We start from the raw sequence: 144,179 nt of genomic DNA on the forward strand, positions 1-144,179 counted from the left end.
GTGCTGTATGGTGAATGAATTCCAGGAAGAGAGAAAGATTACAGAGAGTTTTGAAAACAGACACCATTTGCAGTCCAGCATTTCTCATTCTAGAAGGGAGAACACCAGAAAACCCAAAACACCTTACTTTACAGCTGCAGCAAAGAGGATGAAAACTGTGAAAACAGTGAGCTAGTTCTTTGACAAAAATGTGTAAACATACTTAAAGAATAGTGCTCAGGCTGCAGTCCCTATTCCCTTAGTGCTTCTTAAAGGCCAACAAGTTCTCGGTGTAAAAAGTGCAGTTTATGAAGCTCATACAACTACATTTGCAGAAGAACTGAATCCCATTCAGTTCTCCAGTTTGGGATTCATCTGACCTATGTCCAAGTGAGTTGCCTGGGCTTCCTGTATAGTGAGTAGTGTGTAATAAGTATTTCAGGAGCACAAATAATTTTGTCCTAAAAGAGACTTGTACAATAGGTCAGCTAAACCACAGCCAGAAAGGAATAAACCATCTTAATCCTTTCTAGTGGCTACAAAGGAACTGTATAATCAGGAAGTCTGTTTCTCAGTAGGAGTGTGAAACCCAAACCAACACCGAGGTCCAGATAAATATGGGAGATCATTTGTGTGTCGTAAGCAGACAGTGGTATCTACCCAGATGAGTCACGCAACATGATATGAAAATATTTAAGTAGTATTTACATCTAGCTTAAATAACGTTCTTCTCCTATTTTTGTAAGAACATCTCTTTCTTTACTCTTTGCCCACAGAATTGAGAATAAAGAAGTGGCAATTGATCAGGCTTTGCTTGATCTGGAAGAAGTGAAAAAAAAGAACAAAGAATATCATGAAAGAGTAAGTGACCATGCATCGTTCTCTCAACACATTTTGTATGTGGTATTTTAACTCAGAGAATCAAATTTATTCTTTTAATCCTATTTACAATAACTAGTCATTGCAGTGAATTTCTTACAGTCAATGAAACTAGAGTTAGTGAGTCACTTTATGTGCTAAAGTGTTATCTGAATTAAATGTGACATAAAGAAAAAATGTCTTAAATATAACCATGCAAAAAGGAGCTGTGGGAGTAGAACATTGCAGAATAGGACATACCAGTAGATAAAGTGAGTTCAGTGAAGGTGTTTTCCAATGCATGTGAGATCCTCAGGCACTGCCTAAGTCGTTAATAGTACTCTGGAGCAAACATAGGACAGCAAGCCCCTTTCTGTAGGTAACTTTACTGAAGTACACTCTAATGTGCCTTTTTAAAACAATCCTGCCAATGTTCCTTGAGGAAGTCAAGAATACACTTTTAACCCAGAGAAGGATAAACTGTATTAACTTCGTTTTTGTCAGTAGCGTGAGCAGATCTAACCATGTATTGAGATTTGCTGACCTTTGATTCACTTCTGAGGTAATGCAATCGCACAGGTTTCTATGAGAGTTTAGTTATTCTTGCAAACTTAGTTACAATGAAAATTGAACAAAGAAGAAAGAACATCACACAATTGTCTAGGTGCAGTTTTTAGCACTGCTTGATAAAGAGTTGCTTTCTGTGGATTAAGATTTGTGATGAGTCATTTTTAGAACAAGGTCGTGTGACTACAGATCACACCTGAATGACACTTTACAGAACTGTGTATAAAGAATCTTAATATGGCATCTGACGACTGAGAACAGTGAACTTTGAAAGTTGGTATATATGTATAGTTACCTAATGAAATCAATTCAAATTGCTCAAAAATCCTTAAACTGGATCATGTGACTAAACAATGTTACAGCCTGTGCTTCCTATAGCAGTGAAACATGGAAACAATGTCTCTCTGTCTGTCCCAGGACCAATATTTGCTCGGCTTTTGTAGTATCCATCTGTTTAACTTTCCTTGGTGTTCCTTTCAGGCTTGAAGCCTGGATTGTGCTTCATAAGTAGCCTTAACTTTCAGTGGAAGTGGTATTTGGCTCTTCTCTCTGAAGACATTTGAAGTCTCTTATGGCTGTTCCCCTAATTTGCTACTAGTTCATGGTCTCTCAAGGACTCCTTCATATTTCAGACTGTGCAAGGTACTTCAGGGCATACTTGAAGTGATGTTTGTTTAATTTACCCATGTTTTGACAGTTCTTTGAGCTCCATTCTTTGGTTCCTGCTTAATGCTTCTGAGTGGTTTAGAATTAATCCTTCTAGAAGTGAGGAATGTTTGAGACTCTACTGCATGGTTGCTGTTATAGTTTGGCTGGCATGGTTATTTGCTCCTTTATGGTATCCTTCAGGAGCAAACATTACACGATCAGTAATTTCAAATAATTTGAGTGTCACTTGAGAGTGTCTTGGCAAGCGGATATAATCACAGCTGTGGAATCTGTAGCTATAACTAATTCTAGCTTTGACAAGACTGTGGTTACATGCGAGTGACCTGATTATCTGACATTTCTATGTGAAGGTGGTAAATTGTTATAAAAAATGTTGAAGTGAATAACTCCTACAAATATATTTTGCTGTTAAATCAACCCACAAGGAGTTTGCTTTCCAGCAGAATATTCGTGTGCTGCACCAAGTAGAATATGGCAATCATTTCCCTCTATTTTCCTCTTAATGGTCTTGAAGTTACTGAGAAACTTCTGAGACTTTCAAACTTTCTCTTCCACTCCATCTTTTTTGAATATGAAGAACAGGTGTTTAGCTGAGCGTTTTCAGTGCATCCTGGCACTAGGTCATATTTTACTTTTCTTCATTACTTAAGTTTCTAACTTTGAAAACTAATTCGAAAATGTTTTAATGCATGCCTTCTATTGTTCTTTCATAGAATGACCTTCTAAAGGAAAAACGGCAGGCACAGATCAGGCATATACTAAGACACCTAGAAGAAGAAGAGAAAAAAAGAGAGGAAAAGGAGGTTGTAACTAGGGATGATGTGGAAGAGTCACTGAAAGCAACATGGCAGTATGTTAGGGATGAAGAACAACTTCTGAAAGGCATGTTGTGAGTTGTGGAAATGTGGATTGCAGGTTTCACAGTTAGGATTGAGTACTTTTTTTTTTTTCTTTTTTTTTCTATTTGAAATAGACATTCAACTTCCTTGTTGCATAAAAACCATAAAGCTTTTCCTCCCCAAAGTTAAGCTCTCTAAACATGGTATGAGATGATGAAGGGCTTGTAAGTAAATCTGTCAATTAAGTTGAGTTAAAATTCGAAATGAGTGGGTCTTTTATAGAAACAGACCCCACATATTAGACTCTGTTTTCTTCCTTCTATGTATAATACTGTGCAAGTACGGAGGCTTCATATTTTCCATTAAGCTGAAACTCATCGAAGGTCTATGCACTGGCTCCACTGGAAGATTAAAAAAAAAAAAAAAATCAATGTCAACAAAAATGAGCGGTTTTGATCGTTGAAATTTCTGGCTGCCATCCCTGTCATTGTCAGCGGGAGTGACATCACATGTGTCTTTTCACGTGTGTCCCACATTTCAGTGGGAACTGTTGTCTCTCCTTGGCAGAATAAGATCAAACAGTTTTCAGCAATGATCATGGCCCTTGACACTGTGTAAGGTCATCATGTTGTAATGGATTGTAGTGTAGAAGGAATGCCTTCCTCCAACCTTGGTGAAAGTGCCTTTATTAAATAATTTGATGAAGTCACAAGAATTATGAACTATCAGTTCAAGAAACTGGTAATCAACTTGTCTTCTGGCATTCTTACTTTAACAGATCTGCAGTACCAGATTGAAGAAACCAACCAAAGAACTTCAGAAAAGCAAATCGAGAGGGATTATTGGTTGGAGTACATAAATGTAGGAAGTAAAATAGAGGCCAAGGAGATTTTGAATCTGGAAAAAGATATTGAGAAAGTCAAAGATGACCTTCGCAGGAATACAGGTCAGTTTACAATTAGTATAATGCAAGCTCTTCCTGTATTACTTCTGGGAATTAATTAAATTATAAATTTAGTTTGGTGTGAGGTTATAGTAATTTATATGAACTTTTCTAAGACAGTGCCCCTAAACTTGACTGCATAATCCTATAAAATGGAAGAGCTCTCTCTCTGTCTCCATGAAAGTCTCTTTATTAAAGAATTTTATGAAGTTTCAGAAATTATGAACACTTAAAGAAAATGAAAAACTTGTCTTCTGATGATTTTCTTATAGAATATAGGCAACCCATATTTTTAAAATGTTACTGTGAAGGACGGCGGTTTTCTAAAAATAAGTCTACATGTATTTAGGTCGCCTACACACAGGTCTCCCTTAGCAGTCATACTTTTGTTGCTTCTCATCATGCTACAAGCACTTCACATGTTGAAAACTCCTCTGACAGGGAAGCAGAACGAGCTCATTCTTGGAACTGTCTTTCGAACTGATCACACTGGTTTAAGTGCAGAACTAGAGGGAGCTGTTTAGCCAGAGGTCTGAACTTTGCCTCCTAGTTGCAAAGTCTCATGGATGGGGCCCTGCAAAATGGCTAGTACAGACATACACAAATACAGAGAAGTGTTTCAATACTGACACAATAGCAGAATTAGTTTGAGAGCTTATGTATTCTGGTGCTGAGTGCTTTACAAAGATTTCTTTACTACTGCATTATTTTAAAACCATTTCAATATTTTGCTGTTACATAACCCATGCTTCTAACGGGAGAAACATGTCCTGATTTTCTCCCTTTATGTCCCTCTCAGTATGCATGACCGCAGTGAGGCAGCTGGTAGTAACAGGCAGTGACACCGCTCTAAGGGTCTCTGTATATTCTGTGCCAACCATTACCAGGCATCAACTCCTGTGGATCAGAGCCAGCTAGCTATCTTGTCTCTTGAAATATATTTTATCACGATTAAGATCTGCACTGTGTTTTCTATATCTCCAGGTATCTTGTCAGATAACCATCTCTGTATTCAGGAGAGGCTGATATTTTTCATCATGCGTTTCCCGCGTTCTTAGTCAATTTAAAACTTCGCTATACAGCTGCTGAAATAAGAAATGAAAAACAGAATGGGCTTTTATATAGAATGCCAGCATGAGCCACTAGGAACATTCAGTCTAACCTCCTGCATGTCACAGGCTACAGAGCCAAAAAAACGTGTGGTCAAACGGAAGTGTTTATAGAAAGGTACATATAGCAGTTGCCTAATTGACATACTGCAAAATGATGCTGCCAATACTGGATGTTAGCACACTATTTTACTCAACTTCCTAAAATTGAACTTATAAAGTGACTGGGGAATACAGTCTTCTAGCCTACAAAAAACCAACCAACCAACCAACCAACCAAATCTAACAAGCTTCCAGAGTAATGCAACAGCAAATTGGGCTTGTTCACTCCTCAAATGTTTAACAGGCTTATGGAGTAAGCACAGGCGAAGGGGTTTCTGTCTCTGTAGGTACCACTGAGGGGCTTGATGCTGGCACAGCTCATGTGGTCTGGAGATAACATTTTAAACAAGATTGTTGGAGGGAAGAGGAAGCAAAAGAGCCATACAGTTATGTGAGGTGTGGGGAAAACAGTGTTGCAGTGAGAGAGTTAGGGAAAATAGCCTGTTTAGACACAGTATGTCTGAACGGTTTCTCCTTTTCTTCATTCTCCCAGTACAACTCAGGTTGTTTAGCTAGCCGAAAGAATGAAAATATGAATTAATTCTAGTATGTAAGTACTTCCATTTAATTCTGCCAAGTCTAGATGGTGGATTGATTAAGGCAGGCTGGCTTCCACCCTGTTAAATTAATAGCTAATGCACAACGAATACACCTTTCATATTTGACTGCCTTGGATGCCACAGTGGGTCCATGACCAGATACTCATTTACAGCCAGATCAGCAACAGGCTGCCTGCAACACAAGTGCAGAGGAGGCTGAGTTTGAAGCCTCTGGAACAAGTACAAAGTGCCTTCCTTCAAAGAAAATTACTACAATCTCATTCATTCCTTCAAAAGGAGAAAATTCCAAGCAGCAGTGGGGTATTTAGAATAGCACAGAAACAACAGAAGGGAAGGATGAAATAAATAGCAAGTGACTAGAATTTGAAGCCAAACAAGTTCAGTTTGAGGTAAGACTTTCTAAACAATGACCACAAGAAACAATGAAAGCAAATCATTGAGGCAATTGCCACATTCTCTGTTTTGTGCTTTTGTCAAATTAGAACCCCCCTGGAAGGCTTAGATCAGTTAGAAAATTTATTAGGCTCTGTATAATAATTGTCTGAAAAAAATGCCATGTGCATAACATGTTCTAATATGCTTCTATACCTAAAAACCGAGTTTTCTAAGCAGATCTCTCACACAACTCCAGGAGTTCTGCTATTGATAGTGACAGAATTTAGTGTTAAGATACCAATATTTTAGCAGCGAATTGCTCAGCTCACTGCTCAGTTAGCAGTTAATTGCTCAGGTGTTGTTCCCAATAGAAATGTGTAAGTCACTTCAGATTTCTAGTTTTGTAGCTGACACCACTGTTCTTTGGGATCAGAAGGACAATTTCTATGGAGAAGGATGTTTAAATCCTTTTCTGCGGAGCATCTATGCATGTGATGCTGGCTGCTAGGTTCCAGTTTAGGAACAACATGCGAATTATCTATTTGTTGTCGGGAGAAACTGGTGTCAATGATTTCTGATTTTCTTTTTTTTGTTTTTGTTTTGAAGAATATTATAGCAATACTTTGCAAGCTGTGGAAGAAGAACATGTTAGACTAATTGAGGAGCACATGAAGTTGAGCAAGGAACGGACTCCTGAGGTATTCCTCTGCCTTTTATACAAGCACTAACTGCAGCATGGTTAGGATTCATGTACTCTGTGTTAATAATTATTTCAACCTGAAGAAAGACTTGGAACTTTTCTAATAAATTGAGAGCAATGGGTTTTGTTTGTTTGTTTTTAATCAGAGTAACAGTTAGTAGATGGGGGGCATTTTACAAACAGGCGATGGGGAAGTGGGGCACCGTGCACTGATATGACTTGTTCAAGAATGTCACTTTTGCTGTGACCTTGATTTTGACATTTGCATAGATTTCAAAAACCAAGAACACACTAAGACTGGCTGCATGGAAATATACATCAACTTGAAAAAAAAATGTTGTTTTGTACTTGTAAAGTAAAATGTTTTAAAAATGCCAAAATAGTGCAGTCTACAGTAAAAATTAGGCTTATTGATACACAGATTTTTTTGTAATCTCTTCCAGCTCTGATTTGCAAACATGATTTACAACGTATTTATAGGACGGGTACTTACTCTCACAAAACATCAAGCATACTTCAGTGCAAACCACTGGTTGGGCCCATTAGGTATCTAAATTCCCTGACTTCAGTGCTGGAATTTTCAGTTACGTGAGAATATAATCCAAATTGACTGCTTTTATTGTGATTTATAGGGCCATCTTCCCTCCTAGTTGTTCCTTTCCGCTTACTGATATCAATAATTAAATTGTAGCCTTGGCTTGTTAGCATAGACCTCTACATGTTTAAGTCATTTGTCATAGATCAGTACCGCCTCATTTGTGATTTTGCTTGATTTTTTTAATAGCTAAAGGTTTGATTTCCTGAAAACCAGGGGATTTGAGCAGTAGTGGGAACACAGCAGAACTCGTTCGGCAAAAAGAAAATGTTTTATTCTAATATGGGAAATTATAAAATATTGGTAAATTGCTTGACATATAAACTGCACTAGTCTGGATGATGGAGAAGAAACAGCTGGTCTTGTGGACTAAATCCCCTCATAATCCCTCAGGGGATGCTACAGTCTGTTGTGTGGATGTTTCTTAATTATTTCCTGCTAAACAGCAGACGGCTCTTTTTAATAGTGTGCAGCGCTGTCAAAGTCCTGCTTTCAGATGAGATGATCTTAAATTGTGTTTTCTCAGAATGCTGTGAGATACTTAGACAGAAACACCTGCAAAGAAGTTCAAGAGAATGAATGGCTGAAAGAAGAGGTAAGAGGATCAATTTTGTACAGTTTATCATGGCAGTTCTGGTTTGAAATACAACGGTCTGCAGTCACAACTGTTGCCAGTGATGGGACTTTCATAGGAAAAGGAGAGTGACTGTTCTGTAATTAATCTGTAATCTGAGTAGCAAACAGTGTACGTGGTGAATAAAGGTAAAAGGTGAACATCTGCTTTCACAAATGAAGGACCTATTTTCCTGCCCAAGCAGTTATGTGAAGGACTACAACATTCCATACAATTAAGTATTTATATCTGCGGAGATTGGGATACTAAATAGTGTAAAGGCTCAGCCATGTAAGTATCTGAGGAGTGTAGTTTCAAATTGCATTAGATTTCTAGTGCTGCTGTATTGAAAGAAAATGGATATGGGTATTGGAAACACTGTTGGAGAAGGGACTTGAGACAGCTTTAAATGGGAGATAATAAAGAAACCCTGGAGATTATTTTGCTGAAGAGAGGAAAATAAAAATCTCCTGTAGTTGTAATCGATTACTTGATAGCTTTTATACTGTTCTGTAATGGCAATTTAGAGCTATATATTAGAGATTTGTAACTTTCCTTCCATGAGCCAAATTTAGGAAACTTATTTTTCCATGGTGAAAGTTTGATTGTGGTTGTTCCAATCAATACAAGTTCTTTGTCGGGATTGAATCTGGGCAAGACATAGGAGGGAGGAAATTCTCTTCCACACCTTTACAACCTCACAGCTTAGAACTGCGCAAAACTTTTTGGGAAATTAATAAATGAACTTATTATTTTTCAGTGCCACATCAACAAACCTGGCAGAGGTTTCTCCATTTTATTTACTAGTTTAAGACACTTGCCAGTATGGAGGGATATGGCTTTTCTTCTTCCCCTTAATGAGCTCTGAGCTCACCTAACTTTCCAGGGAGAGTGTCCAAACTACAGCTTCTGAGGCAATGAGATAGGGGTCAACAGGAGGGAATTAACATTTTAATCTGTATAAACAAACAGGAGCTTGAATCTATACATCCCGTCACCGAAGGAGTATGAATTCCCTTCCCTTCTCCCCATCTCATGGAACACTTAAGGAATTTTACACACATTAGGCAGTGTCAACAGGGGAGATTCTCTTTGGAGTATGCTTTGTCCTGGCAGGCCCTCTCCTGAGAGTTGAAGGATGTGGGTTTCTTTTTTCTCAACTAGAAGTTTCTTATGTTATGAATTAGTGCTTTAAATTGTTGTGGAAAACAAACCCATTATCACTAACTTCTCCGGTCTTCTGAATTCACCCATTTATTTTCCCTGCTTTTCTTACTCAGATGAAATATTTTCTCTCAGGCTAATGTTTATATGCAGCTGACAGACTCTTCCAGTATTTTCTTTTGGGAAGATAAACTAAAAATTTCAGTTTTGTCCTGATTTAAAATTTATCATTTTTTTCAGTTTGGCTGCTGACTTGAAAAATGACTGACTGAACCAGCCCTAAACTAGTTACCTCCAAATTTGAACACGTTTGGAGATTCCAGTCACATTTTTCCATGGTTACTCTGTCACACCAAGATGGTTCAAAGCTGTATCACCTCATCGCACCAAGCCACATCCTGTTACTGGTTCATGTCCTGACATTTTTGCCTTTTTTAATCCCTTGAAGAAGTGGGAATTCATTTTTAACTGCAAATTTGGATGATTATAGCTGGGTTTGGGGAGAACAGATGCATTCAGATCCCTGGGTACTGTTTATAAACGTGTATATGGCTAAGATTTCTGGGCAGGTATCTGTCCCCTTGTACATTCCCCTTCCCAGTGAAGGAGTGAGAACTTGCTTGTACTTCAGGAAAAGTGAGAGGGATTGTGGGAACTGAATAACTGGGTTCCTTTGGTTAATATAACTCCATGGCAATATGGGGCAATCACTGGTAGAACCTGGAGTTTAGCTAACGTGGTGGCTAACTTGGGCTGAAAGCTTCACTAACTCTAGATAGGAAGGTTTTGTGTATAGGCAGGAATTAGAAAAACAACACTTGCTGAGCAAGAGCCTGAATTTAACTCTACAAAGAAGATTTTCCTCTCTCTCAAAGCTCAGATGTGAAAGCAAAAAAGGAAAATCCAGCACTTCTTTCTCCTAGAACTGTTTGGCTACGTGAGAAGGTTCTGCTGCTATCAGGGTTGCATAGTCCAAATGTCTGGCTGTGATTGACAGAGGTGTGCGGGTAAAGGCTTCTAAAAAGGTGTGAAAAAACCAAAGCTTTCCAAAATGGGCATAGTCTTTCTGAGAGTTTTTTTTTTTTTTAAAAAAAAGGTTAAGATTTACCAAAAGGAAGTAAGTGATCTGAAAGCCTCTATTCAGCTCCTGGAAGAAGAAAATATTGGTTTGGTGACAAAACTGATTGATGCCAGACTTCAGAATCTGATAGTACCCAGGTAAAATGATGTCTTTACATACTCAGAAGTCATTTAATTTTTTTCAAAAAGATAATGCCGTTTCCTGCTTCTAGAGCTATTTTGGCTCTCCCACAACAGAGCCAAGGTAGTTTCCTAGCGGAGGGGAGACAGGATTTGACTACGTTTGGGACTTGTATCTCTGAAGAATGACAGTGACATTGTAAGCTCCTAAATACCAAAATTCAGGAAAGAAACTGAGTTCTTTACTAATCCGCTAAAACCCAGCAACACTCGCTTTCTTTTAGTGAGGATACCACTGGGGCTTGGAAATAGTTTCTTTCTGTTGTAATTGCTTCAGACCCAGCTTCTCAGACCAAGTGCTGAGTAATAGATTTTTTCCTTAACTGTTGGCAAAATGTTTAACGATGTGAAGATTAATAGGCAAAATATGTGGGTTTTGCAATCTCAAGTGAAAGAGATGACCTGGTACTCAGTAAGGAAGAGGCCTTGGGATAGGTCTGTCTGTAGACGTGTCTGTAGTATTAGTTTCTTTTGTACTGAAATTATTTAACTTGTTCCCTAGAGAAAGATTATTTTAGCTGCAAAATGTCGACACTAACGGTATCAAAAGCATAATGTAACAATGGGAATGATCCATCTTCATTTTCCAGTCCCAGCTCAGTGATTTAGCCATATTGCATAAGAAACATTCCAAGTCTTAAGAAGTGGCCATTTTTTCTCTCCTCTCCAAACTTTGGACTGCTTTTGAGTGAGAGCTGCCAGCTGTGGTTGAATCTTGACAGACCAGAGACTGTAATATTTGTTTTCTTTTAGTCTCATGGACATAGCTGAACTTAGGCACTAAGAATAAAAAAAGAAGCGTATTAGCCTCTAAGCTACCTGGCTGCCTCCATTGCATTTTTAAAACATTGCGCTATTCAGCATTTGTGGTTAAGCAGAAAACAGCTTTCAGAAAGGGTGCCTTCTGTCACCACCCCAAAAGGTTGCACAGGGCAATTTAGAGAGAAAATTCAGACCTCTAATATGACTTTCACTTTTTTTTTTTTTTAATTTCATAGGCATTTGTTTCTTATCCAGGCAGCTGGCTTGCAAGATGAATTTCCTAAGGACGAAATGAAGGAAATAGAGTATAGAGGATATGCAGGTAATGCACATGCTGGCAGCTTATAAGAACTGATAAGTCACTGAACATTATTTAAATATGTTTTATTTCTTAAGTTTTTATCAAACTCCCTGTTTTACATGGTGAACACTTAATTTCCCACTTAATTGCAGCCACCACAGCAATGACAGACTCTAGTTTGCATTAAGAAGACAAAGACACAATCTCCCTCTAACACAGTTTTAAAATTGAAATTGGTGTTTAGATTGTTGAATGTAATTCCTCACCTAGAGCTAGCCTGGACTGTGGTTAATAGGATCAGCTGTATTTTATGAAGATATGATTCATATCTTAATCAGTTCTTTACTGATCCATCTCATCATAACTTCATTATATCTTGTCCCTGAGAGGACACTCTTGAACTCTACACTGGCTTGCACTTGAAGTCTACATGCACCTTACAGTCCTTCAGCTCACAGAGATACACCAGAGTTAAATTAGAAATAAATCTCTAGCAACAGCAGATGAAGCTGCACGGAGTTCAGCCTGAACTGAAAATCTTGGTGAGCAGTGCTGAAGTTTGGGCTGAACCTCCATCTCTTCTGGTAGGTGTACCCAGGAAAAGGATATATGTTAGGCAAGAAGGACAGTATGAGTGGGCTTCTCCACTCAGGGTGGTTTCTGTGGATTCCCGTAGTATCACATGTTTTATTTACTCACTTTGAGTAGAAGAAAGAGAGGGGAAAAAAGGACAAAATTAAATCAGAGAGGTAAGTTCCAAAAATTGAAGCCGTACAATTATGAATAAGCGAACAAGTCTGTTGAAGCTCTGACCAGTCCCAGCCCTAGGTGGGCCTTTCTGGAACCATCAGGCACCAGCAAACATGCTAACAAAGACTTCTGAATTACTTATGTGTTTACTTGGAAAGGTTCAGCTCTGTTACCTTCGCTAGACCTTTACAATAGTTACTGGGAGGAGTAGGTTTTGTTCCAGTATAGCTGAGGTCAAGTCACTGTCCCAGGCAAACACATAACTTGGCAGCCCATGTTCGGAATTGTCTGTCATCCTGAGAATTAGGCAACGGCAAATGTGAGCTCTTCAGGCGAGTTATAAGTGGATTAGCCGTGTTTCAGGAACTTGTATATGAGAGAGAGATACATACATGGATATAGAAAAGGGGTTTTATTTGGTTTTGCTGTTTTCTCTATTTTTAAAAAACGATTCATGGCTCTATAGGATTTAAGTGGAATTAAGAAAAACAATTTTTTCCCCCTGCCCCATCCCACAGACTCATTACCTCTAGCTCCCAATCAATTTTGGTCCCTGATCTTGATCAGAAATTGTGAACAGAAATAAACAGAAAAGAACAGTGAGCAAAATCAACATTTGGCTTGGCTTGCCAATTAAAAATCTTAGCAAGCTGTTCATTACATCACACTGGCCAAGCCACATTAAAGATTGAAGGCAATGCTCATACTGAATGCTAATTCTGATCTTCATAAAGCTTAACGATGACACACACACCACTGTTCATCTCTTTAAAAAGCAGAAGCAGATGGAGACGAAAGCCTCAGAAGCACCACAGTCCCCTCTCAGAAAAATAAGACCTTTGCAAAGATTCAGTTTGAAATGGAGAAGGAGAAGCCTGAAGACAGTGACGAGGAGCTGCAGAAGACTTCCACTCCAACTTCTGATAGCTTGTTGTCTGAAGATGAAAAAGATTCCCAGGTATGAGTTAAAGTAATCAGGTCTCACTGACACAAACATATTCAGCATGGAGCATGAGCTACCGCCAGGAGCGTTCTATTCCCACTGGTGTTAGGGCAGAAAACACTCCAGCGTCTTTTACCTGTTGTACAATTCAGGTGTTTAATCACAGACCTCTGGTGCTGTGTGGGATGGTGGGGACACTCACTGTCCTCGCAGGTTCTGTGTCATACAGCCCAGCCTCACGTGGATGTTCTGGATGTCTTGGGACATTTCAGATAACACCAGACACACTGTTCTGGCAATTGGATGGTGTCTGAGGAATCAGCATATGTGAGTGTCAAATTGCCCCTAGAATGAATTCCGAATGTCACCAAGTGATATTGCACAGATTCTTGTTTGCTTGGCTGCTGGTCCTTTAGAACTTAGGTTGCATAATAGCATTAAAGGATCAAGGCATCATTTTATCCTTCAATGGAAAGCCAGGATAAAGGTTTTCCTGCGTGCAAAATATAGGGGTCGAGAAAATAAAAAGGTGCAAGTTATGTATAAACAGGTAGAGTTTGTGTGGTTCTTGAAAGAGGCAGTGGCACCTTCTTCAAGAGATCCTCAGTCCTAGGTTGCAAAATGATGTTTCCTGGGTGCTTTTGATACTACGCTCTTGACTTACAAAAACTTGAATACATTTCTAAATAAACTAATTACTCTCAGAAAATATATTACTCTACATCATTGAATTCTACTGCAAATTAAAGATTATATAGATGTCATGCAGACTGCAGGGCTTGCTGTGTAAAGATATTTCTCTGTAATGTTTCCTTACTCTTGAATATCCTGTTCAAGCTTAAGCAATAGTGAGTTAAAAAAAAAAAAACAACAACCAAACAAAACACAACAAAAAAACCCAACAACTCTTTTTCTAGAAATTTGACATTAGTTTAATTAACACCCCACAACTTGTGTTCAGAGAAATCATCCTGTTGCCTTGATCAAAGACTTAACTTAAGGAGTGGCTCTGTCCTGAAGAGTCATTACAGAGAAAAACTGAACATTTAACAAAAAAAAAATAATCCAGGTGTTTGTTTCCTTGCAGTTGTTGCCTTGGGAGAGGAGTATCAGCTTCATTTCTTTCTTTCTGGACAGGCTGGAGAGTTGGGCAGAGAAAAATTTAATGAAATATAACAAGGGAAAATGTAGAGTCTTACATCTGGGCAGGAACAACCCCAGGTTCCAGTATAGGTTGGGGAATGACCTATTGGAGAGCAGTGTAGGGGAAAGGGACCTGGGGGTCCTGGTGGACAGCAGGATGACCATGAGCCAGCACTGTGCCCTTGTGGCCAGGAAGGCCAATGGCATCCTGGGGTGTATTAGAAGGGGGGTGGTCAGTAGGTCAAGAGAGGTTCTCCTTCCCCTCTACTCTGCCCTGGTGAGACCTCATCTGGAATATTGTGTCCAGTTCTGGGCCCCTCAGTTCCAGAAGGACAGGGAACTGCTGGAGAGAGTCCAGCGCAGGGCCACAAAGATGCTGAAGGGAGTGGAGCATCTCCCGTGTGAGGAAAGGCTGAGGGAGCTGGGGCTCTTTAGCTTGGAGAAGAGGAGACTGAGGGGTGACCCCATTAATGTTTATAAATATACAAAAGGTGAGTGTCACGAGGATGGAGCCAGGCTCTTCTCGGTGACAACCAACAGTAAGACAAGGGATAATAGGTTCAAGCTGGAACACAAGAGGTTCCACCTAAATTTGAGAAGAAACTTCTTCTCAGTGAGGGTGACAGAACACTGGAACAGGCTGCCCAGGGAGGTTGTGGAGTCTCCTTCTCTGCAGACATTCCAACCCACCTGGACACGTTCCTGTGTAACCTCATCTGGGTGTTCCTGCTCTGGCAGGGGGATTGGACTGGATGATCTTTTGAGGTCACTTCCAATCCCTGACATTCTGTGACTCTGTGATTCCTGCTTTTAGCACTGCAGAGCCCACCCCAGCTGGGGCTACAGGTGCTGCTGACAATCTTGTGCTTCCTAACGACAAAGGTATAATTGCAAACAGTAGAATTGCATTGGCAGCTATTATGGAAGCATTTATTAAACAGAGGTGATTGCACAGCCTGCTCTATATGGTTCCTTCTTCCCTCTCCTGGCCCTGTGGTTCTGCTCCTGCCCTGAGGGAACCCTTAGAGCACATCAACCTCTTCTGTAGCTGGTTCACTCACTAACCTAGCAGAAAAACTTGCCTTATTTTCTCCACCTGAACTAGCTTTCTGTTGGGTTACTGAGGGTGGTAAAACACTGGCCCAGGTTGGCCAGAGAGGTGGTGGATGCCCCATCCCTGGAGACATCCCAGGCCAGGCTGGACGGGGCTCTGAGCAACCTGAGCTGGGTGAAGATGTCCCTGCTCATGGCAGGGGTGGCACCGTATGGGCTTTGAAGGTCCTTTCCAACCCAAGCTGTTCTATGACTCTATGATTCCAACCAAATTGACTCAGAGGTTTGGAGAAGACCAGAGCCAGCAGAGATGTGGTGGAAGCACAAGGCTGGACTTGGATGTCTCCCTTGGCAGGAGTGAGCTGTTGGATTACTTTAATTCTTCTCTCTTTTTTTTTTTTTTTTTTTTTTTTTAAAGAATGGCTGGTTTTCAATGTAATCACAGAAGAATCATCTCCTTTCTTTTTAAGGAATACTTAGAACTGGGTCCTCTGGAGACAAACCTCCTGTGTGTGGTTGGAAAGGCCATGCCTATTCATGAACAACCAGAAGAAATGCCAAGCGAGAGCCACACAGAAGACGGCATTACTGGTAAATCAGACAGGCACATCACAGCTTGGATGATCAGGGCCTTATCAGAAGAAAAGGTTGGTTAAAAACAAGCTGTGCTGTTAAAGTAGAAATGTAACATTCTCGGTTCATTAAATATTTGCTCTCTTCTTCAAGGAGTGTGTGGTGCTGGGCTTTGTGGAAACTGGTTTTGAGTGCCCAGAATCATGATTTACACACATAGGTTTAATGAGAGGTATGTGTGCAGGTGGCGAATGGAAAGGCTGCTTTCCTTACCACTGGGAGAACTCTTGGGCACTTTTTGGGCTTCTCAATCCACATAACTGTACATATGGATCCAAGTTAATATTTAGTTTTCATGGTCCCCACTTGCAGTGTGTCCAATGCAGAATTCCCTTTTGATCATACACCGAGTGGGTAAACGTAGGCTGCCATAAAATGTAGACCTGTTACAAAATACTTAATACTCTGCTGAAGCAGAATCTAATTTATCCAAGCATAATTCAACTATTGCTAGAAATTGAGTGTTTGAATGCATTTTATTTGTCTCCGTAAAATCCCTACTTAGAAATATTGAAATAACCAAAGATCAACTGGGAAAAACAAAACAAAGCCCAAAACAAACAACACAGAAACAAACACAATCAGAGGATAAAAATTGTTAAAGTCTAATTTTTTTTTTTTCAGAATTGCCCAAATATATTGCGTAACCCTGTGTCTTTGATTTGTGGCTAGTCTCTGTGAACATATATCTTAGTCCATTGATTCAGTGGAGTTTTTTCCCACTCTCATTGCACATCCTGGACACCTTACCAGGACTAAACAATGCAGTTACTTCCCACAGGCACAACTGGGCTACTGACCTGTGCATTTCCTATTTAGAAACTTGTAAAAGCACTGAATAATCTGATTTAAACCCTTGACAGGTTGATCGGCTGTTTGGAATAAAGCTTTTTAAAACACTTAAACATTATAAACAACCTGTATCTCTACGGTGTCTCATCTTGTACTTGAGTGTGAACACTTTCCATTTTTCAAGCGAGCTCAGGTATTCCTGCCCAGCAGGTGTCTCCTGGAGTTGCAGAGGAGTTGAGCTGCTCTTGGGGCTCCGCTGATTGCAGCTCCCCAGAAACCAGGCTCACAGCACACACGGAAAGGCAGGAGCCTTAATCTCAGCCTGAATCTCACTTGCGTTCCCATGTAGTGAAGAGTTAAATGAGTTTGGACGTGTCCCTGCTGTCACCCAACCGAGCTACCGCAAAGACTGAGGTGAGTCCTAGTGCTGCAGTGTCGAGAGAACGGAGATCTGTACTTGCCAGGTGATGTTTCCAGCACAAGAGCATCCTCCCCCCGGCTACACTGGCTTTGAGCGAAGTGCAAGCCCCATGAAATCGCTTGCTTGAAAGAGAGATTAGTTCTGCTCAGCGATTAGTTTAGTCCTTTAGTCACAGAATTAAAATAAGGCTTATGCCGAACAGCTTTTCAGTTAAAGAAAGGCCTCTCCTGCTTCCCACCGCTCCCCAAAGTGCATTTACATCTCCCAGCGATGTGAACACAGGGCCAATCTCTGGGCTTCTCTGCCCGTGTCGTAACACACACCACCACGTGTGAGACATACTGCAGGACAACATCGACTTGTGCCTTGGAAAAAACAAACTTTGCCTCTTGAAGTCGTCGTTTAGTGTTTCACCATAAATGCCCGTGTGGGTGAGAGGGAGTTAAAAAGAAATCTGAAACATGCTAATTCGGGTACAAGCCACCGGCAGCCTGCGCAAGCCAGAAACAACAGCCTGCAGAAAACATAGTGAAGTGTCTCAAATCCCCTTGATTTCTATAGGATTAGTATTAAGGCCAGTGTGAGGCTCTTATACAAAGAAAGCCAGGTCTTCAGCAAATGAGGCATCTGGATTTGATCATTTTGTTACTGGCAAAATCTCTCAGAAATGAGCAATATGTTGTAAAGAAGAGGGCTGATCGGTCCACTTTCTGGCAGCACGGTCGATGCTTCAAATTCCTACTTGAACAATGGGAGTCAGGGTTCGCCACTCCAGTTAGGACAAAACTTACAGGAGTCACCCTTAAATTCCCAGCACGATGAAATACCTTTTCTTCACCATGTTTCTGTTGCACAAGATGGCTCTAGAATCACAGAATCTTTTTTGGTTGGAAGACACCCTCAAGTTCAGAGAGTCCAACCATAACCTGGCACTAAACCATGTCCCTAAGAACCTCTACACATCTTTTAAACCCCTCCAGGGATGGTGACTCCACCACTGCCCTGGGCAGCCTGTTCCAGTGCCTGACAACCCTTTCTGGGAAGAAATTTTTCCTAATATCCAATCTAAACCTCCCCTGGCGCAACTTGAGGCCATTTCCTCTTGTCCTATCACTTGTTACTTGGGAGAAGAGACCAACCCCCTCCATGCTCCAACCTCCTTTCAGGCAGTTGCAGACAGCGATCAGGTCTCCCCTCAGCTCCTTTTCTCCAGGCTGAACCCCCCAGGTCCCTCAGCTGCTCCCATCACACTTGTGCTCCAGCCCCTCAGCAGCTCCGTTCCCTTCTCTGAACTCTCTCCAGGACACCAGTTGGGCTACAAGACGCAGAAAAGCGTCCATGTGTCCCCACAACTATAATCCAAGCAAAGCCTCAGTTGAACTGGAGTTATGTATTTAACTGGCACACAACTCTAACCAGATTCGACAGGGAAAAAAACCCTCCCAACTGTTCCCTGGGAATTCAAAGTTAAATATGAGCATCACTCAAGTTGCAAGTAAGCCTCTGGTAATAAAAAGCCATGTTAACAGAACCAAAGTCCACGTGCTGGAAGATCAATCCATCAAATGCCTCAAAAGCACAAGGGAGCGGGGTGGGGTGCGCTGCTGGCCTCCATCCACCCCAGCGCTGAACGGAGCTGCTTCCCTCAGCACTCTGCCGTTGAACCCTCGCCCAGCGATCTCCCTGCAGAGCCAGGCAACCGGGTTGTACCGCTCTCCAGTCTGGCTGTGCAAGGCTGATCTCTCCCTGGCCAGAGCTGTGGGGAACGTAGGTTACTTAACTTTTGCTCTGGTTTTTTAGAGGTTTGCAGCCTCCGCTGCAGCGAGGTTATATAATCGTTCCACAGGTTCAGACCTGCGTGTTTTGGGAAATGAGGGTAGGAGACTCGTTCTGCAGCATTTGTTCTTGCTTGGCTGCCTTCTGAGTGAGCAGTTACTAAACGCTCTGCTTCTGTGGGCTAAAAGGAGTTTGCCAGAATAAGGGCAAGACAGAAGCTAATGGACTGAAAAGTTACACTAAAGTGACGAGCAAGGAACAGAGACTGACGGTACTAGCATCTTAAGCCACTGATGTTTTGCAGCTGGATGTTCTTCTGAAAAAGCCCTTCCCTTGGATTTTGAGTCCGCTGTAAAAGCAAGGATGTTTCTTTGTAATACTACACTTCAGAACTGATGTTCTGCAGGCTGCCACAAGCACTATGTTGTTTTAGGACATGACGTGGTAAGGAGGTGCCAACAACTGTTCCCGTATGTGGCTCATTGAACATCTCCACCGAGCCATGGAAAACTGAGATTTGACATGGCACTGGATCTTCTCTTCACCTTCAGTGACTGAAGTGCAAGAGGCTAAAATTGTATCAAATAATGCTTTTCTAGAAAAAGAGTTGCTGTAGTTACCGCCATGAACAAAGCAGAGATCTATGCTATGAAAATAAACCCAAGACCTCAGCTCTCCTCATCTACCACAGCTGTCAGACATCCAGAGCAATATCCTTGCACCCAACACATTTCCAGTACCATTACTGGCTCACACAACGAAACCTTTAAGGAAGTCGGCTGTCTGTTCCAAGGCTTTTTGGTCTTTGCCTCAGGAAATTTCGTCATCGGAGAAGCAAGAAAAGAAATAAGAACTGCGCTTTACTCAACTCACAGATCGATTTGTTATCTTGGGCAAGTCATCTCCCACCAGTGCAATGGGTTTAGTATCTACTCAGCCTTCAAACACAAAACGGCATCAAGTGGGTGGCCACAATGTTACACCTTCAGGGGAACCTGCTCGGGGTTCTCTCCTCCTCACTTATTCTCCTGATGCACCCAGGACATCACGTACTCATCAGCCGAACCCCTTCGTTCTCCAGTTTGAACGTGGAAAACATCAGTAACTCACAGATTTTTCTTGTTGGGCAAATTCAGATGTCAAGACTCTTTCTGCTCTCACCCCTGTGGTGTGAGGGAGCTGCAAAGGCCAAGTCAAAAAATTGTCAATAGGCCAAGGAGAAAGCTCTTAGTTATTTTACACATGCTCCCATTAACATTGATTTTTCTTCATATTCTGCACATTTCTTCACTACCCCTCACATTATCTTGTCAGTCTTCTGCTCCCATCACCATTTCCTATTTTTCCCCTGTGGTGTTGGTACCCAATTCTCATTTTTCTGCTACAATCTCTACGTCAATTATATCATGGCCTTTGAGTTGCAATTCATTCAGTGTCACTACAAGGTTTATACCAGGCTCTGAAAACAAACACTTAGTGTTTAATAAAAGATGCGGGGTGTCACCCCAGCTCTTCTGCTTGCTGGGAGAGTCCATGACATTCCAGCAGCTGGTTGAACAGACCATCTGATGTCACATAAAACGAGTTTTTAAACATTTCCTGAGGTACTGTCTGTGTCAATTTACTGTATACAACAGTTTGATTTAGTGACTTCGCAACCAAGAACAGAAGCAGCAAAAGAATTGAGATTTGTCTTTAGATGAAGAGTCTACATTTGGGCTTTTAGAAAACACATGAATTTAATAGCTGCTCAGGTTCTTGTTCTGGCAATAGTAATTGTCTCAAGAGGTAAATCCAGTTGTTTTAATCACATAATTCTTTGATTGTAAAAAAATTACTACAAAATAGTGACAATTCTGACACACTAGTTGCCTTCACAAAGCTCTAAAAGGAACCACATCCCTCTAACAATGCGCCTCCTCCACTGCTTGCTCTGAGCAGGCAGCTTCCCTACTCCCAGTTTGCTCTTCGAGGTTAAACAGCCTTTGAACTCCATTTTGAGGAGAACCAGGTTTCCACAACTCCCTGTTATTGAAAACAGCCAGTAATTGAAAAGTAACATGTCTATGAGCTATGGCTTCTAAATTAAGCTGCGATTGAGTTTTATTCCAGCAATACTGGAACCAAACGTACTTATTAGGAACAAAGTAAATGGGAAAATAATCCTCGGGAAACATTCTCAAGCTGGTTTGTCTCTGAAAAGTAAAGCAAAAAATCATGGTTTATCAGCAAAGCCTCCACCAAGAAATCTTCACCTGCACAGCAGCTGTGTTAAACACCACAGAGCAACTGGGAGTGAGCAGCAAGGGATAGCAGATGAATTCGTCACCCCTGCAGAAGAGGTGGCTTATTTATTTTGTCTGGGGATTTTTGGCATCTGCATGATTTGCAACCTCAAGCCCAAAGCCCCACAAAGGGGATCAAGAAGATTTCAGACCCAAGGAAGCAGATCTGTCCTCAGCTGCAAAACAGAGATCGGAACCGCTGTGCAGAAAACATCTCAGACCTGAAAAGATGACCAGGCTGGTGTCTGTTTTGATCCTAACGCAGCACACTGGGCTGTGGAGGAAGAGGAGGAGGAGGAAGGCCGACGATCTGTCACACAAGCTCTGGACTGTGTTTCACAACAATTTGTACCCTGGTAGGCACCGATGCAGCTCACAGAACAAAAATGGGCAAGTTTTGTCCAGCTGACCTCCAGTTCAGACAATTCACCTTTCTGATATTGAGTGCAAACAAAAACTTACACAGCAGTTGTTCTCTGGTTGTCCAGTCCCACATCAAAAGCCTCATCTGTAGGGACGTAAAGATTTAAGTAAATTGTATAGGAAACTCCACAGATCTGGGCATTACAGGTCGCAGGTTCAGGTGGTTTGGTTTTTTTTAATTCATGCTTTTAGAAAGAAATTTTAAATCTACTGATCTGTACTGATCATTTTCTGCTGTACGTCCTTCAGAACAAGCCTCAGGTCATTGAGAAGAAGAAAGTTCCACTTGTACAAAATCTCCCTGGGATAAAAACCAGTGTCTGACTGCAGATGTTCAAAGCGTTACCGTCTGCTGGAAGATTAGAGAAGACACCTAAATAACTTTTTGGGGGCATATTTATGCTTCTTGCTCAGTTATAAACAGTACAAGTTTATTACCATGAATATTTGGAAAAACTGGAAGATTTGGAAATATTGTATTAAGTAAGGAATCCATCTCTTGAAGAGACAACTCGTTATAGCGGAACTAAGGCCACCGAGAAGACACAGAAGTCACATCATTCCCATAGAGCTGCTCTTCCTGCAATACAATATGCACATCTGAAAGACATTTGGTATTTTATTAAGTAAACAAAGCAATTATCAGTGCACATTTTAAGCAGCAAAAAGAAAAGAAGCACCTCAGACTTTCATACCGTAACAAAAGTTCTGTGGAAGCTGCATTTTATTTGAAAATCCACCCATTTTTGCTAACATACATTTTTAATATTTTAAACAAAAATAGAATCTGCAGAGACAATGCAGCAAGTATGCTTAATTCATGTACAGAATTGCTTTCACATCGTGGACTATCCTCCTGAAGGCCCCACTCCACCCAAAAAGTTATGATGTATTTACACAGAGCACCGATCAACAGTGCTACTTTAATGCTTCGTTAACTAAATACCCGCTAGACGTGTGTAAGGGAGCTACTTTGCCTTTTTTACTTTTAAAACGTACGTGATCATAAGCATGGCACGAGCCAAATGAAAATGCTTCCCCCCGACACACACCACCTCAATTTTTTAATTTTTTTTTTATTTTTTAAAGAAAAGAAGGAAAGTCTTAAAGTGAAAGCAATTCCTCACATTCATTTTGGAAAGGCCTTATAATGTCAAATGTAAAAATAATGACATGCCAAGCACAAAGCAATAAAGTTCCTTCCCAATGCACTAATGCTGAATTAAAAATGTAGTGCTTCTTCTAGTCAGTTAACTGTTCCCTTGCAAAATCCTAGGCACAGAATTGACTATGAGGATTAATGCATTTTACAGCTCTTCCCTAATTCTCATATATACCGAGAACTCATTAGATTCAGACCTTTAAAATATTTAGTGCTCTGTACGTCAGCTGAAAAGCGTTCTGAATCAGATTCATTCTTTGTGGATAAAAATCAGACATACTGTATACATCCATACTCATTTTCATAAGGAGGTTTTTTTTTTGATACAATATTAATGTTAAATTGATAATCATAAATAAATACAAACAATAATACATAAGGAATGTCTACTGCAAACTGAATATATAATTTTTTTTTTTTTAAAAAAAAGTTAATTTCCATTACTGCTGTGCCTACATTTGTGAGGACTGAAAAGGTAACTGCAGAATTACAAGTTAGGATTTGACCCTCCCCTGCCCAGGGTCTTGTTTCGAGTTCTGGTCAAGGACACATCTCCATCCCAGACAGCATTTCCAAACACCCATCTCGATTTCCAGAATAAAGGCTTCTCTTTGTACCTTACCAATTAGGGATACTAATAGAAGCTGAAAGTATTGACGTGTTAGTCACCAGGACAAAAAAAAAAAGAGAGAAAAAAAAAATCAAATATCAATCTTAGTCTCAATTCATGGCAATTCTTGGCTTTGTGTTGTATGTTGATGTTTCCATATGGAGTCGTCTCAGGTTCCTTCATTGGTCTGTGTCATTTCACTGCACCGTTTCATGGAAGAGGAGAGTTGGAGAGACTGAAGTTCGTTTTTTCCTGGAAGTGGGGCTTTACTGGTGAGCACATCTTTTTGGAAACGTTCCTTTCTCTTCCATCTAACACAGTTACATAAACTGAATCTGCAAAGATTAAAAACCCGCGTGTTAACACCCAACAGAAGTCGGACTTCGCTATAAACCCGTGTTTTCTTCCAACCTTTCCATTCTTCAAATGCCCAAGCCATCCCAAGATCTGAAGTTTCAAATGGAAACTAAAATTCTACAGAACCAGAACACAACCAAAAGCCATCAAGATGTTCTTCCAGCTACACCAGCCTTTGGAACAGCTCTTTGCATTAAGCTGGTTTGTCCAACAATAAAAAAAACCAACACAACAAAAAGCTACTTATCCATGCAATATTGTCACCAGCAGCAGCGTAACACGGATCAACACAATTCTGAAGAGAACTCAAGGTCACTTTTCCCACTGAACCATCACAAGTGGACAAAGCAAAGCAGATGCTGTGTGCAATAAAGCCTACTCTTCTATCCACTACATATTCTTGAATTCTTTCATGTTTTCACTCATTTTAGTAGTTAATTCCCACCTTCCTCTGATTGATAAAAAAGAAAGGAACTCCAGTGCACGTCTGTAATAAATTTAACCCTCGCACACATGGAACCAGGTACCTCCTTCTGCATCAAGTGGACCCTTTGGTCAGGCGATCTGGCGAGGTGCGGGAGCAGAGGACCAGCAGCAGCCAGGTGTTTGCTGCTGACCAGAACCCTAAACCAGTTTGGTTTCTTTTTTTTTTTTTCCCCCTCTATATTTATCCAGTCCTAAAATTCCATTCGGCCCTTTGAAGGCAACCACGAGGCTGATGTGGCCCCCGGTGAAAATGAGTCTGACGCCCCTGCCCTAAACCCTTTCCTGATGAAAAATGGTCAATACCAGGTTGTACCAGTTCCTTCCCAGCAAAGCACCACGTGTGCTGGATTTTGCAGTTAGAAAGGAACCAGCAAATTGTATTTCCAGTGGACCGAAGCAAAATGACTTGATTGGGCCTTTAAAGGGCTGCGGTCAATACACCGAGTTTCCAAGTCACTTCCACAATGCTTCCAACTCAACACGGCTTATTTGTAATTTTCTTCCGAAACAGTTCTAGCCATGCTAATAAAACTGGAATGAGAACTTTCAATTTTTTTGTTTTATATCACAAAAACCAGCATCTCCCCAGTATAACGGACAATACCTAAGTTGTTTTACAAGAAATCCTGGAGAGAGAGCTCTGCAAAGGGATCCTTTCCTGAGGCTCTGTGAGGACTCTGACTGGAAGGGCTGGATGCTGCAGACAGCTAGTAGGAAAGACGACAGAAAAAGGGAAAGAAAAAGAAAAAAAGGTCTCAGAATGACAGAATATGAAAGCTGAACGGGTAATGAAAGGACGAGGGGAGGTTAAGAGGCAAACTCGGTAGAAAACAACTATTAAAACGAGGTGTTTGGTCATATGGAAAACAGAAAGCCTCTCCAATGGTTGGTGTAATGCAGAAACAAGCTGGACATGAACCCCCCGAAAGGAGATTTCAATCGGCATTCGCCAAGTCAGCAGATAAACTCGCATCTCTTCTTCTCCAAATAGGATGTGTGTAAAAAGAGGCTGGAGAGCAGGTAACAGATAATTCTCAATTTGGGGCCTAGAAGAACACAGGACATATTCTGGGGGTAGGAAAAAAAAAATAGATGGAAGTTTGTCATCTGCTGCTGTTTTAGGCAAGAACTGAAGCCTGAGAGTGCTAATCTATACACTAACAAAAATCACATCCTATAGCCATGTATTTAAAGCACCACACTACAAGTTCAGCCATCCGAAGCACATAATTCACAGGTAGGTAATACTGGCGTTGCAGCTGCTGCTGCTGGAAGGGACCAGTAATCTGCAGGCTGTAACTGCCCAAGTATCTGCTATTTGTTGATCTATTTTTGTAGTCCTTTTCCTCCTTTATTAGTGCTTTCCAAGTCATAAATGGTGCTTTACTGAATTCTTCTTGCCCTCCCGCTCATAGAACTCGCATGCTTTTGCAAGTTACAAATGAAAGCCAGTTTTCTCCATTTCAGATTCCATCGCTTTAACAGTTTACTCACAATCGAGTCGCTGATCACCGGTGCATACTTGCACTTCATACCCATCGCAAAAAACATCGTCTGAAGGGATATTTCCTTTGGAAATACTGAATGGCTGCCAACCTGCACATGACAGGAACACGCTTATGGGAACTGCTCGCAGAAGTGCCCAGAGTGTAAATGCTGCCATTGCAAAGGTCAATTTTTCACGTTAACGTCTATCTCAGAAACCGTGCAGGGAGGAGCGGTTCTTTCAGGATCACCACTCTCTATCTGGGTTCAAATCGTTACCTCCCACCTGAAACCCCACTCCCGATGGGGCACTCGGATCCAGTCCCCATAAACAGATTATGGAAGAGTCATGAGACAGAATGGGAAGCGCTTGAGAAGCAGTTTCAGGATGTCAGAAGTTCCCTTTTAAGCTTGGTTTTGGAAAGCCACTGCTCGCACACCTCACCACTCTCCAGGATTTGAGCCAGACTAATGTTAAAGTCCAACAGAGTCCTAACTTGAGCCGGGCCTGCCTGCTGCGACTTGATTTCACACATTCTTCCTCTTCACGGTCAAATGGCTTGAAGTCACGTATGAAAAGTCCTGTGAAATTTGAGTTGGCAAATCTCCAATCAATATGAAAGCTGAAGTGATGTCCCCGTTTGAAAGCAGTGTGGAAGACTGGCAGGTTTAGAGCAACAACAGCTTGTAACCAGAAAAGAGAGGTGACATCTCAGGAGGCCTGTTCAGCTTAAATACTGGGAAAAAAACTTGACAGCGGTACTTCCTACATGGTGCAGCCAAATTCAGGCAAGACACGGTACCTTACAGTAAATACATATTTTAATGAGATTCCTCTAATTAATAAAAAGGAGGACTAAAAAAGTGTAGAAAATATAGTCAGACAGTTTCCTATATTGCATCTATCCAGAACACGGCTTATAAATAGATCTGAAAACCAGAACCTACCTTAGCTGTTTCTAAGGAGAAGCATTTAAAACAAGAGCACCGGCCATTGGTTTTCTCTACCGCTACCACACCCAGAACTGTGGATTTAACCTCCCTGCTGCCCAGCGCTTACATGATCTGAAATGCAACGTGCTGCGCTGGATCAGACCCAGAGCTCGGCCTCACCTCCAACAGCGCTTCTCACTTCTTGCTGCTTCCAGGAGACAAAGCCTCCCCACAGTCACAGTAACACAGACAAACCTGTCCACTGGGTGTGTTGTGCTGATTCCCATCGTCAGCTGGATGCTGGTTTCTCATTAAACAAGTCTGTTGAGCTGGTTTAGTGTATATTTTGGGATTAATGTGCCAAAAGGAGCCCTTTGTAAAGTCTGCTTTCTGGTGTAAGCCTGTCCTGAAATATATAGCCTGTTCTTCCAGTTTAAAAACAAGAAGAAACCCCAAACAAAAGCAACCACAAACAACCATCGAACACAAACAAAATAAAAACCCCACAAACAAACAAAAATGAAAACCACCCCCCATAACCAACCTATTTGCAGATTTATCTATTCTCCATCATCACCAGGCGACCTCTCCTACTTCTGTACAATTCGGTGACGTTAACAACTGCAGTGTTACAATTCACGCCGACGCTGGCAGCAGGCCAAGTAATTTCTTTGTTCTATTTTAAATCTTAAAATTTTCCCTGCCTAGCTGCCTCCTCTCCTAAGGCTGTGTCCTTTTGGGGCTAATCAGACCAGAACACGTAACAACCCAAACCACACCGCTCATCTGCCAGTGTTGTACCAGTTTCTATCAGCCAACATGAGCATGGTTTTGCTGGTGCTGAACATTCCAACGCTGCTGTTGTGCATTACGATACTCAGAGGTTACAACGGGTAGTTTAGATGCCAGTTAACTGTCCATCATTCAGCTCTGGCTTGTCTGAAATATCCTGAATTTTGCAGTACAGCATCACACCTGCCATCACTCTGGCTCCTGTTTAAGCTTGTTTGAATCACTGATTCAGCCTTTCCCTTCCTCAAACACACACACACACTCTCCTCCCACCAGCTACAATTTAATCACACAACTCCAATAATTCTCACTGTTCGGGGTATCACAATATATTATAATATTTTGCAGGGAGGAAAACCTGCAATTTTATCATTATGAAAATGATTATGTTCTCTCTCAAGCAATACTGACCCTAATGTAAGATAAATGATTCCAAAGGAAAAAAAAAACCACACGCATACACACCAGTTTCTTTTAAAATTACAAATATCTTCTGCACCTAGATTTACAAAGAAGAAACTGCTCTAGTCTCATCCTCAATTGTTTCAAATTACTCTGCCCTTAAAAAAACCAAACTACCCTTGCTTTTCATAGCAACAATTAGAAATAAAGTTGCACGAGGACAAACAGAGCAGTTGAAAGGCAGGGAAAATAGGTATGTCTAGGGATAGGGAAAGTATATTTGTAAAGACAAATCCTTAAGAGTATCAAGTTAGGAACACTGGTTTAAATTATAAAGAAACTGGACAGCATCAGGATGCCTATTTTACCAGTCTGTATGAAAAGCAGGAGTTCCCAACACACTAAAACTTGGCAATAAGATTTTTCAGCACCAACTTTGTATCTGTCATTATGCTTTTAAGTACCTCCAAGTTTCTTTACTGTAGACAGCAACCAAGGTCTATCAGGAGACCAGAGGTAAGTGATATAAGCTGGTGCTTTAAATGTAAATATTAAAAGCTATTTACTTTTTGGCATTGATGACACCACGGACAAAACGTGTATTATAATAACGGTGATTAGAGCGATCCACACAAGATGTAGGCAGTTCGAACTGCGTGCCTTTCAGGCAATCATCATTAATTCTTTTATATTTGTTTCCTTATCCCAAGAACACACGTTTCTTTATATTCCTATTTCTATTTCTGACACAACAGGAGTATTAACCAAACCTAAACAAATATGCCCTCAGAAGAACCTCAAGACTACACACACAGTAAGTTTAGTGTAACAATATTGTAATTCCCCTTCGTGGCTATAGACACTGTGTATGGGGAAGAAGCTCTCGCGTGCAGCTTTTGTTCCATTTCATTTGCTTTATCGATGTCAGACTTCGAAAACTCAACGCCTGCAAGCAACACAGACTGACTGTCTCAGGGAAAACCCTCCCCGGTCACACAGCAAACACTGAGTCAAAGGATGTGCTTTCTACCCAATTAATTCTCACAGCAGCCAAACGTGTCAGATAAGCACAATAAATGCAGGTCTGCACGTCTCGCTTGTGACTAATTCCTCTTTCTGCTGTTAGGACGGCCAGCTGGGATTCAACCCAGACCAAGCCCTGCAATGGCAAATGAAGCAGAAACGCTCAACTCGCTACTCAGATCCACCTACCTGTTTATAACTGAGTCAGGCAGGTAGGTAGATTTATACACATTATATATATATGCACACACTTTTTTTTTTAAAGGGACATTTCAAAAATCAATATTTTGGAAACTGAAGGAGAAACTCTTATCCTCAAGGATCCTTTAATTTGTTATCTATTTAAGAGGTATCAAACACTTCTTTTCCCCCCTTGAAAGAGTATAAAACCCATGTGAAAGACACTGAATCACCCGTCTTAAGTGACAGCGAATGTGCAAAGCAGCTCTCAGAAGTCCAAGACAATGTCAATTGATAACTGCGTTTCTAGCTACAAAAATCTAACAGCATCTCTTTCAGATATAGCCTTTAAAAAAAGAATTTAAAAAACCCCGTTTTAGCAAAGACAATAGACATACCACCCACTGGCAGCAAACAACACCACTGCTGATAAAGGATCAGATCTGGGTACCAGAGAAAGGTTTGAGGCTCTTTTCCTTTCCAACCTATTGCTGAACTCTTTTCCCTCCACACTCTAGTCCCAAAAACACACTTACACCAACATCTACTTGAGTGAATTTATACAGGCATGGCTCTAAACAGCCACCAATAAAGGCAGAGCTCTTCATAGTAAGATCAAGATACAGACCCGATATACCACATTTTTCTAACAGGGTCATGATGTACAGTGTGAACTTTGGCAAAGAAACATTTGACCAGTAAGTAAAAACACACTGTTAATACTGGAGTTCCAAGCTGCCAGCTAAACTTGGCTCTGCCTCTAAGTACAGTTCACGAAGTCTTAACAATTCAGTATTTTCTGAAAATAATGAAGGTGTTCGAGGTTATCCATTCCCTCGACCCCCTAATTTTTTTTTTTTCCTACTGCAAAAATCTACCTTCAGATGGCTATTGGGTCAAAAGAGTGAGACCAGATAGAAACTTCTCAGTGGCAGAAGTTTGCTAAACAAACAATAAAAGGTAGGTATTTAACTCCAGTCTTGATGAAGTCAGTTCTCACTGTTCAGAGTAACCCTTCAGCACACTCTTTTATTCCAGGACATTAGGTAATGAAGCTACACACAACATCTCACGAGAAGCAGAAAAGTGGGCAATGTAAGGAACGCTCCATTTAACGTAACACCTTCCTCGACAGGGAAAGGCCAGACGCGTTTGTGTAGCTGTTGAGTATCTCCACTGTGCTGTAAATATAGTCTTCTACAAACACTTGGAGGAACACAAAGACCTCTACAGAACACGATAGTTAAAAACTAGATGGAGGTGTCATGTGCCTCCCACTGAGAGCAGCCAGTACGAACTACCAGGCGTTGGGGTGAAGTTTCACCAAGTTTGATACCATGTGCTCTTCACACCCACCTGTAAGGCAGAGGTAAAAGGCTACAGACACCCCTGGATACAAGAAGCTGGGAAGGAGTAATACTTCCATGAACTGCTGGGCTTGTGCAATACATCTGTCCCACGCAATATTAATATACTTTTTAAAGAAACCGACCCAGTTGTGATTTGTTCCTAGCATGAATCATATTGAATATACAGACCTGTGCTCCTGGTACAGGGCCAAATGGGTTTGGTGGTCTCATGACTGGCTGGCTGTATATTAAAGTTGGCTGTGTCATGACTGGTATGCCTCCCATCTGTGATGGCTAAAAAAAAAAAAATATCCACAACATCAAATCACACTTAGCATTAATACACTGCAAGTGTTTAAGTGAAGAAAATGGTAAATTTTGGTCATTTTTGATATATGCAATCATTTAAGATTTTTCTACAATATTCTGCAAATCAAGGTTACTGGAAAGGAACATTAGAGTCTTTTCAAGGAATATTCTCAATAACAACTGAGCCCATTTAATCTCTCGCTGCAGAAATCAAACACTCAAATACTTGTTGAAGCACAAGCACTAGTGCTGGTCCTCTTGCTCCCAAAACCGAGGCCTGACACCACTTCCCTGTCTGCCTTCGAAAGCACAGGAACAGTTTTACAGGTTTCAATGGGGAGCTCACAGAGTTCCAGAAAAACCGAAACCCCAGAACTATATGTATAATTAACGTTGAGGCATTATGCAACTGAAGTCTAAAGTGTTACTGACACTCTGGCTGAGGCGAATTAAGAGTTTAACGTATACTAATAGTTTTAGAAGTCTGGTTTGTTTTATTTTAGGTAGACGCCCATCCCTGGCGCTGCTTTTGGCGCTGCCCTCAGGCTCGGCTTGATACCAGCAGCCCTGCTGAAGCAATCCCTGCTGCTTTCCCTCCACTAATCCTGGTCCTCCTGCTACGCCAACCCGTTGTTTGGGCAATCAGGGTGTGAACCCGTTCAAGAAACTGATCCTGACGAAAACACCCTACAAAAATACCCGCTGGCACAAGGAAGCAGCCAGGGAATGCTGGGGGACTAATGGAATTGCCTGTCCCAGTGTGCCCTCACCAAGGAAAAAGCCACTTAGCAATGGGCATGCTCAGAACTACAGTACCTACTAAAGCTTTTAGGAAAAATGGAGCACAAGGGTTGTAAGATGGCTCAACGTTTCAGAGATTCCTAGCAGTAAATGTCCTGAATAAAGTCTGAATGAGCCAGGACAGTTTTCAGGATGTGATAAAGCCTCCTGGTCATTCTGGAACGGCCGGTCTCACCCACCTGCTCACATCACACGCTTCTGAACAAGTAACAGCAACTCAGGGCAGCAGAGCTACGGCTCCTGCTAATTCCAGTTCCCACTTCACATGGGCATTTAAACCCCACAACAAAGGTTGCTTGACAAAACATGCAAGATTACCTTCTACACACTAAACATGTTACCTTCCCCAGCCACCCAGAAAACTCTCCCAGTACTGTCAGTGCAAAGTTGCGTAGATCAAGTTTGACTCAACACTAAAGGTAGTTTAACCACGACGACTTTGCACAGAACGTACTACAGGAGGGTACTGAGGAACGTGATACCCTCCCACAAGACCCTCACGAACACCGTTGGCCACTTTTGCAGTTCACTTGCTGAGCATTTACAAATTATAAATCATTAAACTGATTTGATTACATGATGAAACATTTAGCTTATTTTTGTTATACTAGTCTGTGAGTCGTTTAACAGAATAACTGTTCTTTCTGCTTCTACTCATCCAGCAAGGCTGTGCTACATCAAGACCATACTGATAGAGAATTAAGGCTCACCGTTTCAGAAATATTTTAAAATTTGAGATGAGAACAAAAAAATTGAACAGCTTTTCAGAGCAACAAGGTCAGGTTTATGTGAAAAGCCTTCCAGTATTGGTGTCACTAGGAGATCCAATTCTCAGCCGACACCGCAAGACACGGTCGTGTCACAAACCTGCGGTTTTGTAGCATCGATCATCGCAGATGCCTTTTGCTGAGGTTGGGAGCAAGTATTTAAGGAAGGTTTCACTTCACTGATAAAACATTCCCATTGTGAACGTAGCTATAGTCACGTGATGCACTTATTTCTAAGGAAGGGCAGATGTAATTTCAGACAAAAACCACCAAGGCTCACAAAACCAGGACTTAATGATTTGGCCACGAATAAACCAATAGGAGTTGAAATTCAGACTTTGGTAAGATAGTTCAGAAAAAACGACTGCTACCAAATACATAGGCATCTGACTTAAACTTTGGGTTGCAGGAGTTCACTCACCATCCCGTAGCCCATCATCCCCGTTGGCGTTGTGGCAGGATAAGCCATCACGGGCGGTGCCTGGTGTGAAAAACAGTGGAGAACTGAGAGAGGAGCGAGCGGCCGCGCTCGGGTCAGACAGCGCTGGCCACGGGGCAACCGCGGCACTTCGCTTATCATGATGTGGCAAAGAATAAATAGGATTTGCAGGCTTGCATACAGAGTGTATCCAATACAATAGCTAAGCTAAGGTTTCTAGGTGATCTTGGCAAATCTATAATTATGTATTTGCTTTTAACCTGTTAGGACTTTGGCTGACTAAACTGAACTGCGAGCTACCGTTCTCTCAGCATCCTGTTTAAAGAACAGAGCACGAGACACAGAGAAGCAAAAGAGAGAAAATGCAGGAAGCAGAAGCATTTTTTTAATCCCATGAAGGATATACTTATATTTCAAAATCTGAAGTAATGGTACACAAGGAGTCTTAAGAAATAATTTTAAAGACCAAAACACCATTGCTTCTGCCAGCATTACAGAATTCTCTTGTCTTTAGCCAGGATGGACACGCTATGGGGATTCTCCTACCATCCTTCAATATAAATCCAACCCTAACATGAATATGCAACTCACATTCCCTCTCACTCACCCACTTAGTACAGTAGATCTGAACAGGTGGAAAAGTCCTCTTGGTACTTTGCAGATACGTTTATATTACTCTTAACCTCAGTTAACTTTTCTGAGGTTACAGTAAGATTGCTGTCAACAGACAACACTTGCGGTGACACTATGTTTTGTAAACAACTTGGCAACACATACATAGAAAACCAGCTGATAACTCTTAGAAAGAAAAATATACTAAAGACAGTTCTCACATCCTAACCATATTACCATATTCTTTGTTCTACAATTTCATTATCCGCTTTCTAAATTAGTATTAACTCTTACAAGGACAAGATTTCCCCCCCCCCGCCCAGACTAGATATTGGTGGTTATAAATATTCAGATAACTTGCTGTCCCTCCACTCTACCTCCTGTTAGTCTAATTTTCATGCTGTTGGGATTACTGTCCATGGCAAGACAAAAACTGTTTGCATTTCTTGGTACACGAAGAGGGAAGTGACAAAATATTAATAATACTGGATTAAAGCAGATACATTGTAACATCACAAACAGGACATCAGCAAAACTGCTGCTGAACTCCGTTCTAAGATATCAGCTGCCTCTTCATCGATAGCAGCCAGAGTCACTGGCATTCCAATTGCTGTCAGAATAGATTTCCCCCATCAAGAACTATCTAAACTGTGTACTATCCATTATTTCACAGAGCTGACAAAGCCATCCTGAAAATCAGTTTGTTTTGCTTGTGTATCCACATCTACACACACAAAAACATGCTGACTACATTTATTTTTGAGTGCTCAAGTATGGACCTACCATCCTTTAGTTACAGAGTTACCCTGCAATGAAAACAGAATACAGGGAAAGACCAATATCATTGTTGACATAAAGAAAAAAAAACCCTTTGAAATGAAAGGCTGCATTCCTCAGACAGCAAGCACAGGTTATTGCTTTGTAAACTGTCAGCATGGATTTTCTTTTTTCATATAAGCATTAATGACATATTGGTCTCTCCCCACAAAAAAAATAAAAACAAAAATCAAGATCTACTGTAAATGTGGACAAAGTGCCAAGTATAACAGAAGCCCATGAGGTTTCATGCAATTATTCAAACACGAACATTTTAATCTTCATTCAAAATTCACCGAGTGCATTGAAGGCAGCACAGACACACACCCCAGCTCTCTGGCAGCAAATGGGACACTTGAAAGCAAGGAGAAAGAATCTTGGTATTTCCCATGCCATCATTTGAGTCAGAGCCCGCAGACCACCTATGAGGTTCGTGTATGCTAGGAAAAGCTCAATTTTTGGCACACCAAAGATTTTAAAATGAGGAATGTGTAAACAGCAAGAAGGTTGTGAGATTCTGCAACAGCAGTGGTTAATATCAGCATGCCAGTCGATTGCAAAAAGGCTGTGGGTTGTTTCACTTACGTATTGTGGAAAATGCATGCCATTCTGTATTTCCCAGGAGAACAATTACATAATGCAATAACACTGGATTAGAAGCAAATACTTAAACAACAGAATATACACAGATAGCATTTTAGTTCACAAATACATTAAATGTTTACCCCAACAAATTCTTGTAGTTCAAGCCACTTGCTCAGACACATACACCTGTGATACTGTCATCGTTATTAGGCTTGTAATTGTCTTGCACAGTCCATTTATTTGGTATATGCCTTTTTCCCAAAGACATGAAAGCCTTATTTTCCAAAGCATATTTATTTAGCAAGCAGCAGAAACTCCACAATAAATAGACCAGCAGAGGAAAACAAACTTTTTTCCCCCCTAGATTATTTCTGTTTCAATATTTTTATGTTAATGGAACAGTTTCACAGGACAAGAAGTGTCTCAACAGCATCTCTGAATAATAAAGGCTGTTAAAGCAATGACTTATCACAAGAAGATGTATATACAAGACACAAGTTATTAAACAGATTCAAGCACACAAGTAAACTCGAACCACCAGTCAGTCATTGAAGCAGGAAAGTAGTTACAGTTTCTTCAATATCTACACACTCTCGGGTAAGGTCCACAAACATTTCTCCCTAGACAAAAGTAGCAAGTTGATAAGGGACACCCAGAACGGAAGAGGCGGTGGATCCAGGGAGACAAGCTCCCTCTTTCCAAATCCACAAGGCTGTATTATCACGCTGTGGGTTCAACCTCCCCCACTCAGTTACGGTCAGATGCAATAAATCCGTGTTACCTGTTCTGTCCACGTACAGTTCTCCAGGTCATTTGTGAAAGGGCGAGTAGGATTCACATGCAAAAATGTTTCATTAGCACTGTGAAAACTACTCATATAGCCTCAAACTGATTTTTTTTGTTTGATTTGGGCTTGTAATTAAGAGCCCTCACTCTACGTGCTACCCCTAAATCCTTGCCAATACTATGGAAGTCGATCACCAAAAGCGACGTGCGTTAAAAACAACTGCACACATCAGGGGAGAAAAGCGGTAGTTACGTATGCTAAGAGCTCACATCACTGCACAGACACCTCTACTGGCATCAAGAGGATTAATCTCTCGGTCCGTTCTCACCTCCAGAGTTGTAATGTTAGACGTACTTGACGTATTGCTGCATATCACAAATATACTTCTCACACTTCTACCTTTCTAGACTGCAAAGAGCCCCCCGTAGCCCCCTCCCAACACTGGAATTGATGGTTTTGCGTCAGTGCAATGGAACACGAAGGCTGCTCTCTTGCCCTGAGAGAGGCTGGGCAAAAACTAACGAAATTCATGCTAAACCTGCACATCACAAAACTACTTACTACAACTGCACGGCTAAGAAAAATAAATCCAAGCAGTATGCACCTCAAGCTGACCACTCCTTCAATTTTTTACTACTCTTTTACTGCAACTATTGATCACTTCCAAATTTCTCTGTTATACATCAGCCTACATATCTACGTTGCAGGGAACTCACTATTTTAAAACGAGTGTTTGCTTACCAATGTTGGAGCGTTCCACGCAGTTGTAGGTGCAATCTTGGGCTGCCAGTTGGAACCACCTGTTAGTTTCTTTTCACCTGGCTGAGTCCAGTTTACATCACTTCAAACAAATGTTTTAAAAGAACTGTTAGAAAACATTGGATTTTCCGACAAATCTCCCTCAGGTAAATACTGTTTCCTCTTGGAAATGTGGCTGCTTCTGTTAGTGAAGAAACTCCTTTAGCAAAGGAGTTGACAAAAGGTCTCATGACAGCTTGTTTTGGCTGGGAAAAGTAAAACGTTTAACATGAGCCACCTCACCTTTATCTAAACTCAGTCAAGTTCCCCAGTACAAGACTTGGGATCAACTGCATACTGGATTTCTGAATGATTTCAGAGTTGGCACAGATGGTCCCAATAAGTCTGAAGCCGCTAATCACACTCTCAACTTCATTGCTAGAGCAGAAGTTCACTGTTCTACAATACATCCAACTTCAAAATTCATTTGTTTCAGTGTCAACCACAAGTCTGAAGTGGTAGTATCACCATCTTTAACACAGCTCTGCACACACTCGGATCCCACAAAGCATTTATAAGGTGTGCTAAGATTACCTACAACTACAAACCAACATTTTGATGAACTCATTTCCTATATAAATACAAAGCCTGAAAGGAATCAGAGACAGAAGGACATCTTGCCTGCTGTTATCACTGTCACTCAGTCTGCAGTCACCTTCGACTATTCATTATACCTCGTATGAGAAACAATGTACAATCCCAAACCTGCTCCAAAGGTTCACGTTAGGTTATTACGCACAGGTTTGAACCTGTACTTTCATAAGAATTTACCATCGAGAAAATAAAAATGCCTAACTTCTGATTAAACATACTCACTTTTTAGTAGTTCCATTTCCAATGCCCAAATCTGTCACAAAGTAGAAAACGATACTGTTGAAATTCTGTTCATTTAGAAGAATTCTTTAAGTATTTCTACATCAGTGGTTCAATACTTACTGCCTACAAGATTGGCTAAAGATGAATCCAGATCATCTGACACTAGTTTGTTAGGTGGTACTTTGGCAACTGGAAGACTCTGGTTTTGAGAGGCCACTGTTGGTTTTAGGAGACCACCTAGTTCATCAAAGCCTTGGAATGAGAAACATAAAATAAGTTATTTGAATCACACGCCTCCCATGAATGACGTGAGATTCAATTAAATAGACAGCAAGTTCAACACAATGGCTAAAATACTAAATTTAACCTGTGATACTGCACCATACAAGAAGGATAAAATTTATTGTGCCTCTTGATAAAGGAGGTATTCACTACAGAAAGATTTCACTTTACTAGTCTAACTCGCATGACATCAATTGAACATGGAATGGATTCACAATGACTACAAAGCAAGCAAAATGTAAAAAAACCCCAAAACCAAAACATAAAGAATACATATCTAAAGTATTTCAATCTTACAAAAATGCATATGTATTTGTTTTTGGTGGCTCACTGGTTTGCCCTACAAGAATCCAATATCAAGAGTCCAATGTCAAAAGATGAGAAAGTATTTACTTTCCAGATGCTCAAAGAACACAGAGAGTACTAACTATGACTACAATCCAAATTAACTGTGTATGTTTCAATAACTTACTGTTTTCTGAAATAATCTTAACATTGAAAGAGTAACGTGTAGGCAAAAAAGTGTCAAAAATACATTGCACAGGTATATAAAATGAAGATGCAACTTTACCTGTTCTGATCACACTCTACAAATACAGTTTGTATTTTAATTTCAGTTGCCAGCATGTAAAAATTAAGGCTGTTCACAGTGTGAACTTTTAATGCACAAAATATTTAAATGAGGGAGATCAATGTACACATTTCAGCTGGGTGTGCACAGAAATAGTGTGTAAGGAAAAAGTTCTGATTAATAAAGAAAAATTGGATTAAGAATGCTAGTATTGGCCTTTTAAAGTCATTTTTCTTCAACTGCAACACTGTCACAGCAGTATGAGTAAATACAGATTAGGAGATTTATACCTCAAGAGTAAAAAAGGTTAAAGGATGTACGTCATCAATTTTAGTAAGTGTCTTACCACCAGAATCTAGGACAACATTAGAAGATTTGTTTCCAAACACAGACTCAAAGTCAACATTAAGGCTAGCTGATGGCTGTGGTTGAGCAACAGGAGATGGAGTGAACCCTGCGGGGGAAAAAGAAAGAAGCTGAATGTTTTTATAACAGCATTTCCCATGAACCCACCTTCTCTATGCAAGACAAAGCAAATAAATATATAGATTATTTAAGTACCACAGAAAGACTAGGAATAAGTCAAAGGTCCAGATTATACCCTGATGCTGAGAAGAATGTAAGAGAAAGAGCTAGAAGCAGTTTATTTGGAGTTACTCCTCCAAATAAAAGCTTTGTCTCAAAAACTGGACAGGCCATAAAAGACACCCTTCCTCCTCCCATTTGCTACATCTCTGGACTAACTATTCACATCTTCCTTATCCTTTTACTGTATACTTACAATAAAATTGAGGAAATAATCCCCGCGCTTCTCCAGGAAAAGCAGCTGGCTGGGTACAGAATCTGTTTCGAGATTACCTGCCTGAAGATTGTTCCCTCCAGGTTTTATATTAGTTGAGCACTTCTCTTTGATACAACTGGAAACTTAACATGGTGCAAGATCCAAACCATCCCAAGGCGCCTGACCAGCAACACCTTCAATTAGGTATTCTTTAATGCTAATCATTTTTATAGCACTTAGTTATTTTTGGACACACATTTCGCAGGCGACCATATTTTGCAGGTAAGTTTCTACTAATTACTGCAAGATACAGGGAGTTAAAGCCAAGTTTCAACTCCTATTCCTATCCGAGCTTAGTTGATTTGTCATCTTCTACGCATCTGTAAAGTAATGTTCTCTAAATATGCAATTTTCTTCCAATACTGTGAAAATTTACTGCAGTACAAAGCATTGCGTATGATGTTTGGCAGTATTGATAGTTCAGTACTATGGGAATGAAATACTGACTTCTAAAATCATATTTTTTAGTTTTATATATGAGCATGCACAGACATCATCTTGATATTCAGGCAATTACAGAAGTAATTGTTACTTTATATGAAAAGCACCCAAAAAATGCAATGCCATCTTGAAAACCAGCTCTTCTGGTTTCTAACAGAAATTTTGATGATAAGGAGAAATAAAAATATCACAAATATTTCAGCAGTAAAACATCGCAGTGAGCAGAAATAACTGACCAATAATACCACTTGGATTTCATTTAGCTTGCTGTGACAGCACCTCATTTTAATCTTTCTGTTTTCCTGAAATAAGTCATATTTCACCTAAAAAATAACTATAGGATGCTATCCTTGACCATAAACTCCACAGAAATCTGGATTAGCTGTTCTTTCCTATTTGTCTCAAAGGAATATACAACTCAACAGCATCCATCTCTGAGAATTTAAACAAATATGTTTATATAAATAACGTTTTTCATTAAAAACAATTCAAAGCATACGGCAAAACATGGGAAGCAGTAATGTGGGAAAAGATCGGGAGTATATAATAAACAACAAGCCAAAATGAGTATCTTTATGACAAGTATACCCGTCAGGTTGGAACAAGCCATTTCAGAGACTCTGAACTGCGGACAGGAATTGCTCTCATGGAATGTCCCGTAACTCTTAAAACGGTGCCTTTTCCTACAGAGAACGCGAGTTACAAGAGCTTATATTTTTCTTTAGAAAATGGCCTTAGCTGAACCAAGCTGAGTTTCCTGCTCTCACATTTAGGCAGTTTTGAGCTTTGTGAAGCTCAGGAGATGAGAGGAGCCAGAAGAAAAAAATATCGATGTATAGAGCTCCTTTGAGTCAGCCTCTGAAAAAGATCAAATCCTGCTCCCGGTATCGACCAACAGTATTTTGTCCAACACGGATGTTTTGGAAGGTGCCAAGGTCAGTATTTCTAATGGAGCTTCCTCAAGCTAACAAGACTTGACAGAAACTAATCATCCTGCTTTTTGGATATAGAACAAAGGGAACAGAGTCATACACAGCATTTAACCTTCTGTTGAATGACTCCAGCTCATTTCTATTCAAAACCACCAAACCAAAATGTGACTTTGGTGATTTTAAGAATGAGGGTCCTGGTGGACAGCAGGATGACCATGAGCCAGCACTGGGCCCTTGTGGCCAAGAAGGCCAATGGTACCTGGGGTGGATTAGAAGGGGGGTGGTTAGTAGGTCGAGAGAGGTTCTCCTTCCCCTCTGCTCTGCCCTGGTGAGACCTCATCTGGAATATTGTGTCCAGTTCTGGGCCCCTCGGTTCCAGAAGGACAGGGAACTGCTGGAGAGAGTCCAGCGCAGGGCAACGAAGATGACGAAGGGAGTGGAGCATCTCCCGTGTGAGGAAAGGCTGAGGGAGCTAGGGCTCTGGAGCTTGGAGGAGACTGAGGGGTGACCTCATTAATGTTTATAAATATGTAAAGGGTGAGTGTCACAAGGATGGAGCCAGGCTCTTCTCGGTGATAACCAATGATAGGACAAGGGGTAATGGGTGCAAACTGGAACACAGGAGGTTCCACTTGAATATGAGAAGAAACTTCTTCTCAGTGAGGGTGACGGAACACTGGAAAAGGCTGCCCAGGGAGGTTGTGGAGTCTCCTTCTCTGCAGACATTCCAACCCACCTGGACACCTTCCTGTGTAACCTCATCTGGGTGTTCCTGCTCCGGCGGGAGGATTGGACTGGATGAGCTTTCGAGGTCTCTTCCAACCCCTGACATTCTGTGATTCCACAAACCATTTACTGAGGGTATTTCCTAAACCTTTCATAGCAACGATGCCAACACTCCCTGTTCGATCTAGTTTAGCTATATGTAGAAATCTATTCTATTTAGCTACTTATTATAGAACGTCTTGAGTTGGAAGGGAGAGATTACCCTCTGTCCCAGTTCCATAGCCCATCTAGCAACCAGGATGGTATTCCAGTGATTCTGTGATTCCAGAGCCAGCGGTAGTCCTGGGTCACTATTCGGACATTAATGCAATGGATACCTCCTTCTCATGTTGTGTTGTGAAGCTTTGTACTAGTTTAGTGCACTGTTTAAGAGTAATGTATCGACAAAAATTCCATAAGCAGCAAGAACATCCCAATCCCTTCATCTCAAAAGCAATGAGGCAGATGAGAAGATACTTATAACATGCAAGTCTTTTGTGTCATAGGCAGCAACATGTAAACTACCAGAGATCCTGAAATGGGGAGATACTCATTTCATACTTAGATTTGATAAGCCTCAGTTCAGCACAAACTGAAAAAATATTGACCATTTGTGATGACACACCTAGCACAAGCACACAAATTAAAATTTAGCCACCATAATAACGCGCTTCTAGCCACAGCGTATCTACTAGTTCTACACACACACCACGCAAATTTCTTTTTTGGTGTAAGGCTATATCCCATTACCTACCTCCAAATAGACCAGCTACAGAAGAAGGCTCATTGCGGAAATGAGAAGCATTAGGGTAAGCTTGAGGACCACAAAAAGAATCTGATAAGGTATTTCACACGAGAGAGAAAGAGAGCCAGGAAAGGAGAAGAGGGAGAGTTACAGAAAGAGAACCAAGATATGCTGTTTATCTGCTATTCAAAAATTTAATTTCAGGACAGTCTATAAATCCACATATACTCTAATGACATACAACCAATGGAAAGAAATCAATACACAGACATACAGTAAGAAACAAGTTTACATCATCTAGAACACAAAAGGAGAAAGCATGGTTTCAAAGTTACAGCTATATTATAAATACTTTTTTAATTTTTTTTTTTTCCAATCAAATGCCATGTTTTACACCCTTGGAAAAAACGAGTGTAAAAGTTTCAAGGCATTTTTCTTATACCTGAAGTATAAGGATACAGCCCAATAGTGGATTCATATTTGGTTGCCACAAAGGGATTTAGTTCAGTAAATGGATTGTAATGATCTAAAGAACCAGAAAGAGTTATTTTAAATGCACATTCATGTTACCGTAGCACCTTGTTTGTGCTAAAGCTAAAACTGCATTTACATTTCACATGTCAATCTGTCGGGAGGTCACTCTTTGGTTACAGATATATTTTTAGAGAATAAGACACTGGAAGGGAATGCATAGTATTGATACTATCCATCTCCAGCCACCTCAGGGCTGTTGTGATGAATACTACGCAAACCAGCAAATGCCACAAAAACCATCAGGCTCCTCGTTCGCAGCCCTGCAACTTTTTGTACAACTGCAAAATTAATTGTTTGGTGGCAACGCATCTGATCGAATAACAACCCTACTGAAAAAAACAAAAAAAACCCTGGATTTCAAATGATCATTCCACATTCACATGAAGCGTACAAATTTTATTGGAAGTGTGGGAAAGACCGATTAGAAGCAGAGGCCAATTATTCCGCAGTAGTACCGGCTTCAAGTATTTGGGTACTGCTGCCTCAGCCAACTAATCCTGCCGGGAATTGTGGAAACAAGTTCACGGCAAGATTTCTCATGCTTGATCTTGCTTTCTCTCTCCACTAACCAAACACAAGGCAGGAAAGTAGTTAAGGTGCTAAAGTGTAGGTAGTACGAACATCTCTAAGGAGATGCCTTTGTTTTATCTCTGTTAATGAGTATCAGAGATAAAGATCTCTTTTTTATAAGAGTTTGGATTCTTTTATGATCAATCCTAGTGGGGTTCATTCTGCAAAAAGAAAGCCCTGGTGATGCAGCATGTTTGTTTTAAACCTAGCTTTAAGAACAGAACTGGCATGTAATTAATTGATTTTTAGTTTATGAACGCTAACAATTCTTCTTATTGAAAACTAATCAAATTGCTATGCAGCTGCATCAACAGACATATGTTTAAAGGATTTCTGATATGACAGCCATGCTGAATCACCTCCAAAGTCAGATTTCAGCAGTTTTAAAAAGGCAAGCCATTATTTTTTCGCCTAATAGCTAACCAGTTTGAGTACACCATGCAGCAGATGTGCAGAGCTTTACCGGTTTTGTTAATCCCAACATAATGGGGAGAAAAACACCCACTAATGAAAAAAAAAAAATTAAGCTCTGATGTTTTAAAAAGAACATTTCAACCGGAGGAACTAAGTAGTGGCATTTTCTTTTCATTCTCAGGTAGATGCCATATTTCACCTTAAAATTCCTAAGCATAAGAGTCTGCGTGTAAGATCACACTCAAACAACTGCTTCAACTGTAACCAAGTTCCTTCCCATCAGGCAGAAGCCCATCTAGGTAGCCAAGCAAGGATTTTAACACCATTTTCATGGCACAATTACTAAATCAAGTTCTAACATAGCACAAATCATCCCACTACCTTTTAGTTTCTGATAGGCCCCACAAATTTACTTTAGAAACTAAAATAATGTTAAAATTTTTAGGAAATACAAAATTAGTTTAAAATGGTACGTTACCAACAAACATTTCATGTGTGGGTGTCCTACTGGTGAAAGTAGATACATCAGAAGACACAGACAGATGAGCAGCATCGTTAGTTTTTGTAAGGAAAGGGTTTAGGTTTGGAATGGCATCATCAACACTATCAACAGTGGCAGAAAAAGGATCTGTTCAATTCCAGAGAGCAAGAAAACAAGAAAAGGGAGATGGATTTAGTTACATGCTGCTGCCTAGGGATAGAAGAGTGAGAGTTAAGAAGAGTCCAGGCAGTCTAGTTTTCTCCTGACACCTCTAAACTTGGGATGACCTGGCTAATTGCTTCATTTTTCAGTTGCCCAGAATTATCTATTCTCTGGTCAAGAACAGTACAGCTATTAACTATTTTTTTTTTTAAATTAATACCATCTAGGTGTTATAAAGTGTGCTCATTCCATAGCATCTTTTATACTGAAAATTAGTATGTTATTCCTCTTTAAACACAATCACTTTTTTCTTCACTCAGTCATGTCCTGACACTTGCAATGAATTTGCTGGAGCAGAAACTGCTGCTTCACATAACAGCACCCAGGTGGTAAGTGCAGATTCAATGCAATATCACCCTGAGGATAGCTTTAAAAACCCAAAGAAACAAAACCAGGGCTGTACTGTTCCTTCTACAAACCCTGTTTATTGAGATATGTATTTTTTTTTTTTTACTAGGCATCATGAAATTTTCAAGAGCTGCGAATACACCAAGGACAAAAGCACTTTCCTGACTAGGGTATCAGGAGCAACAAGCTGCTTGTGGATGCACAGTGAGCTGCAAGGAAAAACCTGCTCTGCTTTGAGGGTCCGCAGCTGATGAGCGGTGACAAGGAAAATATTCCTTATTAAAAAAAAAGTTGGACCGTACTGGGAAACGAAGGAAACACAGATCTACGCGAGTCATTTCCTGAGGAATACAAGAGCGTCTCGGGGTCTCCTGAGAAGGGATACAATTGCCAAGCTAAAATACTCCTGTATTCCAGGATCCAACAGAGAAACAGGACAGGAAAGGCAGCTACAGCACCTGCTGACAGGAGGAGCTGTGGTTTAGCTGCCTGGCTTCAAAGCACACAAAGCTGTGATGGGAAACTCAAGAACTCACTAGGGAGAGCAGCAAGAGTTGCATCCAGCCCTGTTTGTTTTATCACAGTGCCCAGAACTGCAGCTTACTCTTCCAGGCAAAACCAGAGAAACACCTGAGTAATAATTGTAGGAGAGATTCCTTGAGCACTTCAGGTTTCTCTTGTGCTTTTATTTTTTTTTAATCTGGTTACATTACCAGTTTATCCTCAACTCTTGTAAACACTACCATGATGTGTGCAGCAGCTTCACACAATTAAAGTTCTTTTCTCTCCCTGAATCTGACCTCCTGATTCTTAGCTATAAATCCCACACAGCTTGATAACATATAGATTTCAGTCACATGCAAGTCCTAAAGAAAATGAAGTTTTAAAACTGTAACTGCAATATTCTTTGCAGGCTTAATATATGCTTTGATCTCCTGCAAGCTCAAGTATCTTATTCAGTAAGACCTGACTCCTCCCTCAGGTTGCTTGGCTACGTTGCAGCAACAAGTGCAGTACCTTAGAAAGCCTTTTTCTAAATCGGTCAGCAAAATGACAGTGTCAACCAGTGAATAAAGGATAAGCAGAATAAGCTAATATAGTATTTGTAAAATAGAACAGCAATACAAAACTTGGTAACGTCTTATGTTTTCGATTAGTAAAATTATCACCTGATTTCAGGTGCTGCTTAAAACTGCTGTCAGCTATGAACACTATCCTAGAAGCTCTAGAACAAACAGATCTGACAATAAAACAGGTCAGATTATCCTTTAATCAGCTCCTGCTTGCTTTTTCTGTTGCCACTTCACCTTCTTCTGATTCTATTGGTTCTCCTTGTAACTGGAAAAAAATCCATGCAGATAGGTCAAACTGATTATTTCCACACCGATACATTTGTTTTGCTTCTAAAGTTTAGGTACAAATTGGTAGCTGGCAAATACAGACACATGTGGAATGTTCTCTGAACAATCCCAATAAACAGCTTGGATAAAAGAAAGCAAGCTAAGCAGCTAAAAAGGACAAACACTTTTAAACCATATTTGTCTGAAATGACTATCCACTGGATTTTACACATGCATTCAACAAGCAAATTGCCACATAATACTTTCTGTTCCCAAATCCCAAGGTTGTATGTGGAGTTTCATGTGTTCTGACTAGTAAGACAATGCAATACGACTGCAGATTATCAAGATTTTCTCAGAAATGTCATCTGTTCGCAGATTCTTTGCTCTTCTGCCTCATTCTAATGCTAGCCAGTGTATTCAGCCATGCCCAAGTCTCAAAACTCGCCAGTGACAAAGGTAACTGAAAATTAATAGGATCTGGGCAATTTACACCCTTGCATATTCAGATTTTTTAAAAAAATCGCTCTCTTTCTCGACAGCAACACCTCAACATTTCTAAATCCCAATTTCAACCTTGAATACACATGGCACCTGTTTGTATCAATGGAATCACTCTGCACCTTCAGGCTATCATTAGGCATTGATGATTTCAATTTTGCAAACTTCTACCTTTTAGTTATCCAACTGAGAGAACAATGACAAAGGTTTTTCAGTGACGTCTCTTACAGTTTGAAAAAAGTTAACTGAAAACATAAATTACAGAACCCATCCTCTGGGAGTTTTTAATTTCATTACCTTTAACATTTTTGGAAGCACAAAACAGAAGGCAGCAACCCCAATACAATGCCTTTGTAACAATTCACCCTTTTATTACACACTGAAGAGTTACTGCATGGAATTTTAAACAGTAATCGATTTTAGCCCATTGCAAGTTGTAGCTGGATTGATTCTCTTCTCCCAGTCGCCATATACACCAAGTACAAACATCATCATGTCAGAAAATTACCTACGGGAGGGTGTGCAGTGGTTACAGAGCACAGGACTGGAAACAGTTCAGGTTCCACTCTTGGCTCTGCCACTGATTTGCTATTTGGCTTCAGACAAGTCAGTTAATGGCTCAGATTTCCCCATCTGTAAAATGTGGAAAGCACTTCTTACCTACCTCACCTATGTGAAATGAGTGTTCATGGCTTTAAAGCTGAAGAGATTTTTTTCTTTTTGATGAAAGGTAACACAAAAAAAAGTGATCCCAGAATTTTAGCCTAAAATTTTAGCAGACGATCCAAAATCTTGACAGTTAATTAAATCTTAAAAGTATTTAGAAATGTGTCAATAGTAATCAGATATATTAATGACTGTTACTCAAGACACTAAACAGGAACAACAGAACACTGAACAAACAGACTGTCAGGCTCAATTTTCAGGTTAATAAAGAAATGCTAGATTGTGATGTGAGCTTCAAGAGGAAGATAATTTCCCCTTCTATCTCTCACCCGTAAAACAAAAGGGACAAGCTGAAACAGAAGATAATTTCCAGAAAGCAAACAAGATGAGCCAAAACATTCTTCATTTTTAAAGCCTATTAAACATTGAATTTGTATGTACAACTCAACATGCTCCTCACTGCACCTTTCTCAAAAGATGCTCTGCTCAGCAAATCTAAAGGACAAGTAAACAACTTTTATTTATTTTTGAAGCTATCATATATATTAGTATTCCCTCTGTCACTCAAAATTATTTGTTATTGCCCTACAAATGTGAGAGGGTACACAAAACACAAAGCACACAGCAAAAAGCAAATAGGAAAGTAGAATACATACACTGCTTATTACGAAGATATAGTAGATAACTGGAAAGATGTGCAGGAAAAGCTATAGCTTATGAAAAGAAATAGTGAAGTAAAATTTCAGAACAGGATTGTTCCAATGCCTACGTAACTTCCTGAAACAGCAACTCTCAATTTCTCACGTCATAAAGAAAGCATTTTTGCAAGCATCTGATTTATTCAAAAAATCATCTGGAAATACCCATATAGTTCAGCAGTTTATTATTTTATTGTCATTTATGTAAAAAAGTGAAAAGAAACACCCTTATATGAGATTTTTAATCCTCCACCAGTATAACCAATGGTGCAATACGTTACCTATATGAGAAATATTCTGGAACACTGCAAAGCAGCGAAGAGAAAAAAGGTTTTAAGTAAATGACTAAATGCTCTGACACTCAAACTAACCTTGAAATAACGCTCACGGCTTTCTAAAATGCTCTCGCCTCTCTGGTTTAAGGACTTGCCAGTGTCAATAAGATAATCTAACATCTCATTCAGTCAATCTGAGCAACTGAGCAGAACAATAATCTGGGTGTTCTGAAATAAATTTCAGAGGGAAGAGCTCCTTATAAATGTCGTGTCTTCACTTAGAGATCCAACCACAGCTTTTTGCTAATTGATCTTTGTAGTTAAATGAAATACAGAAGAGAATTTGTAAAGAGGTGCTTTATTTTGTTTTCAATAATCATTTGTTTTTTCTTGCCTTCTATGCAGAGTTGTCACAACTGCCTCCTTTCAGGCCTCATCCAAGTTCTGTTCTATTATCACCTGCAAGTTTAACTTTAGACAAAATTTAATGTTTATTAAAAAAAAAAATCTGTATTCAAGTTCCCACATATGCAACATGTGCTACCTGGCAGACGTCTTCACAGAACTGACTTCTCCCAGCTAAGTGTCTGTAGCTTGCTATGACTCGAAGACAGCAGTTATGAGGCTGACAGAGCTGGTCAACATTTAAAGTAACTTTGCTACTAACAACTCCCATAGCAAAATTCTCTGTAATCACTATAGGCTGCTACGTTATTTTAATCCATACCTAGAGGTAACTTTTTCCACTCCCTTCATCCACTTGTAGCTTGTCTTTGTAAGATCTTTAAGGAAAAAACAGCCCACAGATCCGGGAAACAGTTACATGAACACGGCCATAGCAATTAGAACCTTAATCCAATTCAGAATTCTTACCTCCCCAGGTACTTCCTACTTGTGGAGCAGCAGATATGGGATGTACAGACGGATGAAAAGTTGGCTGCAAATCAAGCAGATCATTTGGCAGCTTTGAAGTGCTACAAAGATAAATTAATACAACTGTTTGAACTACATCACAGTTTCCAACACAAGGCAAATGCTAGTGACTGTCAACAGTAAGGAAAGCTTTGTTACAAAATTGATAGAAATACGCCAACACCAGAAAGTCTGGTGAATTTTACATTTTCAGTTCTGTAGAAATGTGTTCATTTAGCAAGGTAAGCTCTACATCGTGCCAAGCGACTTTTGTCTAAGCTAAGACAGAAAGACAATCTGTCTTCTCATCTTCCTCACAGTCCAACACCACGACCAGAGCATGTTACATTCAGCAATTTTAAAATAAACTCATGAAGTTCTAGTGCATGACAACAGCAGACTAACAGTATGAGCTCTGATGGGCTGCACCACCAAACTCCACAACTTTCCACTAGCAACCACTGCTGAGAAACTGGCTTACACTTATGAGCTACTGAAGAATTTTGTGGAAAGCAAAATACAAGAAGCCTTGAAACACTTGCTCACACATCAGTCGTGTGAATGAAAACTCATTTAAATATACATTTTAGACTATTCAAAACCAAATTGAGACCTAAGAACATCACACGGAAATGAAGAGCAAAGACTTAAATAAAACTGCTGCAATAATTTCAAGAGTCAAACAGGAACAGTAAAATTCATCCTCTTGCGGAGAGTTCATTTCATACTTTAAATTAGTCTTGGGGAAAAAAAAAAGAAAAGGGAGTACTGCTGTTCACCCAGAACTTTTTAAGCGCACAAAATGAACCAAAACTTGCACATATGGCTGCTACTATGGACAAGCTAAGTCACTGTGGCATCCAAGTATCTTTGGAAATGAGACTGGCACAAGGATTTGAAAGCTAGTAGCCACATCCTAGATCTCTGCATATTCTCTTGCTGACTCAATCACTTCTTTCATTCAGTTTTTACTATTTCAACAGTGACTGAAATCACATTTTGCCACTACTGCTAAAAAGCAGCATGGTCTGGCACAGCCCTGTAATGTGAGCAGCAGAACCAACAAAATTTTCAAGGTAAAGCTTGCTCAGGTTAATGACAAAGATTAATTGGACACATTGCAACTAACAGCAAGCAGCCAAACTTATGGCCCAACATATCCTCTGCACGGCAGCTCCTGCTGTAAAATCTGTTCTTTGCTCACAGCAGTTGCGCTGCCGACAACTGAATTTACACATGAAGACAAACTAGTATTTGCTTTTTCCCAGAAAAAAAAGTTTTTGTCCTCTACAAGCCAATGACACCAAGCTGTGTGGTGCAGTAGACACTCTGGAGGGAAGGGATGTCATCCAGAGGGACCTGGACAGGCTGGAGAGGTGGGCCTGGGCAAACCTCACGAAGTTCAACAAGGCCAATGCAAGGTCCTGCACACGGGTCAGGGCAATCCCAAGCACAAATACAGGCTGGGCGGAGAATAGATTGAGAGCAGCCCTGAGGAGAAGGACTTGGGGGGGCTGGTTGATGAGAAGCTCAACATGACCCAGCAATGTGAGCTTACAGCCCAAAACACCAACTGTATCCCAGGCTGCATCAAAATCAGTGTGACCAGCAGGTGAAGGGAGGTGATTCTGCCCCTCTGCTCTGCTGTCCTGAGACCAACCTGCAGTTCTGCATCCAGCACTGGGGCCCCCAACGTAAGGGCACAGACCTGTTGGAACAGGTTCATAGGAGGCGACAAAGATGATCAGAGGGCTGGAACAGCTCTCCTATGAAGACAGGCTGAGAGGGTTGGGGTGGTTCAGTCTAGAAAAGACTGCACAGCAGAAGACCTTACAGCAGCCTTCCAGTACCTAAAGCGGACCTACAAGAAAGCTGGAGAGGGACTTTGTACAAGGGCATGTAGTAACATGACAAGGGGGAATGGCTTTAAACTGAAAGAGGGGAGATTTAGATGAGATAGAAGCAAGAAATTCTTCCCCATGAGGGTGGTGAGGTGCTGGAACAGGCTGCCCAGAGAAGCTGATGCCCCATCCCTGGAAGTGTTCAAGGCCAGGTTGGACGGGGCTTTGGTCAACCTGATCTGGGTGAAGGTTGTCCCTGCCCATAGCAGGAGTATTGGACTAGATGATCTTTAAGGTACCTTCCAACCCAAACCATTCTATGTAGCACTTCTGGCTGTTTGAAGAAGCTTTATCAGATGGTTCTGTTTTTCAGAACTCTTGAGAGGCAAGTTTCAAGTTACTAGTTCAAAGCATACACCCCTTTCAAATATCTGGCCTCCAAAAAGCAATTTAAAAGAAGATATCTTTTAAAGATATCTTTCAGTTACTAACACTGACAAATTCTCTAGATCCTTATATGCAAGAGCTACTTTCCACATATTTGGTGTCAAGTAATTTCCTACAATAGGTTTCTAATGGGGAAAGAAGGCTGTCACCATGCTGGGTGCTTTAAAAGAACAGTAGATTCTTACGTGAGCTCTAACAGAACTAAGCAATCCTTCAGGTTCAGGATCACATAAAGCAAAACTGTGATTCAGAGAGCTATTTCCCTCTACACTGATAAAAGCACTGTACCTTCTGCTACTGCTGCTTGATTTGACAGGTATTTTACAGAATGAAGGTCACACACTTACTCATACCAACAGTTCCTCCTAGCCAAAGATGAGGATTAGTGTGCAGTGAGTACTCTTGTGCTGTCTTTGCAAGTTCTTGCAGACAGAGATGTTCCAAATAGAGCTCAAGACTGCAAGAGCTGCCTCTCTTCTTCCAAACCCTGTTTCAGGATCTTTTTTTCTGAAAATCTACCGAGAACTCTGGTTTTAAAGATCTAGAAATGCAACAGTCAGTGTTATCTTTATGATCTATTGAACTGAATTTTTATTTGACTTTTCCCAAATTAATTTGTAAGGTTCTTTGGTGACAAAGCACGTGTTTAACAGTTCCAACCGTCCAGCTCACCGACTGAGAACAGCTACAAGGGCTGTCAGCAGTTGGTTCATATCAGAAACTATTCTGCAAATGCATAATGAAAACACGCTTCTTGTTATTTATGGCAATAGGTTATTTCCCCAACAACTTCACCCAAACCATCATTTCTTATCACATCACTAATGTACTCTATACCCAACCAACCTTCTGCAATGTATACTCTGAAGCAGAAACTCAGAGGAAAGCCTCACTGCAGTTCATCTCACAGTGAAGCAACACCATTAAGCGCACCTGTTTGAAGAGCTAGGGGTAGAAAAAATATCAACGGCTGGTGTAGTCATTATGTTCCCTGCTGCCGTCGACACAGGAGAAGCTGCAGTCGTTAAAGAGGTATGAGGTTTCTTTGCAAGTTCTTTTAGACGTTGCTCCTGTTGGGAAAGTGAGCTGCCGTCAGAAATCCAGAAACAACATCTGTGCATGTGACTTTGGAGGTAAGTAAAGCAAAGCTATGGAATTATTTATTTATTCCACACACTGGTGTCAGCTACTTATAATTACAAGTCAGTGGCACCACAAATCCTTCAGAAACTATTTTAAGAAACCCTCCACATTTGGTATGGCACATGCACATAAGATTCTACTTCCAGCACTTTGCCAGCAGTACATGTTCACTACTAATAACTCTGTTTTTTTCCTTTGCTCCTTTAAGAATCCTAATAAGCTATCAAGAACATAGGAAAAGTTTTTTCAGTTAAAGATTCTGTATTCCTACCTTTAAAGCTTTTAAGCGAGCCTGTTCTTCCTCTAACGCAGCTTGTTTTTCCCTTTCGTCGACTTTTGTGAGTGACAGGCCAGTGCTTGCAAGGGAAGAGACTGCATTGGAAAGGGTGGTAGCCCTAAAGTAATTGGACAGGAGAAAATCCGGCTGTTAATAGGAGACACGTGATAGAAACATCTAAGAACACTTTATTGGTATCCACCCAGCCTCCTCCTGAACTCTTTTAGCATTTGTTATATGTACGAAGTGATGTTTAAATAAGATACAGTGAATGAAGAGTAAATTGAAAACACCTAGAAAACACGCTATCTACTGTTACACGCTAGATTTTGGATTTCCCCCCTTAAATGTTTCCCCTCCAAACCGCATTACAGAATTCACATTTGAAGCCTTTGCTCTTCTCCTCTTTGCCTAAGATGCAGTATTTAAACATACAGGGGAATCTCTGATAATCTGAACTCCAATTCAAATTGTTGCTAATTGAACAGGTTTAGTTAAGAAACTCAATGAAACTAGTGTATCCCAGAGGAAAAGTTTGCAATTCATCATCATGTTAAAAACTGCACAAAAAGATTTAAAGCAAACACTTAGCTTTTAAAACAAAGTAATCTTAACAAAACAAAGCAAATATTCTGAAAAGTAGCTAGCAAAATGGTGCTAAGCTCTAATATTGTCACTACTGTAAAAAAAGAACATATAAAATATCACTGCCTTTTTAACAGACAATAAAGCAATGCTATTTAATTTTGCAAGTCTTCCCCCCAATATTAAGCTTTTTAAAATTTAAACAATGAAGATAGTTGCCTAGAAGACTCCTCTAGATTGCACTTCGTGTTTTAGCAAGCACTCAAAAACAGTGAACGTCTTTTACCATATAGAGTATGGCTTTAATCCTCAATTATTTTAAAAATCCGTTCTTTAAATTAAGGACTTCCGGAAGCATTTCCTTGCTTTTGACAGAAAAGGGAGTCAAGCTGAGATACAAGAGTCTAAAGACATTAATCAACAGATGTTGCATACCTTACAGAGGTCTAATTAGCGAAACAAAATGAACATTTGCAGGTGATAAAAGAAAAAAACCTTAATTTATCTTCAGAAGTTCAAGATTAGATGTTAAAAGCAACTACTACACGAGGGATTCTACGGGAAGTGCTTGCAGCTCCTTAGCTTCTAGTTGTGTTGACATAGAAGAGCCGTCTTAAGTACTCCGCAAGAGATGATAATTTGCTATTCTATCATTGCTAATGCAAAGTCTTCAATATAGCCTACACAAACCTTAATTTATAATGAAATAAAAAATAATGGATTTAACATTTGGTTCAACAATTGTTTAACAGGACAAGGGCATAAGCACCTGCTTGCAGCTGTGGAATCTTTGATTTTCTTCCCTTCTAGAGAAGCTAAATGTTGTTCCAAAGCATCAAGAAGGCTACTCGGTGCCTGCAAAAAACAAAAAAAAAAAAAAAAAAGGAAAAAGACATTTGGGAACAGATCTCAAGAATTTAGGGTGAAACAAATCAGTAGCTAAAAGACTTTCAGAGAATGCAACTGTAGGGCAACTGGTACAACAGCTCAGAGTAACTTAAACCGCATCTTGGCATCCTGTACGTATTTAATTACTTAAAATATCAGGTGATGTACTCTTCTAACTACATTACTCTGTCATAATGACTCACCTGCAAGTACTGAAATATGTCAAGAGATGTTAAAATCAACAGCTAGGAAACAGCAAGCAGACAATTGGAAGCAGCCAGTATTGCTAGAGCCACTAAGGAGGAAATTGTACCTAAAGTCATTTCTGTGTGCACACTCTGCAAGCCTTCACAATGATTTCAATGACTGACAAAAAGCAAGCTTGCTAAAAACCACAGCTTCTTCAGCTCATGTAGAGGTTTCGTTATGTGAACTCGCAGATATAAATTGCATCTTCAAGCATGACAGAAACAAAGCTGCCTTGAAACTCAATTAGAGTATGATAGAAACAATCTATAATATTTCACAATAGGATCACTGCATATAAAAGCCACGGTCTGACAGAGTTTGGATTTAATCACAAACATGGAAATAACTTGGTGACAACGCATGCAAGAAAGTGTGAGTGCCATAATGCCAAGTTTTTCTGATTATGAAACCCCGAAATAGACATGTACTGGCAAACACTTAATAGGTTTATCTACCTGTGAGAGATCTGGTATGTCTCCTCTGTCAATTCCAACTTGCTGTAATAAAACAAATGAGCTTTAGAACCTGTTTGCTTTTGTTAAAGGCAGAGATGTTCAAAAAGCAAACAACATTAAGATGAAGTCACATAAAAAGCACAAACCTGTCCACACACATTTTAAATCTCCACAATCTAAACTCTATAATGGTTGGTTACAATAAATTATTCTGTTAAATGTATACACATTTGAAGTAGGCACATGACAGAGATATTTAAACATACAACCTTAGAAATAAAACAGAGCAAGAATCAAGCATTCATAATTTTAAGGGTAGAGAAGTTTGCCTGACTTACAATTTCTATGGTAAATTCTCAGACCTACTGATATAGAGCTTATTTGCTAAAACAAAGCACCTTCAAAGTTTTGTAACAAAGCTGTTTTCTAAAATGCAGATCAAACTTGAGATGTTCTGCAGCAGGATATATATTCTTACAATAGCAAGATTAATACTCTCAACTTCAGCTGATAATCAACTGAAAATAGCCGAAGGTACTACCTCTGACAGAGATATTCTGTCAGGACAGACAGCAAGCCAAGCTTTACAGATTGATTTTTTTGTTGAGAGAAATATGAATAATGAAGGAGAGCAAAACAAGAACAGGAGCACATCTCAACTGAGGAATTCCGTGATACTAGGACATCAACTCAGCAATGTTTCAGAAACTAGAATACAGACTAAAGACATTAAAAAAAAACCAAACCAAAACATTTTGCAAGGTAACTGCATTTTACTCTATAAACACACCCATAGCCAAAACATCTTTAAAAAAGAAAGTTACATGTTCATCTACTTGTCTCAATTCCTTATTTCCGAAGCTGTTATTTCATCTAAAACTTAAGGCAGAAATGTGGGTTTCAAACTAGAACACAGCTAGAATCACAGAAAGCAAGAGATCACCATAAATTTATTTTACTTGTTTAAATCAAGGCTCTTCAAAGCAAGCTCACAACTATTATGAGGAAATTTTAAAATGCGTATTTATACATCCTCCTTAAGTAAAAGATAAACTAGGAAGTATTTTGTAGTCAGGTTTTTCAATACAGTCCTCAAATGAACTAATCACCAGGGTAGAGACTGACAAGATGACCCTTGATGGAACTGCAATTAGGCTGGAAGGAAGAAGTGTTTGCTTTATGAGACAATAAGCACTTTACAAGCTGTTTCAAACCAAGAGCAAAGTTTAGCTCAATAAAGTTTACCTCTGCAACTTTAAGGAACTCTGAAATCCGTGTCATTCTAGTGAGGAACTTCTTATATATATCAAGGCCTTCTTTGCACTGGTTCTTTTTCATATCAAAGTATTTTTCTATAAACAGTAAGAATACTTGCATTAAATAAGAAATCAAGCATTCTGCAAAGGATATGCAAAGTAAAAGCATATAAAACAAGACAAACAAAAAATGCCTGCAGAACTGTTTTCTTTTGTTAAGTGCAGAAGTTACTACGCCTAACTTGCACCAAATAACGAAAGTTCTGTCGGACGTGAGGTAATCATCGTGTGCATGCAATTACACCTCACTTTGCAGGTACTAGACCTCACAGAAGTATAACCACCCTGAAGAGGAGAATCAAGTTTAAGAACAGGTCACCCAAAGAAACGTAAGCTCATCCTCTTGGGGGTTAAAAAAATAAAAAGGCAATTTTACAAACTGGCAGTCAAACGTGCTCTATTCCAGTGGCCACATATTTGGCAAGATGATGATATTCTCTGCCAGACGGATGCCTCTTATTATGGTGTGGTCTACACTGAGGTGCAAGTGATTGCAAAACACTGGTGCTGAAAGCCAGAGGGTCCCACCCTCCTTCTTGAAATGGCCCTTTCAAGGCCTGTTTCTATATTAAGCTTCACTAAAAACATGAGTGAAAGCAACTGCATGCTAGTAGTTCTTACTGAGGGAAAACAAGAAGGCGGTGGCTTCAGACTGGTAATGACTAATTTTGGATTTTGCTTTCCATTTTGCAAGCATTGGGTAATAACAGCAATCAGGTAGCTTGATGCAATCACAGAATACAGCCAAATCAAGCAAATTAACAGATTACTTTCAACCTAATTGTTTTCCAAATTTAGGCTCCTCTGCATCTCCAATGCGTGCAAGTGAAAAGGCCTGAAGCCTGGATTTGTAATTCCCCTTAAGATATAAGATATGCTCTAGAAATATAAGCCAAGCAACCGTTAAAAACAAACAACATTAAACTTTTGATAGGGAAGAGATCACAGATGCTATGACTGTAAATTTGTAACTGACCATAACATATTCCACTTAAGAAGATACAAAACCTGATCTTGTTTCAGTGTTGTGATTCAGGTTTCTACACAGTTCAGTGAAAAAAAAAAACCCAAACAGAAACAACAACAAACACCCCACACAACCAAAACAAAGCAGTGCAAAAAAACCCCCCTAAGTGAAGAAAATCTTGAATTGTCTTTGCTTTCAGAGATTTACCCATCCCTGTATACAACTGAATGGAAAATGCAACTGGACAAAAAAACCTTGGAAATAAATCTCACTTAGAAATAACAGTAATATTTGGATATTTTACAGTAAGACTATTTCAACGTCTCTAAAAAGATCAGCTCTTTGTGATTGTTTACTGAGCTCCCTTCGCAAAGTCTGACATTGCAGAAAGGGGTTATATTTACCCAGGAGGTTAATAATCCCTTCGTTATATGCCGCAAACAGTCTAATGGCATCTTTGAAGAGAAGCATGAAGGCAGCATTAATTACACCGTTTGTAAGTTCATTGCTATTGACCTAGGAAGATCAGAAAAAAGTTAATTTAACCGAATTGATCCCTTATTGGAAAACTTGGAGCTGAACTCCAGTACTCTATTCCAAGGCGTGCTTTCCAATCATCTCACTGGCTATTTATGGAAAATAGCAGCATAGAAAAATCAACACAGGATCACTCAGCACAGAATTAAATCATTTTGGCAGACATTTCTATTAACTACTGTTCACATTAACTAACACAACTAAAAGAGGGTAGAAATAGCCAACTTTTAAATGAACAAGCAATTCTCATACAACGTACACAAACAACAGTAATTTAGCACAAAGCATTGTCTCCAGTGGGCATCATGTTTCTTTTTTTCTCATTTCTTGGGCGGTATATCAATGAACAAAATGATTTATGCTCTTTAAACTGTGCAGATAACATTGAACCAAGTTCAAGACCATTAATCTTGACCTATATTAGAAGCTTGTGCAGGTTTGTAAAACAAAGTCAATAGTATGTTAGACATGTACATGCTGCTAAACTTACATTGAAGTCAAGAAGTGCATCCATTTGATTTTGTATAATTGGTACAGTTTTTAAGAGTTTTTCTGTGCTCATTGTTCTCATCACTCCATCAGCCCTGTTGTGCAAAACAAAAGAAAATTCTTCACCTGAATTTTGAAGGTAATTGTTAGTGAAAAACATAACAGAAAATAAAATAGGGTCATCAGACAACACATTTAAATCATTGCCATTCAAAGCAGCATTTTGACGTTTAGGAATGCTGTCTACGCAATACAATCGTAATAACTGAAGTGTACAAAAGCAACAACTTGTATTTGGCCAAAATATGAATCCAAGATGAATTTTTATTCGGGGGAAATGAAACTGATAGCGCTCAGAGCTATGATGCATCAGGTAACCAAAAAAGCTCTGAAGGTTATTTCTGAGGCAAAATTTTACCTACGCTTTTTCAAATCACCTTATTATTATTTCATGTCAGTTTGGATGATTTTCAAGTAAAAGCAGCAAGAAAGAATAAACAAATATGACAGGATATTTTTAAAGTTCTTTTAGGAAGATTATAGGCACTACATGACACTTCCTTTTAATGGCTGACTACTGATATTTGCTTGTTTATTAGCTGTCCAGATTAAACAGACTAAGACCAAAAATATCCAAGAAAAGCAACGACTGAGAAAGACTAAATTGCCTCAGCGACAAGAAACAACCGCTTTCTGTGAGACGGACCAGCCAGTCCTGTGGTTGCATCGGCATGCACACAGCAAACCAAATGTTTCCTGCAAGCGCAGATCCCTCGGAGCATCCGCACGGAAAAGACCGTGGCTGTTCTCCAGGCTGGAAAGGAATGGGGAACACGCTGCTTCCAGCTTTTTACTTGTGCCTTCTGCTCCATCCTAACAATAAAGAGCAACTGCAACAAGCCTAACACGGCAGGGCACGGGAGCAGAGCCCCTGAGAAAAAAATATGAGGTGTAGAAAAAGGCAAATTGCTGCCATCAGAACAGTGATTCCTGCTGGGTCACAGAATGACCTCCAGGCACATGCTATGGGCTAAATAATTCGTTAAGCCTAAACCAGTCAATTATAGAGCAACTGCCTAACTCTAGTGTATCTGCAGCCACCTGACCGCACACGCATCCTACATGTGGGAAAGGCCAAGCGTTTTATTAATATCTTGTTGGGACTCCAACCATCTCCAAAGGCAGGAACAGTGAGAGGAGTCCAAGCATTCCTCTTTACCATCAGATTTCAAACCAAAATGGACTGTACAGTACTAGCAAGGAGGTATAAGGGATCTCGATGGTCTCCTCGGCCCAATTTCAAATAGCTTTGCAACGCTAACACAAGGTATCATGAGGCCACCCACTACTGAAGTTAACTCAATTAACAGTTTTAGGTTGAGATTTTTGTGTTAGTTAGTTAAAAATTAACTTTGAAGCATTAAGATAAATTATCCTGTGTATGGATGATAAAGGATGCCCAAATGTAAAACTAAAATAATGTTTTTAAACTTTAAAAAGCACTGCATACAGAGATAATGGACAAAGATGGAAAGAAAGACTTTCAACCACAACCAGTACGTGCTCTGCAGTCCTCCTGGTGGAGATCTCCTGATTAATTCCATCATTCACTATAACATTCAATTTACCCAACTACTGGTGCTCCAGACTGTGCTATTTTAAATGTAAACAGATACCTAGTCTCAAACAACTGATTTCTCATAAGCAAGCTCGCTTTGATTCCTGTAGACAAACTCAGAATAGCATCTACAACAATATTCTGTCAAAAGCAGGCATTGCACTGCCTTTACAAAGGCAGTAAACTTCATATAGACATTTTGGGACAAGAACAGAGAAATACCAAGAACGACTATAAGACATTTCACTAAATACCTGTCATTTAAATATTCCAGAGTGAGAAACACAAGTGAACTGCATAGTCCCCTATACTACGTGCAAGATCAAGTAACTTGTGGTATATCACGGAAGATTCGTTCAAATTTCTACTTATTGACATATACTTTGATTAATACCATGTTTCATTTTTCATATTAAACTCTTAATGTTTTAAAAAGAATATAATAACTGAAGTAAAATATTTTGCCAACATACATAACTGAACAGTTGAACCTTTGTGTATCATGCAAGATTTCCAACTGAGAAAAGCAGACATCACTGGCTGTACTAAGAGCCACCACAGGTATTTTCCACTAGAATTACAGGACATAAGACAAAACCTCAAGATAAGCAACACGAAATACAGTTCTTACCCTCTTTTTACTTTTGTGAAGTCAAAAGCCACTTGTCTATAGGAAACTGCCTTTTCATTCAGATACCTACTATACCGTCTGATAAACGTTGACATGTCATAACCTAAAAAATAAGTTTCAGAAGCTTATTACTTACCCAGTCAACTAATGAACAAGAACCTTACTCTAAATAAAGTGCAACATATTAACGCAAGACAGTTTCATTATATTTTTGCCTGACTTTGTATAGTTCATCTGTTACAAAAAATTGGGTACATCACCATATTTACCATGTAAATCAGACAGACAATACTGCAAATATCTAGGAGACCCGAACTATGTAGTTTACATCTCACTTCCTAAAGAAATTACCTCCAAAAGCAGAAAATATTTTTATGCAACTTCTCTATCATAGTATGATAGAGATTACTGCCAAAAAAATTACATGATACATTTCCGAAGATGTTCATGTCAACTCATTCTCTCATTTACAACCAAATAGAAAAAACACCACAAAAACAAAACAGCATTGAAGGAAACATTAAGACATGACAAATTCTTTTACATTAAGAGTGGCAATAGGAAATATTTTGATAACTGTCAGTTTAAGGATACGGACCAAGAAAAAGATCTGCTCATAGTCTACACTGAGAGCATGGAAGTGAAGACTCAATAAAATGAGGCAATTTGGTAAATCCTTGGTTATCACTGAGCAGGTTTCTGTTCCCAGGGAACAACTCTGTGTGCCTGTTTTAGGACACTTGTGGCAAAATAATCAGAAGCAGCTATATAAAAAGTAATGCAGGAAATGCAGAAAGTAAGAAACCACCTCAAAAAAAAAAAACCCAAACTAAAACCAGATGACAGCTACACGTATGATCAGAACTGCACTAAACTGCAGCATAACAGTTTTGAACGGTATTAGGCCAAAAAATTGAAATTTTTTTGCCCAAAGAATTAGTCTCAAAGATGGATGGAATGGTCTTCGAATAATATTCCAAAATTTATTTTTGTTTTTAGACACAGTTCTTGTTTCACTCACATGCTGCATCTGATGTACATACAGTGCATTTTTTAAAATTACTAATCAAAATCTACATCTCCAAATGGAGACATCTCTACAGAAATGAGGAACCCTAATTCAGATGTGTTTAGCTAAGAAAGTTAGAAGCATTTATAACAAGCCTTTCCCAAAAGATGCAACAAATGCTGCCAGCATTCAGCTTCTGCCATGCTACAATAGCATTTTAAATTAAGAAATGCAGTTTGGGGTAAAACAGACAGAAAAATTATTTCCAAAATGACACTGTCCATTAGAATTTCCCAGTTGTATTTAATGTCCCCCAGCACACTACTATCTTTTAATGAAAAAGACGCCTTACCTTGCAATCCACTTTTGTCTAGGAAATTGCTCAAATTAAACAATGTATTTCTGGACGCCAGATACTGGATAAAACGCTGGACGAAAGGAAAAATTTGAACGCTTTTACTAGGTTATCAATGAGCTGGAACTGAGGTTAACAGTACTAGAAACCCTATCCATTTTATGAAATTCAGCTTTTATTCTTTAAGATGGATTTCAAATCTGGAAACTACTACAAAACCTGACGCTATTTATTATTTTTTATGTAAGAATCTGTGAACGAATCAGTCACAGAGATACTGCATGAAGATCCCTGACTACAAGAATTTTTCTTTTAAGCCAGAATATGAAACTGGAAATTCTGAAAAAATCCCCCCAATATGTTCTCATTTTACAGGCTCACAATTGTTTCACTAACTTCAATTTTATAACTGTTGATTTCATTTTTCCAACTAGCCAAGGCTTAGCATAGAATTGTAATATACTTAGCTTAAACATGAAAATAAGGCGATATAAAGATTAGTTTTCTTATAAATCAAGTGTCAAATAAACATGAGAATCCATATAAGACATTAACACAGTATCACACTTGGTGCATCTCATTAATCACACATAATTTTGAATTATGTTTCGCAAAATGAATGATGCTATTTTCATCCTGTAAAGACATTTCAGATCACTAGCACGTTTTAATTTAGTAGGAAAAATAATTTTGTCTTATGAACCATTGTATAGAGCACTGCAACAAAAAAATCCCAGTCACTTGCCATAACGTTTTGACACAGGAAAAAGTAGTTCTGATTACTGCAACATGTACTATTGAATTATTTTCATTAGCATAAATACATAGGTTACATAGAAAAAAGACTGGAGATGAGTAAATGCACTCAGTTAGTTGCAAATGAATTACGCAAAAGCTGGAGGACCAAACGCTTTTCAGTTTTCTTACCCTCAGTACTTCTGTAACGCATTTGGCAAGCAAAATTTGTTTGGCTGGTTTGGTTTTTTTTTTTCCTTAAAATTGAAAGTTTTTTGGACAGTGGTCTCATTAAATACTTTTAATTACTACAAAGTGTATTGGTATCAGTTGAAAACTTATATGACTCAAAGTGCAAGCACAGCAAAACTGTATAGACTATTTTGGAAAGAGTCAATTACGCCAGGGATAATGCTTAAAGTCAACATGAGAAGTTTGCCCTCTTGTGGCTTACTTAGCTTCAAAGTACAGATTTTAACCAAAACCAGGTGACTTCCAAGAGCAACCAGTATATATATGCGTATATATATATATTTTTTAATCTTAAAACCCTTTACAACTCAGCCAGTCGATGGAAGCAGCTACATGACCTACAAGAACTCTGAATGCAAACTGAAATGAGAAGTTTTAGTCCTCTACACAAGATCATTCTTGTAATTTTCTAAAGCTATCCCTCTTAATTCCAAAATCATATAGCTTACATTATACTGACTGTTTGCAATAAAAAGGAATGTTTACAAACACTTTCTAAGAAAGCCTTTGAAGTATATTTTCAGGGGCTTTTTAAATGCAGAAAATTCAAGCTGCTGCTATGCTTGGCATCTCAAAAAATAAGACCACATAGGAATTCAAGCTGTGAAACAAAACAACCTTATTCTTTTTTGTTTAAATTGGGGGTTTAATTGTTCTACAGTATTTGGTGTTATTCAGATGGTCATACTCAAAGCCAGCTCTCTGGCTTCACTGCAGAAGATTAGGGGGTGATGGTGGAAATCTGTTTAGAATCAGGTTATCTGGGAGAAAAAAAAACATCTGGATTAGCTAGAGCATGAACCTAAAATGCTTCCATTTGCAGCTTTCAGAATCCCATTCAAGATAACTTCTGTTGGTTTTGTTTGCTTGGTTTTCTATTATGAGAATAACACCACAGAAAAAGGTACCTCCAGCATTCAGGTCACTTACTTTTGGTTCTAGATTTATAAACTTTAAATTCGAAACCAATCAAGTAGACAAACATAAAATGAGACATATTCATGCAGAGTTAAGACACAGAAAGGTAAAAATAAAGATTTTCTTCAAGATAACTAGTGGAAGCATTAAGCTGACATTTATAGGAATGAAGTGCTGGAACTGTTCTCAGACATATTTTTTTTGTATTACCTCATTTCCGTACACCATTAGATGATGGGTTGTGATGAGAGATTTGAAGACCACTACCCAGCTACTGTTGGTAGTTCTTTCAAATAAACTGTCTGCCAGTTGTGGGATGTTCACATTCATCTCATTTGTGCACTGGATTAAATCTGCAATACAGAAATTATTATGAGTTCTGTGAAGGAAGATCAATAACATACAAAAAAAAAAAAAAAAAAAAAAAAAAAAATCGGTACACACATTTTATATAGCAATATTTTCTATGAAAACGGAGGGGCTTTCCAGTAAAATAATTTCTTGAAAAGCACCATGACAGTAGTTTACCATAACTTCGTAACACAAACCCCACTCTGCTCACTGCCAAGATTCCTGGTCCTCAACTGCTTTTGCAGTTGCTTTAGAAGGTCCTGAAACAGAAGTACCATAATGACTTACACCATCTCTGACTAACAGCTCCCAGTTTTCAAACATCTAAAGCACTAATAGCAAAATAATTCTCACATGCTACCATTTAATCAAGTTTTCCTGGAAGATGATGACTAGAATTAATTATAAACCTCAGATTTCTGGCCTCTTAATAGACCAGTAAACCCTTCTAGACATTGGTTAAATGTGAGTAACAAATGATTCAAACACTGCTTAGCCTTGATACAATGCAATCAACACCTTTGGAAGGGCAGAGGAAACGTTAAGTAAAAAAAATGACCCTCTAGCTGCAATGCCTGAAGTTGACAGAGGAATTTAATTACAACGAAGTGCGTTGTTAACTGAAAAGATGGTGAGGAGCACAGCAAAACCCGAGGTTGGCTCACTAAAACGAAGCTACCCAATTTGTGCTCATCATGGACTTCCAGCAGACAAGATCTAGTGATTTGTCAAACAGTTGTTAAAAAAAAGTTACCCTGTCTAAGAGAAGCAACTATATTAACATCCAAATGTGATATGGCACAGCTTGCTAGCATTTAGTATGAAGCTTAAGCTTAATGCAACATAGTTCTGATGACATTTTACTACTATCACCAACCTTGAAAATAAAATAGTAACTTTCACTTGATCTGCCAGACCTGCTGAAGGCCGAAGCTCAATAAGATCTGAGTAAGCCCTGTGCCTGTCTATGGGCTACTAGGACTAACTGGAAACATCTGCTTAATCTGAAGGGGAACATTTAACCTTTGAGGATGGTTTATACCCTGCTATGAACAATCCTTCATCAAGAGGGACTCCAGAAAGACAGGACTCTCCTTCAGCCACAGAGGCACGTCAGCGTGGCTGCCACAAACTCGGAACTAGTACGGTCAGAACTGAAAAAGCTGCTATTTCCAAGTTTAGATATTAAAGAAAGCAAGCAGGAAATTATTTCCACATTCAAAACGTCATGAGATGGAGAGATAAGCCATTCCCTTATCTACAAGTAAAACTGCGATGACTACAGGCATTCATGACCTCATCTTCAAGTCACGGTTACCTATTATTGGATGATGATTTGGGGCTGTTAAGACAATGCTAGGATATTACTCAGCAAGAGACATGCTCTGAACTAGATCATTAAAACCAAGCCCTGCAGCTTCTTGATCTTCAGGTCTTCCCACCTAAGTAATAACACAAACAGTTTTGTGCACAGCTATCTGGCAGGAATGCACATTAAATACGGGTATATGCATCACAGGATATCAAGACACACATTTTGGCAAAAGAGGTGCAAATGCCCATCAGAAAATGAGAACTTCTATTCTTAAATGCAACATTTGCCAACTAGTCAAGAGTAACAAAGACAGAGGTGCCACTTGAAAATCCACTGTCTGAAATCACTGAAAAATTATATCCGCTCTAGATGTTTTGTGCCAGAAGAAATTTTTTTCTAACATGCCACTGGACTTTCGAATCATGTTTTGGTATCTGTTGCAGTGTGTAAAAGAAAGCAGGCTCTGTAACCCAGCAGAAAACCACCCCTCATGGAACTGATGAGTGTTTATGCGAAAAGCATATGAATGCACTTGGTGGGGGGGAGAGGGCTGGCACATTAGGAAGCAGAACTAGTAGCCGACTGGGAGAGAACATACTACTCAAGATAACATCTTGTTTAGAAAGGAAAAAAAAAAAGGAAAAAGAAATACAAGTAAAGGCATAGCAAGAGGGCGGAGAAAGCTAAGAACTCAATCTTAGGGGAACAACAAAAAACAAAAAGGCAATGAAGGTAGTGTTAGACATTTCTGGCTATTTACTTTTCCAAGCCACAACAGACAATAAGGTTCTGTCCTACCTGCTGCCATTAAGACTCTCTATCACCTCCAGAAGTGATGATCTTCAAGGAGGCTCAAGATACAGGGTTAATTTACCATCTGCTCAAGAGCCCATGTTTTGTAAGCATGCTCTTAGTGAGCACAAAGTAAAATCTGGCAGCTAAAAAAAAAAATAATGTCAATGAAGAGACACACTCTATGATCACAGAATCATAGGCAAGAACAGAGGTTCACAGGCAAGTCCAGCCTTGAATGGAAGGAACTAAATTTCCAAATACAAACATGGGAAAGAGTCACTGTGATACCAATTACTACAAACATAAGTTTTCTTTCTGTACAAAATGCTGGTTGAACAAGAAAGATGTTTAATAATCTGGTATGTCCTGACACCCCAAAGTGCCGGCGACATAGATATTTCAGGAAATTAGATCTATTTCAAAGCTTCTTTGAAAGTATTTGCATGAGCAATGCTAATTAGGTAAAGAAATATTTGTGCAGTTAAATCCAAATTAGATCAGCAATTTTTGTGCTAACCATAGCAGAACGAGCACAGTATAGCCACAGCAGAAGATGGTTCCTGCATCCCGCACCGCTGCACTGCCTGCTCGGGAACACTGTCACATGCAGTGTTCTTGGTTATTTATCCTATTCCCACAGACACCGTTCATTAGGGGAGAGGAACAAATATATAATTACTTTAACATCCTACACTTTACACAACTTGTCTCACACCCACCTATGAAAATACTAGCTATGGATTTTGAAACCTAAGTGCCCAAAGCAACGTATGTCAAGACTGCTAGTTACTGGGTATGGTATGAGCAACGTGACAGGCAGGTATGTAACCAAGGGGCAAGGCACAAAGGGGAATAGCTCTCACCCCAGAAAAGAACAACAACAAAAAAGTAACAAACAAACAAAACATCAAGCAAACAAAAAAGGATAGCCCTTGGTGAAAGTGTAATGCCTGTTGCATCTTTGAACTTCTTGGCACAGCAGAGAAGAGGGAGGATTGAATACTTACCCCCATCAATACTACAGAAAGGAAAGTGTCTCTGTTGTTAGCGAAGGGTTTGGAGAGTAAACAGTATGAGGAGTGGCTAAAGTCACTGGATTTGTTCAGCCTGGAAAAGAGATTGAAGGGAGAGCTCATGGCAGCTACAGCTTCCTCACCAGGGGAGGAGGAGGGGCAGGCGCTGATCTCTCTGGTGACCAGTGACAGAACCCGAGGGAATGGCAGGAAGATGTGCCAGGGGAGGTTCAGGTTGGACATGAGGAAAAGGTTCTTCCCCCAGAGGGTGCTGGACACTGGAACAGGCTCCCCAGGGAGGTGTCATGGCCCCAACCCTGACGGCATTCAAGAAGAGACTGGACAACGTCCTCAGACACACGGTGTGAACTGTGGGGTTGTCCTGTGCAGGGACAGGAGCTGGACTCGATGATCCTTGAGGGTCCCTTCCAACTCAGGACATTCTATGATTCTATGATGTGATTCTATTGACTTTCTGCATTAATGCCCACAACACTTCACAGCTGAAAAAGAAACTCTCCTGGGAAGTACAAACCACCTTCCCAACTCTAAAAGCTGCTATAACTTCCAGAGCATAAGGCACATAGCATACAGATATTAAATAATAAATATTGATGATTGTTATAAAGAAGGCAGCAGTTAGCAACAATAACTTTAAGCTAAGCTTGCAGCTGACTGAGAATTGAGTTGTATGAGGGAATCTTACACAGCAACGAACACACAGTCTGGCTGGAGACCGGCCAGAGAAAGGCCACCGGGATGATCAGGGCTTAGGGAACACGATGCACAAGAAGTGACTGAACTAGGTAGGTTTATTCCACCTGCAGAACAGAAGGTTAAAGGCAGGGAGGGGAAATATAAACACGATCTTCACAGGCAGATGTTTCTCAGAAGTTCACAGCCAAAGGATGAGAGGCAGCAGAAATGCTGCAACAAGGGAAATTCTGATCTGATGAAGAAATTAAAAACCTCATTATGAAAGCGGTCAGGTACTAGAGCCTGTAAGCAACCAGATGTTTTAAAACAACCAGATGTTTTAAGTAGGGGGTTGATTAGAGAACCTTCTGAGGTCCATTCCAACCCAAAGAAATCTACAATTTTATGTACTGTCTATGGAAAGAGAATGAGAAAGTGGAGAGCGCAAAAACAGAGAAAAGACTAAGTTAGTCCAAAAGAGTAGTCCATCAGCAGTATATTTCAAAAGATCTCAAAACCACAGACCTGTTTGAGTGATTCACAGGACTTATGTTTTGAAGAACTCCATTTACCTACCAACAATAAATCATACACTGAATTTCAGAGATTAGATTTTCCCAGGAAAAAAACAGCTCTAATTTGTTTTTAAATAGAGTAATCTGAACCATATTTTTGTTATATCAGTTAAAACTTTTACTGCTAGACGACTTTCACATCATTCAGTTCTCTTTGGTTTTACAGCTTTTTTTTTTGCCTACAAAGCAAAGATTTTGCAATGAATTATGACAAAGGTCTGGTCTACAGACTTTTTAGTAACATTGAAGATTTACAATTGCACCTGTACCAAAGCCACTACATTGCCTAACCCTGCTGAAGTTAACTAGTACAAAACGTTCAGTCAAATACTGTAGAATACTCTGGGTCAGAAAAATAACTTATTTGTACGTCAGCTAAGATATCGACAGCCTTTGCAACTGTTCAGGCTTCATTACAGAAAAGAACCAAATGATTTGTTGCTTTACACAATGGATAGCTATTAGGTCAGAGAAGTAGAAAGGCAAAAAGTACAGTAAAATTACATTAAGACTGCAGATTCATACCCAAGAAACCAGAAGCAATCATGTACATAAAGCAGCTACTGCAAGGCTAAAATGTTGGAGTACAGCATCTACTCCACACTAGGCACATAGGTGTGGATTAACCAACCCATGGTAAGTGATCATATGATTCCTGACCCATGGCAAACACGAGGCAGTCAGGCTGGAGAGCAACACGGCAAAGGCATCTCCCACAAATTATCCTAGAAAACAAACACGTGCTTTCAGCATGTGCCTGTGACCTCACTCCTTGTGCAGAACCTCATTCTGCACTAAGAAGCCTCTTGAGACAAAGCTCTGAAAAACTAGTTCGTTTACTTCCAAACAAACAGAACCATCGGGTAAGCTGAACATGTTTGTTTGGTTTTGGTTTTTTTCTTTCCAAAATCTTACCCATATTAATTGCAGTAAGACTATAGAAATTTGGCTTGAAAATAGACTTAACTAACTCAGACTCTATCATTTACAATAACTTGAATAGTGAACCACACATTAGTCAGAACTATGTTCTCCACGTATCGATTATTTCCAATGGTTTAGCTATACCTCTCATTTTGAACATTCTTGTTCATAAGCATCAACCTGAAAATATTTACAAGAAACAGCTCGTCCAGGCCAGAAACTGTACCCACACCTCTAGTTACTCCAAAATAGGTCAAGCAAGTGTGACAGATTCCCATCTTGGTAACTATTGCTTTTTCATCTTCTATACCAAAGATGCAATCTGGAATGGTTATATTATACAAGATGCTGACAGATATTTTGGTTTGTGTTTTTTTGGTTTTTTGGGGTTTTTTTTAATAGTGTGAGAGCAGGTAACTGAAATATTGATCATTCAACATCAGCATGCACACACAGTACCAACAGTTAAACAAATTACATTCTTCAGTGAATAAAAAAACCCCACACCAAAAACCACACCAAACCCATAAAACCATTAAGGGAGAATAAGGTAAATGACATCCCACTTGGTTCGTTATATATATATTTCCTCAGATACAGATGAAATGCTTTCGACCCCTCATATTATCAATTTCGGTCAAAGAAAGAAAAGTTGGAAAATGCGAAACTGCTTAGTCCAGTAGTCACCTGACCACTTCCTACATCTCACTGAATCTGAATTCAGGTTTGCTAACATGACTAAGAACATCGTATGAGGCCCAATGAGTCCAAGCGCCAGGTCTCGCACTTGGGTCACAACAACCCCAGGCAGCGCTACAGGCTGGGGAGGAGCGGCTGGCAAGTGCCTGGAGGAAAAGGACCTGGGGGTGTTGATTGACAGCTGGCTGAACATGAGGCAGCATGTGCCCAGGTGGCCAAGAAGGCCAACAGCATCCTGGTTTGTATCAGGAATAGTGTGGCCAGCAGGACCAGGGCAGTGACCGTCCCCCTGTACTGGGCACTGGTGAGGCCCAACCTCAAGTCCTGTGTTCAGTTTTGGGCCCCTCATGACAAGAAAGCCCTTGAGGTGCTGGAGCAAATTCAGAGAAGGGAACGGAGCTGGTGAGGGGCTGGAGCACAAGTGTGATGGGAGCGGCTGAGGGAGCTGGGGCTGTTCAGCCTGGAGAACAGGAGCTGAGGGGAGACCTGATCGCTGTCTGCAACTGCCTGAAAGGAGGTTGGAGCATGGAGGGGGTTGGTCTCTTCTCCCAAGTAACAAGTGATAGGACGAGACAAAATGGCCTCAAGTTGCACCAGGGGATGTATAGCTCAGATATTTGGAAAAATTTCTTCATGGAAAGGGTTGCTAGGCACTGGAACAGGCTGCCCAGGGCAGTGGCGGAGTCACCATCCCTGGAGGAGTTTAGAAGATGCAGAGATGTGCTGCTTAAGGATATGGTTTAGCAGTGGATTTGGCAGTGCCAGGTTAATGGTTGGACCTGATGATTTTAAAGGTCTTTTCCAACCTAAACAACTCTATGATTGTATGAGTCTACGATCTATGCTGCCTTTATTCCAGCAAAAGCAAAAGATGGTGGATGAGGTTCCAAAATACCTTTGTAGTAGCCCAGGGTACCTTGGTTTAGTGGTCAACTTGGCAGTGTCAGATTTACTGTTTGACTCAATCTTAAAGGTCTTTTCCAGCCTAAATGATTCTATGATTCTTTAAGATGAGTCTGGTGCAAGACTCAGCAGTTGAGCTTGCTCAGGACAAACTGCTGCAAAATAAGGGGTTTTTTAAAACACTTATGTGGCAATTACTTGGGAATAGAAATTATTCAAGACTACATTCTGCCTTCAGAAGTTGGGAAGCTACAGTAGAATGAGTGATCTATGGAACAGTAACTCCAAGTAAGAGTTGCAATGAAGGAGCTTATTACACTAGTATGGATGAAAACAAATATGTGAAAATACAGTACGGCTAATTTTGGTCTAGAACAGGACAAAAAAAATCTTCAGAATAAGAGCACTTTGCTCTTCATTCACATATGTGAGTGGATACTGCAGTTCTACAAAGTTGACTGGAATATGATTAGGAAACAAATACTGCAATCCTGTGAATCAGGACATACAATATTCAGCCCAACTACAACTAGAAAAGAAACTAAGTCACAGATCCTGCCAGAAACTCAAGAAGTTTGTATTCTAAGAACTAGTCCAATTTATTTATTTTTAAAAAGATATTAAAGAAAAAAATAATGGCTCAAAAAGAACTGCTCCACAAGACAAGCACATCAGTTTACTATTGCTCCTGTTTAAATGATCCAGTTTTCACACTGCAGCTTATCCAGTGCATGAGGGGCTTTGCTTGGCATATTTTCTTTTGCTCTCTGCTAAAGAAACCACAGTTCTAAAATCTCAGTGTCCCCCAAACCAGCTTCTTACAGGAGTCCAGCCCATGGTTGCCATCCATCCACACTCACAGAAATCAGTGTACAAACGCAGCATTGCAACTTAGTACAAGATTCAATAGGGAAATGGCCATCTGAACAACACACTAGAAGTATAAGGCATGATTAAAGAGATGCATGTATAGCTTCACCACATAAACACTTGAGTTCTCCCAAGCCAACATAAAATCAACATACAAAAGACACTACAGATGATTAATCAAATGAACCACATGTTAACAGCCTGAGTTTATATATTCAGAATATGCACATGCTCAGCTTCAGGTCCAATAGGAGTCTCCAATTTATTCCGTGATCTTTCACAAACACACATTTACACAGCTCTACCCAATAACACGTCCTATATATGAATAGTTCATTGATTTTTTTAAAATATTAATAAAGTAACACCCTATTAAATTAAGCAAATAGTTAACTTCTTTGTATCATTACCTCTGGGCAGACGTGCATGTTACAAATCTCTGCCCTAACACAAGGTATTGTCAAAGCTTAAAGGTCATTCTGAATAGACTACACACTTTTCAGATAGCACATGCTGCTTTATTTCAAACTCAAAGCCCAGACAAGGAAAACACTATGATAAAAGGGATACATATATCATCACACACAAATTAAAACTTTCACAAAAAATTCTTAATACCCTATTCTTCCAGAAGAGAATCAAAATACTTTAAAATCCAAACTACCAGAAGTTCCACATGCCAGGGCCAGCAGTGAAGTTGCCCAACAAACTCTATGAAATTGTCAGGAAGTTCTTGTTTGCTGTAACACTTCATCTCTTCTTAACAGGACGAAAGCCAAATATTACTATTAGAATTTTAAATATGTACTGATGGATTCAAGTATAAGCCAAGTATCCGTCAGATCAGATTCACCTGACTGATAAATTTATAACTGAAGCTACAACACATATCGAAGTAATTTCTTTTTTAAATATAAAAGGAAATTAAAAAATTTCTTGAATGACTTATTACTCTTGGGAAATTATGTCCACATAGAGTTCAACAGAACACAATCTATTTAGCATATAGATTAGCTTTCAAACTGACAAGATAACATGCTAGTGACTGACATTCTACTTGCACGTGGAACACTTGTGGCTAGTTATTAATGGTGGAATATGGGCCCATGTCTATACTTAAAATAATCCTACCAGGACCGTGTTATTTGCTTATGATCAATCTTTTCCCCTTTCACCTAAAGCCATACAAAAAGATTTTAGTAAAGTGCTTGAGATTTAAAAGGCTATTGACACAAGATTTTTTTTTCCCTCCCCTCTAGGGGAACAGTTTTTCCACAAGACAGAACATTTGAAGTTGAAACACTTTCATTTTATTCACTATTGAAAAATCATGTACAGTGTTGCCTCATTTGGTAAGCAATCTTAACTGAGATGCAAATGCTGAATATAAGCACCTGTTCCAGTTCCATGGCTAAGGCGTTACTGAGGGTTGGATGAGAATGTCAGCACAGACAAGAGTTTCCCACGTAATGACACAGTGAAGCAGAGGCTGATGCTGCCAACGATCTTTAGAAATTTGCTGAAAAAATTCAAAGTCAGCCAATTTGCACCAAATTGGTTAATGATCGAGAGTGATGGGGTTTATGCCAAAAGGAAGTTTGCCACTAGACAAAAGCTTCCCTCCTTTGATATAGTTACAGCGAGCACTAGTGGTGGTATAAAGTTTAATTTACTGTTTCTGAAGAAATTTTATGGGTTTGGGATTAATTTCTATCCCCCATAGAGCTAACACGATCTATGTACCCATGTTAATTTTAAATAGTCTGGTCACAGGTACTGGCAAGGCACACATGCCTGCCACATCTTTCCGGCAGGTCACAGAAAACTGTTATGCTATAGGGAAAACAGGTGTTATTGAGGAAAAAACACCACCAAAACAGACACTCCAATTAACTTAATGGAACATTTGACAGCAAAACTCGAATGAAGCAGAAACTTAATTTAGGCACATGTTGCAGCAGCTGCAAAGTTATCCATGCTCAGTTTTCATCCTGTCATTTGCTAAACAAAAAAAATGCCTTTTAGCCTGGGTGGTTTGTGTGAAGTTTAACATGAAATATAAGAATTACCTAATATCTCTATACTAGATATTTTTTCTAGTTGCATTGTTTTCTTCAAACTTCCATAACAGATCATCTTCCTGCCACAAACAGAAGGCAAGTCAAGACAGCCCCTTGTTTTCATATGTCTAATATAAAGTATCAAGAAGAAGAGTTTTTCAACTGGCTGCGGATGACAAGTATTTTGGATTACAGTGCTTATTTTTCCACTCATGTTGAAAAGCTGATTATGAAGGCTAGGATATTTATTCTAATTTTATCCAGTTTCAAAAAAAAAAATTTTCAAAATACCCCAAACTTGAAATCACTTCACAAATACACACCAATTTTATTTGAAAAGTTTATGAACTCTAGGAAAACCACTTGAAATCATTTACAGAACATTTAACATGTACTCTTCCTCAATATTTAAACATTAGGGGATTTAGTTGTGACATGAAAGCATTTTGGACACTCATTAAAAACACAACAAATCAGAAGTACTAAAATAAGAAAATACAAAGGTTGGCTGTAAAATCTATTATTAAAATGTACTTCAACAGATTAACAGTTCTATGACTGTGAACCCTGACACATTCAAATCTGACTCTACACATTCCAACAGACATTTTCTACCCAGAGAAATTAATGTGTGCATATGGTGAATTTCTAAATAATTTCCCACCTCTTCAATAGGTAATGTCCTTATTTAAATATGGAAAATAAGATTAGAAAGCTCCTCAATATAAGGAATTTTCTTTAGAGAACCAAACAATCTGTTTAAAACGATAATCAAATTAGTTTTGTACATGAGTTCAAGCACGTAAAATTGATAATTTGTTAAAACTGATTTCGTCCTCTAAGAAATACATTTGGGAACTGCAAATGAAGCCTGTGCTAAAACAAAGCAAGGCCAAATGGCATACTTATGTGATCAATCTAGAAAAGGAGAGTGATGTTAAATTTCAGTCTGAGCCAGCAAATGACACTTAATCTGATGGAAGAACATTATATAACCACCATGTATTTGAAAACTGAGTGAAAATTAAATTTTTCATAATCACCAGGAAATATCTGCATTTGCAGTTTAAAACAAAACATGCCATGAATAGTATTTATTATAGTTTCGTTTCTCTTCTAAATAAACCCATTTGTAGCGAACTGCTTTAGTAGAAGGAGATGTCTCCAGCAAACTTCCCAGTGGCTTCACCTGAGTCACCTGAAGAAGAGGACAAGGAAGTCTGGACCACACCTTTCTTATCATTAACAATAAAAATACCCAGCTGAAAATTCTTCCTCTGCATAAAACATTATTCTAAGAGCTAGATACACTGACTCAGGAAATAAATTATGGAAGAATTAAAGAAAAGTGAGAAGACCACTCTCTTCTAAGCTTTCCATGCTTAAAAAGGAACGTGATTTAATCTTATTTACATTAGATAAGCAGGATAAAAAAAGGCAGAAGGAAGGTTTAATATAATGTAGACTAACTTGTTCTACAGCCAACAACTTGTATTTTCATTTCATCAAGTTGCATCTTGTCTTTTTCCTCCAAATCATATAAGGCTATCATGTTCTCTCTCCTACCTAAAACTGCTATTTCTAATTGCAATTCTTAGAAACTACTTTAAATCTGTATCAGTAACCCTGTGAACTCAGCATCATTGCCACAGGTATCTCTGTCTAGATTTACAACAACTCTTTGACTAACCTTTACTTCTTGTGCTTGAGAACTAGAAAAAACGATTAAGATACTTTCTGTGAAAAAACAGAGTAAAAACTGGTACAGCTGGATAACTGCTTCAAAGACTTATATGAGTAACATCAAGATTGTCTACCAAAACTCATCAGCAAACAAAGCATCAATAAATGGAACAGTAATAGAAGTAAAAAAACAGAAGAAGCGCAACTCAAAACCCAATAGGTAAGTCACGCTGGCAAACAATTTTTTTTTTTTTAAATTTTTTCATCTTAATTCTCACGTACATATGGGTGCCAAATCACCATTTGGATAATCATTATGAATGATGTATCAAAATCCATTCAAGACATATCAGAACATTGCTTCCCAAATAATACCTTACATTTAAACTGCTGAGTACCCTCATCATGCTTTAAAGGCTAATATTAAAATACTACTGTAAATTTTGTCTCAACAACTCCAGCCACATATTGTAAATACAATACTCTAATTTCAACTGCTTTTGTCTCATTAATGCAGAAACAGTTACAGGCGCAATTACGCAAGCGTAAGTGTACCATGATGGCACATAAACAAGTCAGAGCAGTTTAGAAATTGAATATATCAACACCATGATCCTTCCTCTTATCTGCTCATCTAATCAGATACATTTCTCCTTGGAAAAATGACCATTTTAATGCGTTCCATTCATCCTGCAAGCATCATCACGTTATGCTTTCAGACAACAGAAGTTGCTGGTATTCTGTTAAACTCAATCTAAGAAAGCAATCTGAATTTCCAGTTCACCATAGCAGAATAAAGTTATACAGACTTAGGATCACCGAGTTATAAAATAATTCATGTTGGGCAGCACCTCCAGAGGTCATCTACTCCAATCTGATATCTGAAATGGGTCTATTTAGACCAACTTGGTTTGCTAAGCTCCACTCAGCTACTGCAGAGCCTTGACTAAACTTACGGGTTGTTGGAGCCTGAATCCCTCTGAGGAACAAGTTCTCAAAGTCATTCTGGCTGTGGAACCAGTATCAGTGACCACCAGTTTTGGTCAGTTTTATGACTCTCCCTCTCTATTAAGCTCACAACCGAACAAGACTTGGAGCTAATGGCTCTGGCTTATGTGGCTAGTGCTACAAGCCAACTCATTCCTTCATTCCCCCAACGTTGCTACTCTTCAATACAAACCACAGCTTAATTCACCTAGATTTTGATGCAAGTTTAACACATCACTTAAGTTCGTTTTTTTAGACCAACACAAATTCATATGAACAGGTCAGGACAGTTACACAAACAGTCCAGGAGAAGCATCAATGGGGAAGAAAGAGTGAGTCTTATATTACACTTTCCTTCTGACTCTCTCAACTAACTACCCTTTATATTATTTCAAACCCTAACTTTGGTCTTGGGTGGGATGACAGGGACAACACATGGTGGGGACACAGCCCCAAATCATCTTTCCACTGTCATACAAGATAAGAAATGGTTCACAGAAGACCAAAACTGGCAAAAGCCACTACAGAACAGGAGATCATAACACGCAAAAGTTAGAATAATAAGAGGAAAAAGGGAAGTGGACAAGTCCTCCCACTTTCAGCAACAATAAGCTGTTACATTACTCAACTATCGTACAATAGTCACCTGCTGTTCTCCACAGATGTCTGCCTTGGCCTTCAGTGGTTACTCCACATCTCCACAACTCCAAGTTTCCTTGGACCTACCCTATACCCTAAAAGCCCGATGTACTGGTGCAGATTAAAAAAAGAACTTCCTCTTGTCAGTGGAGACAAAATAACCCACCCTCTGCATAAAAGGCATCAACACAACGGAAAAACACTAATCTCTGTTATCTTCCTTAATAAATATTTTTCTTTCAGTGTTTCCTAACTTTCCAGTCTTAATTCAGCTGATCTCTAGATTCTCTAAAGTTTCAGTAATTTTTTTTTTAAATATAGTGCCCCAAGCTTGGTACTGAAGCTCCTCAGCACCAAATATAATGGAAAATAACTGTCTCATAATATGTTTTTCTACAGACACACAGAAGGACACCCATCTTTCCTGCAGCCTTGCATTGGTGGATTACAATGAAAATGAAATGAGCCAAAGCCTCCTGTAGTGCTCCAGCACTTTCGGATAATCCTTTTCTACTCAACTTTGACACCTTCCTTACCCATTCAGAACTCTACATTTGCAATCATTCATGAAGTACTACTCCAATTTATCAGCATAACTTTGTCTTCTAATCTTGGTCTGAAGAGCAGCTGCAAACATTTCCTGCACTGTGCTGTTCTGTTAACACATGGTGTATTCCAACACACTGGTTATTAATAAAAATCATCATTAGAACCAGAGATGGACATCTTCTCCACTTTAAATATCCTCCAGTTCCATGTGATGTAAGCAGCCCATATTGAAGCAATTCTCCCATGCACTACTTAGAATCATGCAGAAAAAACACACCAAAAAAACATGCTTGTTACCTGCACCCATCAAGATCAATTGCTGTAACAGGAGAGAACTATCTTTGTTAAAATCTTAAAATATTAATCGCTACAAAAATATCTAAAAGATACTAGCTATCTTTCTAAAGATTAATTTTCCAGGTCCTTTCCCTTCAATTCCTTTTTGTCTGTTGTTCTTCAATATTCAGATTTTCTTAGAGACAACAGTCAGAACGTTAAGAGATTATTTCAACTAGCATCAGAAATTTCATTTCAGAAGATGTTTAGCAGGTCCTGCCAATGTGAGTTCAACTAATGTAAGTAAATAATCCCTAGTGTAGTTTCCTAAAAAGCACATTCCTTTCCTTTCATAAAGAATAACTGTACTAAATATCTGGCCACAATTATCTTTCTTATGAAGCTTAAAGAAAAAAAGGCTTGTTAATGTTTGAGACATCTCAGTATCATTTTCTCCCCTTTTAGACAAGCATGCTTTTAAGTTAATTATTATGAAAGTAAAGGTTATGGATTTCTGGAGTGAATGTAGCATACTGGCAAAAAATTCTTTAGATGAATAACCATCAGTGATTCCACATCTTTCCACAAAAGAAAGGTTTTGACACAATGAACTACACCTCCACTAGGGATTTTTGCTGGTACTGCATGTGGGTTTATTTTTTGCTTTTGTTTATTGTTTGTTTGTGGGGGTTTTTTTATGGGTTTTGTTTTGCTTTCACCTCAATCACAGCTTTCTTAGTAGGCCAGTGAGTTATAAGCTCTTTTCTGTATAAAAATACCCATTTTTATCACAAATCCAACACGTGGAGACAGTTTGTGAGCACACATATACACTGATGTTGTTTATTTATGGTGAAGTCACGTGCAACAAACACAAGCTAAATAGTGCAAAGAAAAGGAGTCCAGAGCTCTACTGGGCACAAAATGTGAACGATTCCCAGCCAACGTTCATACCAGTGGAGGTTTCTGTCAGCTCAGCCTACACCAAATAATCCGTGGCTCCCTAGAACTGTCTTTGTTGAGGACACAAAAGCCCGACTTCGAATCCTCTCATCTTCTACATACCGCAGTAGCAGTTTGAAAGACATCTCAAAAATTACAGTCTCCCACATGCAACACCTTAACATGTATTCCAAGTGTAACAGATTTAAACTAGGGGGGGGACCCATCAGCATGAATGATTCAAGTCACAAAGATAAAAAATTTTCTGCCAAACTTTCCTTCCTGCACACTGTAATTTTCAAAAAGTCTGTGACCTTCTAACTGCCTGTATTTCATATAAAGAAGAGATGGATGTATAAGATTAGTTGCACAGGTAAAATTTTCTCTCCCTCTAATATATGTAACACTTAAGAGAGCTTTCCAGATATCCAAGTGTTTTTCTCCTGCTGCTAAAGTGTTATCCTGGCAAAGTTCCAAGTTTTACGGATATTGCATTACTCTTAAGGAAAGACCTTACGTTCTTCATCTAAACAAGACGACAAATCAACTACTGCTTCAGCACCCTAAGACTGAGAAGTACGCAAGACATGCTAAAACTACTGAACACTTTTGCTCTACATTCAGTTCCTACAGTACCTTTTAAAAGCATTTTATCATGAAATCTAGTCCGAAGTATTAGCTCTCACACACGCACTAGCATATTGTTCCCACCAGAAAGCATCTGTAAACTTAAAGCCTTGATCCTATCTTTACAAACATGCTTAACAATGAGCCTATGAATCATATGCTAAAGGTGATTCTTGATTACAAGATGAAAAATGCCTGTATTGGCCAACTAACACAACAATTCTTGCATAAGCGGTACACTCAATTTGAGTATTTAACTCATTGGCCTACGAAAACCAGGGAGAAGAAGCTTCTTTTGCACTGATCATGTGCTAGTTTCAGTGCATTCAAGAACAAAACTATGAATAGTTATTTATTCAACATTAAGTCAGTATTTTCAGAGCACATAACTGCAAACACTTGACGATGCGGCCACTTCTTTAGTTTCTGATGAACTAGAAAGTACATGCCTTATTCATGCCTTAGGGGTTCTGTATGAGCAGCGCTGGTCGAGAATCCATTAAGACAGGTGGCTGGCCAGGCTTTGATTTTGAATGGCAGCCATCTGATTCAATATTGAAATAAATATTTAAGTTTCATATATTAGAGTATAATATTAAATCACTATATTAAATATTATAATAAATATTTAACTCTCCAATATAACATTTATAGTGTGGATAGTCACACACAGTGGATGTATGGAAGCACAATGAATTGCATTAGGTGGAACATTTCTATTTTGATGAATACTAATTACTTTGAAAATTATTTAGCTTTAACACTACCTTTATCTCCTACCACAAACATCAAGCTATCTCAAGCAAACAGTCTGCATACATGCGAGTTTATCCTATGATTTTACATTAAGGCACAAAATGGCACCTAACATGGTTTATAGAGACCTGAGAGCGATCAGTGTGTGATGCCAAAGATATTAATCCTTGGGTCTCTCCATCACCGTGTACACACTGAATATGCTATCATGCTGTTCTCTTTCTTTCTGACAAGAATACTGTCCACACCACCTGCCTTTGCATAATGTAAAATTTTGGTTATAGCATGCACTTATAGCCCTTTCCTTCTGCTCCAAAGGGTCTTATTCCGTAAATATTCCATAGCTCCATACCCCCCCCACAATAAAAATAAGTTGTGATAATGGATGTGTGTTAAAAACACTATGTGTGAAACACACGTACGAGCCACTGTTGTACTGCCGGTAGTATGCTACCAATCCAGCGTTTAGGAACACCTCCTAGACTCACGTGAAGTACTAACAAATGCCCTTACCTGCAGCTTGCTAGCAGTAGTACAGTAACATTATTGTAGCTCAGCCTGCTGGAACAGACAATTTGTCAACACCAGACACTACAAAACAAAAAAAAAATCCTCAACAGGCCCAATTCTACAGTTGTTTAGCAGCAAGATGACTTATTTTTTCAAGAAGGTGGACCTTTAACATAATATAACTTCAGTGTCTAACACTCCTCAATGCTGCAAAGAACTCCTGATCTCAACTTGTGAGAGTAGGTCTCCATAACTGCTGATGCCACCATCTGATAAAGCTAAATGGCCAGTCTTCAAAGCTTCCAGTCCCAGAGCTGGTCCATGTGGGTTTCAGATCAAACCTGTTAACAAGTATACCCAGAGGCAGCCAAAGTACCAGTGCCACCTTCCAGCATCTGTGACTTCTGTAATCCTGCATTATAGAAAAACAGAGAAAACAAGCCAGACTTCATGCGCAGAACATTCCATCAGTGAACACCTTTAGCACAGTTTCTAAATCTAAATATATATGTATTCTCTAAACACACAAAGTATTCACACAAGTGCCATTCAGGCGTTTCTTGGGTGTTTAACTCCCACACCACCTCATTCTAAAAGTAATTTTGTAGCAGTGGTGTGCCCTCAATCTACAGCACGGTGAAACTGAAACCACCATGGAGCATTAACGCCATCCTGACCTCCTGTCCCCACATCTCACTGAACAGATCACAGAATCATAGAATGTCCTGAGTCGGAAGGGACCCACAAGGATCATTGAGTCCAACTCTGATTTTCCAGCCAAAAAATTATGCTGATCTTATCTTATTTTAGAAATAATCACGCACATGTAATTCACGTTTTTCCCTTTGAACAGCAGTGCTGCATCTTTAGTTTAATACACAAAACCAAAGATAAGAAATAACCAAAGCCATCTGATCTGCAGCATTTGTACTTCGATACTTGCCTCATTTCACTAGCTCAAAAGTCTCACTCTAGCAAAGTTGTTTGCAGTATCTATTATTCTCTTCCATTTTAAAAATAAGACTTTGGAAATTAGATTTCCTTCTAAATAGACTCTAATTCAGAGAAAGAATAGCACATTTTTCCTGAAAACCTTTGGGAGCTGTCAGGAAACATGTTTGAGTTAAAGGAGTTATGCCTCTGTCTGTGCTTACCTCCAGTGCCGAAACTGCAGATGAAGATCTGTATATCCACCTCCGTACAGCAGAGTTTGCTGGTCAGACCATGACTTTCTCTAACATCAAAGGTTTTCCAGTTTCTGGAAAGCACTCACGCCAAAACACACCTTCTACTATGCAGCCTCCCAGACTGTAATGCCTGTGGCACATTAAGTGTACCGGTGTCCTCAGAAAACCAGAAATTATATAGGACAATAAATTCAATGCAACTGTAAAAATCTTTAAATGCATGCTAGGATATATTTCTTGGCAGATACCATCCCCTGCAGCTTCACCTACAGTAAAGGGCTGTCTGGTTAATTACTGGCAAAAAAATACCCAGACATATCATTTTGTGGAAATAGGCCTCCTTTTGTCATGAGCTTATGCTAGTTTGTTGTACAAAATAAGCTGTTCTGTCAAGAGATTCTAATGGTGCAACAGCTTCTATTACAAGTCCTTGTGCCCCTGCAGCATATTGGCTAAAAACCAACACTCCATATTTAACTGCTTTTTGTATACTTACAGAGTAACAGAATTGGGATTTTAACTCGATAAAGTGAAAATCTGGGAAACTTTTGCACCTAACACCAAACAAGTTTAAGCCATATTCCAAAACAATATGATTATTAAATCATGCTCTTCCAACATCACAAAGATGCAAAAATGACTAATGAATTTGGGTTCATTTAAATACAGGAAGTATCAAAAGCCCAAAATATAAACTACTGAACGTGGTGCATTTTCTGGCATATGAGAAACTGAAGCAAAACCAAACTATTTAGAATTTAATTAGTACTACTTATTGCATGACAGTGCTACATGCTTTTCCTTATAAGAAGCACAATGCCCACCTGTTGGAGCAAAACTCCTCAGATCGTAGCCTTTAGCCGAGATTCTCGCTATGAATAAGCTTTACACACATCATGCTACAATCCAGACATGCGATGTTTCCTATTTTCTATAGAAAATCTATAGATCTTTCTTCTCCGTCCATCTCCCAGTACCCTGTCAGATGATCACTTGCTTTGAGCTGACTAAACAGAGCTTAACCAGTCTTAATGAAAACTAGCTCTGTTTTAAGAGCTTATAAACCATGATATAAGAAGCAGCCTAACAAAAGTGCGAAATGGGGAAAAGTGGGGAAAATAAGGCAAAGTCAAGAAAAATCGCGCTGCTAATAAGCAACGACACAAAACTAAACACACACTTCATGAAGGAGTTTTGCAGAGAATTTTTTTTTTCTCTGTAGTTTCCATAAAAGAAGCTGATCAATCCTAAACCAGTAACTCTCAAGATTTTACCCAAAAAACCCAAAAAAAAGTGCTTTCTCCACTGAGAATGCAGGGGCAACAAAAACACTTGTTCAAAGCTTGCTGCAAAGCTTTTCTTACTGAATCTCAGTCAATGGATCAAAGAGGAAAGTAATTTAAATTATTTGCCTATTATACGATACAATGAGTCTTGTTAAAGAAAAAAAAAACCCTGACAAACGATCCAAATGTGCAAAGCAGCAAGTCCTCAAACTTCAAATATAATTTGATGAAAATCAAACACCAGCCTTCTCCTACAAAGTGACTGGAAGAAATTTACACAAGACAGCATGGGTTTACACAGTGGGGTACTTAGGCTGGTGTCTCAGAGATCAAACAGGGTAAGTCTTGTACTCCTGGATATTATACAAAACAGTTTGAATACCTAGTTTTGCAGAACGTGTCCAAGATTTATCTTTATGCCAAAAAACTGAAAGTAAAATAGTCGGCTTTATAACAAAGCATGAGGACTGAGATGACAGCATAAAGTCCAAAATGAATTCTAGACATGAAATTTCGAAATTGTGTTGCTTTCCTTCTATTCCTTGCTCTTTCCTCTAAATCTCAAAAGTGATTTCTCTATGTGAAAAGCCATCAACATACCAACCATCTCTAGATGACTTCTGTCTACTGCTAAATGAGACTAAACTTCATTTTTCCCAGCAGGAATAGGAGAAAGAAGCATAACAAAAACCATGAAGCTGTTCCTTCCATGCTAACATATTTGATGACATGCAAAATTCTAGTAATTTTGGTTAAAAAAGTGTCACTACTAAATTATCTATTTTTTTAAAAAACAACTAAAATTCAAGATATCTGGCTCTAGAGTACTTCTTGCAGCCATTGTAATGCAAGATCCCCCAATTCCATACCATCTATTTCACATTTCGCACTTAAACTAAGTGAACTCATTAAAGGAGATGTAGCACTGACAGCCACTTTCATACCTTTTCTTTTGACCAATACAGGATCAGATTTTGAGATGAACTGCTAGCATCAGAGCTCAAAGAAAAAAAAAAAGTCACCTCTCTCCCCCATCAAAACACAAGTTATCTTCAAAAAATGTTCCAACTGACACTCATGTACTGTACATGTGCAACTCTCCCGTGAAGGGAGGCAGTCAAGTAAAGGAACAGCCAAAATCCACCATGCTATTAATAGAAATGTTGGAAATGCCTGCCTCATTTAGCTTTTACTTCTTCAGTTTAGACTAACATCTCCCATGAGATATTCAGAGCTCCCTGAGCAAACAAAACTCATCCTGGCTCATCCCAAGTATAACTACGATGCACATTTGAACAGCACCCTGTGACAAGGGCACAAGTGCTAAAGGATCAAAAACATCCTTTACAGCTTATGTCAAAGCTACTCAGAGTAAAAGTTTTAAAATATATTGTGATACAGGTTAGGGTGGAGCAGGAATGGCCTTCACTGAATATGGGGAGTGAAAATGAGGTTGTATTTTCCAGCACTATACATGAAGCTTTACTGATTTTTGGTAGATCATATAATCATTTTGGTTGGAAGAGACCCTCGGGATCACCAAGTCCAACCATAACCAAACTCTAGCACTAAACTATGTTCCTAAGAACCTCATCTAAACATCTTTTAAACCCCTCCAGCCCACTTCCCTGGGCAGCCTGTTCCAACACCTGACAACCCTTTCTGGGAAAATTTTTTTCCTAATATCCAAGATAAAGCAAAACACATTACAAAGTGGAACCGACCCTCTCACAACAATGCTATTTGGAGTTTCATAAATCCAGATCAGCTCTTCCCCTCATCCCCCAATTTTAGAGGTCGTTTGCGAGCATTTTGTTTGTGACCATGTGCTTATCAAGTTTCACAAAATTTTAGAGCAAACATGGAGCTTCAAATCCTTAAGTTTGAAAAGGGACCAGAGGTTATACACAGAAAGAACTCCTCCGTAACCCACAGCTTTCAGAGGGGAATTTCTCTATTTACCATGCACAAGGGCATGTCCCAATCACAAACAGCCTCTAAGATAAACTAAAGCCAAGAGCAGACGTAAATAACGTCTGCCTTTTAGTCCTCAGTAAAAGGAAAGATGACTTCAGCCAGATTCTATCTAATTTTTTTTCTTAAAGGAAAGCTCTAACAATGCAAAATATAGTTACTCCATTCGCTTCAAAGTAAGATTTGTTCACTAGTTAAAACCTCAGAGAGCTAAAGAGAATACGGAGCTATAGTAAAACTAGGTGTTCTAACATCTTGTGTCAGCCCTGCTACATACCAAGAGGCTGAGCACATTTCTGTCTACAAAGGCTTCTCATTAACAGTTTAAAACAGGGACAAAAGTATTTCCTCTAATGCACTTTATTTTACTTACAGATTATTCAATCTGAAGAAATTATCTTCATAAAGTAGCTGTGTGTAAACAAAACAAACCAAAAACCCCAACAAAACAGAAAATCAACCTCTAAAAACGTAACAGCTTCAAATTCGTAACTCCAAACATCAGAGGCTGAAATGTGCTGTTCCCTGGTATTTGAGAAACAACACAAAAGTGTCTCTGGTTTTCCAACCACTTACATGCCAAATTCAGCACTGAAACAAACTTCGCATAGTCCATATTTTTAATGCAAAGCAGTTTGCCAGGAAATTTACCTAATTTATGTTTTAGCTTCAGTTACCTTTGATAGGCTTAATGAAGCTACTGTTGTGGCAAAGTGTTCTAACTGAACCAATCTAGAAGAAAGTTTGAACCAGCTCTCTCTTAACTACCAAGAACTTAAAAATAGAAGTTTGTATCCAGACCATCATTTCCCCCCCAAAGCACAACGTAGTGTGCTAGTCCCTGTGTTTCAAAGAGTTCACAGCTAGGAGTTGTGCATCTTGAGCTTTTCCATCAGACAGCTAATCAAATGCAGCAATTTCTTATGCATTTCATGTCCTTATTATAAATAACTACAGCCCAGGAATGCAGAAATGCTCATGTTTGGTTTTGACTTTTCTTTCATTCCTACTTAAAATCCACTCATATTTTTGATACTCTTAATTTTATTCTGCAGTGCTATACTATGACACTCATGACTGAAATGCAAGTGCTCTGAGGAGAAATAACTCTGAGTTTAAGACAGGTTATTAATATATTACAGAAAAAATATGAAAAGGGCAGTAAATCCAAATTCAGTAATTTGAATAAAAACCAGCTAATTACAGCATGTCTGTATCAATGAAAGCAAAGTGACATAGACTGTCACCATGAGAATTAATTCAAGATTAAAAGCTACCTAAGGATTACAGCGTATTTCTAAATAGTAAACCAAGTCGGTTTGTCAAGAAGAAAAAAGAACACAAGGATACTGTTCAGAAAGGCATTTTTTTCTTGTTTAACTGAAGTTTTGATTTGAACAGTACTAGTTGTAGCCCATGATGAATAAAAAGTAATTGCAAATAACACACCTGAATTCCATCCCTAAAATTTACAGACTGATATAATCACTTATGTAAATACGAAACTTAAGAATATGGACCTATAGTAAGACTGGTTTGTGGTAAATAGAAAAAGGGAGAGACAATTAAATCCAACCAAATTACACCACCATTCTCAGTACGGTGCCTTAACCATCACAACAGTTTAAACAACTGTTAACACTTCACATTAAAAAATAATGTCAGATCAAGAATTGTGGATCAGAAAAATTCATGAAGTTTGAAATAGATTGCAATGATGGCTGCAACCATTATGGCAATACTGCGGGGGGAGGGAGGAGAAGGGGATAAATGAAATTCAAATGTGACCCAATTTCCAATTAAATATCGACCTATTTGTCAGCAAGAGCGGAGATATCAGCCAAATAAACCAAGTGCAACTGCAAACAAATGTAGGTAAAAATGCTGTGACTTCTGAACATATGGGGAGAAGGGGAGAAAAGAGGAACACAGCACTACACAACAAAACTAAACCCACAACAAAAAGCAGCATCTGAAAAGCAAGAGAGGTACAGGAACGTTGCCATATCGCATTACAGCTCATTATCCACCCAGAAGAATCCAAACATTGCCAACAGCAAAGCGAGTTACGAGCAGCCCTTAAGAATGCCAAAGAACATGAAGACACCTACTTCGACCTTTTAATAGCCAAGACACTCAACCTTTTGATTTGGCAGATAAAGGAACAAATCACAGACAGAACTGCTCCAAGCAGATTTACTGCCAGATTAAAGGCATCAAAATAAAAACCTAACAAATACATTTAAAATATGTTTACTTCTGGTTTTAACTTGAGTTGAGTTTAAAACTTGGTGTATTATCCATTCTGGGTTTTCCAATCCAGTTTACTATTGTTACTTTAGAAACTTATGCTGTGCAGCAGAATACCAGTGGGATGGTTTTGCTAGGACTCTGGAGGGGTGTGGGGGGAGAAAAGGTGAGTTTTGTAGAGGAATGATATGAATTTCATTGTCACCTTCTTCAACAGGATTTATAAAAAGTTTTTTCAAGCTATTAATGTGGAAAAAACTTTAACTATTTGACTATGAAACTGTTATTAAGGACCCCTAATTTAAATTGTATTAAATTGACTATTAAAAACTGGCAAACGTTACAAACAATAGACACACTTAATTGATGTCATAGCACAGGGTTGGCAACGGCAATAGCTGAGCTACATGCTACTGCAAGTACCATATTTAGAGTAAATATGTGAAATACCAGAATGTGGTTTCAACCCATGCAAACTTACCACTTCCTACATAAGCAAAAGAATCACTGCTGCTAGAAAGGCAGCGCGGCTGGAGCGTATGGATGTTGTGGCTGAAGGACTGCTTGCTTGGGAGGAAGCAATAAAGAACATTAAGTGAAGATTTCAAAAGTGTCTTTTCAAGAGAACACATGGAAAGAGGAAAAAGGAGGTGTTGATATGGTAAACTGGTCCTCAGTCAATGAACATGGGCCTGAAGGAAATTATACAGGAGAGCTCAGAATGAGTAAAAAATCCACTTTTTCTATTTTTTATTTTAAAGACCATGTATATGTCATGGCATGAATTAAAATAAAACCACAGGATTTCCCCTTTATGCCACCCGCATTCACTCCAGTAAGTTTTCTTATGCTTCATGCTAGGAATTGACACTCCCAAGTTAAATTTTGGTGTAGATCTTGTTATTTTACACCTTCAGTTTTGAGGTAAAACTTATAAAAGCCTAATTTCCTTATGTTTGCTATTGCAAATGATCCAGATAAACCTACTTTCATTAAGCTCCTTTAGTCACAATCAGAAAATCCAGTGTATTTGTTAAGTCTTTATGAAACGCTTGACTTCATTAGGTTATTTTGCCACAGTTAGATACAGCTTAGCTCCCTAATTTCTCAAATCTCAAACAGCTGATTTGTCACATATTACTCATAACTTGGATTTGCTATTAGTAGACTTGAGAGTATGACAAGTTAGCACTGAACTTACTAACATAATTTTGAGGTTTAGAAACTACCAGCTAATTGATAAAGCTCTGATGTATATCTAGGGATGAAATGAAGTGCATCAGCATTTCTGTTTCCTTTGAGTTTAAAAGGATACATCGTTAATAAAAGTTCATACCCTGCTTGCTCACGATCACATTTCACAAAGGAGAAGACTGCTAAGAGAGCAAGAATATCAAACCCCACGATTTTATATCAGTTTCTTTCCTTTCCACTTTTTTGCAGCTTTTTGGCCAGTTATTTCTTGCTTACTTCTAATCTGGTGCAGATGTAATCAGTAATAAAATCTCCCTCCTCTACCTAAGATTTTGCAAGATAACATTCAGCTCCAAATTACAACTACTTCTAGCATTAAGACTTCAACTGGTAGGAAATCTAAATGGTTAAAGTCACACACTGATAAAAAACAAAACAAAAACAACAAAACCCACAAACACAACAGTTCTTTGACACAAGGCAAAGTTTTCATTGCTGCAGCAGGAGAGTTTGCTAAGATAGTTAGAAAAACACATACATGAGATTATTGCTTTAAACTTGTATTATGAATTATTTGGAAATGTTTAATAACTGTCCCACTGCAGGACTTGAAGATTTTATGAACGAATCGTTTACAATACTTACTTGATTTCTTCTAACATGCTTGAGGAACAGCTTCTACATGTTTTACAGAAAATAAGAGTGCATATATACCTGACCAGTAGTAGACCAGTGGGCTCTTTTTAAAGAGGTAACTGATGTTTGACAATTAATGAGTGCAAAGATTTTAAAGATACTGAGAAACTTAAATTTAAGGAGGCTGTTAAAAAAATTAAGCTTTCAAATACAAAATGCACCTCTGCTTCAAAAAAATATGTTGCATTTTCCAGAGAGCAAGACATCAGTAACATCTGCCAAGTGAACTTCCCAGCATTCTACCAGCATCACTCGCTACTGCAGTGTACTGACCACATACTTTAAATAAAGCAACATACCCATTGCAAAATAAGAGAAGCTTTGAATTCCATGTTCAATAAGTCATCTCTTTTGTACTATTACACAAACTAGTGTTACTTTGTGAGCCAAGTCACTAGGAACAACTTAAAACTTTCACATCTACAGATCAAAAACTGATCTTAAGATTAGGAACCAAAGACTGAAGTAGATCATTAGGTCACAGGCTGAACTGTAAAAGAATGCCTCTTCCAAGCATCACTTTTAGAAGATCTAAGAGATGACTGCACCATAAAAAAACCCACCAAACCTTAAAATTCACAATTAGAGCTACACCCCAAAGTTCCATGACACCTGAAAAGCCACAGCTGATGGTAAACAGTGTCAGTGTGAAGATTCACATTAAGCTGATTGCAGGTGTCCTACAGCTTCCTTAGTTCCTCCCTCTTACTTCATTCAAAGTAGAATATTGCTTCAGGCTAAGTAAAATAAAACAACAGCTGCAGAACTAAATGGCTATTCTCTCTGCAGATGAGCAGCTGTGGTAGAAAATTGGCCCTCTGGCAGTCTACAGGAGTATGATAGTTCTTGTACTCTACTAAAAGGCACCAACAAATATTCCAAAGGAATTCTAGTAAAAGGTTAGGAAAAGTTGGCTAAGGAATAAATGATAAAGGAATCATGGAAGAACTCAAGAGAGAAAAATGAATACTTCAAAAGAAAGTTGTAATAATGCAATTATCTGCATTTGAAATAATTACAGTTACATAGAACAGTTCTAAGCAAAAATAACAATGGATTGCGTCCAGAATTTTAACTCAACTATAAAACTGGAAGTAAAGCCATAACAAACTCCAGGTAATCCTGCCAAAACCAGGAAGAAAATACTAATTTGGTGAAGTACTACAATACGATAAGAGGAATGTGGATAATCTGTTTCTACCAGAGAACACAGTAGTATCCACAGACACCAGGAGTTAACTCACCACATCACTGAAATAAGCCAGTTACACTTCAGTATGCGAAGGCAGACAAGCACTTAAAACACTGGTTCTCCCAGCTTTACTACAAATCTCTTGTGAGATACAGGGAAAAGCAATGATCCTTGTCCCTTAGTTCTACAAGGTACCCTCTGCGAACCATCTTGTTTGGAAACAAACGGACGGTGTCCCCAGCACAGACACAAAGCAAATCTTTAGCTGGACTTTTATTTGTACTAGTAGTAGCCTCTAGACAAAACCAAATGAGCTGACACTAGGGACTTGGGAAATAAGTTCCCAGACAAGCTCAATTAAGTTTACTTTCACTTCAATAGCTTGTCTCACAAGCATCTACACAACACAGAGCAGGGTGCTGGTTTAGTGTCTTTTTTAAAAATACAGATTTTTCTTCACAATAAGAAGTCAAGGAAGTTACACTTCGGCATAAGTATAGAGAGGTTTCCTGTTGAGAGTGGATAATTACAGCATTGCAACTTCCTTCCAAGCCATCCATCCACATTCTCCTCTAAAGAGAGCTACCCCATTAGCTAACAGAGAGGGTTACTATGCCATACCCATTCAAGAACCCAACCCTAGATGTGTTTCACATCAAAGCTGGTTTAGCTACAACTCCACAACACGCACACATACACAAAGCTTTACGCGATCGAGATATCACTCCTACCACAGTTTCGCTGAACTGACCTAGTGAAACTTTCTACTTGGCATTAACTACGTATCTTTTGGTTTTCCTAATATGAATTATCCACCACAACTCCCTTCCATCAGAATAATGTAAAAAAGAGTGACACCTGGCAACAAGATTTCCAGCACCATTTACATTTAAACAACCTAAAGCACTTTTCTTAGCATCAGTACACAGCACTGAACACAGCAACCAAAAGCTGAGGGAAAAAGAAAGTGCTGCATAACTCACAGCGTACTAGTTAAAGCCACAAACCAGTTTTGAGCTACCACTACTCAGAGGTGTGAAAACTAGGACAAAGTCCCAGTGAAAGTAGGTTTTCTGTAAGGGAAATTTCATGAACTATGCTTGGAGGGTTTCAAGACTATTAAACCTGTCTGATTACTGTAGAACAAGTAATCCATCATTACAAATGCAGCACCTAGATTACAAAATGGAGAATACTTATCCCAGCTATAAAACTGGACCTCCAAAACAGGAGAAAAAGCATATTCTGAGTGCAACTATATGACCATAAGATGACTGTTGCTACCTACCGTCGGCCAAGTCCACTTGTAAATTAGAATTCTAATTCTTTCTCCCTCAAACCAAGCAAGTAACTAAGCTTTGCAATGGGAGCAAAAGAAAGTTATTTGGAGTAGATTATATTTTTATCATTATGGGCTAAGAATGTCTTTCTACATTCTTGGATTATTAAGATAGCAGTCACTGAGGGAAATACAGAAGCGATATGCAAACTCAGGATGGGGAACACTTCAGTTTTGGAACTCCATAGACAGTCAAGAGCATGAAAAATAAGGATAGGAATAAAGTGCACAGGTACCTATGTTGGACTTCCCTCCATTTGTATGAGTTCATGTGAGGCTGAGCTACTTAAATGTGTTCATGACAGCTCAAGCTTAATAAAGACAGAATGTCAGAAAAAGGACAGCCAGAGATTGAGAGCTGTACAAGCAATAAAAATATCCCATTAACAGGAATATAAGTCACAGTAACAGAAAATGCTACAAAACTAAGACTTCATTCCAGGACAGTATTAGAAAACTCAGCTTATCAACTCATCCAGGATACAACCTTTATTAAAGTCAGTTTTAACTGTCATTGTCACAATAAACACTAATTAGAAAAATATTTAGGAAGCATGCTACCTATGAAGACTGGTATATTAATTGTCATTCACAGTGAGATGCCAGTTGATAGGAGTTACCCAGTAGTTAAAATGTTTGTTGTAAAAGGAAGATATGTGCAAATAATTCAGAAGTGGGGCTTGAGTCACAGCTTGGGCAAAAAGCACTCATTTTTAAACATACAACCATAAATAGTATGAACAAAGAAAATTTTCAAAATGCAAAACCGTGTGTCATTTCCTGATGCCAGGAACAGAGACTCCCAAAAAACTTATTAAAGGCAGCATACATCCAGCAAATACGAGGTAGCTTTCTAATAAAGTTCAAGCACACTTCTACAGCAACATCTCAGTTCGGATGTCCCCTAGCAATGGCATTCAGAATACCACCCTTGTACACACACCCTCGCATAGATGTCAGTCTGAAGAGCAGTTGTCTGGTCAGTTTGATGTTTTTCATATTGCTTATATCAGGAAATAATTCAGCTGCTAAATGACGTATTACTGAAACTGTACTTTTAGTACTATTCCAGGCTAAACCTGACAAAGTTTCTCCTTCTGTTGTGTGAAATACAGCGACACCACAACTTCACATCTAAGCTATATGACAAGGTGCTTTCTCTATGTGAGACTAAGTTACTTAAAGCCCAAAGACTTCCTCAGCCTCCTGACACGCTGGGCTGCCCAAAAATAACAAAATCACTCAGTTGCTACTTAGTGTTCAGAGGCAAGAGATGAAATGGAAGACGGAATACCAGAAAGAAACTGAGGCAGCTGTTGTGGGGCTACTCTAAAATAAATGGATCACATCCTTCTTAGGTACTCACAGAACAAGAATTCCTTAAACCTTTAAGTCAGACATGTTTTGGTGGAAAAAAAGAAATAGCTACAGTACAATTAATCCTAGTACTATCATCTGGTCTTCTCATTTAGATACAGAGCGACTCAGAAGGCACAAATTCAAGACACATGAAGGCCCAACCTTCTCCTCACAGATGTGGGTGGGAGAAAAGGAGAAAGCACACATACAGAAGGCATGGCCGCAGATCCCTCTCCAGTGTCTTCTGTTACGTATTGAGGGAAGCGAAGGGGAAGCAGAGAGGAGAGACAGGTCCTCAAAAGGCCCAGAATAAACAGATGCAATATAATCAGGTATTCAAGCCAAGAACATCCTCAGTCCGGTGACCTCACAGCTTAGTGGAAGACACACTAATATGAACTTTGGTGCTCATCATTCTCTTCGTAATCACCTGGATGGGACAGAGTTGATAGAAAACCTTTTAAGCCTTCCCACCTTGGATCTAAGCTGAAAAACTGCCAGTTGCTGTATGGTATGTTAAGCTCAAGTACCGAAGGTCTAAAAAAGTCCTCTTAGGCCCATCTTCCCAAGTGAAGGAGACAGACTAGAAAGGATAAGACCAAGAACAACACCCTCACTAAGAGAGATTAGCGCCTCAAGCACTTGTTTCATATTCTTCTACATGGAAGAGTAACAAGAATGACAGAAAAGCTTCTTTTTTTTTTTCTCCAGTAGACTATGTGGGAAAGAATTAACCCATCAGCTATTTCTTCTTGAAATTCCTGCACCTCCTCTACAGAATGGGGGAGCACGGCCCTAGCAAAACACAAATGTGATCAATTAGTAAGGAAATTACAGCCCATTCCTCTGCTTGGCCTCTGTGGTTCCCGGTCTCCAAGGAAAGGGGCTTCGGCAGCTCCCACTCCCCAGGGCCCTGTGCATCAGGAAGGGCTAACGAGGCCCCTTCCGAAGAGCAGATCCACCCAACAGCCTCTCCCAAGCTCCCATCGCCACGTCCCCGATCCTACCAGCCCCCAGCGCTCCCCCGCCTGACCCGGCTCCGCGTCCCCGGCTGGCAAAGGCGGCAGCCCCGCAGCGGGAACTCCGCTCCACGGGACGGCGGCAGAGCCCGGGGGGAGGCGCGGGGAGAGCCCTCGGTACTCACAGTCCAGGTGCTTCTTCTTGGGCCCCATGACCTCGTGGGTCGTGGCCTTGCAGACGGTTTTGGAGACCGCCGAGCCGGTCACGCTGTGCTGCGCCGCCGTGATGCGGTCGGTGAGGCTTTGGCCGGACATGGCGGGGTTGCTGGCGGCGCTGGGACCGAGAGCGGCTCCGCTCCCTCCTCAGGGGCCGGGACGACTAAACCGGGGGATGGTGCCGCACAGACTCCTCACCCCGCCGTGCCGCAGGCGGCCCCCGCTCCGCCCTCAGGGACGGACCTGTCACCCGAGCAGGGACCCCTCCTCCTCCTTCTCCTCCTCCTCCTCCCACCCCCCTCCCCCAGCCGCCGTCCCCTCCCCCTGCGCGCCTTCCGCTGGGCCGGGGACAGGGGGGGACACACACTGGGCGCCGCAGGAAAATGGCGGCGGCGGAGCTCCTCCTCGGACCTTGCCGGGCCGCCGCGTCACGTGACGCCCGCGGCGCCCCGCCCACGTGACACGCGCCGCCCCCCTCCTCGCCGGCGCGGCCTCGAGCGAAGCTCCTCAGGGCAACGACAGGGGGCGGTGGGTGGGGGTCACGTGGGGCGGGTGTGGCCGTTGCGCGGCGGCCGTTGGGGCCGGGGGTGGCGGCAGGTCCGTCCCCTCAGCGCCTCAGGGCGGGGGGGACGGGGACGGGGACAGACCCCCCAAAGCTGGGCCGTGCCGGGGGGGTGCGTCCCCTCCCCTCGGGCAGGAGCCTTGGTGGGCCCCGGTTTGGTTCGGCGGGGCGGGGTTAAAGCTCTGTGTGAAAATCTCGGCGGGGGTGTCTCCGCCCTTTTAGGGTATTTCTGAGCTTGGAAGGGTTTTTTTGTCTGTGGAAATTCCTTCAAGTGCCGCCTCAGTGAAAGTGTAAAGGGAAAAATCTGTTCACGGGCGATGAGGAGTTTGGAGCTGTGTGGCTGCCGCGATCGTGCTTCTCCTCGGAGCTATTTTTGTTTGAAATCTTGCCAAAAAATTTCTCAAACGTACATCGCGGCAAGCGTAAAATATCGGTGGTTTTCAGGTCTTTCATGCTCAGCCTCCTCCTGTTTTGCCACTCAGCTAACGCTGCTTCTCAGGGTTATTGGACTTAGTGGCTCTGCCCTTGGCTTGTTGGGATTTTGTACAAAGTTACTTCATATTTCTGTTCATATTTCAGTTCCCCGACTGTCCCTTCTGCAGTGCCGGTACCTGTATGACCCAGACGCAGTGGAACAGTGAGAAACAGCTATTGGAGTGGTCACCTCTCACTGTGCATTGCCAAAGTGCAGCCGCAGCCTCCCAGCTCTGCAACTTTCATTACTTGTTCCAACGGGGCTCTTCTCCTCCTTCCCAAACACACAGCAGCGAATAATACAGTGAAACCACAGGATTCCGGCAGACAAATGTTCTTCCTCTCCCAGAAGTGCCTCCTGATGAGTTGTCTTGGAACTGTCCCTCATCCATGAAGCCACTGAAATATTTATTAGGCAACTTAAACAGAAGCAGTATACAAATGATACTCGGCTCTGTCTGCTTGACAGGATGTATAAGTAGGATTATCTGTTTATAATGCGTAAGGAAAATCAGTGTCAGAGGAAGGACATCTGGTGAAAGCTGAACCCAAATAATGCAATTGCTGCATGTGTGGAAGGAGTGCTCGCACATGTAGAACTTGGTTCCTTCACAATGCCAGGCTCTTTGAAGATGCTGTAGTGTTTGTATTTCTTGGCTCTTTCAGAACTGCTTCTGGAGTCCCAGGTATCCGTGCTGGAGAAATAAATCACTGATGTGTACAGCGACGGATTCTGAGATAAGGCAGCTTTAGCATAAAGCTTTGCACATGAAAACACTGAGACTGCTATAGGCTATTGATACAGCAATGCAAATCACTGCGCGTACATCATCTTTTTGTATTGTTTCCAAATTACACTGTAAATCAGAGATATAAAAAATTTTGACACTGCTGGTTCTTTTTTGTGCTAACTTCAGCTAGGACCAGGATTTCAACACCTCATTTCACGTTGCTATTTGGAGAACTTCCATGGAACTGGCCTAAGTAATTTAGGCTCCATTAGTTCCTCTCTGATTATGCCCGTTGATTTCTCCAGGAACGGTGACGCTATCCAAACAGAGGAAGCTTGTGACTCTAGGAGTTACTGAGACCACATTTGGACAAAATATCTCATTCCTTAGGGGACAAAAAGTGACCTCGGTCTTAGAGGTCAAAACTCAAAAATAAATTTAGCCTTTTTACAGCTCTTCATACGCACAGAAACCTCACAGTTTTACCCTACTCGGTTAAAAATTCTGCTTGTTATTTTTGTTCAGAAGCAGAAATGGGAAAGAGAAGTGATGTGAAAATGTATTTTTGTAATTGTTTGTTGCTTTTTAATTGCTTGGGAGCCACTTGATACCATTACAGTGAGGAGCTTGAAGCACTGTGACAGATAATATCTGAGCACCTCCCAAAGATTTGGAAATTGAAATCAAAATGTTATCTCTTTTCCTTTCTGACCTGAAGAAAACAAGTTTGATTAGTTTATACCTCATTTGTTTTTTGTTTGTGTGCCTGGGTGTGCTTGAGAATGAAAGGAGAAAGGAGTATGTATCTGAAGAGAAACTAATGCGAAGATAGGAGTCCTATATTTAGTGAAGTGGCAAACCTAAACAACATTCTTTTCTCTTGTGAAAAGTCCTTCCAGAGTCAGGATGCAGCTCCTGTGAAAACGCTCTGTCTTGCATTCACAAGCTCCCCAAAGTGTCGGTCTTTCCTTGACATCCAGCTGTCCTGGAAGGACAGATGAGCTGACAGCACTGTTTCTCCTCCTGTGTATTGTATGGTGCTGAAAACCTTGCCTCAGGATGACCTCTGTAATTTAGTATGTATATCGCTTTCTTGCAACAGTGTCATTTCCCAGCGAGTGCTTTGGTGTTTGGGGTGCTGCTGGCATCCCTGCCTTCTTCCACTCTTCACGCTATCGCAAACGGTTAAGGATGCTCTGAGTTGGGGAGCACTATGGCTCGGATGTAGCTTCAAATTTAAAACAGGTGTTTGGGCTGGATTTCAGGTCTATTAGAAATCAGCCCTTCTGGAGCACAAAACTGTTGAGGCACAAAGCTGAGCACAGGCTAATAAACTGTAGCAGGCTCATTACCAAGGATTTGAGGGCATATCTGGAAACTGCAACAAAAAACCCAGCAACCATGAGCTGGGAAGTGAAGGGAGCTGATGAAGAAAAGTTGCAGAGAAGCAAAAAAATTGAATTAGGGCTGAGTCAGTGGAACAGAGATGGAATTGCTGAAGGGAATGGTAAGAGGGACAGCAATGGGCAAGGAGGCAAAGGGAAGGAAAGCCAGAGGTGGTGAAACACTCTTTCAGTGTTGTATAAATGATTTAGAAACATGCTACAAACCAGATGTTTTCCATGACCCATTTCAAGGATTCAAGTTTCATTTGCTGTTAAGGCTTGTAGCATTTTCCCCAACCTTAACTTTAATTCCCCTTTTCTTAAAGGTGAATTTGATGTCAGCCCCAGGAATTTAGCATCTGTTTGAGTTAGAGACATAAGATGTAGAAAATTACACACTGCAGGAAACAGAAAACACCAGTCTTTTGGCTTCCCAATGCTATGACATGTGCCCATGTCCATGAAATCTTAGGACTAGATGGTTCATTTCTCCTGCACCTCTGGCAATGTAGAACTCCGACTGCACAGCTGCAATCAGGCCACTCACTGACTGTATACAGCAATCTAAGGTTGTTGATGCACTTCTGAGTAGCCTAATTTTGCACAGCCTGGTAGAACTCTGCCCATTTGACTACAGTATAATAATTTCAAAACCACTTTCAAAGAGTTTGGCAAAGATTTATTCAATGTTGCTGTTCTATGAAAGGCATTTAGAGTCACACTCCAGCTTTACAATAATAAGAATTCAATGTAATTTATGTCACCAGAACAACTCCATGAAATAATTTTATGGACAATAATTCATTTGTTCTTGTAGCACCTCTAAGAAGATAAACAGAAAGAAACTGGGACATAAAGTGACACTTGTTGGTGGCACAGTGAAATGAAGTAGCCCAGGCACATGGTTCTCGTTGCCCACTTGTGCTGCCAACATGGCCAGGCAGCCAGCAGAGGTGCAAAGGGCCGGATTACGTGTGGGGGAAGGAGGAGACACGACCATCTGGAATACGACGAAATAGCCACAGCACACAATGGAGCTGTGCTGTTTTGTTAATTGATGTCCCATTCTACTACCCCAGATGTGCTTGTTCACACCTCCAACATTCCCCTTGCCCACACGTAGCATGGTGGTCCACCAGCTTTTATTTTTGCTTGTCTTGTATCCAGTTCATATGAAATTGTGTTTCTGATCTCTCAGACTTTAAGTGCTCGGCTCCTTCATTTCCTAATGATCATTATTCCCTGCTCAGTTCATTCCTGCTTCAAATACATCACCCTTTTCTATCTAAATACCCACCTTGAGCCTACCCAGAAGGTTCCTGCTGAAATCACCTATCACTCTGCAGCCCTCTTACAGCACTTACAGCATCTGCTTTTCTTCTAGCTTAGGGATGTCAGACTCATTTTCACCAGGAGCCACATCAGCCTCGCCATTGCCTTCAAAGGGCCGAATGTAATTTTAGGCCTGTATAAATGTAACTACCCATATACAGTCCTAAAATTACATTCGGCCCTTCGAAGGCAACCGTGAGGCTGATGTGGCCCCCGGTGAAAATGAGTTGGACACTGCTGTTCTAGCTCCTCACTGTCCTCACACCCAGTCCAAACCTTGCAGACAAAGCCAAATTCCTCAAGTCCATTTTGAATCAGATATCTCTTCTTTAATTCTCTTCCCACTTTCTGGAAATGGTGCCAGCTTTGATGTTTCTTTTGTTCCTCTCACATTTCCTCTTTTCTGCTTCTCTGTGTAAGATCAATACGCACCATCCTTCCTCATACGTAGTATTGTGAGCGCTGCAGCTTGTGTCACCTTCTCATGCAGCTCCAGTTGACTAGTAGTCGATGTCCCTTGCTGTTCTGTTCCCTAAAAGGAAGTTGATTTTGTCAAGGAAGAAAGTAGCTGTCTGAGAGCTAACATAATTGTGACATGAGGAAAGCAGGTAGAAAGGGAGACAACTGAGTCAGTACTGTTTCACAGGAGGGGAGCAATCAGAACTAATTTTACTGCGGTAACTTAGGAGCAGGATATCTGGTTAGGAGCTCCCATGCCATATGAGAAGATCTAAGTGGAGGTGGAAAACAAACATGATGTTTCTGAGTTCTGTTGTGGATTATAACACCTTCCTCTCCTTGCCCTGACATGAAACTCACACATTGCAAAATTGATCGTGTCATTAATACTATAAGCAAATGCCTCCAGAACCAGGATTGCTACCTGGCAGACAAATGCATGTAACAAATGCCTTTTCAAGTGTGAGATAGAAAGGAAACAAGCTCCCCTACATTTTGTTCACACTTTCCAGTGGATGTGTCAAACACTGACACCTCTGAAGAGCGAGGGGTTTGCTGTCCCCTGTGCCTGCCGTGCATTGCCCAGCACTTCTAACGTGCTCCTGCTGCTCTTTCCCAAGGACTGTTGTTTTTTTTTTTTTTTTTCACACATCCTTTCTCAGCAATGGGCACTCACAGCAACTCTGTCAGATGCTCCAAGGAGAAAAAACTTGCAATGCAGCCTTACCAGCGTGAGAAGTGCACCAATATACTTCCCCAACAGTTCTGGAGACCATCTTTCAGACAGAAAAAAACAAGTGGCCCCGTCCCAGCTAGTGACATCCCTTCCCCCTAGTTTCATCTGGAAATCCAAGGGCCTCGCTGCCAAATACATCTCCCCATCATTCCAAGCTGGCAGTGTTTGTGAGACTTGGCAGGAGACAGCATTTGATAAGAATCCTTCTCTGGGCACTTCTGAGAGGGCACTGTCATTCATTTCCACTCCCCTGCCAGTTCACAAGCACTGAGCCAGCAGGGTGAGCGCAGGAGGAACCGTGTTCCTTTTGGGCTCCTATAACTCAGAGGCAGCTCCTATCATTTTCTTCTGTCACCTTTGAGCCACAAGGAAGCATAACATGCTTCGGCCCCAAAGGAATATTTTTAAGGGAAGTTAAAAGAAGTGAAAATGCAGGGTATGAATGGAACAGCTACTTCAGCCTGCTGCCAAGCTATAATTGGTACTTACGCTCACACTCTTGCACACACATACGTGCAGCAGAGCTTAATAGATTCCCTCATTAATGTTGAGGCTCATGTGCTCATGCTCGACGTCTGGGAAAGCTTTACACCCACATGAATTTTGATGTGGAGCTGAAACAAAAATGTTGATGCTGGCAATGCCAACTTAGACAGTAAATAGCTGCGTCCAGTCCTGCCAATACTGACTTGAATGGGGCTTCTCACCCAGAAGAAAACCGATGTGTGAAAAGTATTCTCACAATTGGGTCTGTGCGGCAAAAGTAAATCCTGGTTCCCTTCCTCAAATGAATAAATCCATTTATGCCAATGAGTTGGTTTCAAGCCTCGTCTAGGTAGGTCCTGCTCCCTGGTCTTTATGTGAGATCTGAATCTTGCCTGCTGGAGCGAGTCAGGCTATCGGAGTTGGGCTCTGTGCCTCAGGGGTCACTGACTGCATTTACACGTGGGCAGGCTTCATGCTGATTATATCAAACTGCTGCACTGCAAAGAACGTTAACTAAATGCCTCCCAACATTCTGATGGTATATAAGCTATTCTGAATCTTAAAATCAATAGAGGATTTATCCTAATTCATTCCAGTACACACAAGTACATAAATGAAAGTGCTTTCCATTCAGTGAAATGGAGGAAATACATAAAAAAAGAAATTAACCGGATATTTAAAATTGTTTTGTTTTTCAGAATCTGAGGAGCAAAGAATTGCAAGTAATATTGGAGAGACTGCTCTCACCTTCTCTGTCATCCTGTGTTTCCTAGTTATATATCTTAGAACTCAAAAAGCAATATTTTCTGAGTAGCAGTGGTTCAGGCTTGTCTTGATAATGTGCTTCAGCCACGACCCCTGCCTAGAAGTGATCAGATTATATATTGTGCATGTTGTCTCCACTGAGGGCTGGGACAGATGCAGGCCAGATGTGAATGGCAGGGACACAGTGCTTCCTTCACAACCATATGTCAGGCACCCGCCTTTCCACCAGCTCTTCGGCCTCGGGGAGGTCCTGCAGTGGAGGGCCGAATGCAGAATACATCTTCACGGTTCCACCTCAGGTTGTGCCATCTCTCTGGCTCGCCGCAGCTTGCAGATGGAGTTGAGGTACCAGAGAGAGGATGAGGTGATACACTGAGAACTAGGGAATTGCCAGCACTACAGCAGAGGAGTGGGACAGAGGCTACAATAAGGCTGAAATTCCCTTGGTAGCCTGCTGGTAAATCCATATCGGTTTAAAGCTGCAAGTGAATCTGGCAAATTTGTGTGACTTCAGATCAGAAGGCGCCTACTGTGTTGGAAGTTGTGCCATGTGGACCTTTCCGCTGGCAACTGGCTGCAGGCCAACAAATTCACTTTCTATGGGTCACAAAATCACCAGAATTTTTACCAGTCATTTTGATCTGAATGCAGGAACAAAGGTTGGTACAAGATCTGTATCTCATTTCTAATGTGTCCACCTATCCAGTTCTTCTCTTTGGACCACTTCTTCTGTGTGCTTTCACTAATCAGCTAAGCCCTTCCTTGCCTTTTCATACAGTGTCCCTTTCATTGGAAAGCCAGACATGTTGGCAGTGCTTGCTACCGGAGGAATAAAGAAGGAATAATGATCCAAAGGAAAGGATTATAGTCTCTCAAATTGCACTGGGATATTCTCAAGTCAAACACTAACACTGCGTGTGTTGGTATTCACTTTTAACATTCTCTGAGAGCCTGTTCATTGCTAAAGACTTTGTGCATTGCAACAGCAGCTGAAACTTAGGAAGAACTGCAAAAACAACATGCTGATGAACATTCTCTGCACCTGTGTTTTTTAGCCCTCACAACCCAAAAAACCGTGAATGATAAAGAGCAAAAATGAATATCATATGCGTTGAACTGAGTCGGATTACATAACCCAGTTGGAGGAAATAGGAGAAGATAAGTAGTTTGTGCAACAGCTTGTTGACCTGAAAGATCAGATGCCTGAAAGAACATTTAACTAGGAACAGCTGTAAAGAAAACAGTAGGGTAGGCAGGTAAAACCACAGATCAAATACTTTGCAAGTCCGTATTTCATCACACGCAGTATGCTTTCAGATGCCAAATTCTGTTTCTATTGAATCTATGGCAAAATGCCCACCAACTTCAAACAGAATAGGGTTTGCCCCTGTAAGCTAAGAGTACAGCCAGCAATACCAGTGGAGCGTAGAAATAAATTGTGTAGGTGAAGAGAAGGGAGCTGGTGCTGCAAATTTAGTGCCTGCCTGATCTTAATGCTTTTATTTTGAAGTTAACAAAACCCTTTTACACTTGGGACATTATATCACAATATTTTAAAGTCTGTTGGCTGGAGTGTGTAATGCTAATAAACATTATTTAGTAAATGGTTAAACAAAGTGTTCAGAAACATTAGAATAATTCTCTTCAAAACAGAACTTCTTGGTATCATGGCAAGTTTTGATCAGTATCAGTCTTTAAACCTTGGTATTGCTATTCTCTTTCTTTCACATTCTCTTCTGTTCCATGACTTCCTGTTTACTGAAGTTTACCCAAATCTATATTCTTAAGCCTTATCCCAAAAATGGATTTGATAAATCTCTGTAATTGTTTGGCATCTCTTAGAATTATGGCATGTGTCTCAGCATGTGTCTGTGCATGGTTGTGAAAATGTATAGCAGAAAACAAACTACTGAACTTTTTGCGCAATTAACTAATTTTGCATCAAAACAAGTAAAGATGCCAGCACTGTATCTGTAGTATTTTAAAATCAGATAAAAATAGGATTGCTGTATTCTTTAATTAGCATAGCTGAAAGTTAGCCAAATCAGCTTCGGACACTGCAGGAGACGTACAGTTTGTCCTGATTTTGTGGGGAATGAAAAAATGTACGACTTGGCACATGAACAAACTATGCTAACCGAAATGTTATTAAAACATATTCAACTAAATCAAATATGGTGCTTTACCAGAGGTTAGTCCACATATTTTAACAGAACAGAAGAGCTCAGTTTTAAAGTTGTGGGCTAGTGAAAGGAACAAAATCTAGAGGAAGTGATTATCAGTGACATGGAAATTTTGAGGAAAACTACTTACATGTTGAAATCCGTAACCTCCTTTTGCCAAACCCAGGCATTCTTACTGACACAGAGTAACATCATCTCCTACAAATAGTTTTGTTGATTTGGAAATCCAGCCTTTTATCACCAATGAAATTACGAGGTGTTTCAACTTGAGTGAACATTTTCAAATGTTAAGATGCTAAAAGCCACCACTTTTTAATTTCTACGTGCCCGGTTGCGTAAGATGGGCTTCTATGAGGTTAGAGGTATAATACTAATATGGTATAAATTGTTTATTAAACAGGAACAAACATCAACTGAGTAAACATCTTATTGGTGCTTACAACAACGAGCCTAGATGTAATCCCTGCTTGTGCCTGGTGGAACTGCAGTGGCTTACTAAGCAGATACTTTCTTGTGCAAATTGAAGGGCAGAATTCTGTCATTCTCAAATGCGCACCCTTAAGCAAAGATGCTCAAGACTCATGGAAAACTTGTGAAAAGCCCAATAAGAAAGCCTCTGATGAAATCAGATGCAGGCTTCAAACCAGTCCTGTTACAAAAAGGTAAAAGTGATTCTTCCTGAAGCAGTGAGGACTGAATCCCGAGAAAATCCTTGAGGAGGGGCATTGCTACCCTCCCTGCAAAGCGTTACGTTGCAATTGGAATTCCTGCCAGTAAGGTTATGAAGAATAGTCAATCAATTAGTGCATGTGGCAGCTGCTCTCACCGTTCACTTCTCCGTAGACAGCCCAACTCATTTGGGGAGCAACACTGTCCCCTATACTAGAGGGCTATGTGCAGACAACTAACAAATGTACATTTACTGGCATTTTCTCTCTCTAGAAATGCTTAATTTCTTTTTCAGTAACTTAATTATGAAGATTGCCTGATTTCCAGATGTGACATTTCACAGCTTTAGAAGACAGAGTTACCTGAAGAACTTGTCAAAATTGCAGCATGGAACATATCTCTTGGTGTTTCTCTAATCCACATCATTTTGTTTGCTAGGAAGGATGGCTCGTGGTTTCATAGGTCTGACTTTCCTCTGCACGGGTGGTTTGCCTGTTAAAAACTATCCTTCAGAAACCACAGTAGAACATGAGCACTCTTAGGCAATAGTTCCCAAATTTGGGTTTCTGACCCTTCATGAGGTTGTAGCAGTCCTGAGGGAGTTTGCCAAAATTAAACCATTTCGATAGTTCTGGGGCTCTGAGCCAGACTGAAGGGCAACTTGCAATCAGAATTACTCAAAAGCCAACTGGACCACATCTTGCTCTTGTACAAGCTTCCACCTTTTGAGACTTTGATGATTATACACTGCAGACTATCACATGTATCTGATAGTCACAGCGGGTGAAGATTATTATAGCCCATTCATTTTACAGAGAATAAACACCAAGACAGGGGCACAAAGCCAAGAAAGGCCTCAAAGACTAGAGGGTGAGGAAAAATCTTGTCTTCCCTCAAGTCAGAGCCACTCGTTCACTTTGCAGCACACGCCACAGAGCTGTGACCTCTTTAGGTGAGACACATTTGTTGAGCATCTTTCCCCAAAGATCCTCAGATCTCTTTTCTATCCCAACCCCACATCCCGTTGGTGAGGGGGAAGTAGGATGGCTCAGTCACCCCACAGGCTCCCCGTTGCTTCTCCCCGATACATGCTCTCAAGGAGAGCAGGATGCATCCATGTTCTTCGGTAAACAAAGGGATGTGTGGGAGCATTTGTCCCCTCAGAGACTTGCTAAACATCTCGTGCATAGATGGAGCATAGCTGAAAACAAAGACCTAATTCCAGTGCTCTTGCAAAAACTTCTGGCCAGCACTGTCTCCTGGAAAAACAGGCTGGAGGAATGTAAACATGTGTTTGGCCAGTAAAGGAGTCGTTATATAAATGTTAATTATGAAGAGGATTTCCCATGAGTGGAGAGCTTTTGACATGACTTTGCTCCCATGCAGGACACACATCTCAGGAGTCACATGCTTTGCGTTGGAACTGTGCTGACACTGCTCCCAGCCCTAAGAAGCTGCAAGGACATTTGCTGTAGCACATGAACAGAAGCGGCTTTGATGATTGAAACTGAAGCTTGCACAGCATCGTGCTGAAGCAAGCCTCTGTTTAATTAAAACGTTCTATTGGTCAGAACATGCCAGTGTCTAGCTATGATCCCTGGGTGGCCTGTGCATGACAGGAAAAAGATTTTCTAATGAGCCTCCCAAACTCTCTCTTGTTCCCCATAATCTGAAACCAGCCATAAAATCCACGTATCTCATTTGCTCAGCCAACTATTATCTTCTCCCCGGGTTTAAATGGCTTCCTTTGGTCTCCCTTCACCTCCTACATCTTCCCAGAGCTCTATATTTTTCTTTGCAAGGGCAATACAATTCAGGTTACACCTACAGAGTGCACTGTAGCAGCCTACTGAGCAGGTAGGTGTAGTAATGAGATGGATTGCTGAGCTAGAATACCTACAGTGCGCACTGCACCCCAGATAGTTCGTTCATTGTATGGAGTAAATGTACCCTTAGGTCTTCTCTATCTCCCTCTGGACATTTCCATCTTGTCCTTGCTTCTATGCCCTCCTCTTCTTTCCCTCTCCCCGCATACCTTCCTCCCAAAACTGATTTTTGCCCCTTGGTCTTCTTCTGCCCCTAATCCTGATGTATGCTCTGCTGCTCACATCTTTGGATGCACTTTTTAAAAGCAGGATGCATTGAAAGCTGCTTTTCCCTTAATGAACAGCAAACAAAACGACTAATAAAAGACATACATGTGGTGTAGCACGGGCTATGGAGTCGTTACATTTTTGCTGTTATGGGTATGAGATTCTTCTCCTTGCTTTCAGGTTTTTTTAGCTGTTAGGATCTGACTTTCATGCTTTTTTCCTCCACAGCTAGGAAGGATCCAAACTAAACTGACCTTTCTGAGATTCTCGCAAGGGTAACATGACTCCAAGCTCCCACAAAAATCACAAGAACTGGGGACAACCTTAGGCTTTCTTTGCCGTGAATGGTGCCATTTAGTGAAGGGAGTGACTGATCAAATGACTGTCCAAAGTGAAGCTGGTCCTCAGACCATGGGGGTGAAGCCACCAGAGGGCTAGTTACATAAGTGGCCTGTTGGCATTGCTGGTGGCTGAAGAAGACACTGTGACACTTCTCTCCTCCTCCTTCCTCATGGGTTGCCCTTGTGCATGAATCATTTGTGCTGCTGGGTGACAAATCCAACCGGGGAACTTAATCTGACCGAAAAATAACGCTGGCCCTTTTTTGCTGGGTTGGTTTTTCAATCGGATCAGAGTTCCCTGATCCAATTTGTGATGTGCCTCCAAAGCGCGTCAGCACAGAGTAAAGGTGTTGAGAGGTGGGAACGTGCAGGCAAGAGTGGGAGTTCAGGGATATGAAAATTGTGTAAGTGGTCTTGGTAGTCCAGTCAGCGAATATCGAAATATGCTTTGGGACCGAAAGCTTCCCTCTACTTTGCCTGTTAAACTCTTATTGCATGTGATGCCCTATAAATAATGTCTTTTGAAACTATTATGAGGCTATTTTAAAACAGAAATACAGTTACTGAATTTCCACTGTGATTTGTCTTCCAGCCCTCGGCCCTTCCCGCTCCCCTGCGGCTGATCATCTCATTTATGTATTTAGCAAATGTGAAACGCAATACTCCACTGCTTTTCTCCCCCTTTTTTAAAAAAAGAGTGAAAATTCAGCCTTTCAGAATGGCTCAGCAAGGCAACAGGACTTCTGCCCAGGAAGAAAGACAGAGATCTTCATTTGAGGCTTTAGAGGTTTTCAGATAGCAAGAAAGATTTGAAGCATTTAAAAACCAGAATTCTTAAATGACCTTTTAATTGAAGGAGTGTTTTATATGTCAGGATTTCTGCCTGTATTCAAGAGGCTGTAAAGGAGTTCTGTATTGGCATCGGAGAGAGTTTGTAGTCACAAGGTAAATGTACACTTTGACTTAGTTAAGATATTAATGTTAAAACCAGCATTTTTATCCCAAACTATAAAATGTGAGTTACAGTTCTGAAGATGACAACATTTGAAGCATATTTATTTGCAGTTGAAATCTATCCCTGAAGGAGGAAATAATGGTTTGTTGAGAATATTGATCCTGAAATAAAGAAACTCAGCAGTGTCAGTGGTTCAGCTTTTCCACAAAGACGACTCAGTGAGTGCCAGCGGTACCCACAGAGCAGGTGAGCAGTTATGCATCCTTGATCTATGGCTTCTAGCCATGTTAGCTTTTCCTCTAGTGATGTAATAACAAGCTCCAAAAGGGAGTCAAAGCCTCAGCTGTATTTAATATTGACTCACAAGGTTTTGTCATAGGTGAGCATGATTTCCTGAGGTCTTTGACACCCAGGAAAGAAGAATGACTGAGAGATCTATGAATCTCAAAGTCCTGTTCTAGACATAACAGAGCGAAGGAGAGAAAATTATGACAACGTAGCATTTACACGGTCAAAGTACTACATTTGTAATAACAGCCCCAATAGCCTTGTAAAGCTAAGGAGTAAACACTATTATCTTCATCCAGAAGCTTGCCAAAGGTGATATGCTCTGGAATTTATTTTAAGTAAGACTGAACTCTTCAGTTCCTCTCTAGAAACTAATATGGAATTGCAGAGCAAGCCTGTAGCACAAGTAAGAATAGATCCTGGGACTTGCCGGGTTTCAAGCCCATGCCACCTCACAACCATCAAAATTTCCTGTACAGAGGTAGCTGGAAGCTATATCAGAAGTGGGGGTTTATTGTGGTTTTGCTGCAGAGTGGACCAGTTGTCTGGAATTTGGCTCCTGTCCTTCATTTGGCATGTCCCTGAAAAGAAGCAATCCTCGTTTCCCCTTCTGATGATAAACCACAAGTTAAAACAGGGAGGTTTTTTCTTGAGTGCCAACCAGCTATTATTAAACAATTTGTTATCAGATCAAAGCAAACATGACCTTAGCCCTCAGACAGTGCATCATAGCACCATACCTTTCACATGGAAAGGTGGAGGAAGGGGGAGGAGAACACATATCCCGCTTTGCTCTCCAGATGAGACTGCAGGTATTTTAAAACATAGATATGGAACCGGCTATGCTTTTTTGGCTTTCGGACTGATTGGGTGTCTCGCCTCCTCAGTCTCTTTCTGGGTGCTGTAAATATTGCTGTTCTTGTAGCAGGAAAGCAACGGAGCCACAGCCTTGCTGGCTAACCGCTCAAAAATGTGAGGACAGATAGAAGCCATACCTATTTCTGAAGTCACTTGCTCAGCAAATCAGTACAAATCTATGCAGCCTTTATACCTTAGCAATAGTCCTTGCTGTGCAGAAGTGATTTCACACATGAGGGATCATGTTGTGATAAGTGTCCTTCTCTCAACTTGCCCTTTTCTGTGTGTTCGAGAAGCAGACAGACCAGAGCCCAAAATTGCCACCTGTAGGAAGCCTTTTCAAGAACAGAGAATATTTCACCAAGCTGTTAGTTTTGCTGCTGACATTTACAATTCTTTGCATCTTATATTAAAGCCCAGCTTCTGGAATTGAGTGGTTATGTGAGAAATTCAACTTTTGTTTGTTTCTTTGGAAAGCTTCTAGTGTTCAGGTTTGCAAAGAAAGGATTTATTAATTCAGGGCTCAGAAGTTAGAAGGAAGGGGAACCCTACTCCACAGTTGGCACCTATAGGAAATGCAGAGATTTTTAAGCAAATTTCATGGTAATGAAATGTGAGTCATGACGTTTTAAGATCTGGGCTGCTGATAGCACCTCTTTTAATGTCCTTTGCATAGTCCCACAGACTCATTCACATCTGCTCACAGACCCAGTGCACAGTTTCTGCTGTGTAATAGCAGCACAACAGGTTTCCTGATACCTGCTTAGGCCTCACAAGTCATGTCAGGTAGGTGCTCCTTGCACCTGCACAACTAGTTATTTTCCTTCTGAGCCAAGGAAGAGCTTTAGGCCACCGTGGATGGCACTTCCCACAGGTGGTGGCTTTTCCCCACTTTCCTCAATATGATGTTTTCATCTTCATTAAGAATGAGCTCAGTATACAGCACTGCTGTTCTTAAACTGGCTTTTTCTTTAAGGCTTCAGCTCAGCGTCACTCGGGCTCTGAAGGTGAGGCCTTTTTCACATGCTGCTCACGCTTTTCATTACAACATTTTGAGCAATTACAGAACACTTTACAGGCATTAACTAACTTATCCTTCACAACATCCCCTCAGAGGTGTACAAATGTGTTTTATTACGCTTCTTTTACTGATGGGGAAAGCAAGACATAGAGATTAAAGGTGATATTACCTCCTTTGTTTCCATTCTTGGAAAATTTATTAGTTTATTGAATTCTGGCTGAATTAGGGGGAGCAAAGTCAGGATGTGGGGCAGCTCTGGGGCAAACTCCTGCCATTCCTTGGAGCCTGTTAAAAGCAGCTCTGCCACAACCTTTGGAGGTCAGGTGTCTGTGACGTCCTGGGGATGACAAAAAGAGGTAAGAAGGAGTTTTGTGATGATATAAATTTTCCATCAGTCTCTGTTGAAAGTCACAGTTTGTCACTGCAGAGACAGGAGGCAGCCATTAAGTCACACAGAGTTTATAAGGAGCCTGTATTTTCAGCGAGGTGACCGTAAGAAGTGACAGGGCATCCTGCAGAGGTCGTTGAATTGAAGTGGACCTTAAGAGGAAGAGCTGCTTGTAAAGGAGTGGGGAGCAAACACCGTGAGCAGCAGGAGGGTGGAAGATTTGCTGTGACACTGGTGAGCCCTCCCTGCTCCCACTGCAGCTGAAGCATTCCTGGCTCAGAGAGGAAAAGGCCAATCCATTAGGAAAGAGAGAATCACGTTGATTAAATCAAGCAGAATTTGGAATGCATTCGCAAAGGCTGTAACTCCCAGTGAACAAGATATGTAATCTGAGTATAGGGCGGACAAATCAGGGCCTTTAACTTAACAGGAAGACTGTATCCTAGTGGGTGAATGTCATAGTGATAGATAGGTATCTTCCCCTGACCCCTAGGACAAGACATTCCTTGTGGGAGCTGGAGAGAATTCTCTGAGAGAATTATCCAAATGAGGCTCTGAAATAGCTAGTACCAGGCAAAAAATCTGTGTTCTTGCACTAAAATTTATGCCACAAACCGATCTCCCTCCATCCAGCTGTCTGTCTCAGCAATGACACCAGTTTCTGGAATGGGAAGGAGATGCCTCTATCTGTCATCTGTTTAAGATTCAGTTCACCTACCACTGTCATTCCAGAGGAGCAGAGAGAAATATGTGGTTCCTCTGAACTCGAGGACATTCTGTAATTTCGTTCGGAGTTTAGAAAACAAGGTGATAGATGTCTTCTAAATGTCATGGATAAGACAGATAGCTGATCCTTCCTTAACCCACCATTTTCTTTTAAAGTCTGCCTGTCTGTTTACGGTCTCTTCTTGTTTCTTATACTCATTATGTACTTGAGAGGTAATGCCTGCTGATGTGTACAGCACTGACAGCCCTGTGGCCGGGATCCCTGACTTCTCAGCACTACCAAAACTCTACTGGTAACAGTGCTAAGCTCTGCTGGAAACACATGCTAAGGGAATCCAGACATCACTCTGTATCTCTGTGCCTTCATTTCCTATATCCAGGGGAATCAACAGCCGAGATATTCTGTCCTGAGAGTGAGATTTCTTCTCCTCTTCCTGTTTGCTTGTTCACCGATCTTAGTTAGCCTGGTGTCCAGTCTTCCAGTTTATATTCTAATCTAAACCCTCTGATTACTACAGACATAAAACGGAAAATTCCCACTCAACAAGCGAAATTTCTTACAATAAAGGTGGTGAGGCACTGGGACAGGCTGTCTATAGCTGTGGATGCCCCGTCCCTGGAAGTGTTCAAGGCCAGGTTGGACGGGGCTTTGAGCGACCTGGTCTAGTGGAAGGTGTCCCTGCCCATGGCTTCGGGTGGACTAGAGGTTCTTTAAGGGCCCCTTCCAACCCAAACTGTTCTATGATTCTATGGTTCTATGACACAAATATGTTCATAGAGCAGCTCAAGATATTTCTTGACTCGTGCCTTTTTTGCAAGGTGAGGCATAGCACACATTTAGATCAAGTTTGCCAGGCTGCGTTCCCTCTTTCTGCTCCCCCAGAATCTCTTCCTGAGGCTGCACTTTTTTCTTCACATTTTTATTTACACTTGTCCCACCTAAGACCCCACCACATTGTGGGACCTCCTCACCTACCTCTTTCTGGCCTTGGCCAAGCCAACCAGTTGTGTTAACAGGAGAATTAAGCTTGACTGACCCCCAAGTCTGTGAGGCTTGTTTCCATTCATCCTTCTGCTCCTGGACAGAAAAGCAGTTTACCAGGGTGGTGGTGCTTTTGGGAGTCCTTTGCTCTTTGTTTCCCTCCAGTTCCTTTTAGATTTTTAAACTTTTCCTGCCACCTCTTCCCTTCTTTTCAGTCACTGTTCCCTGTAGTCATTTGGCTTCTCCTTTCTTCTGCCTTCTCTCTTTCTTCAGCCCTTCTTAGTTTCTGAGAGAGGGCTTCGAAGTTGTTTCAGAGTTGGGCTAATCCCTGTCCCTAAAACAGCAGCAAAAGGGACAGTGGCCAAACGGCTGAATGAAGAGCCATCTCCTTTTGTTTGTTCCGCACCTGGCCTCTCCTGTCTTCACCTGATGGCCCCATGCTCGCCATCCCTGGAGATGTTTAAAAAATGTGTAGATGAGGCTCTTAGGGACATGGTTTAGTGCTAGATTTAGGTTATGGTTGGACTTGATGATCTTAAGGGCCTCTTCCAACCAAAATGATTCTATGATTCTATGCTCTTGCACTGGAAGAGACAGTGGAGAGTGGCCTAAAGAGCTTGTCTGTTCAGTGTCACCTAGGAACTGTAGGAAGGCTTTGAGGAGCTCGCAGCCCTTGTGTGATTTAGGCTGGATATTCCATGTAGAGCATTTCTCTTGCTGAGAGCACAACAATATGAAGTCTTTGTGGGTTGTAGGAAGGGAGGTAAAGACAACACTCAAATAAAAGCCAGAGGTGGGGCTGGCATTAAGACATTTTCTTCATCTCTGAGCGCCATTCTCAGCTGCTTCTTCTCCCCTCCTTCACCCAAGTAGTAAGTGATAGGAAGAGAGGAAATGGCCTCAAGTTGTGCCAGGGGAGATTCAGATTGGATATTAGGAAAAAAGTCTTTGCAGAAAGGGTTGTGAAGCAGTGGAACAGGCTGCCCAGGGCAGTGGTTGAGTCACCATCCCTGAAGGTGTTTAAAAGACGTATGGATGAGGTTCTTAGGGACATGGTTCAGTGCCAGCGTTAGGTTATGGTTGGACTCCATCTTAAGGGTCTCTTCCAACCAAAATGATTCTATGTTTCTATCACACTAGGCATTCCAGTAGATTTGTGGCTGCTGAACATCAGTGGAAAAGGGCAGCAAACATGCACTGGAGCACCCTTGCAGCTGAGAGAAACAGAATTTTCTTTTCCAGGTTTACCTTATGACATTGTTGTATATGTAGTTCTCCATGTGTAATAGCAACATATTTGTAATAGGTCAGTCTTATGCCATTTAAACAGCTGTTTAAACAGAAGCCCCCAACCTAAAACCCACTTAATTCTGGCTGCTATTACATTTGATATTCACCCTCAGTCACTGTTGGAAACCTATTGCTTTTACAGTGACTGCTGATGACTGATGAGGTGCCCAAGATGAGCTGTTCCCCAGCTCATATAACCCACACACTGCTACTGATCTTGTTAACATAAGATATTGGCGAGTGCAGCTGAATATGCTGCCTTGAGATCTCCAAGACGTGGCTTTTAACAGATGCTAATCCTGAGCTACCAAAAAACCCACAGGTACAGGAAAGACAGATCATGTTCTGCAAATCGTACGCTGGGATCTAGCCAAGTACAAAAGAAACTAAACAAAAGCCACAGCCAGGCCTTTGAAAGTAAAACTCTGTGAAATATTTGCTTCTGTTAAAAATACTCCAGCTACTTCTTTGTGTCAATCTTCCTGCAAAATCATTTGCCAAAACGGCCTTTTTTCCCCTCAACTTTGGACACAAAATGCACACTCTGGATGGCAGCCAAAATGGTGAGGTAGCTGCCCTTAGGACCCTTAAAGAGGACATCTGAGCATTATTGGTTGGATTTTGTTGCACAGTGAGAGGAATATATTATAATATATATAATAAGATTTTCCTGCTTCTCTTAACGGTACAGCCTCTTGCAATCTTTCAAGCAAACTGTGTTTTCATTGCTTTTCTCAGAAGGGGCTGCATTATGAATCATAGAATAGAATCATAGAATCATTTCAATTGGAAAAGACCCTCAGGATCATCGAGTCCAACCATAACCTAACTCTAGCACTAAACCATGTCCCTAAGAACCTCGCCTAAATGCCTTTTAAACACCTCCAGGGATGGTGACTCCACCACTGCCCTGGGCAGCCTGGTCCAATGCCTGACAACCCTTTCTGTGAACTACTCAGAAAAGTCAAGTCAAGCTGGTTATCTCACACAGCTTGCAACATTACTAAGAAGGTGGTTCCCTTGTGCCTCAGATTTTCCAAAGATAGTGATGATTTGAATGCACTGACATGTTTAATATCCAAGTTGCCTCCTTGAAATATCTCAGAAAGCCTGTTCTTGGAAAAATTGTGCTCCTCACTTGTGAATTTGAGCCCTTTTCAGTTGTCACAATGTAAATGGGTAGTACCCAAAATCACAGACAGTTCTGAAGATCTTGGCAAAGTTAATCTTTGTCCTTGTAGTTGCTATGTGTATATATATATATATATTTCTTTTTTTTAAAAAGACCTTGCAAACTTGTTTGTATTATTAAAATCCACCTGCATTAATCCTGCGCCCTCCTCAGACCTGTCTGATTTAGATTTGAATTTAAACAAGCAAATAAGAGCCCATTTAATATAGAATTTGAGAGTACTTCAGCAGAATTATCAGTGTTGGCTTCAGCCTATTTTCTGAAGGTAGACATAAGCGGTATCTTGCCTCTCCCATTAACTTCCTAGCTCCTCAGTAAAACATTATAGAGACCCAGATTCTTGTCTTTGCCAATTTGAACAGGATGCATTTAGTGCTGGTGAGTAATAAGTATTTCCCATATGCAAATTTGCTTATTTGCTGCCCCTAACTTCTTGTTAAGGGAAGGGGTCATTCATTTTGCTGAAAGCTTTCTCTGGGACCTGTCCGAATTAACACGATGCTAAGTGCTTTACTGAGGAGGGTCTTTAATTTCCTCAGCTGGTACAGCTGGAAAATCCACGTTTATTTATTCTGTGCTCAGAAACTGCTGGGACAGAGACATATATTTGCAATGTAAAATACGTTGTTAGTTTCTCAGCGTGTATCATCATGCTGGGTCAGAGTTAAGAAGGTTAATGAAATGTTTAAAGTGAATATTCACATAGCATTTTTTTAGTATTGTAATGGATAAACCACGAAGCCAAGAGCATGTTTATGTAGCGTATCTAATCAGTTGTTTTCATCCTATATAATGCATAGAGGCTATTATCGAGATGTTTTTATATCACTTGGACAAGCTTATGCTCTCTATAAATACTCTTTTAAAGGCAAATTTGAAATTTGCTTGTGAGGTTGCATTGCTGCAGGAATGAGTAGTAGAGTTGATGTGTCTCTGAGTTTGCTGTCTTTTATACTAGAGGCCAGACTGGCTGTAGTTGCTCTTGGTGTTGGGATTTTTAGAGGACACACACCTGTGTCATCTCCGTTGGTCCAAAAATCAATGGAGCTCAAAGGGTCTGAGCCCATCATGTATAATCAAGACAGTATTTCTGGCTAGATTCCCTGATCCAAGATATCCAGACCAAGGCATTACATAATGGTGACTTTTGCCTCCATGTATTTCTTCACAGAACATCTTGAGCAATGGAATTTCTCTAATGTCATCAAAAGAAGTCAAACCCAGATGTGGATGGTTCCTGTTCAACATGTCAGAAGTGAAACCAGCTTTCTGTAGATTCTCATGCTGCAGCAAGACAAGGATTAAAAACCAAGCTATTTGAACACCATGAAATTACCCCCAAATGGAGCAGTGGTTATGTTCACAAGGACTTTTTGCAAATAAACAAATAAAAATGTCACCACTTTCACGTAACAGGGATTGAAAGGAACATGCCAAGATCAAATAGCAGCTGTACCGCTGGAGCTGGAACTGAAACAATCTGATCCACTTCATTTGCTATTTAACAAACAAGAAGCTTGATTGATAAAAAAGCTCTTAAACGTTTCTAGCTCTGTGGTAGATACAAGATTGCTCCTAAGTGGCTTTACAGCAGCAGGCTGTACTAGCAGAGCATGGAGACTGTTTGAATTTTTCTAAGCGGTGGGTTTGGCATCTGCTGAATAGATCATAGAATCATAGAATGGTTTGGGTTGGAAGGGACTTTCAGAGCTCATCCAGTGCCACCCCTGCCATGAGCAGGGACATCTGCACCAGCTCAGGTTGCTCAGAGCCCCGTCCAGCCTGGCCTGGGATGTCTCCAGGGATGGGGCATCCACCACCTCTCTGGCCAACCTGGGACAGTGCTTCACCACCCTCACTGTAAAAAATGTCTGGCCTTAATCTCCCCTCCTTTAGTTTAAAAACATCACTCCTTGTCCTATTGCTACAGGCCCTGCTAAAAGGTCTGTCCCCATCTTTCTTATAGGCCAGTTTTAAGTACTGAAAGGCCGCAACCTGTTCCAGCGCCTCACCGCCCTCATGGTGCAGAATTTCTTCCTTAGATCTAATCTAAATCTCCCCTCTTTCATTTAAAGCCATGACCCCTTGTCCTATCACCACATGTCCCTGTAAAAAGTCCCTCTCCAGCTCTCTTGTAGGTCTCCTTTAGGTACTGGAAAGCTCCTTAAGGTCTCCCTGGAGCCTTCTCTTCTCCAGCTGAACACCCCAACTCTCTCAGCCTGTCCTCCCAGCAGAGCTGTTCCAGCCTCGGATCATTTCTGTGGCTCCTCTGGCCCCTCTCCAACAGGTCCATGTCTGTCCTGCACTGAGGGCTCCAGAGCTGGACCAGCACTGCAGGTGGATTTTCACCAGAGCGGAGTACGGACATGAGGACCAGCACTACCAGCCAAACACGTAGTCCGAAAATACCATAGGAGGGTAAATATCTGTTTTGTTTCCATCCTGCATGTAGAGACAGAAGCTGCCGTCTTCAGTGAACTTGTCATTAGCATGGATGAGGATGATACAGGGCAAGTCTCTGACCCCGTTTCTGCTACTGCAAAGCTGAAGTAATTCTGACTGTAAGGATGCTTTTCCGTGGGTGAGAAGTATTGGGAATTTAACTGTTTATTTAGTCCCTTCAGTAGAATCATTGATGTCAACAGCAGCCAGGCATGGCCCCAGTTGGCCAGTTATTAGATAAAGAAGAGAATACTGCAGTTTCAGGGGAACTTGACACACACAGAACCACTGATCTTCTCAGTGGTGTAGTGTAGAAAATAGAAGAAAAATACTTGTGTATTTTTAGAGGAATCACAATCTGTTTGTTTGGGAATTTGTTTGATTGCTGTTTATCTTCTAAAAATCTGGAAATCGGTTTTCTCTTTTTGTTTCAGCAGGGAATTTTTCAGCAGTTCCAGCTAAATAAATATAAGGCATGGGATCCTGAGCAGATATGGTTTTCCTCAGAGTTTGTGCCAGAAATTGGAGTTACTGGGTAGCAACAACAGAAATAAATGAAAATTTTATGCTTTAAACAGTGGACAAAATACTTTGTCCTCTTAAGACTCATTTCTTGGTTACTTTATGTGAGACTTTTGCAAGTTCTCCAATATCTTTCCCACGATAAATGCAAACCAGACAGACACAAACTCTTTTTATACCTTCTGCAGTCATCCTAAGGAAACAAAGAATGACATCAGCCTTAAAAATACCCAGGTGACCTAGATTATCAGCTCAGAAACAGGCTGCTAGGACCAAAAGCTTGGCCAGCAAATTTGAAAATTCTGATAATTCATAATTGCAAATAACCCAGCCACACTAGTCGGAGCACTCAAAATTTTTTACCATTATAACTGGACATGCACAACAAGTCAGTGTGTGCCTCAGCAAAACTGGGCAACAGGAATCCACCAGTTTAAAAGGAGGATTGCATTGCGCACAGAAGGGAAAACCTGTTCAAGTAAACAGTTTCATTTATATCTCACAGCAAATTAGATTCCTTCCAAATCTCCTCAAGGGAGTGTGGCATCACGAAGCCTTTCATCAGGGGCCCCAGGCTGGGCTCTGCTTCAAACTTCTTCAGAAGAACAGAACAAACATCCTCCTTCCACTGAGTCGGATGTTTTCTGAAGGTGGAACAAGGTATCCACTGTAACTCAAAGGGAGGAAAGATCACATAACACCAGGCGTAAATGTGGAGTTACCAGTTTTCACAGGCTCTTTTATTATTATTATTTTTTTAAACCAGGAAGCCGTTCCACATCCCTGTTAGAGCTATGAAGTTCTTTGGGTTTCCTCTGCTTTGGATGTACGGACATTCAAATCCCAGGCTCTCAAACACAGTCATTATGTGCTGGGCATCTTAGCAGAGAGAGGGGCTGGTAGAACATTTCACTCTCCTAACAGCCCTGTGACAAGTACAGAAATGGTGTACATGGAAAAATATTTATCAGGAAGCATTTGATGTATTTTTAGGTTCTCCTTTAAAGTGATTTAGTGGCTGGAAAGCAAGGAAGAAGAGAGCAAATTACTTGCGTGCTGCCAGTAACTTCTCTGTAGACTTTGGCTGTGGAACCTGGTTCTGACCATCTACACCTAAACATTTTGAGAGCTGTCAGCAATTCAGATGAGGGTTGAAGCATCTTTCTATGGTACCATGTGGTTCCTTCTGTTTTCTTCCCTTAACTCAATGTCCTGCTCTTAGGCAATAGTGTAAAAGTTGTTTCTATAAACTTCTTCCAACTTTTGATCGCTCTCCAGGATTAAACAGGTTTGTATTCCTGTTGTAGAGCTCCCCAGGATGATGGAACAAACCATGGAAAGGGTCTTTTTTCTCTAGCAAACTGCTAGTTTCAAGAAGGAGCCTCTGTGACATTCAGTCACTTTAAAATAGCTCACATTCCTCTAGGCTTTTCTGTCATTGCTTTAATGGTTTTGCATGTTTTGCCTGCATATGCAAAAATTCTTAGATGGAGCTGTTGTTTCAAGTGTTCTGGAAAATTAGGCTTTTTTCTTCATGCCCAACAGAGGAAAGGGCCTGATCAGCTGACGGGATTAGTAAAAAGGGATTTGAAGTTTTTCACCTCCTTGTGACTCACTTCCAAGTTGTAATCGTTTCAAGACTGGCCAGCAGCACACTGAAAAATGTTTCACGCTTGCAGTCCCGTTTCTCTCCATGAGCATGTCACAAACTCCATACTGCCCAGCATTTTCTACGCACTTCGTGAGCATTTCCAAGCTCTCAATGACAGAAGAAAGTAATTTTATACTCTTTTGTGATGGATTTATTACATTGGTAATGAAAGTTGTTTTGTCTTTTACACCATCAGGTTGCCCCTCTGATAAGCTCACGTTGACAGAATAATGTGTCTGTTTGGATTTTATTAAAAACAAGAACTGCATAAACAGCAGCAATGGAAGCTTTAACATCTCTCCCATCCACATGTTCCAGTCTTTATCTGGAGGAACAACCTTTCAGAAAGAGAAGATAATTTCATTAATGCACTAGTTGAATATTGGCTTCTCTGTTGAGATGCTCGTGTGTCCTGGAATGTTACCTGTCTGCTAGGAATGTGACACAATTCTCTTTGCAGAAGCTGAAAAAGATAATTCTATTTTTTAATTAAGTGCCTACTTAGCATGGTGAATTGCATTCCCAGAGGTAAGCACTTATCTCTTAAGCTATGACGAGTATCATAACTTGAAAATGTCTTTCTAGACCTGGGCCATAACCCAGAGGCATCAAAGTCAATCTGAATCTCTCCATTGCCTTTGGTGGGCGTTAGACTAGAACGAAACTGTGAAATTCAGCACTTTGACTTTGGAAAAGTAACCAGGTGGAGCGGTAGGTGGGTGAAAGGACAGATGGCTGGAAAAATAATCAATAAGTGAGATTATTGGCAATCGGTTAAGGGCTTGAGTCATTTTTTCAGATGATCATCAAGGTGCCCACATGTGCACAAGACACAGGCTGCAGCAATATAATGAAGCTACAAAAAAAAAAAAAGTGATGCCCTGAAGCAAATTAGAGCAGTTTCCCAAGCAGTCCTGATCATTAGCTTGAAGAGCTGTGCGGAACTGGTATGAAAAGGAGAGAACAGACCAAGAGGCACTGATAAAGAACAGACTCCTGGCTCAGCCAGCTTCAGAAGATAATCACAAGCTTTCTGGAAGCCAATTTAAGTGCCATGCCAGAGTACCGTCTAATTTCTCTGTTAAGCCCTTTGCCAGGAAATAAACTATTTCATTCAAGAGGTTATTGCATTAAGCAGAAATGACTAAGGCTGAGATTCTGAGATCCAGCTCAATGCTGAATATCACCTCACTTGACAAGCAGACCTTAAATAACAAGAAAGGCATTCAAGAAGTGAGCTTTTAATTCAGTTATATTTCTAGCTGGGCCTCCTGCTTACCTCTAGATATCTTTTTTCTTATCAGAATGAGTTAAAGCTTCATGGAGCATAAGATGGAGAAAAGCTGAGCTGACTTTATTTACTGAGTAGGATCAAATGGGTGAGAAATAGGATTCCCTTCTCTGCACAGAGCAAAGCCCAAGTGTGGTAGTAAGCAGAATCTATTGAAAAATACAAAATACCAAGTGTATTCACAAATACTGTAATGAGTTTGTTTTATTCTGGCTTCTGCAATCAGAATTATTTGCAAATACTTGGATGGCCACCAGATTTTTTTTTTTTTTCAGAAGAATGCCGTTTCATTGTTCTGCTTTCAAAATTTCCGTCATTCAATTAGGGAGCTGAAACAATGTCTTGGACAAAAATGACATGTTCGCTGCAAAGCAAACAAAAAACAAACACAAGCCCAGTGGTTTTTTTCCATTAAAATAGCTGTCTTTCTCCAGCTGGCTATCCAAGTATAAATCCTAATGGAAGCAAAGCACAGCGGCTTCTATCCCTGTAAACTCAAAGAAAAATGCAGCTGGGGGGAGCAAAGCTGATCTAGCCCAGGTACGTCCAAGTGAAGAACAGAGCCCTTTTGCAGTGAAGACAAAGCCTCAAGCAATCGGCCACATGATATAAGTAACAGATAGTAAAGTATGCAAACAAATGATTCATAAACAAGGCATAGGCTGAGAATTATTAATTGATTTACTCATGGTATTCTGACACACACCGCATTTTTAAAGCTTTCCTAACCAAAAGGGTTATTTGCTGCACATTTTACCCAGAACTTTAGTGTGCCTAGAAAGAACTGCATTGCTCTGGATTTTTATTTTTTTTTAATGGAAATTGAATTGAAAAACCTTCCTTTGAATGAAACTTGACGCCTTGACCACTTTTTTTATCATTACGACTACGGCACTTTTCACAGAGGTAGGGTGTTAACCTCTTGAGAAGTGGCTATGTTCCAACTCAGATGTTTTTCTTTCTCCCTGAATTTTCTCTGTAGTTTCAGCGGGATGACGTGTTCCTCACTTCCCTTCCTTTGTGTAATCCTGGTGCCACAGAATGGGAAAGGCTCCTGTGTTTCCCACCACAGAGATTGCTGGCTGCTGAAATGCAACTGGAGAGGGATATCTGCACAAAGAGAACCACGTCCATACTCTTCAACGTATTTAAGGGAAGCTGCATAACTGACAGACAGAGTTTGCCCACAGTTTATTAAACACGTTGGTATCCTCCTCAGATGACAGCAGTGCAGAAATGAGGAGCGGTGTTATCCTGAAGGTGGTGAGTTGTCTGTTTTTCATCTGGAAAACAAGGGTTCTTTCTGTCACACCTAGAAAATAGCAGAGAGGACCGTGATTATCTGATGAGCTATTAAACTCCAAATTTTTAAAAAATGAGAGGCAATTCCGCAGTAGAATAATGGACAAAAACTCCAGAAGAAGAAATGACTTGTAGATGGTCGATCTTTGTGATACATAAAAGTAACCTCAGAAAATTAAAAAGGAGGCCACTCTGGTGTCCACTCCTCTCTTTTACACTAAACCTGCTTATGTTTAAGTATGAAAACATTAAACACCTTTCTCTGCCGTGATGTCTTGTCAGTAAGAGGTGTCTTCTGCAAGCAAAGGTGTATTTCTCACATATTCTAGCAGTACTGTTCTAAGGTGGAAGATGACCTCTCGTTTTTATAGGCAAGAATCTGTGGCGTGGGCAAGTTAAAGGCCTTTCCAAAAGGTCTCTGAAAGATCTGGGCTGGCATTTTTCCACTGTACTACAATCTCCCATCTAACACAGGGCCTAGAACGAGCTCGGTTGATATTTCAGCAGCCCTCAACTTCAAACTAAAGGATGAAGAAGCTCTCAAGATACTTTTCAGAGCCTAAGAAACCCTTCAACAAAACCAGGGCAAATACAGTCTTGATATTGCTAATATTTAATAGAAAATCCACCTCATTGTAAGATCTTATTTTTATGAACTTTCAGGATTTCTTTGTATACCGTAAAGAGAGACATAGGCGTAATTCCTTGAGGATAAGTTCTAAATCTTCTTCAAAGACTTACTGGAACAATGCCCCAGGATCTAAACGCTTCAAACTTTTCAACAGCCCAGATCTCACATTTGCGGCTTAGGCCCATCTCTGCTCTGAAGGTTAGAAAGCCATTCCCATTCCACCGGTGTGATTTTCATTTTAAAAGCAGCTCCCCTGGCAGGCTGCTCTGCCCTCAGCCGATTACGTAAACTATTGACATATGCAGACCAGTTGAGACCATTTTCTCCGTTGAATTCAAACCTTGTTTTAAAAGTGCAGTTTTAACATGTTGTTCTTTCTGAAATATTCCACAATATGTGCTTTCACGTTTGGTTGTATAACATTACATTCTCTTACAATAATAAAGCCGAATGTATTTTGGAATTGTTCACAGACCAAAGCAGTTTAGCAAATGGGACACATCCAGATGTGAAAACGCTCTGCGGCTTGGCTAGACATGCTACTAAACTTTTGACTCAGGCGCCCAAATGATGCTCAGGATGAATTTAGATTTCCTTTCTGAAAGGGACCTAGCGCTTCCCTAGTATGCACAGAGGGAACCAGGGTTTCCTATTTCTGAAGCCAGGGTTCTGCAGTTTAACACAATTTAGCATAAGCTCAACCAAACGTTAATTCATTAAGACCTTAAAACTGTTCATGAGCTTCAATTAGGTACTTACATAGTCTGCTAATGGCCTTGATACAGGAAAATACATCATTAAATAATAATGTCGTATAGAACTCAGTGTCTTCAAGCTTCAGGCTGGGGGCAGAGATGACTGGTAAGAACGTGAGAAGCAAACTCTGCTTGGCAGGTTTTCATGTATGGGCAAATTGCTATGACTTCCAAATTCACGGGTGGGTAATAAAACATAAGCAACAAGGGAATCTGCTATTCTAGGAGAAAAAATAAAATCATTTGTAAGTCCACGGGGTTCTTCTGCTTCAGTAAGCTCATGAAGGGTTGTGGTGTAGGCAGGACTAGTGCTATACAGCACCCTTTTGGGTGGAGATGGGCAGCTGCCATCTCCAGATACCATCCATCGTCTCCTTCTGCATTGTCACAGGTTGTCATCCCTGGTGGAGATATGTCACCTGCACATTCGATTGCTATAGCATGCTGCTTAACCCTGGCCCTGTGCTGTCACCTGCGCAAATTCAGCCTTATGACCCTACAGGGTATATCCCACAGGACACATATATATTTATATCGGTCCGGTTTTGTGTCTGCGCAAGGAGAAATTTGATGGACTTCAGGATTTTCATTACAGCCTCTGAGTGCCACTCACTGCTCTGGTCATTCACTGTATGAGCTACATGACACTTGATTTATCTGCAGCCTGGGGAGGTCAGAGGACTAAAAGGTCCAATAGGATCAAATAATCTGCTTCAGTTGGTTTATTCCAATCTCAGATTCTGGTCTGAATCAGCCAGGACCTGTCCCGTTAACGGCGTTTCCACTGGTGTGAAACAATGGGTCTGTGTCAACAGCGTGCGGGTCTGGCTTTACATCACATTGAAATCAAAGCAGTCATCATGTCATCAGCTTGTAGAAACACAGTGGTGAGTTCAATAGTTATTTTAAATCTGCCTTTTTTTTTCCCTGAGCCGACTTTGATGGAAAACTCTGGGCTGACTGCCTTTGAGCTTGCTGTTTTATGTTGTTTGTTGTTCTGCTTCCTGGTTATTATTGATATCCCATCATTATCCAAATACTTTCTAACCACAGGAATTAGTGCAGCTACATTTTTAAATTATTATTATTTTTTATTTCTCCCTTTTGCTTGTAACTTATAAATCCTTATTTATTTGTAGAGGCCAAAAGTCACAAAGTGTTTGCATCCTTTCCCTGCATATAGGCACAATATAGTGATTTACCATGCAACCAAAGACTGGTTGTTTTATTTATCCACACAATTCTTATTTACCCATTCCAGCGATTCATCCTGGCACAATTCAGTTTATTGCAGTGGTGAGATCCTAATTCAAATGTTGAGCTTTGGCTTTCTTTGTCAAAGTTACTATTTTAAAAACATGCTTATCTCCAAATACCCTTCATTCGCAGCTGCGAGATATCTGGGTGGGAAATGCAAGACAACTTAAAACTGCATGCCAGATCTGCTTTATTTACAGATGTGCCACGTACAGAGAGTGGCCACCTGTCCTTGCCAGCAGTAAAAGAGACGTATATTAACGTCTGCACTCAGCTTTGCAACGACGAAAGCCTTCTTTTCAAGGAAAAAACTTTGGACATTTCATGCACTTATATGGTATTTTTGTAGCCCTAATACTTGAGAGCCAAAGGAAACGTCCATGGCCAAGAGAGTTAGCTGGATCCACAGGCAGTGTTCTTGGAACTGGGCTTAACTGAAATCATCAGGGAAATCACTTTGTTGCTTTCCTTATGCTAGCACAGCCAATGTGCAATGCGGTGCAAGCCTCCATCCAGAGCAGGAACTTTTCCGTTCTTTCTGGAAGCAACAATTCATACATGATAGATGGACGAGAAACACACACGCACAAAAACATACAGACTTTTGCTCCCTTTGCACTTTATCTCTGGGAAGCCTCACACCCTCATGTGTATTAATCTACCAGGTCAATTCTGGAGACTTCCAGTTCTGCTGCAAATCTGCCTCAAGGGTTGAGAGCCACCTCACCTAACGTTAGGCATCTCTAGCATAGATGTCAATAGCTAAACCAGGCACCTGAATTGCCTTTGGTAGTCAGTGCAGAGAAACAGGGATTTTCAGGGACCAAGGTTAGGGACCTTTTTATCTGGAACTGGTCTGTGTTAGATATTTAGCCTGGATGAAATGGATTTGGCCCTAAATTCCACTTAATAGATTTTCACGCACTGTAAAGGGAGCTTGGGTGACTAGCTCAGATGTATACCTATTTGTTATAGTGATGTCTGACCCCTTGTGTTCAACGTAAAATCTTATCCCGATTTCATATAATCATAGAATCATTTTGGTTGGAAGAGACCCTCAGGATCACGGAGTCCAACTATAACCTAACCTAATTCTAGCACTTAACTGTGTCCCTAAGAACCTCGTCTAAATGCCTTTTAAACCCCTCCAGAGATAGTGACTCCACCACTGCCCTGGGCAGCCTGTTGCAATGCCTGTCAGCCCTTTCCATGAAGAATTTTTTCCTAATATCCAATCTGAACCTCACCTGGCACAACTTGAGGCCGTTTCCTCTTGTCCTATCACTTGCTGCTTGGGAGAAGAGACCAACACCCTCCATGCTCCAACCTCCTTTCAGGAGAGTAAGAAGGTCTCCCCTCAGCTTCCTTTTCACTTCATCTAACTAAGGGAGACATTTTCATCATTCATCACCAAAACCTGTTTATCATTTTCTCAGTCACCATGTACTGTACCATGATCTTCCTTGTCAGTCAGACCCATATGCTGGGTATCAGTTTTGACCTCTTTGACCTGTTTCAAACTGATTTAAATACAGTCTGTCTCGACTGTTCAGGTTCCTCTAGGATAAAGCCTTTCCTATGCATCTCACGGGCAAAAATTCTGTGCGAGCTTTAGGTGTTTTTCATGAGCAAGCTGGAGAAATTGTCTACAGACAAACTACTTAAGAGTATGAAACTCATTGGTAAGTTTACTCAGAATATACATAACTCTAACGTTATTATCTGCAATCCATATATTAGAAGCATAGCCACATCTATACTATTTTCCTGGCTTCCCCTTCTGTGCTCATCAAACCTCATCTATACCTCTTCACTTTCCCTGAGGTCCACAGCTTTTCCTTCCTATCTCTTCCTATCATCCATATTGAGAGAGCAACTCCTGCTTCGCTCTCATATTTGCCACGTTTTTGAAATAAAACCCCATTCCCATTAAATATCTATCAGCTCCGTTCATTGTTCTCCTCCAGATTCTTCCTTGTAGCTCTCCTTGGCCTTGATGCCTAGAAAATACTTGGCAATACATGCTGTCTTGCTGACTAATGCAATTGTATCGTTTCCTCGCTCTCTAAATAGATCTGTTGTCTTTTGTCTTGTATTTAGATTGTAAAGCTATTTGCCCATCTATATGCAGGGCTCAGCTCAACTTCTCCTCAGCCACCATAGTACGACGAGTGAAAAATAACAATCAGATAAACGTATTTGGAAAAATTAGGGGTAAATAACTTTTAACAAAAACTTCCTGGTGGAGATTTCCACTGTCCTCTTTCATGAACACTTGCACTGTGCTCCTTTTGTTACAAGTTGTTCATCCTTCTGGTTTTGATTCTTTCGTGCTCCTATTTGAAAAACTTCAGCTACGTCCTGAAGCCAACACACTGTTGCAAGCGTGCACTTTTTTGGTAAAATTCTTTTATTTTGTTTGTGTCTGTAAATTATCCCATTTTAGGAAAAAAAAGATCACTACCTTTTTGAATGTGCCCAAGAGAGGCAGAAAACTTCCAGGCTGCAGCAGGTTGTCTGTTGCTCAGACAGAAAGGGTTACACTTTAATGGGGTATTGGCGAGGCAGGGTTTATTGGTAATATTTTTTATTAGACCAGCTGCTATAGCTTGGAAAATTAGACAACTTTCCAAATATAAGCCTTTCCTATGTCCCAGATATGTCCAAAATTTAATGTATATAAAATGTTCTAACATATCTCATGCCATAGAAATAAGAAACACATAAAACACACCAGGAAAGGTGTAATATACAGCCAAACCTTGAGATACCACTACATTTGGTCTAGAAAGAACAGAGTCAATGCTACATTAATAATCTAAGGAATATTTTTACTAAAGGGTGCTGTTCTGCTGAAGTAGATGGAGTTTTTGAAACAGGTATTTAAGGAATTACTTCAGAACAGAAATAAAACCTCCACTGATTTGATGAGGGGCTAACGAGTGCCATCCTAGCCTGGAACACAGAGCAGTTATGGCTGTGATTACGGTCTTATAAGATAAATAACCTACTTTGGAAAGTCCTTCTAGACCTCCTATTCTACCCTTGAACAACCCTCATGTTTGAAACTAGGGAGTCATTTAAGAGATGCAGTTTCTTTGGGTCTTTTATTTTCTGTAGTGTCTCATTTCTGGCTTATTTCCAGTGCAATCTAGGTGAGTAGATAATAGGTGGATGAATTAAACTACTACACAGTGGTAATTAATAATGCAAATATCTTTGAGAGGTGAGAATTATGTGTCCACTGAACTTGTTTTTCCCAAATGTATGAAAACTGAGCAATGTCAGGAGGCAAAACCAGCTGATCAGGGAACTAGCTCAGGTGCCTGTCACCACGAAACATCGATCTGTGCGTGCTCCAGGGATAAAGCGTCTGTCAGTGCAGTGTCTGAACAAGGCTGCTCAGAAATGGATGTCGATGGTTTTAGGGGTTTCATCAGGAACAGAAATCCTTACAAGCTCCATCTCAATGCCATCAGTCAGCATTCCCCCTCAATTCCGCCAAGGTTTTTTGTAGGCACATCAACAGCTTTGCCTTTTCTTGTGCTCCCTGTTCCTCTGAATAACAGTTTTCTGCTCCCTGCTAAACATCCCTTATGTTTTGGGAAATGCCGTTGACCTGGCATGATGCCCAAAAGCTTTTGCAGATGGGCAAAAATGTTTTATTCTGATAAAGAAAGGGCTCCAGATGCAAAACCATCAATTCTCAAGAAAAAGGGAGGAGAACACCTGGTGGAATGGAAATAACCCTCCTTTTCTCAAGGGCAAGAGATGTGCTTAATAATTTTTCTAACTCTATTTTGTGGTTGGCAGCCGCAACTTGTGCTCTACCCATTATTTTTTCTGTGGAGGAGGACCTAATCTTCGGCTTGGTGCTTTATCATCCACACAAGTAACTCCTAGGAAAGGCAAGGAACTTATCTGATGTCAGTCATTTGACTGCAGTGATTGCTGCTGCAAACTCTGTTGATCCTGACATTCTGCTAACATCCGCAAATGACTTTCTCTATTACACTTCCAGGTACTGTTGCTTCCCTTCTCTTCATCAGCATCTTGATCTGATGCAGCGTCTGTGCAGCACCGTGAAATTAGTCACCTTTATGTAACACAGCACTGCTCCAAAAAGCAAAGATTTTTCAACTTATACTTGAAAATTTCAGATCTTATTTAATAAGATCCACTCAACAGGGGCCTATTCACATCAGGTATGAATGTGGTCTGGAAGGAACTATAGACTGTGATATTAAGCTCTGAGTCAACCTATTATTTTTTTCTTTTTCAACTGTAAGAATAGTAGTCTTGGATTGTATTGCATCCTTTTACTACACTCTTAGCAAGACTCATAGGACAGAAATTGTCCCATATGACACCAAATGCCTAAACCAGGGTATATGAACAGTACTGCCTCCTGCACCGATTGCACGTGGACCCCAAGGGATTACCTCAGACAAAGTCACCTCTTCTATGGACACTGGGGCAAATTTCCTATCTAAAATGCCTGAAAATCCTTGAAAATACTTAAGTAACTGTGTTCCAGCACAGAGTATGTGTGCTGACATCGCTATGGGACAATTATCTCTTTGTGCTGCCAGCGAATATAGTTTGTCCCTATAGCTCAAGCAGCCTGCGCAGTCAAGCAGATGGGTCAAAATTCACGATGGTTATACATCTGCAATATTTATTTATTTCTTCATCCCTGAAAACCTAAGGAGTAAGAGTACTAGTTGTTCAACTATAGCATATATGTTAGGATTACATCTTTATTTACATAATCGCATGCTATTTTGTCTCACAAAACAGAGTACAGAATGATTTCACAGGAGGAAGGAACCAGGACAACCTTCCATCTGGCATCTGCTTAGCTTTCCAACCAATATGCATGATGTTTTGCATAGGATGTATAGGAAATGTAATAGTTAAGTTGCCTGTGAATCCTGTTCATGGTGCAGTCATCACGGAGTGAGGGAAAGAGTAAAGGATGAGAAGACAGTGCAGAGAAATAAGGTTATTTCTTAGCTCCAGTTTTCTTCACAAAGCAGACGATGGGAGAAAAAAATGAGGTTATTAGCAAAGACCAAGGAAGGAAGTTACGGAGTGTAGGATAAATGGTAGCATGACTCAAAAATTGTGGATACTCATTGCAGAGCTTTGAAAGAGTTTAAAATTCAATGAGATGCCAATAACACCATACACCATGCTTGTGAATGCTCACCAGTGATTTAGTGCTGAGCAGACAGGGGAGTTCATGCTTATTTTGTGTCTCGAAACTACCGTATTGGTCTCTGCAAAGCGGCATCGGCAATATGTGATTCAATTAACGTTTCACTGCTTTCTTAAGTGTGAAACAGAGGTGCTGTCAGCACCATGGTTGCTCTAGTAGAATGTTGTGGCTAGACTGAGGTCAAGCTCATCTAGCTCACAGTCTCCTCCTGAATATTTGTCTCTATCGTCCTGATAAGCACAGTGTAGAGCATCTTCTCGTAATTGCTGGTCCATACTTCCAAATCCATATAGCAGAGATGTTCCTGATCTTATCCGCTGTTGTGTTTCTGGAGAAGATGCCCTGCAGAAAGCAGAAGTAGGAAAATGCATCCCATATGGAAGTCACATTGGTAGACCAGTTACAAGGTTTAAATCTGAAGTGTGATGTTTTATGTCCTTTCCAAAAACCTATTTTGGCCTTGCCACTGGTAAGTCTGGATAGCCCTGGAATGCATGTATGTGTCTAATTTTTCATGGAATCCTCTTTGAGTATCGGCAAAAGTTATATATTGTGGCTATAAGCGTTCTATCCAGCCATGTGCAAAGTTAGAAAAAATTCTTCACAGAAAGGGTTGTCAGGCATTGGACCAGGCTGCCCAGGGCAGTGGTGGAGTCACCATCCCTGGAGGGGTTTAAAAGGCATTTAGACAAGGTTCTTAGGGACATGGTTTAGTGCTAGCGTTAGGTTAGGTTATGGTTGGACTCAGTGATCCTGAGGGTCTCTTCCAACCAAAACGATTCTATGATTCTATTACGATAATTAATTTATTTTGCCTAGTTGTGATTGTTCCCCAGGGCTACCTCCTCCCATCTGAGAGCTGCCAGTCCCTATCCTAATCAGTAAGGTAATACAAATTCTAGATCATTCCTGTGTAAGAACAAAAGGAAAAGCTCTTCAAAGGGCTAAAACTCTCTGAAACTTTTCCAATGCAGAGCCCGCCAAGTGCCAACCATATCCAATGGGCTCCTTTACCTGGCAGATAACTTCCCTCTCTTTGTATATGTCCCAGGATAAGTGTCTGGCAGGTACATATGGGCCTCTGCCCTTGAGTCCTGTAAGTCTATGTTTAACTCTCCACTCTGGGTCTCCTGGGGTTTCTTCTCTCTGCCCCAGCCACATACCTACTGTCTTAGGCTCCACAGGCCAACAGCCCATCTGCCAGACAGAGCCTATAAACAGATGTTCTCTTCCAGAACCAGCTGTTGATGGAAGAAGTGATCACTGCTGCCCATGTCATTGAATCTCCCCACCAAGGCTGCTGTTTTAAAATATCGACTCCATAAGTCTCTTCTGATGAAGCAATGGGAATGCTTCCTAAACCATTTGAGTGAAAACCAGCCAACTGCTTAGAGAGTTTAAATAATTGGTTTCCACAATCTAGGTCACTTTGCCAGAGATGGGTTCAGAAGCGTTTACGTGAACAACTCAGCTGACAGACATGAGGGGTCAGGAATCCACGGAAGAGAGGCAGCAAAGAACGTTTGGGAGTGATAATTTCTTTCAGTGTCACAGCTGGGTCTAGAGGAAGGTATCAGGTCACAGACTGAAACTGCTGACTATTCAGGAAGAACACGGGCAGCTGATGCACAGAGTTAGTAGTGAAGCCATGCTTTGGTGTCTGGGATACCGGTTGAGCTACAATTCAGAATGGAATGATAAACTAGAAAGATGATCAAAATATGACAGGATCTCACATGTCTTTTAAAAAGGAAACTTCTATCTCACCCTTCCATTACAGTACTCTGAATCCATCAATAAAATTGAAGAGAAGAATCAGGTGGTAGTGTTGGACTTGAATGAGTCTTTGAATAAGTTCTCTACAAGGAATAACTAAGCTGCCTGAGAGAAGTAAAATACCCTCACAGGACAAAGACTGGAGAAAACAGTCCGTACTCCACCCACGTTCATCACAGCCAAGAGTTAACACTGAGTAGCCAGAAGTTTGGAGTAGAAGCCGCAGCTCAGCACAGCCTTGACACACCACCGAATGGCAGGAGACACCCTGGTCCTCACAGCTTGGCGTCTTTCTGCTGTACTTGCACTTTTGCTGTAATAACCTGTTGTTCAGACCTAGGAGTGACGGTGGGGACAGTGTCACCTACTCTGTCATCACTGCCAGAAGCAATTCTGCCCCAAGAGCTGTTCTGGTGAGAAGGACTAAATAAAAAGAAATGCTCTTTCTATTTGCCTGACTCTTCCAAAGGAAGAGCATCGTAAACCAGACATCAATAAAGAATTTTCTACCCAAACTAAACTCTTGATTATGTCATAAGAGAAACAACTTGTGTTATTATCTGCAAAATTGCCACCTGGGGGCTTCTTGTTTGGAGTGGTGTCCATGGATTTATTTACGAATGTTCATTACTGAGCGGGAAAAGAGGTGAGAAGCAGGGAGGCAAAACTGGCAGACTAGTCAGTATTATTTAAGGAAGGAGAGACCTGGAGACTGTGCAGAGAGTTTCTGAAGGGATATTCTGGGATAATGTGCTCAGCTTGGCCGCTGAGTCTAATAAAGAATATAGCTGAAATAAAAAGGTTGAGAGATGGGCAGTAAAAATCATGTAAGAATGGAAAACCATGGGCATTAAAGGAAAAATGCTGAAACTTAATTTTAGAAATGGGACCACGAAGGGAGACTATGATGAAGTGCATGAAATGAATACTTAAAAGAGGCACACTGAGATTCTTCCATTCATATGCTTTTCACAAGAAGCCATTCACTGAAACAGAACAGAGGTGAGTGTGAAAGGGAGGAGGGAAATACTATTTCAAACACCATACAACCTCCATTGACTTATAAGGTATTAGGGTGCGAGATTAGCTGGCCTGAAGGAAGTATTTCCTGAATTTTTCATTAATATTTTCTAAGTATTTTCATGAAAAATGCAAACATCCCCACTTAAAGTAATAGAGATCAAGCCGTGGTGTGGAAGAGGTAGGAAGAAACCCTAAAATTCCACGGCATGAATGTAGCCAAACTGTGATACTCTTAGGGAGAAACCACTAACCACAAGTATTCATGCACCTGGTTTTATAGGATCTGGCCATCACCAAGGATACGAAACTTAACTAAACAGATAACAAGCAGATGCAATATGATAGTTACTATGCAAGCATCAACACTTTGGTGGACATCCTGATTAAAGATGATATCAGAAAAAATTAGACATCTGTATCGCATCACCTTGTTTGGCTTTGAGTTTCAACAGCATTAGCTAGTGGGATCTGCTTAATCTTGATACAGTGAGGTGCTCCAGCCTTCTGATCATCTTCGTGACACTCCTTTCGACTTGCTCCAGCAGGTCCGTGTCCTTCTTATGTTGGAGACCCCAGAGCTGAAGGCACTACTACAGGTGGGGTCTAATGGAGCAGAATAGAGGGGGAGAACCACCTCCCTCGACCTGCTGGATACGTTCTTTTTGATGCAGCCCAAGATACAGGAGATCTGCCAGTAGAGCTGCCCCGTTCAGTCACAGTGAGCCAAGAGACTTACATTTAAAGGAATTAAGTGAACCAAACTGTTTGAGACTGGAGTGGGCTGGGAGACAGGTCTGCTGGCAGACGGGACAGTAACCTCCAGAGGAACACGGCAAGAGGTTTGACGGGCTGGGTACAGAGGGTGCTCACAGCAGGTACTCCTGTGGTCATGGCTGTTTACAACATGCATGCTGGTTTCTACCCTTAAAGAGCCTCATGTTTTATCTTTAAAAAATAAAAACTAGAAAAAAACCAACAGAGACAGACTAGTAGGTGGCTTGATAACAAAATTTATTCTTGCAGGGAAGAACTACCAGGTCTATTTTAGCAGAGAGAGACACTGCGAGGAGAGATGGTAAGAGCTGGAGCCAGGCAGATTTCACATGAGAAATAAGGTACAATTGTTCCATTGTGAGAGTGATTAACCAGTGGAACAGACTACTGCGGGAAGCAGTAGATTTTCCATTTCTTCAAGTTTTCAGCTCAAGACTGGATGCCTCTGTGGAAAATCCTTTTCATAAACATAAGATTTTTGGGCACAACGCTAACTCAGTTTTGCTTATTAAACAGGAGGTCCGGCTGGACGATATAATACCCCTTCTACTCTTAAAAATCCATTAAGTATAAATGAAAGGGCTGTTGAGCTCCAGTCTGGAACCAGTTAGGGTATATATTCATGTTTTGGCTGGAATATTGCAGCTCCTGATGAGCTGGTGTCCAGGACAGCATCTTACTCCTGCTGAACTCTCCCCTGAGCTCAGTCCACCTCTGCCTGAAGCCCCTTCGCTGTGATTACCTCCAACTGAACATCCCTTGCGTCTAATTCAGATTGTGTTACATAAAAGCAGAACTACAAGTTATGGGGAAAAGAAGGATGCTTTGGTACCAAGTGAAAGGTAGTAGAAAGCAGTAAATTTAGTTAGGTACAACAGATGACACATGCAATGAAGGCTGAGTAACAAGTTTTCATGCAGTCTTAAATCTGCAGTTTTCTCAGTAAGCCATCTCAAAAGTTCTCAGCGTCCTTAAAAAACTGGTTTTGTTTGGGTTTGGGTGGTTTTGTTTGTTTGTTTGTTTGTTTGTTTGGTTTTTTTTTCTGAAGATAACAAAGCAGCTCTTAAAAGAGCACTTCCCCTCAACAGGGTCCAAGATACATTAGTGATGAATTCACCATTATTATTTTCTTCAGTTTCACACATGTAAGTGAAAAAAAAGTGAGTTATCCATAGCTAGTCTGAAACCAGTGAGAGTGATCCTGCTATATCTCAAATAAGTATCTGACAAGATTACAAGTATATAAATACCTTTATTTCATTACAAGAAACCCCATTTCTTTTCTTAAAAGGGTTTTCTGTGGCTGTCTTTTGATGATAATCCTGAAGGAAGTGGGCTAAGGGATTGTCTTGCTCATAGTTGGATGTGGCTCTGATGATTTCCGCCAAATACAATCAAACATCAGACAACATATAGTTAAAAGCTGTAAACATTCCTGGTACCCTCTGGAGTGTCATTTCTGTCCATTTAATAGCTCCTTTAGAGGTAGTTCAGATGTTAAGGGTCAATCCATAGCCAGGAATGTGGGTGCTGCGCAGCCCAGTGGCAAATGAAGGATACCAGGTGGGAGAGGAGCAGGTACTGAGTATCTGATACTCAGCCTAAAATTCCACGTGTAGCTGTGCAGCTGCTTTGATGCCCAAAACTGAAGGCCTGCTGGCCATCTGCGTATTTACATGACACTGTGATTAGGAATGGTTATATGTACGCACTTGGATTGTCTGTGCACTTGCCCACATGGTTTAAAAGCAGGCCTGCAATTTGAGGCTGAACTAAAAAAATAAGGCGGCTATTCCTATCATCGTTTTAAACTATCACAACACAGTTTGCATCCACGAAAGAGCCACAGCAAACAGCCAAGCACAGGCCATGGTACACAGAGAGGGTCTGAAAGTTCTGCAGTTTTTATGGTCAATTTTTATCTACCAGCCAACTTTATAAACCACTTCCTAGCAACAAGCCAGCATACTCACTGTGGAAATAAATATTACCTCTTAAATTTCTCAAGGATTATCAGAAATAAGTAGCTACCCTGAACTCAAATCTTACCTTGGCACTAAAGCTAAAGGAAATGGGCCAATGAGGCCCAGGGTACCAGTACAGGTCAGGGATGGACCTGCTGGAAAGCAGCTCTGCAGAGAAGGACTTGGGAGTTCTGGTGGACAACAGGTTGACCATGAGTCAACAATGTGCCCTTGTGGCCAAGAAGGCCAATGGTACTTGGGGTGCATTAGGAAAAGTGTGACCAGGAGGTCGAGGAGGTTGTTCCTCCCCCTCTACTCTGCCCTTGTGAGGCCACATCTGGAATACTGTGTCCAGTTCTGGGCTCCCCAGTTTAAGAAGGAATTACTGGAGGGAGTCCAGTAACGGGCTACAAAGATGATAAGGGGTCTGGAACATCTTTCCTATAAGGAAAGACTGAGAGAGCTGGGGCTGTTCCACCTGCAGAAGAGAAGGCTGAGAGTGGATCTCATCAATGTTTATAACTATCTCAAGGGTGGGTGTCAAGATGATGGACCAGACTCCTTTCAGTGGTGCCCAGCAATAGGATGAGGGGCAACGGGCACAGACTGAAACACAGGAGGTTCCATCTGAATATGGGGAGAAACTTCTTTCCTTTGAGGTGCCAGAGCCCTGGAACAGGCTGCCCAGAGAGGTTGTGGAGTCTCCTTCTCTGGAGACATTCAAACCCACCTGGACACATTCCCGTGAGATCTGCTCTGGTGAACCTGCTTTAGCAGGTGGGTTGGACTAGATGATCTCCAGAGGTTCCTTCCAACCCTAACCATTCTGTGATTCTGGATTATGTAATGAGACTTTCCCCTGATTTGGCTGCTGTGTAATCTGTTAGACTATTTTATTCTCTACTAATTCCTATTAATTCTGTGCTTCCTTCTTTTCTGCCCTGCACCTGGAACACACCTGTACAGAAGGGAGCTCAAGAGGCCATTGGCCTCACTGGCCCCATATAGGATCAGTTATGCCTAACGCATTCCTGACTGACATTTCTCTAACCTTAAAACCTTCATATAACATCCTCCACAGCAATCTATTCCTATTCATGATCTATACTTATAGTTTCCTATATGTAAACTGAATCAACTTTACTGTAATTAAAACCCATTGCTTCTTGTCATATAGAAAATAAACAATTTCTTCTTTTCAATGGCCTTTCATTTCTTTCATATCTGTTATCTCTCTTCTCAGATCTCTGTTGCTCAGGACAAGAAGTTCCAGTTTGTTCCATTTTTCTGTTGCAGGCCAGAGTTTCAACCCTCTCATCATTCTCTGCACATTCTCCAGCTGAGTCATATTGCTCTTGAAGTGCAGTGCCTGGAACTGGATAACCAGATGAGGCCCTAGATGTAGTAGCTGATGTTATTCAATTTTTTATCTGTTATAATCCCCTCAAACTCCTTTCTGAAACCCAGTCCTTACTTGTGTGTTCTCTGTCCCATGCTTGTGCAGCTGAACATTTCTTCCTAAGTGTAATGTCTTTAATTTATCCCCATTAAAAAGCTATTTTCAGAGCCTTTTAGAAATATGGGAAGAGCTTTTGGAATTCTGATCCTATACCCCAGTGTATTTTCAGTCCCCTCCCACCCCTTTGTCATTTCCATGTGGAATGTGCCCATTTTCCATTCCAACAGCTAAAATATTAGTGAATAGATTGAAAAAGATTTAACGAGGGAGAGTCCTTCTCGGTAATGCTGCTATAGTAACAAAGGATGGAAGTACCCAACACCGATATAGACCAAGTCTGTCATCTCCAAACCTTTTAAGGCCTTCAAGTGGAAAAGTGGCGCAAAGTTATGTTGGGCTATGGTTTAACCTGTTATTTTTAAAGGTAGCATCAGCTTATGTATTTTGTTCCCTACCTTCCCTTTGGCACTTGCACCTGCACAGCCTCTTCTGTCAGGCCAACACAACTATTTGTCTGGCCGAGTGGTAAACCAGGAAAATTAAAAGAGCACAAAGAGAAGAAGTGCAGCTCATGGGTAGATGTGTGCCCTGAACCAGGACACTGTGGAGCTGCTGCCCACGCAAGGAAGTGGACAGGAAAGTGTGGCTGGAAGTGTTTTAAGAAAAACTCAGCCCTTGGTGCTGCTCAGAGGAATGGCCCCATGCACCTCTCTGCTCTTGTCTTCTCTCTGACGCTGCGTGTAGTTCTTAAAACTACTCTGTTTTGGCTTGCTTGGTTTTCAATCTGATCGGATCCCTGACCTGGCTGACCGCATATCTATACAGTTTGGCTCAAGACAGGTGGTGGACATAGGAGAGAGGTCCCTAAAAAAGTAGTTTTATAGTTTTATTGACTGACTTTTGTCTAGCTAAAAAGATGTTTTGGCCCAGAAAATCGTCTTGCTTTCCACCACTTCAGTGTGTGGCTGCATGACTGATAAAAAGGACACAGCAGGTACCAGCAGCGTGTCCTGGGGCTGCTGCCTTCTGTGTTGCTAAGGGCTCCATGGCTGCTTTCCACCCCCAGCTCTGTGTCCTCTCCCCACAGCTGCCTTGGCAGCGTTTTCCAGAGCCTCTGGGGCAGCACCTCTGCCTTGTTTTTCTCGTGCTGTTGTTCTCATGACCTTGCACCTGCAAACCCTCGATAGTGTTCTCAGCAGGTTCTCATGGGAAGCGATTGCCACCAGCGTGAGAATCACCCCTTCTTCCCCCCTTTTCCTACCCTTTAGTCGTTGCTTTTGGTTTACATTACAGGGGGCACAAAGCTTAATAACCATTCAGTGTGCAGCACCTACAGCATAAGCGGTTACAACCAATAGCACGAGTGGGTCCCAAAAAACATTATGTTGTTATCATGGGAAAAGCACCACAGGGGGACCCTGGCGAGGAGTCCAGGAGAGGATGTTTTCTGGGGGCCTTCCCAGCACTTTTTTCTCAGCTTAGAAAAGTTCTCCTTTTCCTTTCTTTTTCTCAATCTCTCTCTCTTTAGTTTATTTTCACTACTAGATTCGATGTACGCCCTCAGCTATGAACCCTGCTAATAAATCTTTGCACATGTGGGCTTGTTCTCACACCCTACATGCACCAGGGAAAGGGTGTAGAAGGCAGGAATTCCCCCAAAAGACCTCTTGTTTTAGCAACAAAGTCTTAGACTCACTTTGCAGCATGTCACAGTTAAGAGTGCAGTTCCATGCAGTTCAAATTAATCTAAATTGGGTTTACCATCGTGTGTAATGGGGGGGAGGGAACACATGGTTGAGGCAGGAGGGAGAGTGACAGTAGAATGGGAACATGGTTTTGGGGGCAGCCTGAAGATACATTAGACCAGAATGGTGTGAAACTATATTCTAAGTGGGAAGAAAAGCCATTAATACCCAAGAGTTTCCTCTTTGCATAGAGTTAACAGGTTTTCATGAACTGGTGTGACCAGAGGAATGGATCAGGAATAGGAAGCTGCCCGTCAGCACAGAGACAAGTAGATCCTGGGAGCAGGGCTCTTGGGAGAAAAAAGAGCAACAGCAAAGCCATGAGGTGATCGGACACAGGAGCTGCTCCAGTCACTGTTGTCCCCTTAGCACTGCGGGCGAATCTGTGCCCGAACCCTGTTGTGAGGTTTCACAGTTCCCGTGGAAGTTTTCCAGTACAACTACTGAAAAATTAAACTGAAATATGAGCTGAGAGAATAACCCATTTATTTATAGATTAACCTTAGGTGTCAGACCATTTTTCCCAGCAGACAATTCCCACACCATGCAGCTAAAGAACTAGAAAGAATATGTATGTCTCTAAGGCATTTCCAAATCATTTTGTTGCAGCTAACCATTGGATTGATATTTTAGCACTGTGAGGAGCTTCTGAAGATGATGCCGACACAGTCAGCACGGCTGTGTGTGTTTCAGTGGAAAATATTTTGGGCTAAGTGTTGTATGTGGCTATTTCAGTAGAAAAATATTTAAGGGAAAGTGTATTGTCATGGTAAATTACAAAGAAAAACTAGGGTGGGGCGTGGGAAAAAAGGCAGAAAAAGAAAAAGGCAAAAGACACATTTTGCCAAATTTTATTCAACTATCCATATATATTTTTTGCATTAGCTGTTCCTTTGCCGAGTGATGCTTACACAGAGCAGTGTGGCGCAAGGCCTGAGTCTGTACTAACTACCCCGTGCACTGGCTGTGTAACAGGGTTGTTTATCTGAGAGGACTCCCTGGTGGGAAGAGCAGCCTGCCCAAGAGGCACCAAGCAGTGATGGAAGCATGGGGCTTCCCTGGATGGTCCTGACCCCAAGTTGAATCCAAATCTTAGTGGGGATCATCCTTGTAGTGGATTTTGGGAGGATGTGGAGAAAATTCTAGGGAAGTAGCTGCACACAGTTCTGCTCACTATACAGACAGGGCAAGAGAAATACAGTTTATCTGAACATCAGTCTCTTATACTGGCCTTTCACATTCTCTGATGCTATGGTGATGGATTTAGTACTTTACCATTCACACTTCTAGGAACAAGTTCTAGGATAGACATCAGCCCTTGGCATTTAGGACATGTTTTATTGCTGCTCATACAGGCATAACATGCTAAACCAGCAGCTGGATCCCTGCTGATGGAGGCTGTATTGCTACAGGACTTTGTCACAGAGCCAGTGTGGGGCTGCAGATCCTCCACCTTTCTTCCATAAACTGGGCTTTAAAGTCCCTTTGTAAATATGCTTCATACACTGTACATGCACCTCAGTGGCTCAGTGAAAGCTCCTTCACACACAGGACAAGCTATTCTGGAAGAAAGGTCACTTTAAACTGGACTAATGGCTCTGTTCACATGAGCTGTGAGTCCATGAGGATTTACTTGGTGACGATACTGGCTGAAGTAATTCTGGCTTTCTTCCTCCCACCTCCCTCTCTTCCCACCAATTGTTCATGTGCCACTCCCTGCGCTGCGTCAGCAGAACTGTTTGCGTAGCCACATTGTGAACAAATAAGGGAACTGATCTAAAACAACGAGGCAAAATGGAGAAATGTTGTTTGTTTTCTTCATTTGACCTGTGTGATTCATTGCACAGCTCTTATATATAAATCACTCCCTGGCAAAGAACAGGAGGGCAGGTGGAAGCAGAAGAAATAAGTTGGATGGGCAGGAATGTGACTGTCTGAGCCGCACTGCTGCTGACCGTGAAGCCACAAACTGAGTTTAGGCTTTGCTGATGCTGACTGCACGTTGTTGCCCCGCTGTCATCTTTACATCAGAGTTGTTATAGTATAGACAGTCCTACACCTTGGGTCAAATCCCTTCATCGTTGAAGACAAACCATGAACTAAAGTGGCACACAGGGTGATTTCAGGAGACTGCTGAGCTGTAGCCCACCACTGTCAGCAGGATGAGATCTTGTTTCTCAGCCACCATTCACTCCTGGCTGCAGCTTCCAGCCTTCCCATGCACCAGTCCTGGTGGTCATCAGAGAGTTCGCAGTCTGCTCTCGTTCATTAACTAAGGAGAGAAGATCAAGCTGCTTTGTGCTCGAACAGTTTTCTCCTGGGTTGGTGAGATGAACTGGGTCTTTGAAAGCCTTTTGAAAAGCAGAGACCATGGAAAACCGGATCTAGGAACATGGAGAAGGTTTGTAAAGGCAGAGGGGTGAGGCATCCTCCAGTAGTGTTGAGCTGCTAGATCAACTTAGCTGTCTCATTTTCTGATTCAGATACACCTTCCATTTTTTACGCAGGTTGTTAGCTCTAGCAGATGTATAAAATATATGACTTTTATCCACATCATCCTGAATTTCTGCAGCAAAATTTAAATGTGCGAGCTGTTCCTTGCTTTCAGAGCATGAGTCAGCTAAAGGTTTGACCCATTAATCTTTCAAAAGTGAGAGGCGAAAAAAGACTGCAGCCATTTCTGGCTGTTGCATTCCCATTATACAAAAGGGATACTATGGCCTACTGTGTTAATGCTTTTCCATTGGTTTCTAAATTTGCTGTTTTCCTAAGGCAAAAACTACAACATTAGCAGTGAGGCTTACAAACTCAACTGGTGTTCTGAAAATCCAGCTGTGTTTTCAGATTCTTAATAAAAACACCAGTAAAACAGCCTCTGTAATTGGAGATTAACTGAGAGGGTTCTTGACAATACATAAGGCAGAACACAATCCACCCCAGTTGCCATGGCTATGTTTTCCCATTGAGCTAACAGAATTTAAAAAAATATTTTTTCCAGCTAATTCAGCAATTCTGACCTATACACACATAGAAAGTAGTTAATACCGGCATCAGGTAATTGAGATGCAGGGCTATCTCTGTACATCGGTGAAGTAAGTGTTACCTAAAGCAGCATGATGTCAGGGGAGCACAAAGGCCAGGGCCCGACTGTGAATGCCAGAGCTCTAAAAAGTCAGACTCAGCTGCTGCTCCACTGAGTAATGGCAGAGGTTTCAGAGCAACAGGGAAGAATACCTCTCTAGCCTCTTCCACGCTCATATGGCAGTGGGAACAACAAGCTTAGTTTCCCAGGGCTCTACTCCTTGATTTTTCTGCCCATTAGCTATTTCAAGTATCCTCCTTTCCAGCACAGCACAGCCCCTTCATCCTTAGGATGACAAAATTCAGTGTTACCTATACAGCCAAGAAGCCCCGAGCTAACTCTCACTCTCTTTAAACCACCACATTTCTTACTGTCTTTTCTTGGAGAAAAAAATTACTGGGCTACCTGGACCAGCTGATTGCCAAAATCACCACCAAAAGAATGCAGGAGGGTGGAGGTCCTTCTGTCCTCAGTGCTACCTGAAGCATATCAAGGAAGAAAGATGTCTGGGGAGATGTCTTGCTGGACCTCTTACAAACAAGAAAGAATTGGTCAAAGATGTGAAGGCGCAGTCTTGGCTGCAGCAAACACAAGACTGTAGAGTTGAAAGTCTTGAGAGAAATGAGCAAGGCAAGTATACAATCATAGAATCATTTTGGTTGGAAGAGACCCTCGGGATCATCGAGTCCAACCATAACCTAACGTAACTTTAGCACTAAACTGTGTCCCTAAGAACCTCGTCTAAATGCCTTTTAAGCACCTCCATGGATGGTGACTCCACCACTGCCCTGGGCAGCCTGTTTCAATGCTGACAACCCTTTCCATGAAGAATTTTTTCCTAATATCCACCCTAAACCTCTTCTGGCACAACTTGAGGCCATTTGCTCTTGTCCTATCATTTGCTACTTGGCCACAGAGACCAACACCCTCCATGCTACAACCTCCTTTCAGGTAGTTGCAGACAGCGATAAGGTCTCCCCTTAGCCTCCTTTTCTCCAGGCTGAACAGCCCCAGTTCCCTCAGTCGCTCCTCATCAGATTTGTGCTCCAGCCCCCTCACCAGCTTCGTCGCCTCCTCTGCACTCTCTCTAGTACCTCAATGTCCTTCTTATGATGAGGGCCCCAACACTGAACACACGATTCAAGGTGGGGCCTCACCAGTGCTGAGTACAGTGGCACGATCACTTCCCCAGATCCCGCTCTGCCAGGCAGCTTTCCAGCCACTCTTCCCTGAGCCTGTAGCAGTAGAGTCACAACCCTGGAAAAGCAGATTTTGGTTTATTCCAGGATATTCTTGGCAGGATGCAATGGGAGACTGCCCTAGAGGGCATGAGGCCCAGGGGAGCTGGTTGATTTTCAGGAAGAACCTCCTCTAAAAAAGGAGCAGTCTGTTCTGATGTGCAGAAAATCAAGCAAGTGTGGCAGGAGGCCAGCATGGATGTACAAGGGACACCCAGCCGAGCTCCAACACAAGAAGGAAGAATACAGAAAGTGGAAGCACAGATGGGCTGCCCAGGAGGAATACAGAGGCTTTGCTTGAGCTTGCAGGGCTGGTGTCAGGAAAGCCAAAGCTCAGCTGGAGTTGAAACCAGACAGGGAGGTGAAGGTTAACAAGAAAGGCTTCTATAGGTACACTGGCAGCAAGAGGAAGGCTGAGGAAAATACGGGTCCACTGCTCCATGAAGCAGGGGACACAGCGACAAAGGACATGCAAAAGGCTGAGGGACTCACTCCTAGTTTTGCCATGCTTTTCACTGATATCATCTGCCCTTAGGCTTCTCGGTTCCCCAAGCCTAGCAGCAGCACTCAGCATGGAATTTAGGGAGCACTGAAGCCAACTGGGCATGCACAAGTTCACAGACCAGATGTGATGCAACAAAGGCTGTTGGAGGAGCTGGCCAATGTCATTGAGAGGCCACTGTATATCATCTTTGAAAGGTTGTGGTGAACTGGGAGGCTCCTGATGACTGGACATGGGTAAAAGTCACGCCTGTCTTCAAGGAGAGCAAGAAGAAAGATCCAGGGAATGCCAGACCAGCCTGCCTGTCCTTAGTCCCTGGGAAGGTGATGGAGCAAATCCTCCTGGAAGCCACGTCCAAGCACATGAAGGACAAGAAGGTGACTGCGAGCAGCCAGTATGTATTTACCAGGCCAAACTGATCTCTTTCTACAATGAGGTGACTGTCTGTGTGGACAAAAGGGGAGCTGTGGATGTTGTAAACTTTTTGCAAAGCTTTTGACATGCTTTCCTAGAGAATCCTCACAGTCAAACTGGTGAAACATGGCTGGGTAAGTGGACTACAAGGTGGGTGGAAAGTTGCCTTGGCCATTGGCTTAAAGAGTCATCAGTGGTGCAAAGTCCCGCTAGTTGCAGGTTACTAGTGGCATCCCTCAGGGATAGATATTGAGGACACTACTGCTTAATGTCTTTTATTGATGATGTGGATTATGTGATAGGGGTAATGAGAGCAAATTTGCAGACAATACTAAACTGGGCATGGATGATTGATAAGCTGGAGGTCAGGGCTTCTATGCAGTGTGTCCTAGATGGGCTGGAGTAATGGACTCACAGGAACTTCATGCAGTTCAACACAGGCAAATGTAATGTCATGCACTGGGGGAGAAACGGCTTTATTCAACAGTAAGGGTTAGGAGTCAGCAAAGGAGCCTTGCAGAAAAAGATTCAGAGACCCTGGTGTACGGCAAGTGGAACATGAGTCCATAGAGTGTCCTTGTGGCAAAGGTTAATGACACACTGGGCCGTCATTAGCAAGAGTGTAACCAGTAGGTTAAGGGAAGCGGTTCTTCCCCTCTATTTGGCATTTGTAAGGCCCCATCTTACAAGTGTCCAGATTTGAGCTCCCCAGTACAAGAAACACATTGATACATTGTATTGAGTGCAGGCTGGTCAGGGAACTGGAGCTCGTGATGTATGAAGAGAACCTGGAAGAACTGGGTCTGTTCAGCCTTAAGAGGAAGCCAAGGGGAAAGCTCATTGCTGCCTACAGCTGCCTGATGGGAGGATGTAGAGAAGAGAGATGCGCAGGGGAAGGATGAGGGGCAAGGTACACAAACTGAAGCATGGGAATTTCTGACTCATTACAAGGTAAAAAAAATGTTACCATGAGGGTAGTTAAACACTGAGAACAGCAGACCACAGTGGCTACAAAATC

At 40.8% G+C, this 144,179-nt stretch overlaps 2 protein-coding genes across 7 annotated transcripts in view; one reads left to right on the plus strand and one right to left on the minus strand.

The window, feature by feature from the left end:
- CCDC83 (coiled-coil domain containing 83) overlaps positions 1-15,950 on the plus strand; it is an 18,382-nt gene extending 2,432 nt beyond the window's left edge. Inside the window, exons 2-10 of the mRNA XM_065658498.1 lie at positions 756-840; positions 2,787-2,955; positions 3,691-3,858; positions 6,608-6,699; positions 7,823-7,891; positions 10,170-10,291; positions 11,332-11,417; positions 12,923-13,104; positions 15,756-15,950. Coding sequence (XP_065514570.1) covers positions 756-840; positions 2,787-2,955; positions 3,691-3,858; positions 6,608-6,699; positions 7,823-7,891; positions 10,170-10,291; positions 11,332-11,417; positions 12,923-13,104; positions 15,756-15,941 — 1,159 coding nt within the window. The 3' untranslated portion in view covers positions 15,942-15,950. The remainder of the gene's footprint in view (positions 1-755; positions 841-2,786; positions 2,956-3,690; positions 3,859-6,607; positions 6,700-7,822; positions 7,892-10,169; positions 10,292-11,331; positions 11,418-12,922; positions 13,105-15,755) is intronic.
- Positions 15,951-22,108: 6,158 nt separating this feature from the next.
- Positions 22,109-94,460, minus strand: PICALM (phosphatidylinositol binding clathrin assembly protein). 6 transcript variants are annotated; one of them, XM_065658353.1, is made up of 24 exons: positions 94,166-94,460; positions 63,585-63,727; positions 61,467-61,542; positions 60,106-60,208; positions 57,858-57,951; positions 57,235-57,346; positions 55,793-55,899; positions 54,548-54,589; positions 53,725-53,810; positions 52,365-52,488; positions 51,884-52,020; positions 48,624-48,724; positions 43,698-43,847; positions 42,144-42,227; positions 41,711-41,791; positions 38,324-38,431; positions 37,245-37,376; positions 37,125-37,155; positions 36,252-36,351; positions 34,724-34,747; positions 32,693-32,752; positions 30,584-30,688; positions 24,835-24,937; positions 22,109-23,722 (listed from the first exon to the last, which is right to left on the minus strand). In XM_065658353.1, exons 1-23 carry the CDS (start codon positions 94,293-94,295, stop codon positions 24,845-24,847), a joined length of 2,223 nt encoding a protein of 740 aa, XP_065514425.1. In that variant the 5' UTR covers positions 94,296-94,460; the 3' UTR covers positions 22,109-23,722; positions 24,835-24,844. The 6 variants fall into 6 exon arrangements, with proteins under 6 accessions (XP_065514425.1, XP_065514384.1, XP_065514393.1 ...); XM_065658312.1 differs by lacking the exon at positions 42,144-42,227 and having other exon boundaries at positions 22,112-23,722; XM_065658321.1 differs by lacking the exons at positions 34,724-34,747; positions 42,144-42,227 and having other exon boundaries at positions 22,112-23,722.
- Positions 94,461-144,179: the final 49,719 nt, after the last annotated feature.

The sequence above is a fragment of the Caloenas nicobarica genome, chromosome 1, assembly GCF_036013445.1.
Source record: "Caloenas nicobarica isolate bCalNic1 chromosome 1, bCalNic1.hap1, whole genome shotgun sequence".
In the NCBI taxonomy this organism is placed as follows: domain Eukaryota; kingdom Metazoa; phylum Chordata; class Aves; order Columbiformes; family Columbidae; genus Caloenas; species Caloenas nicobarica.

Coding starts and splice junctions, on each gene's coding strand:
- PICALM (XM_065658353.1), bottom strand. CDS start 94,295: ATGTCCGGCCAAAGCCTCACCGACCGCATCACGGCGGCGCAGCACAGC. Junction 60,209..61,466: donor AGACAAAAGTGGATTGCAAG/GTAAGGCGTCTT, acceptor CTTATTTTTTAG/GTTATGACATGTCAACGTTT. Junction 37,377..38,323: donor TGTTGTCCTAGATTCTGGTG/GTAAGACACTTA, acceptor TCTCATTCCAAG/GCTTTGATGAACTAGGTGGT.